At 44.3% G+C, this 144,179-nt stretch overlaps 1 protein-coding gene across 1 annotated transcript; it reads left to right on the forward strand.

Annotated features, from left to right (window-relative positions):
* The first annotated feature begins 12,542 nt into the window (after positions 1-12,542).
* LOC134949244 (cytochrome P450 2F2-like) lies at positions 12,543-114,521 on the forward strand. The gene is made up of 9 exons (XM_063937720.1): positions 12,543-12,816; positions 14,089-14,251; positions 30,076-30,225; positions 56,580-56,740; positions 76,872-77,048; positions 89,351-89,492; positions 103,489-103,673; positions 103,764-103,905; positions 113,686-114,521. Exons 1-9 carry the CDS (start codon positions 12,640-12,642, stop codon positions 113,868-113,870), a joined length of 1,482 nt encoding a protein of 493 aa, XP_063793790.1. The 5' UTR covers positions 12,543-12,639; the 3' UTR covers positions 113,871-114,521.
* Positions 114,522-144,179: the final 29,658 nt, after the last annotated feature.

Consider the following 144,179-nt stretch of genomic DNA (forward strand, 5'->3'; position numbering starts at 1 on the left):
GACACAGAGGTAGGTAGAGCAGTGGACTACTGTACCGTACTGATATAATACTGGTGGTCACTGGTCAGCAAAATTCTGCACTGTCCTCCTTCTATATACTACAATGCAGCACAGATATGGAGCGTTTTTCAGGCAGAGAACGTATAATACTGGTGGTCACTGGTCAGCAAAACTCTGCACTGTCCTCCTACTATATAATACTGGTTGTCCCCAATCCCCACAATAAAGCACACTGAGCACAGATATTTGCAAGCACACTGAGCACAGATATTTGCAGCACACTGAGCACAGATATTTGCAGCACACCGAACACAACTGAGAGAACGCTGCACACGTCCTCTCCCTATCATCTCCAATGCACGAGTGAAAATGGCGGCGACGCGCGGCTCCTTATATAGAATACGAATCTCGTGAGAATACGACAGCGGGATGATGACGTTTGGGCGTGCTCGGGTTAACCGAGCAAGGCGGGAAGATCCGAGTCTGACTCGGACCCGTGTAAAATGGGTGAAGTTTGGGGAGGTTCGGATTCCGGGGAACCGAACCCGCTCATCACTAATAGAATATAATGTGTAGTAGAGTATTTTTAACAAGTGGTAAGTAAATGCGTAGATGTCCATAGGTACTATGGTGCTGTTAGTGACTTTTCACTCGTGATATGAGGGGTCAACTTGGGACATAAATCTCAAATAATAGAAAGCTGGCATAGACACACCTTACGTAAGTAAGCAAGGTGTGTCTATGCCAGCTTTCTATTGTTTGTGATTTATGTCCCAAGTTGACCCCTCATATCATGAGTGAAAAGTCACTAACAGCACCATAGTACCTGTGGAAATCTACGCATTTACTTACCACTTGTTAAAAAGACTCTACTACACATTATATTCTATATTATTTTTTACACACGCTGGAGCATCCTGTCCGATCACCAGAAGAAGAACACTTCAGACATCAACTATAAGCTAAGTATAACGGCTTTTTCCCTCCGTCTCACCTTCACCACTTGAACGGTAGCGCCATCTAGTCCACACAACCACAGATCTTTCCAGAATAATAAAGTTGCCTTTCAATATAAAATCATAATATTGCTGCCAATATGTTATGTAGATTAATATGTTTGCTCCGATTGTCCACAACATTTTCCATAGTATAGCGGCGCCCCTAAATGTCTTAGAGATGTATCCATGCTCATTTTACCTCCTTATGGCATGCTGTGGAAAAAGACAGTCACATTACGTATGCCTGTGCCTGGCCACAGAGTGGTGTTTACCATCACAGGTTGCCGTATGTAGTCGCAGTGTAAAGAATTGAGTATACGGTTAGTGCAATACTCGTTTTTGTCCACCATGTGTTGCTTTTGAAAATCGCCATTGCGCATGCATGAAGTCTCCAATGTGACGTCAAATGATGCTTGCAGTTTAAGAACTACTACTACGTACTGCATACAAATTTGCAGTTACGAAGCTATTTGCATACATCGCTGAATCAGGCCCAATATACAGTAATACAAACAATACAGTAATTTGAGAATAAATTCCCACTAAGTGTATTCCTACATGTTCTAAATATCTTTTACAATACAGTACTGTATGTGACAGTTCACTTTACATTTCTAATGCAAAGCTTGGCTCTGTATATGGTAGAGTTAGCCACCCAGTAATTCATTGATGATTTGCCCTCATACAGTACAGGTTGAGTATCCCTTATCCAAAATGCTTGGGACCAGAAGTATTTTTTGGATATCGGATTTTTGCATATTTTGGAATAATTGCATATCATAATGAGATATCATGGTGATGGGATCGAAGTCTAAGCACAGAATGCATTTATGTTTCATATACACCTTATACACACAGCCTGAAGGTCGTTTTAGCCAATATTTTTATTAACTTTGTGCATTAAACAAAGTGTGTACATTCACACAATTCATTTATGTTTCATATACACCTTATACACACACACACACAGCATGAAGGTAATTTAATACAATATTTTTAATAACAATGGGGGTAATTCTAAGTTGATCGCAGCAGGAAATTTTTTAGCAGTTGGGCAAAACAATGTGCAGTGCAGGGGTGGGGGGGGGGGCAGATATAACATTTGCAGGGAGAATTAGATTTGGGTGGGTTATATTGTTTCTGTGCAGGGTAAATACTGGCTGCTTTATTTTTACACTGCAATTTAGATTGCAGATTGAACTCACCACACCCAAATCTATCTCTCTCTGCACATGTTATATCTGCCTCCCCTGCAGTGCACATGGTTTTGCCCAACTGCTAACAAAGTTCCTGCTGCGATCAACTTAGAATTACCCCCATTGTGTATTAAACAAAGTTTGTGTACATTGAGCCATCAGAAAACAAAGGTTTCACTATCTCACTCAAAAAATTCCGTATTGCGGAATATTCCGTATTTCGGAATATTTGGATATGGGAAACTCAACCTATATAATAACAAATTTGTATTTAACTCACAAGGGTAGGCCAATTATTTGAGATACCTTTCTCATACATTGCATTGTTAATATATAGAATAATATATTTGAACAATCAGTTTTGATTCCTCCAATAATAGTTTTGAACCTTTTGGCTAGGAATTTAGAAATACATTGGGGATACACCCCTGGTGTCCCCCAGCACACCGAGCTGTACCTGCACGAAGACATGAAAGACTATATATATAATAGAAATCCAGAGGTCTTAGTTACATACAGTTTTCAAACGTATGATAAGCCACAAGGCCCTGACAAGGCTCCTCTGATGCTGGTGGTCCCTAACTCTAGGTCTGGGCCTGGGGTGTAGAACCCCACAAACCGGCAAAGGCCAGCTAACCACAGGGCAGCACAATGCGAGAAGGTAAAGTGTTAGTATGTGTTAATAAAGGAAAACAAAATCTATATACAAAAATTAATATACTAGTGAAAGTGTAATCAAAAGACCAGAAGGATTAATAAATATGTTAAGGGGGTGCTGACTAAGATCTTGCAGTGTGCTACCCCAAAGCAGCCCAGCCCCACCAATCCAGGGGGAACCGCACCCCATACCCGCCCCAGGTACTACTACTACTACTACTAATAATAATAATAATAACAACCCTTCCGGGTAATATAACATAATGCCACATGATAATGGCATCTGAGCAAATGTATCCCAATTGAGAGCTAACTCACCTGAAGATACCCCCGGAATCTCCAAATGGCACTACAGAGACCAGCATACCCTCCAAACACTGGTCCCATCCATGCCCCTCATACTAACAGAACAAAATGTAAGTTGCTCAAATCAATTAGGAAATACAGTTCAGGTGCATGAAAGGGAGGGGGTAATCTGAGCTAGAAATACATTGGGGATAAACCCCTGGTGTCCCCCAGCACACCGAGCTGTACCTGTACCAAGACATGAAATACTATATATATAATAGAAATCCAGAGGTCTTAGTTACATACAGTTTGCAAACGTATGATAAGCCACCAGGCCCCGACAAGGCTCCTCTGATGCTGGTGGTCCCTAACTCTTGGTCTGGGCCTTGGGTGTAGAACCCCACAAACCGGCAAAGGCCAGCTAACCACAGGGCAGCACAATGCAAGAAGGTAAAGTGTTAGTATGTGTTAATAAAGGAAAACAAAATCTAGATACAAAAATTAATATACTAGTGAAAGTGTAATTAAAAGACCAGAAGGATTAATAAATATGTTAAGGGGGTGCTAAATAAGATCTTGCAGTGTGCTACCCCAAAGCAGCCCAGCCCCACCAATCCAGGGGGAACCGCACCCCAGACCCGCCCCAGGTACTACTAATAATAATAATAATAATAATAATACTGCACTAGTTAAAAATAGAAAGTTCCATTATATGATGAGAATCTTTGATCGGGGCAATTCTCCTGCTTTTTCTCCGATTCTTTGTGTCCCTCAGACCATTCTCATGAATATAATATACAGGGTATGGGTCGTTGAGTCGACCCCACTTAGGTCGACAGTCATTAGGTAGACAGTTACATTAGGTCGACAGGAACTAGGTCAACATGGACGTTGTGTCGACATGTGCTAGGTTGACAGGTAAAAAGGTCGACATGAGGTTTTTTTTAAAAAAATTGGTGTCGTTTTCTGTGTAAAGTGACGGGGAACCCCAATTAGTGCACTGTGTCCCCTCTCATGGCTAACTTCGCTCACCATGTTTTGGGCAAGGTTAAGTGTTAAGCATGGGGGTGGATCAATCATGCTTTGGGGTTGTATTGCAGCCAGTGGCACAGGGAACATTTCACGAGTAGAAGGAAAAATGGATTCAATAAGATTCCAGCAAATTTTGGACGCTAACTTGATGCCATCTGTGAAAAAGGGGAAGTTAAAGAGAGGCTATCTTCTACAAATGGATAATGATCCTAAACACACCTCAAAATCCACGGTAGATTACATCAAGAAGCGTAAACTGAAGGTTTTGCCATGGCTTTCACAATTTCCTGACCTCAACATAATTGAAAATCTATGGATAGACCTTAAAAGTGCAGTGCGTCACAGACAGCCCAGGAATCTCAAAGAACTGGAAGACTTTTGTAAGGAAGAATGGGCGAAGATACCTCAAACAAGAATTGAAAGACTCTTGGCTGGCTACAAAAAGCATTTACAAGCTGTGATACTTGCCAAAGGGGGCAGTACAAGGTATTAACTCTGCAGAGTGCCCAAACTTTTGAAGACGCCATTTTTTGTTTTCTGTTCTTTTGAAAGTGTAAATGATGGAAATAAAATCAAACTTTTTGTGACATGTTATAAGAATGTCTAATCTGTAATTTGATACCTTTTGGAGATTTTTCCATCTTTCCTTGGCTTCTTTTTGCACATTAAAATGAATTTTTGCCTGGGGTGCCCAAACTTTCAATCCCCACTGTACATCATGGTGTAGTATCTCTAAACATTCATAGTTCATTTCCCTTTAATAATTCCTTTTAAGGTGTCAACATTTCTTCAAAAATTCCCAACGGTACTGTACTCACTGATTTATTCAACATACAATACATATAAAGGTATATTTATAGGATTTTTAAGAATGGACAGCGTACCCCAACTCACAGTGTTTCATTCAAGTTGAAGCATATAAAGGATATCTTTACGGTGTCTTAATAAAGCGTACCCCAACTCACAATTTCATAGACTAGGAAAAACATATCAAGTTATCTTTTCAGAATCTAGACAGGCAGGGCGTACCACAACTCAGAGTAAGATAAACTGGAACACCCATATACAGGTATCTTTTCCACGTTTGATTGAAGTCAAAAACAGTTTGGAGTCCAAAATTTTATATAAAAAGGGTTTGTTTAATGGATGGATAAACCGCAAAAAGGGGTACAACAATGGTAATAACAATAAAACATTAAAAAAGCACATAAAATGGATGGCACTCCATACACGACAGCATTGATAGGCGTTGACAGGGAGAAAGAGGAAGAAAAACCTGGTATGAGAAAAAGTCCAGACTCCTTTTCCCCTCTGGGAAACTCCTCTGTACCACTAAAAGGGATTCTCCCAGCTGTGCTGTATGTTTCAAATATGATAGCTCTTCTCTGTTACCAATATCTTTCGATCCTGCTGGATCTTTCTCAAAGCACCAGAGAAAGATCCAGCAGGATCGAAACATGTTTATCCATCCATTAAACAACCCCTATTTTATAAAAAAAATTGGACTCCAAACTATTTTTCACTTCAATCAAATGAGGAAAAGATACCTGTATATGGATGTTCCAGTTTATCTTACTGTAAGTTGGGGTACACTCTGACTGTCTAGGTTCTGAAAAAATACTTTGATATGTTTTTCCTAGTCTATGGAATTTTGTGTTGGGGTATGCTTTATTAAGACACTGTAAAGATACCTTTATATACTTCAACTTGAATGAAACACTGTGAGTTGGTTTACACTGCCCATTCTTAAAAAAAAACAAAAAACCTATAAAGATACCTTTATATGCATTGTAAGCTGAATTAATCAGTGAGTACGGTACTGTTGGAACTCAGTGGAAATTTTTGAAGACATTTTGAAGCTTTAAAAGGAATTTTTAAAGGGGAATGACATATGAATATTTAGACATACTACACCATGGTGGTAATTCAGACCTGATTGCTAGTAAGCAATTTTTGCAGCCCTGCGATCAGAAAGTTGCCACCTACAGGGGGAGTGTATTTTCACTGTGCAAGTGTGCGAATGCATGTGTAGCAGGGCTGCACAAATTGATTTTGGCAAGTCTCTGCACAGCCCAGGACTTACTCAGCCACTGCGATCACTTCAGGCTGTTCAGGACCGGATTTGACGTCAGACACCCTCCCTTCAAATGCTTGGACATGCCTGCTTTTTTCCAGACACCCACAAACGCCCTCTTCCTGCCAATCTCCTTGTGAATGCCTGTGCAAATGGATCCTTCACACAAACCCGGCGCTGACCGGCGATTTCCTTTGTAGCTATCCATCGCGCCTGCGCACTGCAGTGCATATGCATGCGTAGTTCAGATCTGATTGTCTGCTGTCCGAAAACGCATAGCAGTGATCAGGTCTGAATTATCCCCTATAATTAGTGATGAGCGGGTTCGGTTCCTCGGAATCCGAACCCGCCCGAACTTCACCTTTTTTTTACACGGGTCCGAGCGACTCGGATCCTCCCGCCTTGCTCGGTTAACCCGAGCGCGCCCGAACGTCATCATCCCGCTGTTGGATTCTCGCGAGACTCGGATTCTATATAAGGGAGCCGCGCGTCGCCGCCATTTTCACACGTGCATTGAGATTGATAGGGAGAGGACGTGGCTGGCGTCCTCTCCGTTATAGTAGAACACAGAGTGACTTAGTTAGTTATAATTGGGGGGACGGGGAGCAGCTGTTAGGGAGTACAGTGCAGGGTTTTGATTAGTTTAATCCTTTGTTTCTCTGCCTGAAAAAAAGTCTCCACCATATCTGTGCTCACTCAGTGTGCTGCACTGCTGCATGATATATCTGTGCTGAGTGCACTGCTCACACTGCCTAATTGTGGGGACTGGGGAGAGGTTATAGCAGGAGTACAGTGCACAGTTTTGCTGACAGTGACCACCAGTCCAGTATACGTTTGTCTGCCTGAAAAACACTGTGGTGTTTTTTTTTTCTTTCTTCATGCTAGTTTGTTTAGCAGTCTGCTGACAGTGTCCACCAGGTCCGTTATACAGTATATTATATATATAAGCACTAAGCAGCAGTACGGTAGGCCACGGTTGTACCTACCTCTGTGTCGTCAGTGCACTCGTCGTCCATAAGTATAAGTAATACTATACTATCCATCCATCTACATTGTATACCTGTGGTGTTTTTTTTTTCTTTCTTCATACTAGTTTGTTTAGCAGTCTGCTGACAGTGTCCACCAGGTCCGTTATACAGTATATTATATATATAAGCACTAAGCAGCAGTACGGTAGGCCACGGCTGTACCTACCACTGTGTCGTCAGTGCACTCATCGTCCATAAGTATAAGTAATACTATACTATCCATCCATCTACATTGTATACCTGTGGTGTTTTTTTTTTCTTTCTTCATACTAGTTTGTTTAGCAGTCTGCTGACAGTGTCCACCAGGTCCGTTATACAGTATATTATATATATAAGCACTAAGCAGCAGTACGGTAGGCCACGGCTGTACCTACCTCTGTGTCGTCAGTGCACTCGTCGTCCATAAGTACAAGTAATACTATACTATCCATCCATCTACATTGTATACCTGTGGTGTTTTTTTTTTTTTTTCTTCATACTAGTTTGTTTAGCAGTCTGCTGACAGTGTCCACCAGGTCCGTTATACAGTATATTATATATATAAGCACTAAGCAGCAGTATGGTAGGCCACGGCTGTACCTACCTCTGTGTCGTCAGTGCACTCGTCGTCCATAAGTATAAGTAATACTATACTATCCATCCATCTACATTGTATACCTGTGGTGTTTTTTTTTTCTTTCTTCAAACTAGTTTGTTTAGCAGTCTGCTGACAGTGTCCACCAGGTCCGTTATACAGTATATTATATATATAAGCACTAAGCAGCAGTACGGTAGGCCACGGCTGTACCTACATCTGTGTCGTCACTCGTCGTCCATAAGTATAAGTAATAATAGTATACTATCCATCCATCTACATTGTATACCTGTGGTGGCTTTTAGTTGTGCGCAAAATATGGAGAACAAAAATGTGGAGGTTAAAAAAATAGGGAAAGATCAAGATCCACTTCCACCTCGTGCTGAAGCTGCTGCCACTAGTCATGGCCGAGACGATGAAATGCCATCAACGTCGTCTGCCAAGGCCGATGCCCAATGTCATAGTACAGAGCATGTAAAATCCAAAACACAAAAGATCAGTAAAAAAATGACCCAAAAATCAAAATTAAAAGCGTCTGAGGAGAAGCGTAAACTTGCCAATATGCCATTTACGACACGGAGTGGCAAGGAACGGCTGAGGCACTGGCCTATGTTCATGGCTAGTGGTTCAGCTTCACATGAGGATGGAAGCACTCATCCTCTCGCTAGAAAAAAGAAAAGACTTGCGGCAAAAGCACAGCAAAGAACTGTGCGTTCTTCGAAATCACAAATCCCAAAGGAGAGTCCAATTGTGTCGGTTGCGATGCCTGACCTTCCCAACACTGGACGGGAAGAGCTTGCGCCTTCCACCATTTGCACGCCCCCTGCAAGTGTTGAAAGGAGCACCCGCAGTCCAGTTCCTGATAGTGAAATTGAAGATGTCAGTGTTGAAGTACACCAGGATGAGGATATGGGTGTTGCTGGCGCTGGGGAGGAAATTGACAAGGAGGATTCTGATGGTAAGGTGGTTTGTTTAAGTCAGGCACCCGGGGAGACACCTGTTGTCCGTGGGAGGAATATGGCCATTGACATGCCTGGTGAAAATACCAAAAAAATCAGCTCTTCAGTGTGGAAGTATTTCAACAGAAATGCGGACAACAGGTGTCAAGCCGTGTGTTGCCTTTGTCAAGCTGTAATAAGTAGGGGTAAGGACGTTAACCACCTCGGAACATCCTCCCTTATACGTCACCTGCAGCGCATTCATAATAAGTCAGTGACAAGTTCAAAAACTTTGGGCGACAGCGGAAGCAGTCCACTGACCAGTAAATCCCTTCCTCTTGTAACCAAGCTCGCGCAAACCACACCACCAACTCCCTCAGTGTCAATTTCCTCCTTACCCAGGAAAGCCAATAGTCCTGCAGGCCATGTCACTGGCAAGTCTGATGAGTCCTCTCCTGCCTGGGATTCCTCCGATGCATCCTTGAGTGTAATGCCTACTGCTGCTGGCGCTGCTGTTGTTGCTGCTGGGAGTCGATCGTCATCCCAGAGGGGAAGTCGGAAGACCACTTGTACTACTTCCAGTAAGCAATTGACTGTCCAACAGTCCTTTGCGAGGAAGATGAAATATCACAGCAGTCATCCTGTTGCAAAGCGGCTAACTGAGGCCTTGACAACTATGTTGGTGTTAGACGTGCGTCCGGTATTCGCCGTTAGTTCACAGGGAACTAGACAATTTCTTGAGGTAGTGTGCCCCCGTTACCAAATACCATCTAGGTTCCACTTCTCTAGGCAGGCGATACCGAGAATGTACACGGACGTCAGAAAAAGACTCACCAGTGTCCTAAAAAATGCAGTTGTACCCAATGTCCACTTAACCACGGACATGTGGACAAGTGGAGCAGGGCAGACTCAGGACTACATGACTGTGACAGCCCACTGGGTAGATGTATTGCCCCACGCTGCAAGAACAGCAGCGGCGGCACCAGTAGCAGCATCTCGCAAACGCCAACTCGTTCCTAGGCAGGCTACGCTTTGTATCACCGCTTTCCAGAATACGCACACAGCTGAAAACCTCTTACGGCAACTGAGGAAGATCATCGCAGAATGGCTTACCCCAATTGGACTCTCCTGGGGATTTGTGGCATCGGACAACGCCAGCAATATTGTGCGTGCATTACATCTGGGCAAATTCCAGCACGTCCCATGTTTTGCACATACCTTGAATTTGGTGGTGCAGAATTATTTAAAAAACGACAGGGGCGTGCAAGAGATGCTGTCGGTGGCCAGAAGAATTGCGGGCCACTTTCGGCGTGCAGGCACCGCGTACAGAAGACTGGAGCACCAGCAAAAAAACCTGAACCTGCCCTGCCATCATCTGAAGCAAGAGGTGGTAACGAGGTGGAATTCAACCCTCTATATGCTTCAGAGGATGGAGGAGCAGCAAAAGGCCATTCAAGCCTATACATCTGCCCACGATATAGGCAAAGGAGGGGGAATGCACCTGACTCCTCAAGCGCAGTGGAGAATGATTTCAACGTTGTGCAAGGTTCTGCTGCCCTTTGAACTTGCCACACGTGAAGTCAGTTCAGACACTACCAGCCTGAGTCAGGTCATTCCCCTCATCAGGCTTTTGCAGAAGAAGCTGGAGGCATTGAAGGAGGAGCTAAAACAGAGCGATTCCGTTAGGCATGTGGGACTTGTGGATGGAGCCCTTCATTCGCTTAACCAGGATTCACGTGTGGTCAATCTGTTGAAATCAGAGCACTACATTTTGGCCACCGTACTCGATCCTAGATTTAAAACCTACGTTGGATCTCTCTTTCCGGCAGACACAAGTCTGCAGGGGTTCAAAGAACTGCTGGTGAGAAAATTGTCAAGTCAAGCGGAAAGCGACCTGTCAACATCTCCTTCACATTCTCCCGCAACTGGGGGTGCGAGGAAAAGGCTACGAATTCCGAGCCCACCCGCTGGCGGTGATGCAGGGCAGTCTGGAGCGACTGCTGATGCTGACATCTGGTCCGGACTGAAGGACCTGCCAACGATTACTGACATGTCGTCTACTGTCACTGCATATGATTCTCTCACCATTGAAAGAATGGTGGAGGATTATATGAGTGACCGCATCCAAGTAGGCACGTCAGACAGTCCGTACGTATACTGGCAGGGAAAAGAGGCAATTTGGAGGCCCTTGCACAAACTGGCTTTATTCTACCTAAGTTGCCCTCCCTCCAGTGTGTACTCCGAAAGAGTGTTTAGTGCAGCCGCTGACCTTGTCAGCAATCGGCGTACGAGGTTACTTCCAGAAAATGTGGAGAAGATGATGTTCATTAAAATGAATTATAATCAATTCCTCCATGGAGACATTCACCAGCAGCAATTGCCTCCAGAAAGTACACGGGGATCTGAGATGGTGGATTCCAGTGGGGATGAATTAATAATCTGTGAGGAGGGGGATGTACACAGTGAAAGGGGTGATGAATCGGACGATGATGATGAGGTGGACATCCTGCCTCTGTAGAGCCAGTTTGTGCAAGGAGAGATTGCTTCTTTTTTGGTGGGGGCCCAAACCAACCAGTCATTTCAGTCACAGTCGTGTGGCAGACCCTGTCGCTGAAATGATGGGTTGGTTAAAGTGTGCATGTCCTGTTTATACAACATAAGGGTGGGTGGGAGGGCCCAAGGACAATTCCATCTTGCACCTCTTTTTTCTTTCATTTTTCTTTGCGTCATGTGCTGTTTGGGGAGTATTTTTTGGAAGGGCCATCCTGCGTGACACTGCAGTGCCACTCCTAGATGGGCCAGGTGTTTGTGTCGGCCACTAGGGTCGCTTAGCTTACTCACACAGCTACCTCATTGCGCCTCTTTTTTTTCTTCTTTGCGTCATGTGCTGTTTGGGGAGTATTTTTTGGAAGGGCCATCCTGCGTGACACTGCAGTGCCACTCCTAGATGGGCTAGGTGTTTGTGTCGGCCACTAGGGTCGCTTAGCTTACTCACACAGCTACCTCATTGCGCCTCTTTTTTTTCTTCTTTGCATCATGTGCTGTTTGGGGAGTATTTTTTGGAAGGGCCATCCTGCCTGACACTGCAGTGCCACTCCTAGATGGGCCAGGTGTTTGTGTCGGCCACTTGGGTCGCTTAGCTTAGCCATCCAGCGACCTCGTTGCAAATTTTAGGACTAAAAATAATATTGTGAGGTGTGAGGTGTTCAGAATAGACTGAAAATGAGTGGAAATTATGGTTATTGAGGTTAATAATACTATGGGATCAAAATGACCCCCAAATTCAATGATTTAAGCTGTTTTTTAGGGTTTTTTGAAAAAAACACCCGAATCCAAAACATACCCGAATCCGACAAAAAAAATTCGGTGAGGTTTTGCCAAAACGTGTTCGAACCCAAAACACGGCCGCGGAACCGAACCCAAAACCAAAACACAAAACCCGAAAAATTGCCGGTGCACATCACTACCTATAATGTAGGTTTAACCTTTTTGTACACATGTATATTATATACATGAGAATGGTCTGAGGAACACAAAGAATGTGAGAAATAGCAGGAGAATTCCCCTGATCAAAGGTTCTCATCATATAAGGGAAGTTTCTATTTTTATCTAGCGCTGTATTTGCACCTAACCCATCCTTTTTGTGTAAAGTCTATTTATCTGAAATGTGGTGAAACATTTCTTTTCAGGTAGTGTGCACCTTCAGCTGCTTTCCGTACGTCTGGGAGATTTCTCTATATTATTTTGTAAAGGATAAAGTTAGTTTGAGCTAAAAAGCACCCGATACAAGGTCTAATCAGCTCCAGTGGTTTCGCTAAGAACATAAGAATAATCACCTGATCTCTGTTGGCAGGATGGATGTCTGCTCACTATGTACAGTGCTCCTGGTGCTTCTAGTCACCTGCTTGTTGGTTAAGTACTGGAAGATGATGTTGGAAAGAGACAAACTTTCCCCTGGACCAACTCCTCTTCCCATTATTGGAACCCTCTACAAGATGGACATCAGCAATATTGTGCATTCACTATTGGAGGTAAGACTGGGCCATACCCAACTGCAGGAGAAGTCATGTGTTCCATAGTTCCCAACAAAAAGAACCAAGATAGAACTCAACAGATTTATATAATAATTAGCAATATAGTATTGTATAATGTATGTCATCCGGACTAACTTGCAAAAATTTGGTTACAGTTTATATAATTTTTTTGCTTTATGTTATAGTAGTTCTCAGCTTTTGATACTAAGTTATAGAGAAGACACTTTTAAATGAGTTTATACAGACAAACTTTCACTTTTATTCTAACCATATACATAAGATAACAGACTTACAAAAGCATAGTCACATGCTCTTTCTTGTAGAAAATTGTATTTTAATGTTTTAGAAAGAGGTATAAGCAGACTCTTATCATGTCTTTTGCATTATTTTAGAACAGGGGCGGGATGTAATGGTGTCCAAGATCGCCGGAGGTGCAGGATGCCAGCCAATTTCGGACGTTTTTTTAAAAGGGCAATCATAGTTTTGACTTGTAAGTGATTGTCCTTTTAAAAAAATATCTGAGATCGTCCGGCATCCCGCACCTCCAGCGATCTTGGATGTCCTTACATCCTGCCGCAGGTGTCTTAGATACAGTATTGCTAGTTTTGGTAGAAGGGTTATTATCATACCTTTATTATCTTCTTTTAATAGCATAGATAAAATCAGACTTCCAGAGCCATATATACTGTACATCATACAGCTTTACACCCCATATGCTGTCAGTGAAGCCTATACCTCTACTGGATAACCCATTATGATGACATGGGTTCTCTCCCCGTAACAGAAATGATTTGCTATAAAACTAGTGTAATCTCACAAAACAAATAGGGGTATAGTGGGGCAGTACGGATGGTGTAATGGATAGCATTACTGCCTCACAGCACTGAGGTCATGGGTTCGATTCCCACCATGGCTCTACCTATGCGGAGTTTGTATATTCTCCCCGTACTTGCGTGGGTTTCCTCTGGGTACTCCGGTTTCCTCCCACAATCCAAAAATATACTGGTAGGTCAATTGGATCCTAACACAAATTAACCCTAGTATGAATGTGTGCTCGTGTACATGTAGCAGGGAATATAGATTGTAAGCTCCACTGGGCCAGGGACCGATGTGAATGTAAAGCGCTGCGGAATATGTGTGCACTATATAAATAACTGGAAATAAATAAATACAAAACCAATTAAAATTCTCACTGTAGACAATAAATGGATTTATATATCAAGTAGCAACATAACTCTGTACTTTGTACATTTTTTATTCTACTCATAGTTGCGTAAAACCTATGGAGACATATTTACTATATACGAAGGGAACCGTCCTTGTGTTGTGCTGTGTGGATATAAAGCTATAAAGGAGACTCTGACTGACAAGGCAGAAGAATTCAGCGGTCGTGCTGATTATCCTTCTTACACTGACTTTACAAATGGTGATGGTAAGTTTATGACCAAGTAGTACATGTAGAGAATTTGGACTGTTTTTCAGTTCTACATTTGCCTGTATCAAGATCAGATTGTTGATATTATTGTGCAGACAATGAGTTCTTGGGCAATTTACTGGGGTATTGTCTTCACCGCCTAAGTAGTAAAGAAATGGGATTCAAGGCAGATTAAAATATGACCTGGCAATTAGTCCTTTGTTTTAACTTGAGGAGGCTAAAAAAAAAAATAAGTTACATTTTTTCTGATACATCTTTCTTTAAGGCTGTAACAAATATTGTATTTTAACATTCCACAAGTAAAACATCAGCTTTTTGAAGCTGTATTTGTAGAAAGTACGGTTATTTGAAGTACGTTGTGTAGAAGGCATGTTGTAACATATAGTGTTGTGCTAGCCTATTGCATAATTTTGTATAGTTTTCAATCTGCTGCTTTTTGAAATGTCAAAAAATCCTTAAAAAATAATAAAAATGTGCAAATAGTAGCATTTGCTTTTATCTCCAACTATTCATGTTGAATTCAAAATGATGTCCCATGCCTTTGATTGTTATATTGTGTAGTGTTGGTCACACATGTGTATGTATAATGATTGTTTTACCTTGCTTAGTATTCCACCTGTGTATCTTTGAGTGCCAATGTTCCACATGTGAAACATTTGTCTATCTTACTTTCTATTTTACGTAACAGCCCCAAATGTTGCATTCAACCTTAGAATCAATCTAAATTCATCATATTAAACTTTCAAATCAATCTTATAAGTGGTTTATGGTGCAGTGGTTAAGCTAAAATAGAATCTGGTTACCAACGGAGTAATTGGTATCTAATTCAAGGCTTGTCAGGTTATAATATTTTTTTCCCACCAACTTGGGGACACCAGAAAAAAGTGGTATAGTGGTGCTGATGAAATTCAGGCACTTTAAATTCATGTATGTACTGTAGCTACTCGCTCTATAGACCACACTAATGGTTGCTTTCCAAATGAGTTAAAGTACCCCAAAAGTGTGGGGGCTTTGGACGGTTTACATTATGTTTATGCAACTTTTCTTTCTGTCTTTTTTTTATTTTTTTATTTTTTTTATTCTTTAATTCAACTCTTTTTCAAGCCTGAGGCAAAAAGTCTTTAACAGCATGACTTGCAGGGCTAGAAGTGGGGGCCAAAGGTTGTGCCCCTACTCCCAATGCTGGGGCTTCTTGCCAAAGCCAGTCAAGTAAGTAACTACTACAACCAGAGTTAATGTAAAAATAAGATTTTACTCACCGGTAAATCTATTTCTCGTAGTCCGTAGTGGATGCTGGGAACTCCGTAAGGACCATGGGGAATAGCAGCTCCGCAGGAGACTGGGCACAACTAAAGAAAGCATTAGGACTACCTGGTGTGCACTGGCTCCTCCCACTATGACCCTCCTCCAGACCTCAGTTAGGATACTGTGCCCGGAAGAGCTGACACAATAAGGAAGGATTTTGAATCCCGGGTAAGACTCATACCAGCCACACCAATCACACCGTATAACTCGTGATACTATACCCAGTTAACAGTATGAAACATAACTAAGCCTCTCAACAGATGGCTCATAACAATAACCCGTTAGTTAGGCAATAACTATATACAAGTATTGCAGACAATCCGCACTTGGGATGGGCGCCCAGCATCCACTACGGACTATGAGAAATAGATTTACCGGTGAGTAAAATCTTATTTTCTCTGACGTCCTAGTGGATGCTGGGAACTCCGTAAGGACCATGGGGATTATACCAAAGCTCCCAAACGGGCGGGAGAGTGCGGATGACTCTGCAGCACCGAATGAGAGAACTCAAGGTCCTCCTCAGCCAGGGTATCAAATTTGTAGAATTTTGCAAACGTGTTTGCCCCTGACCAAGTAGCAGCTCGGCAAAGTTGTAAAGCCGAGACCCCTCGGGCAGCCGCCCAAGATGAGCCCACCTTCCTCGTGGAGTGGGCTTTTACTGATTTAGGATGCGGCAGTCCAGCCGCAGAATGCGCCAGCTTAGAAGCAGGAGCACCCAGTTTGTTGGGTGCATACAGGATAAATAGCGAGTCAGTATTCCTGATTCCAGCCGTCCTGGAAACATATTTTCAGGGCCCGGACTACGTCCAGTAACTTGGAATCCTCCAAGTCCCTAGTAGCCGCAGGCACTACAATAGGTTGGTTCAAGTGAAAAGCTGATACCACCTTAGGGAGAAACTGAGGACGAGTCCTCAATTCTGCCCTATCCATATGGAAAATCAGATAAGGGCTTTTATATAACAAAGCCGCCAATTCTGATACACGCCTGGCCGAAGCCAAGGCCAATAACATGACCACTTTCCACGCGAGATATTTTAGATCCACGGTTTTTAGTGGCTCAAACCAATGTGATTTTAGGAAACTCAACACCACGTTGAGATCCCAAGGTGCCACTGGAGGCACAAAAGGGGGCTGAATATGCAGCACTCCCTTTACAAATGTCTGAACTTCAGGTAGTGAAGCCAGTTCTTTCTGGAAGAAAATGGACAGAGCCGAAATCTGGACCTTAATGGAACCCAATTTTAGGCCCATAGTCACTCCTGACTGTAGGAAGTGCAGAAATCGACCCAGCTGAAATTCTTCTGTTGGGGCTTTTCTGGCCTCACACCACGCAACATATTTTCGCCAAATACGGTGATAATGGTGTGCGGTTAATTCTTTCCTGGCTTTTATCAGCGTAGGAACGACTTCCTCCGGAATGCCCTTTTCCTTTAGGATCCGGTATTCAACCGCCATGCCGTCAAACGCAGCCGCGGTAAGTCTTGGAACAGACAGGGCCCCTGCTGTAGCAGATCCTGTCTGAGCGGTAGAGGCCATGGGTCCTCTGATATCATTTCTTGCAGTTCTGGGTACCAAGCCCTTCTTGGCCAATCCGGAACCACGAGTATCGTTCTTACTCCTCGTTTTCTTATTATTCTCAGTACCTTTGGTATGAGAGGTAGAGGAGGGAACACATAAACCGATTGGTACACCCACGGTGTCACTAGAGCGTCCACAGCTATCGCCTGAGGGTCCCTTGACCTGGCGCAATATCTCTCTAGTTTTTTGTTTAGGCGGGACGCCATCATGTCCACCTGTGGCCTTTCCCAACGGTTTACCATCAGTTGGAAGACTTCTGGATGAAGTCCCCACTCTCCCGGGTGTCGGTCGTGTCTGCTGAGGAAGTCTGCTTCCCAGTTGTCCACTCCCGGAATGAACACTGCTGACAGTGCTAAGACGTGATTTTCCGCCCATCGGAGAATCCTTGTGGCTTCTGCCATCGCCATCCTGCTTCTCGTGCCGCCCTGTCGGTTTACATGGGCGACTGCCGTGATGTTGTCTGATTGGATCAGTACCGGCTGGTTTTGAAGCAGGGGCCTTACCTGACTTAGGGCATTGTAAATGGCCCTCAGTTCCAGAATATTTATGTGTAGGGACGACTCCTGACTTGACCAAAGTCCTTGGAAGTTTCTTCCCTGTGTGACTGCTCCCCAGCCTCGAAGACTGGCATCCGTTGTCACCAGGACCCAGTCCTGTATGCCGAATCTGCGGCCCTCTTGAAGATGAGCACTCTGCAGCCACCACAGTAGAGATACCCTGGTCCTTAGGAAGCTACCATTTTTCCCAGGACTCGTGTGCAGTGATGCACCGATACCTGTTTTGGTTTCAGGAGGTCTCTGACTAGAGATGACAGCTCCTTGGCTTTCTCCAGCGGGAGAAACACTTTTTTCTGTACTGTGTCCAGAACCATCCCCAGGAACAGTAGGCGTGTGGTAGGAACCAGCTGTGACTTTGGAATGTTTAGAATCCATCCGTGCTGTTGTAGCACTTCCCGAGATAGTGCTACCCCGACCAACAACTGCTCCCTGGACCTCGCCTTTATAAGGAGATCGTCCAATTACGGGATAATTAAAACTCCCTTTTTTTTCGAAGGAGTATCATCATTTCTGCCATTACCTTGGTAAACATCCTCGGTGCTGTGGACAGTCCAAACGGCAGTGTCTGGAATTGGTAATGGCAATCCTGTACCACAAATCTGAGGTACTCCTGGTGAGGATGGTAAATGGGGACATGCAGGTAAGCATCCTTGCTGTCCAGGGATACCATGTAATCCCCTTCATCCAGGCTTGCAATAACCGCCCTGAGCGATTCCATCTTGAACTTGAATCTTTTGATATATGTGTTCAAGGATTTTAAATTTAAGATGGGTCTCACCGAACCGTCCGGTTTCGGTACCACAAACATTGTGGAATAGTAACCCTTTCCTTGTTGAAGGAGGGGTACCTTGACAATCACTTGCTGTGAATACAGTTTTTGGATAACCACCAACACTGCCTCCCTGGCAGAGGGAGTTGCTGGTAAGGCAGATTTTAGGAAACGGCGGGGGGGAGACGCCTCGAATTCCAGCCTGTACCCCTGAGATACTACTTGAAGGATCCAGGGATCCACCTGTGAGAGAGCCCACTGTGCGCTGAATATTTCTGAGACGGGCCCCCACCGTACCCGGGTCCGCCTGTGAAGCCCCAGCGTCATGCTGTGGACTTACCGGACGCTGTGCCTTTTTGAATCGGCATCACCTGACCACTGCCGAGTCCATAACCCCCGTCTGGCGGCAATGGACATTGCGCTTAATTTTGATGCCAGCCGGCAAATATCCCTCTGTGCATCACGCATGTATAAGACAGCGTCTTTTATATGCTCTATTGTCAGCAAAATATTGTCCCTATCCAGAGTATCAATATTATCCGACAAGGAATCTGACCACGCAGCAGCAGCACTGCACATCCATGCCGATGCAATCGCTGGTCGCAATATAATGTCCGTGTGTGTATATATAGCTTTTAGGGTAGCCTCCTGCTTTCTCTCCGCAGGTTCCTTTTGGGGCGGCCGTATCCGGAGACGGTAGTGCCACCTTTTTTTGATAAACGTGTAAGCGCTTTATCTACCCTAGGGGGTGTTTCCCAACGTGACCTATCCTCTGGCGGGAAAGGGTACGCTGCCAATAACCGTTTAGAAATTATCAATTTCTTATCGGGGGAAGTCCACGCTTCCTCACACACCTCATTTAATTCCTCAGATGCAGGAAAAACTACTGGTAGTTTTTTCTCACCAAATATAATACCCTTTTTTGTGGTACCTGGGGTACTATCAGAAATATGTAATACATTTTTCATTGCCTCAATCATGTAACGGGTGGCCCTATTGGAAGGTACACTAGTCTCATCGTCGTCGACACTGGAGTCGGTATCCGTGTCAACATCTGTGTCTGCCATCTGAGGTAGGGGGCGTTTTAAAGCCCCTGATGACATTTGAGACACTTGGACAGGCACAAGCTGAGTAGCCGGCTGTCCTATGTCGTCAAACCTTTTATGTAAGGAGCTGACACTGTCACGTAATTCCTTCCATAAGTCCATCCACACAGGTGTCGACCCCGCAGGGGGTGACATCACATTCACAGGCATTTGCTCTGCCTCCACATCATTATCCTCATCATACATGTCGACACAGCAGTACCGACACACAGCACACACACAGGGAATGCTCTGACAGAGGACAGGACCCCACAAAGCCCTTTGAGGAGACAGAGGGAGAGTATACCAGCACACACCAGAGCGCTATATAACACAGGGATATCACTATACAGAGTGTTTTCCCCTATAGCTGCTTGTATTATATATACTGCGCCTAAATTTATTGGCCCCCCTCTCTTTTTAACCCTTTCTGTAGTGCAGGACTGCAGGGGAGAGCCAGGGAGCGATCCTTCCAGCGGAGCTGTGAGGGAAAATGGCGCCAGTGTGCTGAGGAAGATGGCTCCGCCCCTTTTTCGGCGGGCTTTCTCCCGCTGTTTGCGTAAATCTGGCAGGGGTAATTTACACCTATATAACCTCTAGGGCTATATATGGTGTCAGTTTTGCCAGCCAAGGTGTTAATATTGCTGCTCAGGGCGCCCCCCCCAGCGCCCTGCACCCATCAGTGACCGGAGTGTGTGGTGTGCATGAGGAGCAATGGCGCACAGCTGCAGTGCTGTGCGCTACCTTGGAGAAGACAGAAGTCTTCAGCCGCCGATTTTCCAGACACTTCTTGCTTCTGGCTCTGTAAGGGGGACGGCGGCGCGGCTCCGGATGACGATGTCGGGTCCTGTGTGCGATCCCTCTGGAGCTAATGGTGTCCAGTAGCCTAAGAAGCCCAAGCTACCACCAGTTAGGTAGGTTCGCTTCTTCTCCCCTTAGTCCCTCGTTGCAGTGAGCCTGTTGCCAGCAGGTCTCACTGTAAAATAAAAAACCTAAAATATACTTTCTTTCTAGGAGCTCAGGAGAGCCTCCTAGTGTGCATCCAGCTCGGCCGGGCACAGAAATCTAACTGAGGTCTGGAGGAGGGTCATAGTGGGAGGAGCCAGTGCACACCAGGTAGTCCAAAAGCCTTCTTTAGTTGTGCCCAGTCTCCTGCGGAGCCGCTATTCCCCATGGTCCTTACGGAGTTTCCAGCATCCACTAGGACGTCAGAGAAAGCCATTTAGTTAAGTGAGCCCTCTTCCATTTTAAGGAAAGGGTGTTTTCTTGTACCAGTAGCAATGGGGTGTGAGACTAGAGGTCTGTATCCATTAGGGGACAGGCCAGGTGAGGCTCATTGCTAAAAAGACCCAACTAGAGACTAGAATCTCCAGGCTTATTGATAGCTGTGATCTTTGGATTGGGTTCTGCCTGTACATGGAACTCCTCTCTAGTGATCTTTCAGATGCTATGAAGAAGACACCCAAAAGCAACAACCATTTCAGCAGTTATAGCATTTTCTTTCTGTAAGGTACCCATTTTTGGAGTGGTTTTCTAAGTGATTAGTTTCTGCAGGTCTACTTTTTTGCCTGATAAGCAATCAGCATGACAAACATGAATCCCAAACGGACTCTCATGTGGTGTGAGGTTTTCTTCCAGGATTAGTGGTTTCCACTACAGACTCCTGGGTTTGATGTTTTATAAGCCAGTTATATGTCATAGATTTCTTTGATACAGTGTTTTTGTTTATTATTTCAGATATTTACAAGCACAACATTTTGCTCTGTGGGAAAACAGTCCGTCTTTACTCTGCTTGTACAGTAGTTGTTATACAATTTCCAGACAGACAAAAGAAGTTGGGGTTTAAATTATCTTTATCTGGTGCTGAAACCTACTGGGTCTTTACAGTACTGTACATCTCACTCTTTTTGCATGATGGTCCTAGTGATATTGTCTCAACCTTTAAGGTTGTCCAATAAGCACAGCTTCACTCACTTCACTTGGTTCAAACAAATTTTTCACTGGAACAAATCTCTCCACTGTCTGTCTGATCAGGTCATCAGTCTGTCCCCTGAAGTACATAATTCTCCATATACACCCTGTTTTATAGATCTCTTACTTGATTGGTAAAGCACACTATTCTCTAACAGGAAGTGATGTCATAAATTGATACATAACTGTTAGGGGTTTAAATAGGAGCCCTGTCCCAGCAGTAAATTATCCCTTGATGAAGTCTTAAGTACGTATCGCATTCGAGTTCCTGTCTGATCTCCTACCTCACAGACAAGATATTGTTACAGACTCTTTGATGCTTTGTTGTTATTCCCTTTTTCCAATTTTTTTTATGTATGTCTTAGCCTTAACATATATTTATCTCTATATATTTTATATACATTTTTAATATATATCTTTTATATACTCTGACTTAAATAAAATGTCTATGTTAAATTTTATATTGGCTACCTGATCCCCTTTTATAGAAAAAAATATATTTTACCCTATATTTACTCTCCTTGTACTATCATATGACACCATTGGTCTCTGACACCACTATCCCATTCTTTTCTGTACATAATTCTTCACCCTCATTGTCAACAGGTGCTAGTGACAATGGACATCAGGTTTTGGATTTTTGGAGCAGTCAGGTTTTGCTCTTGTTCTTCTTTGAATGATGTTGTGGTTCAATCTCCTGTTCAATATATTGGATCTAAGGAATTAATAACAGGCTGCCAGGGTAACAGAAAAAAATGGAGACACACGTTCTAGTACAACCAAAACACAGTGAAAGCGTAGGTAGTTAATAATACACAGTTTATTCCAATGAACATAGAGGAAAGATAGTGGCTCTATAGTAAAACCGTATTAACCTCTAGCGCTCTGTGATATAATAAGTAGTACTGACAATTCAAAACATGACAATGTATTACAAGCAATTAAAAGATAAAACAACAAATACAGACTTATACATAAGCCCAAATCTTCTTTGCCTGCAGTTGCGTCGACAAGCCTTTGCTGATCTTTGCCTACATGCAAGAACCCCATTAGATCCCGGTTACGCCTTTTCACTCATATGTTTAGATACAATCAGTGGAGGTTCCAGAGGTGGGGCTGCACCCCAAACACTGCCAAACATCACTGCCCAGGACTCACTCGCAGTTGATTTGTCTCCCTTAATGGAATTTTGGACTGTGCTGCAACCCCATCTCTGGAGCCCCCTCTGGATACAATTACTTGCGAACACTCAGCTCTGGAGCATTCCCAATCCAATAACATGCAAATACGCTCCACCAAGAGGCATAGATTTAACTCTGGGTCAGGTCTTTATACTCTACACTAAACCAACTAACTTCTCAAAATATATAAGCTCTTTCCCAACTTTTCAAAGCCATGTCTCTAATATGTTAATTTACCAAAGACTGGGGCAGATGTATTAACCTGGAGAAGGCATAAGGAAGTAATAAACCAGTGATATGTGCAAGGTGATAAAGGCACCAGCCAATCAGCTCCAATATGTAAATTAACAGTAAGGATCTGATTGGCTGATGCCTTTATCACCTTGCAAATATCACTGGTTTATCACTTCCTTATGCCTTCTCCAGGTTAATACCTCTGCCCCATTGACTGTTAGTAGGAGATGCTGTTTGCTTTTTCCCACACCCTTGACATAACATTGTGAGGGTGACAATGAGGCAGGTTAGCCTCAAAAAGTCAGGCTGTGTCAGGTACATAAGTAGTATAAATTAGATATGTGTGGTTCAGTTTCCTTGGAAACTGAAACCACCTGAACTTCTGGTATCTGAGTATATCCGAGTCCTGTCCCAGTATTTCCTACCAGGCTCCGATCCAAAAATGAAACAAAATGTAATTCTCCCGGTGTTGAATCTCATGTACTGTATTTTGTATTTGATAAAAGTTCCTTCCTCATGGATTGGGCACCAATCCACACATAACACCGCAGGGAGGGGGTGCAGGGTGGGCAACAGTGTGAGTAGGTGCTCCTGTGGGCTACTGTGGCTGTTAATAAAGAGCGCTTGTGACTATGATTAAGAGCAGTGGGATACTTTATCACCATCAGACTAGGCGTCATCAGTGAAGGCCTGTAGGCTGTCATTAAGGGCTACTGTGAAAAATTATTAAAAAGGGCTACTGTGACTTATTAAAGGCAATGGAGCATTACTGTGTCATCCTCAAACCCAATGTCATCAGTGAAGGGCTGTGGGCTGCAGAACTGTGACTGTGCCAGTGTTAGGAAAATCATCATTATAAAAAATATAAAATGTGTTCTGTTGCTCAGGCACTGTTCTTAAAAAAGAATAATGTTCAGTAGGTGCCACCTTAATTAATAATAGTGTTGTTAATCAATATGGATCAGGCGATAGAAGAGCAAGAGTAGCAATCCTGTACTAGTGCTGGGGCAGCTGCCAGTTATAATGATAGTTCATCAACAACTATAGATGTGTCCTTTTATATCCTTGCTACAGCCCTTAAAGTCACGCCATTCCGTGGCGGGACTTGGTATGGCCGAGAGTTTTATTTTTCGGGAAAATGCATGCAAAGTAATGTAATAGGATGCACAGGCATTTTTGAAAAAAAATGCAAAAAAGACGATCACACGGCACTCACACGTTATGTGTAACGCTACTTGTAGAGCATGGAGCAAAGATGTAAAAGGACACATCTGTACTAAAGGTGGTCCAGATGGCAGAAAGTTTAAGAAAGCACAGCTAAAATCTAAACAGTTTTTAACAATGATAAAGCAAACATCAACTCTAAAGTAAAAATGTACTGCCAAAAAATGTAAAATTGCCAACATGCCATATACCGCACACAGCGGCAAGGAATGGCACTGGTCATGTTCTTTGTTTGGGAGTGGTTGTCCTGTTAGTGCTACTTCTGTTTTTTTGCTCTATTGTGGAAGCCAGGGCTAAACACAGTCAGGCAACTTCTTTTGTAACCTCATATGATGATGTATCAGCTTCTTGTGCTGAGTCTAGTAGAGGTGTCACCTTTAAAACATACAATACAGTTCCCTTACAAAAAAGTACATTAAAGCTGAAGAATAAACTGTGTGCTCTAAAATCTCTGAGGAAAGTCTAGGCATGTCCACGTTAACTATGTGTGAGTCTTGCATTTCTGACATTGTACTCAGAGATAAGCCTCCTTCCTTTATTTCTGCACCTTCTGTGGGGTTGAGCAGTAAAAGTAAAGATGATGTCATAAAAGAAATTGAGGATGCTAGTGTGGAAGTGAAACAGGATAAGGGACATATTTGTGGACTATCTGACGCTAATGATGATGTTGATGATGAGAATGTTGTTTGTGTAAATCAGCCACCACTTGCTTGTGATAAAAAGAAAGCCATTGTCATGCCTTGGCATAGGACCAAAAATGTTACCTCTTAGGTGTGGAATTATTTTTACCCAAATCCTGCCATCATTTGTGAGGCCAAAGTCAGTAGAGGTAGGGATGTTAACCATCTAGTCACTTCTTCCCTGTTACGCCATTTGCAGAAAGTTTATGGTACTTATTTAACAAAACTATAATAATTTGTGAAGTTATAACAAGCAGTCCACTATCAGCAGTTTGGGCAAGCCCATGCAATCTTCACTGCAAACACCCTCATTATCAATCTCTACTTTAATGATAGGAGGTACTCTTTCTAAAAAAACTGGTTTGTGGTGGTCCAAACAAACCAAACACTTCAGCCAAAAGTGGCAGTCACTGTCACTGAAGTGCTTGTTTTGTTAAACTGTGCACATCCTTTTTAATAACAATATAGGGTGGGTGGGAGGGCCCAAGGACAATTCCATCCTGCACCACAATTCTTTTCATAATGGGCTATATTTTTGGGGAGCATTGGGGGACATCTTTTTTTGCATAGACAAACATTTTTTATTGGTTATTGCTCTAATACATTACACTTGCAATTTTTTGGAACCAGAAAAGAATATAATGATACAATAGCCAATGATTCCTGACAAGGGTTGATGAGCAATGTTATTAGCCAAGGATTTCCAACAAGAGTTGAATAGCAATGTTAAAAACTATGGATTCCCAACAGGGGTTAAAGACTATTAGGAGGCTGAACTGCTGGCCATAGTACCCCCCCCCCCTTGTACTCATACTTTTTTTAGTCAATCAAACAATTAAATTAGTCAATCAATCAATCAATCAATCAATCAATCAATCCTTCCAACCTTCCTTCCTTTACCTGCCTTCGATTCCATACATATTCCACCTCCATTTCCCTATACTTCAGTAGCTTTTCATTACAATCCCCTGCACAACAGCACTTCAAAAAGAAAATGATACATTTATTCTAAGGAGAGAGAGGAGGGAAGAGACTTTTTAAAAAGAAGCAATCGAATAAAACAAGTAGGAATATTTCATCTCTCTAAAAAATAATTTAATAAGTAAGAGATCAGCCTATTACAAAAAGGGATGAATTTTTGCCCGCCCCCCCCCCCCCCCCACACACACAATTTCTAAAAACTTTTCATTGAGTTAAATCGCTATACATGAGCATTATGTAGGTAGTGGTATTTGCTTCTAAAAAAAATAAAATATAGAGATGATGTGAAAGGTTTAATAGTACTGTATCAGAAGGATGATGAGAGCCTTGAGATCCTCAATGAGCTAATTAGGGAGAATGAGAATACACAATCAATAGATCCCAATCTATTAAGATATTTGATTATGACACAGATTTGGAGAGAGGCGCTACTGTATATTCCACAATAAATATTTTTTTTTCCTATACATAAAAAGTTTTCTGATAGACATTTTTTATAAGATCACAATGTTGGATTTTCAAAATCTATGTACAAAGAATAATAATACAGAGAAGATATGGATTTATGGACATAATCTCACCTGTGGTGAGAGGAGGACACTTAAGAACCTGTCTGGTGACCCATCTATCATTATCAAATTGGCAGATAAGGGTGTGGGTGGGGGAGTTCATAATGGAGTACACAAATACGTATATTGCAGAGAGTAAGAGACAACTGAGTGATTACACGTGCTACACAGAGCTAAATGGTTAAAAGAACTCTGTATGTTTTGATGAGCAGGAGAAGGATACATACATTGTTACATCCCTCAAACGTCCTTAATGGCTTGCTCCTAGGAGATTTTAGACTGGTATATACCCTTTTTTATATAGAGTGGCCACTCTGAACAAACCTATAAGAGATATTTTCTATTGTGTGCATATATATACATTATATGTAATCAATTATTTGCATAATAAATGAATCTTTATTAAACTATGAGCTTGCATATATATTATATATTATATATTATATATATATATATATATATATATAAAGAGACTTTGGTCTGGCGGAGTGCAGTTTCCTCTTTTTTGTTCCTCATTTCCCATTATAAATGTACAGAAGTTTATTGGAAGCATAAAGCACCAGCATAAAGTCTCTATATTCACCCATTTTTCAGCACCTAAAGAGATTATGGGGGGGGGGGGGGGTATTCAATTATCCTCCAAAGAGACATCAGGAGTAAAAACTCCCAATGTATCTTCGGGTTTTGCGGTCGGCCTATTCGATTTGACCTGCCGTAAAAAAGTGCATTTCCACCTGAAAATACACAGGTTCGTCTGCCGGAGGCAGGGGAAACAAAATCCCTGATAAGCCGCTGCATGCGCCGGCTTATTGTGGTTAATTACATAGCCCCCCCCCCCCCCCCCCGGCAAGACTTTTACACCCGCAGTTGGTGTGGGTAATTGAATATCCCCCTAAGATTTGTTTATTTTTGCCTGTTTCCCTGTACTGCTCTGTAGCCTCTTCTTTTAAAACCATTAATTATATGGGGTCCTAAAGTTTATTAAACTGTCATCCTGTCTGCCACTGCTGTAGTGCAATGTTTCATAGATGTGCTATATTCTTAAAGTAACTGCTGTGTGTTTGTACCGCTGCTATGTCGCTTCGTTTAACCAGCCAGCCTTTGGCCAATATTGGTGAACAATATTGTGAGATGTGAGGTGGTCAAAATTTTCCTGGAAATTATTGGAAATGAATGTTATCAAGGTCAATAATACCGTAGGGCAGGGTTTCTCAAACTGTGTGCCATAGCACCATATGGTGCCTCGGGACACTTGCAGGGGTGCCTTGGATTGGTGGTCCATTACCAAATCAAATTATTTATGGTGACTGTAATAGGAAAAACCAGTGCTGGTGGATATTAATTATAAAATATGTGGACAAACAGAGGCAAATCTTGTCCCTCACCACACAGTTGAACCTAAGGATGACATATAAACACAATTGTCTTAATTTAATATTTCTTTTTACATTTCTCAATATAAAACTTTTGGCCAAGGGGTGTCGTGATTCAAAAAAGTTTGGGAACCGCTGCCGTAGGGACAAAAATAGGTGCAAATTGCATGATTTTAGCAAATTTTTTTTTTAGAAAGTACAAATCCAACACCAAAACCAAAACACCTGAAGGTGATTTTGGAAAACTAAAACCAAAACGAGAAGATGAATACTGATCCAAAATCAAAACACAGGGGTCAGTGCCAGAGGCGTAGTGTGGAGACATGACACCCGGAGCAGGGCCATGTCACTCGCCCCCACCCACCACCACACATACATACATACATACATAGATTCACACACATTTAGGCAGTGGCGGCACAGACATACATAAACACACACATATACACAGATATATACACATATACATAGATATATACACACACATAAATACACAAATATACACACAGATAAACATAAGCAAAGAAATATACGGGATCGGTATGAAATACCTCCAATCAAAATCCCGAAGGTTGAAATCCCGACAGTAATTGACCGGCGGTCCAAATCCCAGCAAGGTCAAAATCCCGACATGGACAAAATCCCGACATTTAAAATACCGACAAGGTCAAAATACCGACATGTAAAATGCAGACAGGTCAAAATACCAACATGCGTTTTTCATTGTTTTTTGTGTGTATGTTGACATAGGTCGACATGGACACCATATAAGTGTACCCATGCATGGCGAGTGCTTCGGGCACGGTGCCTCACTGCGCTCGGCACACTATTATATTCCCCCTCCAGGTCCACTGTGATGGTAAAGTATAAACAAGTCGGTTTCAATGAAAAAAATCATGAAAAACTCATGTCGGCATTTTGACCTGTCAGCATTTTACATGTCGTTATTTTGACCTTGTCTGTATTTTAAATGTCGGTATTTTGTCCATGTCGGATTTTTTTGACATTGTCGGGATTTTGACCGTCGGTCAATTGCTGTCAGGATTTTGACCGTCGGGATTTTCATTGGAGGTAAATTGACTGCATCCCAAATATACACAGATATATACACACACATATATACACAGATATACACAGACATACATAAACACAAACATACACAGATATACACACACAGATATACACAGACATACATAAACACACACATACACAGATATATACACACTCATATATATGTATACACACACACATAAATATACAGATATACACAGACATACATAAACACACATATACACAGATATATACACACACAAACACAAATATACACACACATATACTGTATGCCGTGGGTAGAAAGAAAGGACTGAGGAAAGGGAAAGGGTGACCACCACACTGCCTGTATGTTCCAGATCACTGAATGCAGATAGTACCTGACAGCCATGAAGGTTCTTCTGACAAGCCTCCAAACCTCCCCACTTCCCTAACAACACACTACACTGCACTGGACTCTCTGCACTGTGCAATCAGTGACATGGAACATGCAGGCAGTGTGGTGGCCACCCCTTCCCTCTCTTCTAGTCATCTCCTACCCCGAGATCCCGGCTCTCAGCTGTGTTACAGAGATCCGACGCCTTCTGTCCCCAGCGGCACCTGGAGCTCCAGCTCCACTTGCTCCACCCTCCCTACGCCCCTGGTCAGTGCACATTACTAGTATATGTGAAGGACAAAGAGCTCACTGTGCACCGGCATACCTCCCAACTTTGGTCCCCAATGAAGAGGGACACATGCGCGGCGCTCCCGAAAAGGGGTGTGTCCTATGAAAAGGGGGCGTGGCTTCGCGGGAGGACCCGTGATCGCGGGTCACGCCCCCGTTTTCGTCACTGCTGGGGCATGCCCAGCGCTCTTGTGAGCTGCTGGCATGCCCTCTCTCCCACTGTCTGCGCTGAATAGACGCTGTGCGCACGCATGCAGAGCAGTGAGTGTAGGAGCCTCCCAACTGCCCCCCCCCCCCATCGCGGGACACTGCGGCCCGCGGGTGGGACAGCGGGACAGTCCCCAAAAAACGGGACTGTCCCGCGAAAATCGGGACAGTTGGGAGGTATGCACCTATCCGTCAGTCTTGTTGTGATTTATTGGTGTATATCAATGTCAGAGTTATTTCACTATACATTTTTTCTTTAATAAAAATTAAACACACCTGCGTATTACAAATCACATAATATAACAGCAAACTGTTGATACATCTAAATCTTTAATATTTAGAGAAGTTGCTACATTTATCCGTGAAAAATACATTGTTTTTTTAAATCTGCAGATTTGGTGTGCAGCAATGGTGAACAGTGGAAGAAGCTGAGGAATTTTACTCTGATTACACTGACTAATTTCGGGATGGGGAAACGTAGCATTGAGGAGCGGATAAAGGAGGAGGCCGAGTATCTCATTGATATGCTGAGAAAAACAAACGGTAATGTACATGAACACAGGACTCTATAAATGGGGTCACTTACTTTTAATAAAGATAGTCACTGTTCTGCATAATGATAAATATTTTATCTAAAATTGAATGTGTTACTTTGAGAAACAAGTTTTGAATGAAGAACCTTTGCTTTATATGGTAGGGGGGCCCACATCGCACACACTGCACCTATTTTTTACAATATTCACCCTCCAGAGTCCCGCGTCAGCAGCACTGCAGAAATCACCAGGTATATGGCACGGCAGACATTTTCCCAGTGTTTCGTGCATGTGCAGTAAGAAAATCACTGGGAAAATGGGCACCGCACTGAGAGACCTGCGTGGGCTTCACCCCTGGCCCTTGGGTGCCTGGAGGGGGGGAAGCTTGATTTAAGTGGTCCCCACTCCCCCAGGGAACCCCTGCCAGAGGTGACTAGATGGGGGGTGGGGGTAATGCCACGGCCGCAGGGACCAATATAAATGTGTCCTCTGGCAGTGGCATTATGTCTCTGGCTAGCGGAGCCCAGTGCTGGTTTTAAAAATATGGGGGAGCCCTACATCTTTTGTCCCCCAAATTTTTGGAACCAGAACCGGTATTTTAACAACCAGGACTGCCTCAAAGAGCCCGCGGCTGGTTTTGCTTAGGAGGTGGGACCCCACGCTATTTTTCTTTTACCTATTAACTCTTTCACATACTTTTACACAGAGAAGCATGCACAGATCTCACTGATCTGTGCATGATTCTCCAAACACGCCAGCCAACAGCAGTTCTATTTAAATACGAATTCCATGCTTCTCCGGCAATGTTTGTCTATCGTCGGCAGTGATTGAGAATACAAATTCTTAGTAAATTCCCGTGTTGTATGAGGTACAGTATATGTGAAAATCCAACTGTATTTGACCGATGGTCTATTTGTATTTGTGTGGACGGCAGCGTATCTCAATACGAATTGCCCCAACACTGCTGAGATTTGTGTTTAGTAAATTACTGAGATGACACTTATAAAAAACAAACAAACTCAAATGGATTCTGGACCTTAGTACCTTAGTAAATATCCACCCAAGTATTCACCACCCCCCCCCCCCCTCCTTTGTCTTGTGAAAATGTACTGACTTTATTAAGGGAGAGTATTTACACCCACGGTTATGTTCTGTGAATACATTAAAGAGTTTTTTTTTATCGTTTGTTCTAAGAGGGTAGTTCACCTTATAAAAATTATTATGTTGAAATCCATTTGCTGTCATGTGTCCACAAAGCTGTGGCTAACTGAACATAGGGGGTAATTCTGAGTTGATCGCAGCAACAAGTTTGTTAGCAATTGGACAAAACCATGGCCCTCATTCCGAGTTGTTCGCTCGGTATTTTTCATCGCATCGCAATGAAAATCCGCTTAGTACGCATGCGCAATGTTCGCACTGCGACTGCGCCAAGTAACTTTGCTATGTAGAAAGTATTTTTACTCACGGCTTTTTCATCGCTCCGGCGAACGTAATGTGATTGACAGGAAATGGGTGTTACTGGGCGGAAACACGGCGTTTCAGGGGCGTGTGGCAGAAAACGCTACCGTTTCCGGAAAAAACGCAGGAGTGGCCGGAGAAACGGTGGGAGTGCCTGGGCGAACGCTGGGTGTGTTTGTGACGTCAACCAGGAACGACAAGCACTGAAATGATCGCACAGGCAGAGTAAGTCTGGAGCTACTCTGAAACTGCTAAGTAGTTAGTAATCGCAATATTGCGAATACATCGGTCGCAATTTTAAGAAGCTAAGATTCACTCCCAGTAGGCGGCGGCTTAGCGTGTGTAACTCTGCTAAATTCGCCTTGCGACCGATCAACTCGGAATGAGGGCCCATGTGCACTGCAGGGGGGAGGGGCAGATATAACATTTGCAGAGAGAGTTAGATTTGGGTGTGTTATTTTGTTTCTGTGCAGGGTAAATACTGGCTGCTTCATTTTTACACTGCAATTTAGATTTCAGTTTGAACACACCACACCCAAATCTAACTCTCTCTGCACATGTTATATCTGCTCCCCCCCTGCAGTGCACATGGTTTTGCCCAACTGCTAACAAATTTGATGCTGCGATCAACTCAGAATTAGGCCCATAGAAGCAAAATCGGATATTTCCCTAGTATTGATCCTGCTTATATGACAATGTCTGGAATGAATGCTGTACATAATATTCACAGGTTAGATGGTATGTGTTAGAATTTAGGACAAGCTGAAATGTTAATGAGTACAGGAGATAGCAAGTTATTCTTGTCTCATGCAATATGCTGCTATGTAAGTTCTGTACTATGGGCCTGATTCATATTTGTAAGTAAAGCAAGTAACTGTAGGGTAAATTTACTAAGATGGAAGTTCTATTTAAGATGGGATATTGGTGGTCATTCCGAGTTGTTCGCTCGTTATTTTTTTGTCGCAACGTAGCGATTAGTCGCTAATGCGCATGCGCAATGTCCGCAGTGCGACTACACCAAGTAAATTTGCTATGCAGTTAGGTATTTTACTCACGGCATTACAAGGTTTTTTCTTCGTTCTGGTGATCGTAATGTGATTGACAGGAAGTGGGTGTTTCTGGGCGGAAACAGGCCGTTTTATGGGTGTGTGCGAAAAAACGCTACCGTTTCTGGGAAAAACGCGGGAGTGGCTGGAGAAACGGAGGAGTGTCAGGCCGAACGCTGGGTGTGTTTGTGACGTCAAACCAGGAACGAAACTGACTGAACTGATCGCAGATGCCGAGTAAGTGTCGAGCTACTCAGAAACTGCTAAGAAGTGTCTATTCGCAATTTTGCTAATCTTTCGTTCGCAACTTTGATAAGCTAAGATTCACTCCCAGTAGGCGGCGGCTTAGCGTGTGCAAAGCTGCTAAAAGCAGCTTGCGAGCGAACAACTCGGAATGAGGGCCATTGCCCATAGCAACCAATCAGATTCCAGGTATTATCTTCTAGAAGGTGCTAGATAAATGAGAAGTAGAATCTGGTTGGTTGCTATGGGCAACATCCCATCTTAACTAGAACTACATCTTAGTAAATTTGTCCATTTGTGTCTGGAACTAACCATGTTGCCAGGCAAGAGGAGCAAATACATTTATATTTTTTCTGTCCAGGGTGAATATTGGCTGCTTTTGCATGTAGCCCACAAAAGTTAGACAGCTTTATTTTTACACCTGACCTACAGTAAATCTAAATCTCTCTGCATATGTTACATCTGCCCCATCTGCAGTGCAGCATGATCAGGAATATGATATATATCTTTCTTTCTGTAATATTAATATTATGTGACATGTTAAACTGTTTTTATATTGTTTATATTACATCGATGTTTTAGCTTGTATATTTGTAGGGTGCATACATTATATAAATATTTAAATAAGGGGTTTTATCATTATTTTCCCCCCTATTTATAATATATATATATATATATATATATATATATATATATATGTATATATAACAGAATTGGTAGTAAATGCAGGTGGTAATTGTTGATGACTCTCAGTGACCTACTGCTGCCAATCCTTGTCTATATTACCACTATAAAGCAATAACAATGACAGACAACAAAGGTTGACAAGTAAAGAGGTTAAAGTTTTTTGACAAATGAAATGAATTATAGTGGAGTACCAAAGTACAGCCAGGACTACAGAACATACATTCATACACAAACACCGGTGTACAATTCTCCTTCAATCTTCATATGGTTGACCCAACCAATTGGGTGGTATTATCATCCCCCAGTAATGTGGAATTGGCACAGGGACTGATTCAGAGTAGTACAAAAACTCAATGTTCTTGCAGTTCTCCGCTAAAGCCATTTGGGGGTCGGCCAGGGACGGGGATGGCAGCGTTCCTGAAAAAGAGGAGCGATCTCAAGCACTGCCACCTTACCAAATCAAGAACCCAACTAAAACAAACTAGAAATAACCCTAACTTAATCCTCAACAAACAAGAACAAGCACTGAGCATGCAGGTTGGCCCCAGCCAGTAAATGCAAAGTAGCATCTTAAACCTGAATCAACATGATCTATGAGCAAGACCCTTTCTCCTTCATCTTGTCTACATAATTATTCTAACTGCACACTGTAATTATGTTTGTGAAATTATATATTAATAATAATGGTCTGTACAATACTTGTCTATTTCCCCCCTAGTACAGTTATATGTAAACCTTGTGGCACCTAATAAATCAAATTTTATAATAATTATCCACTACTGCTCTGGCAGACACAATCCGGACCACTGCGGAATTCACTTTACACCTGGCCTCATCTCTCTTTCCCCACTTCCCTTAATTGAAGAAATGCTTAGCGCAATCACAGCCCAAACCAATCTCTAGAAGGTCTATACGAATCAGATATAAATTCCACACTCTGGCCATCTGTATGTCCATGAACGTCTGTTTCCCACGGTAATACTGAGCATAATAATGAGCACTCTAGAAACCCAAAAACACTTCACTGCTGTCAATAAATGCCAAGACATGTTCCGATATCTAAGCCAACACACCCATCTAACACCCAGGAAATGAGGGAGTGTCCTGTCACCCATATGGACTTAACATTGAATCCTGTAAACCTGGACGCGTTTCCTGTAAACCTGGATGCATTTCAAAACTGCTATGGTCTCTTTTTCCAGGCCTTGAAAAAGAGACTATAGCAGTCTTGAAATGTGTCGGCGTCCAGCCCCCTTTGCCACCTACATGTTTGATGTGGAGAGACCCTGATCAAGAGGAGGACATAAGATTTGGGAGCCTATTCAAGGTATGTCTGGACTACCCTGCATTTTTGTAAACACCTGTGGCTCCTACTCCTAACTCCGGTAGGACTCCAGTTCATTTATCCACAACAGCAGCCAGTGCTTTTTTAATTTTCACATAATTTTTTCTTAATCTAAAATATGCATTTCTCAGGCACCACGCAGCTCTGACACATCTCTATTTCATTTTAGAGTATATTTTAATGTGTATATTCGACTCATATGCTGTGTTCACCTATTGTATATTTACTTCTTATTAAATACTGCTTCTCATTCACATAGACCAATTAAGTTACTGTGTGTAGCTAGCAATAGAGTAGCGCCATTTATGTGCCAATCACCCACAAATCCACATAACTTCTAGGGCCCTCTGGGGAGACACCTTTTTTGGCACATAGGCTTGCTATCACTCTGTAAAGCGCCCAAGAGTGGGACAACAAAATGTCCTAATTTACCACCACAGGCCTTGCGCTCACACCCAGTCTGCTGGTCCACTCTATGTACAGTATAACAACTACTTCTCTCGACCAAGTCACCAGTGCAGCTGTATTCTAAATACTCATACCATTGCTGCGAGCGTCAACAATCACTCCATGTTCAAAGTCTGTCAGATTGCATCAATTACCCATTATTTCATGAGTGATGCACTTCTTTGCATACAGTACCATTTCATTAGTTTTTATGCAGAATCAGACATTCTATGTCAGTAGTAAACTAATATCATGCAACAAATGTAAACTTTATTTGATTGACAGAAAAGGTTACTAATTCATTCAAGACTTTAGTAAGGCTCTTACATTCATTTATTTATTTATTTTTGCTGTGGGGGAGACATTCTGTTAAGGATAAGTATGCAATAAAGTGTGGGGAAGCCTGTGCCAGGATTTGTGTGGTGATTCGGAAGAGACCAGAGGAGGTCTGACTAACGGGGCCCCGTTTATTTGTCAGTTAGCATCTTGAAACCTCTGTGGACTCTGGGTATGAATACACCAGTTCTTTTTTTGATCTGATGTTTGTATGTGAATAAAATACTATTTTTTAATATCAAACATCTCTTCTGATATATGCATCCACACACTCCTGTGGAGGGAATGTGTATGGTTGGAAAGGAGTGCAGGAGAAAGACCCACCCGATAAGCCTGTTTTAGACCATCATATTGTGAGTTCAATAAAGGGGGCAACCCCGAAACTCCTTTATTTGACTTGGTGACAGTGAACTTCACTGGGGATATTTTATGATGTGCCAGCATTCTATGCACTATTGTGAGTGGTTAAAAAGGGGGATTCCCCCGTAATCTACTTTTAATCTTGGTTTTTATGGTGTGAAGTACCCTTATTACCATACTGTATTATACAAGGATCTGTTTGCGTTCTGTTTTTTTCGTATGTACATCTGAACACACCTTTGAAAAAGCTGCAGGCTATACGCAGCAAAACGTGTTAGTTGTTATCAGGACACCTTACTGTATTGGAACCGAACCAGCCCCAAAATACCACCTTTGAATTACAAGAGATCCAGAGACTTCTCGGCCTATTACCGTATTGCATGAGGGACTCATTCACCAAAGGACATTGCTAAACCATCATTCCTCTAACGGTATATTGCATGCCCCTCTAAATGGATCAACTCTGCAAAGAGACTCTTGTTGCACTGGACTATTAATTCGGTTGTAGTATGGTATGCCGGCGGCCGGGCTCCCGGCGGCTAGCATACCAGCACCGGGATCCCGACCGCCGGCATACTGACAGCGTGGCGAGCGCAAATGAGCCCCTTGCAGGCTCGCTGTGCTTGCCACACTGTCGGCATGGTGGCACACTACGCGGGCACGATGGCATGCTACGCGGGCACGGTGGCACGCTTCGCGGGCACAGTGGCACGCTACACGGGCACAGTGGCGCACTACGCACGCCATGCTATTTATTCTCCCTCCAGGGGGGTCGTGGACCCTCAAGAGGGAGAAAAAGTGTCGGTATGCCGGCTGTCGGGATTCTGGGGCCGGTATACTGTGCGCCGGGATCCCAACAGCCGGCAAACTGAAGACCACCCATTAATTCTACAGGGGCACTATTGGAACGGACTCCATCATTTTAGTTCTATTCTAAGTCCTGACCGAATATCCATGGTAATATCCATTTTTTACCACTGTGTATGAATTCATAACATTTTATACTCTTTATTGTATGTAGGCATTAATTTTTTTTTTTTTTTTAAATTGTCTTGATATTTTACAGTATGGTTATGTACTGATATATGAGCGCAGACTCCACCCCTATTCTGTTTCTGGAAAATACAAAGTAGCTTACTTCGGCTTTGGAGCCAACAAAGTACTGACAACCAGGAAGTGCCTCTGAAGGATCTTTATACCCCTGGAGGCTCTGGAATTGGTCAGAGGAGTCATCTGACTGCTGACTGACTCCTGATTGGATCCTGACCGGTCAGCTGATCTATACTGTCATGGCTGCTCCCAGGGCTGGTTTTGAAGGGAACGCTAGCATTCTGCATTCTGAGAACATGCAAAGGGTGCTACAGTTTCTGCAAAAGGGAATGGAAACAATACATTCACATGAACTCTGCAGTTCAGGTCTAGCAGTTCCAGCTGGATACAAACTGTGCTGTAATCAGGAGTCTGCAGGCTCCACAGACAGAGTACTTACATGTGCACAATCAGTCAGCAGCTACAGACACATGCTGCAGCTTGTATGCAGATGAGACCTCTCAGGACATTCAGGAAGACTGCAGGGCAGATGACAGAGCTACATCACAAAGCTAAATAGACATGATTGTGACAACGAGATTGGACCATACTGGTCCTTCTTTTCAAAGCAAGCGTGAAAAAGTATTTTTTGGTGACTTCCATCATATTTTGATTTCTATAAAAGGGGCAACCCTGAAACAGAAAGGTACTTGGAGAGCTTGGTGGAGTGGAGGCCCTTTTGTTGGATTTTATTGTCCACCATCAGTCCCCAGCAAGAGAGAAAGAACGTGGCCATTAAGTTAGCGAGGAAGAGAGTGAATGTAGTGGTGGGTAACCCAGTTGTGTGTTTTGGAGGCATTGCCGTCCATAATCTGTTGATCAGGTTTAGAGATGCACATCATTATAGGCCTGATGGTGTGCAAATGAATGATGGTGGCACGTTGTTGTTTATTTAGGATTTGGATAGAGGTGTTTGGTTTGATTAGGATGCTTGTACAGTGGCATCTGCAGTTTTTTAAAGGAGCCTTAGTTAGTGGGAAAAAATGGTTGTTGTAGCATCTATCAATTTGTGTCCTGAGGTACTCTCCACACCAATGCATGAGTTAAGCTGATATCACCCTACTGGGGTCAGCAGCACTGATGGTCCAGATGGGCTGGCAGTTGTTGGTGATGGGCTGGCAGTTGACCCCCATTCAAGTTTGATTGGTAAGGATGGGCTGGCACTTGGCATCATCCAAAGATGCAGCTGCTATGACTTGCGTTCATCTATGAATCAGACCCTTGTTCATACACATTCACAATATAAATTTAGACACATGATAGTAGAAATGTATGGGGCATTCCTGGGCAGTGACTGGAAAGTAACAGGATGGGTGTCTAAAGAAACGCACAGAGATGTTGTGTCTTATGGGTGTCACAGGCATGTTACTGAAAAAGATTGTGTATAGAGACACTCAACTGCTCACATAGGAGGCCTTGGACCTTATTCAGCATCAGTTGCAGTTGCACAGCACAGCCATCTTACTGTGTCAGCGGCCGCATGTGATGTCACGCGGCTGCAACGAAAATGGCCTGGACATGCCTCCATTTTTGCCTCCACACACCCGCAATGCAGCGTTGCGGCCCCCAGCAACCCTGCAAATGCCTCTGCCTATCAATCAGGCAGAGGTGTTCACATTAGTGCAGGCAATCAAATGTTCCGGGCCAAGCACGAGCAGAATGGGACCTGTGCATGCGCACGGCTGTGTCTGTGTCCAAGTCAGAATCTGGCCAAATGTGATTTTAGATCTTCTTTTTTTAAAAGAGAAAATAAATACTTATTGGTACTTGTGATGAACCAGAAAACATGATCACTAGACAAAAACTTATTGTCGCGGATGTGTTTGTCTGTGGAACCGGTCTAAGGGTTTTGACAGGAGTGGATTTGGTGGAAGCTGGAAGATCTAATGTAGTTCTTCCTTATACATCAGAGCAGTATTAGTGTTAACATAAGGAAACTAGAACTGCTACCAGGTGCACAGACGTGACAATCTTAGAAGTGCTGGACACAGTATGGATGAACTGGGATAGCTGGTTGCTCGGCATCAGGATTGAACTGAGATAGATGGAAATTGGGCAGCTGGTAATTGGACAGCTGGTAGCTGAACACCATGATTGAACTGTAATATTGGTGACACCAGGATGGAACCAGATTGCAGGAGACACCAGGATGAATGGATTGCAGAAGACACCAGGATGAATGGGATTGCAGGAGACACCAGGATGGAACAAAATTGCAGGAGACACCAGGATGAATGGGATTGGAGGAGACACCAGGATTGAACCAGAATGCAGGAGACAGTGGGATGGAACTGGGTTGCAGGAGTCACTGAGATAGCAACGGATTGCAGGAGCCAGTAGTGATTAGCACTGAGAGTCTATGAACAAGATAATTTGCAGGAGCTCACTGGAGAAGTCTTAGCAAGGCTATGGACAATGGGGGTCATTCCGAGTTGATCGCTAGCTGCTGTTGTATGCAGCGCAGCGATCAGGCAAAAAAATCGCCACTTCTGTGCATGCGTATGGTGCACCCTGCGCACGCGCAAAGAACTTTCACAAAAGCCGATGCAGTTTCACACAAGGTCTAGCGACGCTTTTTAGTCGCACTGCTGATCAGTGAGTGATTGACAGGAATGGGGCGTTTCTGGGAGGTAACTGACCGTTTTCCAGGAGTGTGCTGAAAAACGCAGGCGTGTAAGATAAAAACGCAGGCATGCCTGTGGAAGCGGGGGAGTTACTTGCCGAAACGCAGGGCGTGTTTGTGATGTCAAAACAGGAACTAAACAGACTGAAGTGATCACAAGGTAGGAGTAGGTCTACTCAGAACTGCATGAAAAATTTTTGCCGCCGTCCTGCGATCCTTTCGGTCGCACTTCTGCTAAGCTAAGATATACTCCCAGAGGGCGGCGGCTTAGCGTTTGCACTGCTGCTAAAAGCAGCTAGCGAGTGATCAACTCGGAATGAGGGCCAATAATGCACTGGCGCCTTCTGTCTCAAAAGCAAGCCTCTTCATACCCCTGGGTGATCAGGGATTGGCTGTGGGCATCTTGTAACTGCAGACTGGTCTTCTGTTGGAACTTGGGCAATCACCTGACTCAGACTGTCATGGCTGTGCCCACAGCTGGCGCCAGCAAGGATACCACTCACAGCAGTGTGAAGTCTTGCGAGATAATGTCAAATCTCGCGAAACTTCACACGACACTGAGTGAAGCTCCTCGGTGGCCACAGCTGTAATGGAACGTCTCAGCTGCCGAGGAGGACAGAGAGGAGACAGGTAAATGCTGTACTCCTACTCCAATGTTTTTTTTACAGGTGTGAGGACAGTGTGTGGGAGCTTGTGTGGGGGCCCCGGAACGTCCGCCCCTTCCGCTCCGCCGTTAATTCGGCTCTGATTACAAGGTATATACAGTAAACCAAGGGTTAGGTGCCATCAAAGGGAGTATTGTGTATAAGATAGTGTAAGTAATAGAAGGAAAGGCACAAGAGGGGAGAAGGCCCTGCTCATGCAAGCTTACAATCTAAAAGGTGAAGAGCTTACAGGCCGGGGTGACACAACAGGGGTAAACCATGAGCATGGACAAGAAGGTTAGGTGGACAGTTGGCTGGGTTTGGTGGAGAAGTACGTCTTTCTAGCCCTTTTGAAGTTTTGTAGAGAGGTGGAGAGTCGTATGGGGAGATGTATAGAATTCCAGAGAAAGGGAGCAGCACGTGCAAACTCTTGTAGGTAGGAGTGGGAGGAGGTAATCAATTGACAGGAGAGGCAGCGTGCATTAGCAGAGCAAAGAGGATGGGTGGGAGTGTAAAGAGAGATGAGATTAGAGATGTAAGAGGGAGAAGGGTGGGTGAGGGATTTGAAGGTGAATGAGAGAAGTTTGAATTGGATTCTGAATGGGAAGGGGAGCCAGTGAAGGGCTTGTAAGAGAGGGGAGGAGGATGTAGTAAGTTTGGTGAGGAAGATGAGATGGGCAGCAGCATTGAGGATAGATTGGAGTGGAGAGAGATGTATGTCAGGGAGGCCAGAAAGGAGGATATTACAGTAGTCCAATCTGAAGATGACCAGTAAGTGAATGAATGTGCATCCTGGGTGAGAATGGGTCTGATCCAGGAAATGTTTTTGAGATGGAAACGGCAGGTTTGTGGGAGGTACTGAATATGTGGTTTGAATGAGAGGGTTTAGTCAAGGATTACTCCAAGATAGCGTACTTGGGGGCTAGAGGAGATAGTGTTAGACAGTGGATCACTCTGCTGTCTGTCTCATTTTCCAGCACTAGAGGCTGCTTCCCCGCTCTAGTGTTTTCCCACCTAGTGTTAGTTCAGTGAAGGAGGAGGTGCTTAGTGCACAGTCTGAGAGAGTTCTTCCTGGGAGAGACAAACTGCACCGACATGCAGCTTCTGTTGTCCTGAGTGTGCAACCTTGGGTACTCTGCAGCCGCACCCTGTGTGTATGCAGCCGCATCCTGTGTGCACTGAGATGCTGTGCTACTGCTTTACTGCTTCACATGTATACTGTGAGTTCCTGTTACTGCAGAACATCTTCTTTATACTACAGCTGTTATCTCTGTTATCTGAATAAACCAAACATCCTGGTTAAATGCTGTCGTGTGGATTAACATCCAACATTGAAACACTCTGCCAACAGATAGTAGTGCCATTAATAGATCATGAAATTGTGGGGGGTGAGGTTATGCGGGATGGAGGGAAGATGATCAGCTCAGTCTTCGACATGTTAAGTTTAAGAAAGCGCTGGGACATCCAGGAGGAGATAACAGAGAAACAGTTGGAGGCGGTCTCCCAGCCCCAACCCATGAGAAGAGTGGGGGAGATGTCCGTGGAGGAAAGCTAGATTTGGGTTTCATCAGTGTAGAGATGAAATTGTAAGTTAAAAGAGCTCATTAGCTCACCTAAACAGGATGTGTAGAGAGAGAAAAAGAGAGGCCCAAGATCATAACCTTAAGGGACACCTACTGGTAAAGAAAGTGGGGGGAGGTGGAGTCATGAGAGGAGACAGAGAAAGAACTGTCAGAAAGGTAGGAGGATAGCCAGGAGTGGGCAGTTTCACGCAGACCAAGGGAGTAAAGGATTTGCAGGAGGAGAGGGTGGCCCACAGTGTGAACTGCAGCAGAGAGGTTAAGGAAAATAAGCAGAGAGTAGTGGCCCTTGGATACAGCAAGGAGCAAGGAGTCATTGCAGACTTTCGTGAGGGCAGTTTCTCTGGAGTGCAGATGATGGAAACCAGACTGGACAGGATCAAGCAGTGAGTTGGGGTAAGAAAGCCAGTGATGCGGTTATAGACGATACACCTAAGGAGTTTGGCAGCAAAAGAGATGTGAGAGATGGGTCGGTAGTTGGAGAGAGTGGTTTGATCAAGGTTAGGTCTTTTTAAGATTAAGGGGAGACAAGAGCATGCTTGAAGGCAGAGGGGACAGTGACTGATGAGATTTAGGAAATGGGTAAGATGGGAACATGCCGAAGTAGAGAGGTAGTGGAGGAGGTGGGATTGGATAGGGTCAAGTGAGGAGGTGGAAGGTGGTCGATTAATGCCACGACTTCCTTATCAGATACGGGTAAGAAAGATGTCAGAATTGGTAGGAGGGAAGGAGGGTGGATTCAGGGAATAGAAGAGGGTTGTTGTTCAGGGTCTGGTGGGATGTGATGTCCTGTTGTATGGAGTCAATTTTGGATGTAAAGTAGGTTGCAAAGTCCAGAGCAGAAAATGAATAATGGAGTTGAGGTGGGGATGGTCAGAGGAGCGAGTTGACAGTGGCAAAGAGGTGCCATGGGTTTGAGGACTGGGAGGAGATGAGGTTCTGGAAGTATGATTGTTTAGAGAGGGAAAGGGCATCATAGTAGGATGAGAGCATAAATTTGTAATGGAGGAAATCTGCCTTAGAGCGTGATTTCCTCCACTGTTGCTCATTGGTACGTGAGCATTTTTGCAGATAGAGAAAAGAATGGGAGAGCAGATACAATTGAAAAGACAATAATATATTTACTCTACATATATAATAAAAAAACATACAAATACACAATTAAAAGTAATTTGCTTGACACCTCCTATAGAGAGTTGGACACAGTTCTTTATATGCGGAATTAGTTCAACTGTGGAATAATCAAGGTCCCATAAATGTATATAATCCGCTGGAGTTAGATACTGTATATAGTTTCACAAAGTAACAGCCATTTAATATTGCAGCAAGTCTTCCATCACAAGATTCCTTATGTATGCTCACCGCTGCTGGGGTTCTCTAGCAGCAAACTCCCAATTGAGCAGGACAGTGGTGATAGATGGTATGCACTAGGTGAGGCAAAGCACGTGAGGTAGGTATAAGTTGGTTTGAAAAAAATCACTGTCCATGGCCTTCAACCGAGACTGCGCTGTAGCTGACCATGATTCCGATGGTGAACTGATAGCGTGGCTCTCGATGCAGACATGAGAGGAGGAGAGTGCGGCTGCTGGCTGGTGATGTTAGCGGGCACAGGATAAGCTCTGTTCGGCTCCACAGGAGTGGTCCTTGACACATTTCTCTGCTGTCACCTTGTAGCAGTTTCCTCAGAAGGTATGTTTTTGCAGATTTCTGGTGCATTTGGAGTGCCAGGGCTACTGTGTCGATTTATGAGGGTGAATAATGAGCAGCGAGGTGACAGTCAAGAGCAGAAGTAAGGGATGCATTGTATAGGGAAGTAGCTTGTTCAGGGCAGGAGAGAGAGAATAGGAAAAAGTAGTGAGTCAAACAGGGAGGAAAGGGAAGTAGTGTCGATAGCCTCAATGTCACGCCTAGTGATGGTAGCCTTAGGAGGTAGAGATGGAGAAGCAGAGAAAGCTAAGTTAAAAGAGGGCAGATGACGATCGAGACGGGAAACAGGCAGTTGGAGAAATCTTAAATATCACAGCGGTTAATGAATACTAAATCAAGCGAGTTCCCATTCACATGGGATAGAGAGGAGGTCCACTGTGATTGACCAAATAACGATGTGAAGTTAAGGAGTTTAGAGGGAGGTTATTTTGTGGGGGCGTTGATAGGGATGTTGAAATCACCTAAGATAATGGAGGGAATGTCTGAGTATTGGAAGTAAGAAGCCAAGAAGCAAAGTTGTCATGGAATTTGGAGGTAATGCCAGTGGGGTGGAAAATGACAGCTACATGAAAGTGAACAAGTTGGAAGAGGTGTATAACATAGACCTCAAGTACAGAGAATGTAAGAAAGGGTTCTGGAAGAATGAGTATTTATGAGTAGCTAGAGAGTAGTAGGACCACAACACCACCACCATGGTGGGTATGTGAGAATGTGAGTTCTAGATGCAGAGAGGGGATCAGTATGTGATCCCAGTGACCGGAATTCCGGCAGTCATTATACCGATGTCAGGATCCCGGTTATTAAAATGCCGGAAGGGGGGTTGCAACGAAGATCCTTGCTGGCTCGGTGGCGAGCTCCATCTATGGGTGTCGTGGACACCCACAGAGGGGGAATCACCTACTCACCGGTATTCTGGAGGCGGTATGGTGCCCCTGGCGGCGCGATCCCGATGTCAGTATTGTGAGAGACAGGATCCCGTCCATCAGTATGCTGACCGCATACCACAGAGAGAGCAGCAGGAGAAACTGTGTCAGAGGGGGTAATCAATCAGCAGGAGAAACTGTGTCAGAGGGGGTAATCAGCAGGAGAAACTGTGTCAGAGGGGGTAATCAAGGCTTCAGTGATGGCTTGGAGGTGCAGGAAATTGGAGATCAAAAGGTCATGGAGATTGGGACCAGTTTGTTAACTGACAGATTTAGCATTCCAGAGGGCACAGGAGAGAGAGAGAGAGAGAGAGAGAAAGAGAGTCTGTGGGGGTGATGTGAATCAGATTATCAGGGTTGCTGTAGTGATGAGGTGAGATGAATTTAGAAGGCAGGGATACAGAGGGTGTAGTGATAGTGCTGGCTCCTAAGCTAGGAAGGGAAGCAGCAGGATTTGAGCAGGGAGGGAGTAAAGTGTGGTATTGAGGGAGGTGAGGTGCCAGAGAGAGAGGAGGGACGGAGCAGGGTTGAGTGGTGGAGGAGTAGGCCCAAGGCAGGACAGAGGAGAATGACAATGGAGTGACAGGGGAGGAGTGGAAAGGAAGCAGTGGGGTGATTGGGATAAAGAGGAGGAGATGTAGAAGACTAGGAGAGATGGATAGAGGTGGGAGCAGGGGACAGAACAAAGGATGGGGTGGACAAGGAGTGTTGGCAGGCATTAGCGACATGCTGGACATACTGTAGTGTGGATGATGTAAATCTATATATAGATCACTCACTCACTCATTCACTCACTCACTCACTCACTCACTCACTCACTCACTCACTCACTGATTCTCTGTTCCCGATATGTTAGGAAGCTGAAATCTAACATATGTATTCTTCAGGTAGGAAATATGAAAACTACATAATTAGAATTTTAATAAACCTCCCCTAAGGGGATGAAAAGGGGGTTGACATAATGACATCATTACCGATGCATGGTTTGCATTGCGTGAACGATAATGCCCAAATTGACAATCAAATGAAATTTTGGGTTGCACCTCCAGTGTGTAGAATTTCATAAACTACAAAAATGGTCCTATCACTTTTTACCGTATCTCTCACTCACTCTTTGACTTATTACTAATTCTCTTACTTCCCGATATGTTAGGAAGTTGAAATTTAACATATGTATTCTTCAGGTGGGAATTAGGAAAAATATGTAATGAGAAATGTAATAAACCTTCCCTAAGGCGATGAACAGGGAGTTTACTTAATAACATCATTACCGTTGCATGGCTTGTGTTGCGTGAACAATAACTCCCAAATGGACAATCAGATCAAAATTTGGATTGCACCTCCAATGTGTAGAATTTACTAAACTACAAAAATGGTCCTGTCACTATTTCCCATATCTGCTACAGGTGCTTCTTGGGTAACGCTAAGAACCGTGGATTAATATTTACTTACATTAAGACATCTCAAATATACATCTCTATAGATTTACCAAATTTATAACACTCATTTATATTTACAACCATGAAAATTGGAAACACTCATGCGAAGAACGGGTAGAACAGCTAGTAGGAAGTACAGGTTGAGTATCCCATATCCAAAGATTCAGAAATACGGAATATACCGAAATACGGAATTTTTTGAGTTAGAGTGAGATAGTGAAACCTTTGTTTTCTGATGGCTCAATGTACACAAACTTTGTTTAATACACAAAGTTATTAAAAATATTGTATTAAATGACCTTCAGGCTGTGTGTATAAGGTGTATATGCAGTGGCGTAACTAGAAATTTTTCTCCCCCAAGCCAAAAAATCCTTCGGCGCCCCTACCCCCCCCCCATACTAGTGATGAGCACCGGAAATTTTTCGGGTTTTGTGTTTTGGTTTTGGGTTCGGTTCCGCGGCCGTGTTTTGGGTTCGAACGCGTTTTGGCAAAACCTCACCGAATTTTTTTTGTCAGATTCGGGTGTGTTTTGGATTCGGGTGTTTTTTTCAAAAAACCCTAAAAAATAGCTTACATAATAGAATTTGGGGGTCATTTTGATCCCAAAGTATTATTAACCTCAATAACCATAATTTCCACTCATTTTCAGTCTATTCTGAACACCTCACACCTCACAATATTATTTTTAGTCCTAAAATTTGCACCGAGGTCGCTGGATGGCTAAGCTAAGCGACCCAAGTGGCCGACACAAACACCTGGCCCATCTAGGAGTGGCACTGCAGTGTCACGCAGGATGGCCCTTCCAAAAAACACTCCCCAAACAGCACATGACGCAAAGAAAAATAGAGGCGCAATGAGGTAGCTGTGTGAGTAAGCTAAGCGACCCTAGTGGCCGACACAAACACCTGGCCCATCTAGGAGTGGCACTGCAGTGTCACGCAGGATGGCCCTTCCAAAAAACACTCCCCAAACAGCACATGACGCAAAGAAAAAAAGAGGCGCAATGAGGTAGCTGTGTGAGTAAGCTAAGCGACCCTAGTGGCCGACACAAACACCTGGCCCATCTAGGAGTGGCACTGCAGTGTCACGCAGGATGGCCCTTCCAAAAAACACTCCCCAAACAGCACATGACGCAAAGAAAAAATGAGGCGCAATGAGGTAGCTGTGTGAGTAAGCTAAGCGACCCTAGTGGCCGACACAAACACCTGGCCCATCTAGGAGTGGCACTGCAGTGTCACGCAGGATGGCCCTTCCAAAAAACACCCCCCAAACAGCACATGACGAAAAGAAAAATGAAAGAAAAAAGAGGTGCAAGATGGAATTGTCCTTGGGCCCTCCCACCCACCCTTATGTTGTATAAACAGGACATGCACACTTTAACCAACCCATCATTTCAGTGACAGGGTCTGCCACACGACTGTGACTGAAATGACGGGTTGGTTTGGACCCCCACCAAAAAAGAAGCAATTAATCTCTCCTTGCACAAACTGGCTCTACAGAGGCAAGATGTCCACCTCATCATCATCCTCCGATATATCACCGTGTACATCCCCCTCCTCACAGATTATCAATTCGTCCCCACTGGAATCCACCATCTCAGCTCCCTGTGTACTTTGTGGAGGCAATTGCTGCTGGTCAATGTCTCCACGGAGGAATTGATTATAATTCATTTTAATGAACATCATCTTCTCCACATTTTCTGGATGTAACCTCGTACGCCGATTGCTGACAAGGTGAGCGGCGGCACTAAACACTCTTTCGGAGTACACACTTGTGGGAGGGCAACTTAGGTAGAATAAAGCCAGTTTGTGCAAGGGCCTCCAAATTGCCTCTTTTTCCTGCCAGTATAAGTACGGACTGTCTGACGTGCCTACTTGGATGCGGTCACTCATATAATCCTCCACCATTCTTTCAATGGGGAGAGAATCATATGCAGTGACAGTAGACGACATGTCCGTAATCGTTGGCAGGTCCTTCAGTCCGGACCAGATGTCAGCATCAGCAGTCGCTCCAGACTGCCCTGCATCACCGCCAGCGGGTGGGCTCGGAATTCTGAGCCTTTTCCTCGCACCCCCAGTTGCGGGAGAATGTGAAGGAGGAGATGTTGACAGGTCGCGTTCCGCTTGACTTGACAATTTTGTCACCAGCAGTTCTTTGAACCCCAGCAGACTTGTGTCTGCCGGAAAGAGAGATCCAAGGTAGGTTTTAAATCTAGGATCGAGCACGGTGGCCAAAATGTAGTCCTCTGATTTCAACAGATTGACCACCCGTGAATCCTTGTTAAGCGAATTAAGATCTCCATCCACAAGTCCCACATGCCTAGCGGAATCGCTCTGTGTTAGCTCCTCCTTCAATGTCTCCAGCTTCTTCTGCAAAAGCCTGATGAGGGGAATGACCTGACTCAGGCTGGCAGTGTCTGAACTGACTTCACGTGTGGCAAGTTCAAAAGGTTGCAGAACCTTGCACAACGTTGAAATCATTCTCCACTGCGCTTGAGACAGGTGCATTCCACCTCCTATATCGTGCTCAGTTGTATAGGCTTGAATGGCCTTTTGCTGCTCCTCCAACCTCTGAAGCATATAGAGGGTTGAATTCCACCTCGTTACCACTTCTTGCTTCAGATGATGGCAGGGCAGGTTCAGGCGTTTTTGGTGGTGCTCCAGTCTTCTGTACGTGGTGCCTGTACGCCGAAAGTGTCCCGCAATTCTTCTGGCCACCGACAGCATCTCTTGCACGCCCCTCTCGTTTTTTAAATAATTCTGCACCACCAAATTCAAGGTATGTGCAAAACATGGGACGTGCTGGAATTTGCCCATATTTAATGCACACACAATATTGCTGGCGTTGTCCGATGCCACAAATCCACAGGAGAGTCCAATTGGGGTAAGCCATTCTGCGATGATCTTCCTCAGTTGCCGTAAGAGGCTTTTAGCTGTGTGCGTATTCTGGAAAGCGGTGATACAAAGCGTAGCCTGCCTAGGAAAGAGTTGGCGTTTGCGAGATGCTGCTACTGGTGCCGCCGCTGCTGTTCTTGCGGCGGGAGTCCATACATCTACCCAGTGGGCTGTCACAGTCATATAGTCCTGAGCCTTCCCTGCTCCACTTGTCCACATGTCCGTGGTTAAGTGGACATTGGGTACAACTGCATTTTTTAGGACACTGGTGAGTCTTTTTCTGAGGTCTGTGTACATTTTCGGTATCGCCTGCCTAGAGAAATGGAACCTAGATGGTATTTGGTACCGGGGACACAGTACCTCCAACAAGTCTCTAGTTGCCTCTGCAGTAATGATGGATACCGGAACCACGTTTCTCACCGCCCAGGATGCCAAGGCCTCAGTTATCCGCTTTGCAGCAGGATGACTGCTGTGATATTTCATCTTCCTCGCAAAGGACTGTTGGACAGTCAATTGCTTGGTGGAAGTAGTAAAAGTGGTCTTACGAGTACGACTTCCCCTCTGGGATGACCATCGACTCCCAGCAGCAACAACAGCAGCGCCAGCAGCAGTAGGCGTTACACGCAAGGATGCATCGGAGGAATCCCAGGCAGGAGAGGACTCGTCAGAATTGCCAGTGACATGGCCTGCAGGACTATTGGCATTCCTGGGGAAGGAGGAAATTGACACTGAGGGAGTTGGTGGGGTGGTTTGCGTGAGCTTGGTTACAAGAGGAAGGGATTTACTGGTCAGTGGACTGCTTCCGCTGTCACCCAAAGTTTTTGAACTTGTCACTGACTTATGATGATTGCGCTGCAGGTGACGTATAAGGGAGGATGTTCCGAGGTGGTTAACGTCCTTACCCCTACTTATTACAGCTTGACAAAGGCAACACACGGCTTGACAAATGTTGTCCGCATTTCTGTTGAAATACTTCCACACCGAAGAGCTGATTTTTTTGGTATTTTCACCAGGCATGTCAATGGACCTATTCCTCCCACGGACAACAGGTGTCTTCCCGGGTGCCTGACTTAAACAAACCACCTCACCATCAGAATCCTCCTGGTCAATTTCCTCCCCAGCGCCAGCAACACCCATATCCTCCTCATCCTGGTGTACTTCAACACTGACATCTTCAATCTGACTATCAGGAACTGGACTGCGGGTGCTCCTTCAAGCACTTGCAGGGGGCGTGCAAATGGTGGAAGGCGCATGCTCTTCACGTCCAGTGTTGGGAAGGTCAGGCATCGCAAACGACACAATTGGACTCTCCTTGTGGATTTGTGATTTCGAAGAACGCACAGTTCTTTGCTGTGCTTTTGCCAGCTTGAGTCTTTTCATTTTTCTAGCGAGAGGCTGAGTGCTTCCATCCTCATGTGAAGCTGAACCACTAGCCATGAACATAGGCCAGGGCCTCAGCCGTTCCTTGCCACTCCGTGTGGTAAATGGCATATTGGCAAGTTTACGCTTCTCCTCCGACAATTTTATTTTAGATTTTTGAGTCCTTTTTTTACTGATATTTGGTGTTTTGGATTTTACATGCTCTATACTATGACATTGGGCATCGGCCTTGGCAGACGACGTTGCTGGCATTTCATCGTCTCGGCCATGACTAGTGGCAGCAGCTTCAGCACGAGGTGGAAGTCGATCTTGATCTTTCCCTATTTTTGGAACCTCAACATTTTTGTTCTCCATATTTTAATAGGCACAACTAAAAGGCACCCCAGGTAAACAATGGAGATGGATGGATACTAGTATACTTATGGATTGACGAGCGACTGCCGACACAGAGGTAGCTACAGCCGTGGACTACCGTACTGCGTCTGCTGCTAATATAGATTGGATGATAATGATATAAAAAATATATATATATATCACTACTGCAGCCGGACAGGTATATATTATATAATGACGGACCTGCTGGACACTGTCAGCTCAGCACTGCAGACTCCTAAAGTAAGCTACTAGTATCAAGAAGATAGAAAAAAAAAAAAAACACCACGGGTAGGTGGTATACAATTATGGATGGACGAGCGACTGCCGACACAGAGGTAGCTACAGCCGTGGACTACCGTACTGCGTCTGCTGCTAATATAGACTGGATGATAATGATATAAAAAATATATATATATCACTACTGCAGCCGGACAGGCATATATTATATAATGACGGACCTGCTGGACACTGTCAGCTCAGCACTGCAGACTCCTAAAGCAAGCTACTAGTATCAAGAAGATAGAAAGAAAAAAAAAACACCACGGGTAGGTGGTATACAATTATGGATGGACGAGCGACTGCCGACACAGAGGTAGCTACAGCCGTGGACTACCGTACTGCGTCTGCTGCTAATATAGACTGGATGATAATGATATAAAAAATATATATATATATCACTACTGCAGCCGGACAGGTATATATTATATAATGACGGACCTGCTGGACACTGTCAGCTCAGCACTGCAGACTCCTAAAGTAAGCTACTAGTAGTATCAAGAAGATAGAAAAAAAAAAACACCACAGGTAGGTGGTATACAATTATGGATGGACTAGCGACTGCCGACACAGAGGTAGCTACAGCCGTGGACTACCGTACTGCGTCTGCTGCTAATATAGACTGGATGATAATGAGATATAAAATATATATATATCACTACTGCAGCCGGACAGGTATATATTATATAATGACGGACCTGCTGGACACTGTCAGCTCAGCACTGCAGACTCCTAAAAGCAAGCTACTAGTATCAAGAAGATAGAAAAAAAAAACACCACAGGTAGGTGGTATACAATTATGGATGGACAAGCGACTGCCGACACAGAGGTAGCTACAGCCGTGGACTACCGTACTGCGTCTGCTGCTAATATAGACTGGATGATAATGATATAAAATATATATATATATATATCACTACTGCAGCAGGACAGGTATATATGATATAATGACGGACCTGCTGGACACTGTCAGCTCAGCACTGCAGACTCCTAAAGTAAGCTACTAGTAGTATCAAGAAGATAGAAAAAAAAATAAACACCACAGGTAGGTGGTATACAATTATGGATGGACTGGCGACTGCCGACACAGAGGTAGCTACAGCCGTAGACTACCGTACTGCGTCTGCTGTTAATATAGACTGGATGATAATGAGATATAAAATATATATATATCACTACTGCAGCTGGACAGGTATATATTATATAATGACGGACCTGCTGGACACTGTCAGCTCAGCACTGCAGACTCCTAAAGTAAGCTACTAGTATCAAGAAGATAGAAAAAAAAAAACACCACGGGTAGGTGGTATACAATTATGGATGGACGAGCGACTGCCGACACAGAGGTAGCTACAGCCGTGGACTACCGTACTGCGTCTGCTGCTAATATAGACTGGATGATAATGATATAAAAAAAATATATATATATCACTACTGCAGCCGGACAGGTATATATTATATAATGACGGACCTGCTGGACACTGTCAGCTCAGCACTGCAGACTCCTAAAGTAAGCTACTAGTATCAAGAAGATAGAAAAAAAAAAACACCACGGGTAGGTGGTATACAATTATGGATGGACGAGCGACTGCCGACACAGAGGTAGCTACAGCCGTGGACTACCGTACTGCGTCTGCTGCAGTGCTAATATAGACTGGATGATAATGATATAAAAAATATATATATATCACTACTGCAGCCGGACAGGTATATATTATATAATGACGGACCTGCTGGACACTGTCAGCAGAATGCGTTTATAGAATAAAAACACCACACGACGAGTGTTTAACTTTTTCAGGCAGACAATCACAATATACTGGTGGTCAGTGGTCACTGGTCAGTCACACTGGCACTGGCAGTGGCACTCTGGCAGCAAAAGTGTGCACTGTTAAAATATGTACTCCTGTCTCCCCCACAATTAAGTTGTGTGAGCAGTGAGCACTCAGCACAGTCAGATATACAGTATTACATAGATGATGCAGCACACTGAGGGCACACTGAGGCTGAGCACAGATATGGTATGTGACTGTGTCACACTGTGTATCGTTTTTTTTCAGGCAGAGAACGGATTAATTAAACTGGTGGTCACTGGTCACACTATCAGCAAGTAGTACTCCGTCCTAATATGCTCCTCAAAATTAGTAAATCAAGTGTCTCTACTCTCTACTACTCTCTAGTCTACTCTAAACGGAGAGGACGCCAGCCACGTCCTCTCCCTATCAATCTCAATGCACGTGTGAAAATGGCGGCGACGCGCGGCTCCTTATATAGAATCCGAGTCTCGCGATAGAATACGAGCCTCGCGAGAATCCGACAGCGGGATGATGACGTTCGGGCGCGCTCGGGTTAGCCGAGCAAGGCGGGAAGATCCGAGTCTGCCTCGGACCCGTGTAAAAAGCGTGAAGTTCGGGGGGGTTCGGTTTCCGAGAAACCGAACCTGCTCATCACTACCCCATACCCCCCGTAATTGGCACTAGCAAAGGTAGAAAAATGCGCGCGCCTGCGGCGCGCGCCGGCAAAAAGGGTGTGTGGCTTTGTCGAAATGGGCGTGGCTTTGTGTGGAGGGCGTGGCATTGCAGGAAAAGACTACCTTATACCACAGTTTTGCAACCTGCACGCCCAGACGTTGGCCACCACAGGAAAGAAAAATAATCCTGATTCATGCCCCTTACATTATTTGTCATTTTTCCTCCTTATAGTAATGCCCAGTATACATTATTCCACATACTGCAATGGCCCTTAGACATTATTCCACACACGATAATGCACATGACACAATATGCACACACTGTAATGCCCCAGACACATTATGCCACACACCGTAATGCCTGTGACACATTATGACAGGAATCGCAATGCCCGTTATACATTATGCTACACACTGCAATGCCCCTGATACATTATAGCACATACAATGTCTGTGACACAGTATGACACACACCACAATGATCCTGAGACATTATACCACATACCACAATGCCCGTGATATAGTATACAACACACCGTAATGCCTGATACATTATGACACACACCGTAATGCCCATTACACATTAAGTTCTACAGTAAGGCTTCTAATTACTTTTAAATTACCTGCTCGTTGCCAGGGGTTTCATGCTCTTGGTTCCATGCACGGTGCCAGAGGTTTTCATGCTCAGGGTGTCATGCTCGTTGCCAGGGGTTTCATGCACTGGGTGTCATGCTCGTTGCTAGGGGGTAGTGCTTGTTGCTAGGGCCATGCTCCTAGTGCCACATATGCCCCCAGTGCCAGATATTCCCCCACAGTGCCAGGTATATGCCCCCAGTGCCAGATATGCCCCCCACAGTGCCAGGTATATGCCCCAAGTGCCAGATCTTCCCCCCACAGTGCCAGGTATATGCCCCCAGTGCCAGATCTGCCCCCCACAGTGCCAGGTATATGCCCCCAGTGCCAGATCTGCCCCCCACAGTGCCAGGTATATGCCCCAAGTGCCAGATCTTCCCCCCACAGTGCCAGGTATATGCCCCCAGTGCCAGGTATATGCCCACAGTGCCAGATATGCCCCCCACAGTGCCAGGTATATGCCCCAAGTGCCAGATCTTCCCCCCACAGTGCCAGGTATATGCCCCCAGTGCCAGATCTGCCCCCCACAGTGCCAGGTATATGCCCCCAGTGCCAGATCTGCCCCCCACAGTGCCAGGTTTATGCCCCAAGTGCCAGATCTTCCCCCCACAGTGCCAGGTATATGCCCCCAGTGCCAGGTATATGCCCACAGTGCCAGGTATATGCCCACAGTGCCTGCTCCCTGCTCCCCCCCCCCCCCCGTGTTGGAGGGACACGGAGCGCATCGCGCGTCTCTCCTGCGTCCCTCCTGGCTCTCCCCCCGGCTGGTCTAATAAAAGAAGTGCCGGTTCGTGAGCCAATCAGAGCTCACGAACGGCACTTCCTTAGACCGGCCGGGGGAGAGCCAGGGAGGGACACAGGAGAGACGCGCGATGTGCGTTCCGTGTCCCTCCAACACAGCAGGGAGGGAGAGGAGACCGCAGATTGACATGCGGACGCTCGTCCGCATGTCAATCTGTTCTAAGTCAGTGGCGCCCCCGCAGCCCCTCGCCCCCAAGCCACCGCGAGGACTGCGGGGGCAGTAGTTACGCCACTGTGTATATGAAACATAAATGAATTGTGTGAATGTACACACACTTTGTTTAATGCACAAATTTAATATAAATATTTGCTAAAACGACCTTCAGGCTGTGTGTATAAGGTGTATATGTAACATAAATGCATTCTGTGCTTAGACTTAGGTCCCATCACCATGATATCTCATTATAGTATGCAATTATTCCAAAATATGGAAAAATCCCATATCCAAAATACCTCTGGTCCCAAGCATTTTGGATAAGGGATACTCACCCTGTATAAATATGGAAATAGGAGTGGTGGTTGTATGATAGACAGAGTAGTAGGATTGCAGAAATACAGGTGAAAGCACAGTGTTGGAAGTGCTCAACGGCAGTAATTTGGTTTCAAGCAGAAAGTTTATGTAGTTGCAGAAATTAAGTAGAAGGAGGTGTTAGAACTGAGAGGATATGAGGGTAGGGGAGGAACAGCTCAGTTCAATTTATGTCACACTGTGCTCCTAGTTCACGTTATGCAACATTGCGCTGGCTGGGAGTACTCCTGAAGTACAAAAGCATTCCCGCTATGCGATTCTTTTGTACTTGTGCAACGGGGCAGGGACTGACATGCTGGGTGAGCTAGCCCTGTCATGGGCATCCCCCCGCATGTCAGTGTTACTGGTCGTAGATGTGCTAAATTTAGCACATCTACGATCAGGTCTGAATTAGGCCCATTGTGCACTAAGGGGAACATGTACTAAGCAGTGATACAAGTGGAGAAGTGAGCCAGTGGAGAATTTGCCCATGGCAACATTTATCATTTTCATACTATAACAGTATAAAGAGCAGCTGATTGATTGCCACGGGCTGCTTCTCCACTGGCTCATTTCTCCACTTTTATCACTGCTTAGTACATGTCCCCCTAAGTACATATTATGCCAAATAGTGACCTCAGTTCACATTATGCACATGATGTATCCCCACCCACATATGTTCATGAGAAGAAATGGAAAAAACATGTCCAACAACTGCAACCCATGACATGAATAAAGTACCAGCTGTATATTGAGGGCCAGTTTGCAGTATTTCACAGATGCCAACTGAATAGTCTTTCTGTACACTACATACATAGGGGGACATTTACCGAGCCAGTGGAGAAGTTGCCCCATCAACCAATCAGCAGCTCTGTATCATTTTATAGTATGCAAATTATAGATGTTACTTCAGTGCTGATTGGTTGTCATGGGCAACTTCTCCACTGGCTCACTTCTCCACTCTTATCACTACGTAGTAAATGTCCCCCTTGGTTTGCTAGTGTGCACTATTAAAGACTTTGGCGCTCAGCACAACAAAAGTCACAGATAGTATATATAAAGTGTTTTTCATTACTTTTTTCTATCTGTTTATGTCATAGGTTCACCAATAAATCCCAAACATCAGTTACACTGCTCTGTTTCTAACATCATTTGCTCTGTCTTGTTTGGGAAACGGTTCGATTATCAGGATAAAGACTTTCACAGCCTTATGCATTGCCTCCAGGACACCTTCGGGATCATGAGTAATCCTTGGGGGCTGGTACGTATTCCCTCAATGTCAAAAAGAAAATATTAAGGGGTGGTCCTAATTCGGAGTTGTACGCTAATGCAATTGCAATTGTGATTTTCTAGGCTACAGAGCTGCTAATATTAGCAAGTGAAACTGCCGCCCACAAATAAAAATAGTCATCCACCAAAACTACCGCAACTCAATCACAAATTGCACACACATACACAGCCTATACGCAAGAATGTTACACATCGACTGCTTGAGAAGGCAGAGCCGGATTAAGTCCATGGGGGGCCCGGGGTACTTAAGACAGTGGGGCCCCTATTCAAGAGAGGAGGAGGACGGGGCGGGGGGGGGGCGGGCGTCACATACCATCCAACGATCGACCTGCGCTCCCGTCCCCGCCAACCGCACAGACAGCTGAGCGACGGCTCAGCTCTCCAATCATGTATGAATGAAGCAGCCTGCCGCTCAGCCTTTGGGGCAGCCTACTTCACTCATATACGTTATTGGACAGCTGAGCCGTCGCTCAGCTGTCCTGTCTGTACGGCCGCCGCTGCAGTGCGGACGGGAGCACAGCACCACAGATCGGATCGGAAGAGAGAGCCGATCTGTGGTGTGGCAGGGGGCCCTTTTGGAAAGTGGAGCCCGGGGGTACGTATCCCCGGGACCCCCCCCTTAATCCGGCTCTGTGAGAAGGTCTATGGCTACGCAGACTAGATGCGACAGTAGTGCCATGTAGGTACCAAGTTTTTGTATACAGGAGCTCACAGCTGATGTCACATACACACCCCCTAAACGGCCATGACATGTTACCACCTCCAAACAGTCACTTCCTGTCAATCACTGTGCATCTGAATCCTCGTTTCAAATGCATACAGAAAGGTGCCTTTGTGCCACTGCAATCTGGGCTCCTTTCTATCGCATAGCTGGGGGCCGAAGGTGAAGGCAGGCATGCAGCTTCCATCTTTTCCTTCGGCGTAGCTGCGTGTGACATCACACAGCCACCCTGAAAACGGCGCTGACCGGCCCCTGTTTTCAGTATCCCACCACTGCAATGCCGTGTTACCGCCCTGCGAACACATCTGCCTGTCAATCAGCCTGTTCGCAGCCAATGTGATCCAATCGCATTAGCCGGGCATGCATTCGCAAGATGGTACCTGTGCATGCTCATTGGTACCTACTTGTGCCCATTGCATTCTCAATAGTGCCCTAAGCCCATATTTTTTATAATGTGTGACCGACCACCAAATATTAAGAATCCTTGTTGTCACGTATCACAATAAGCATTCTTTTTTTTGGTTTAAATGTATTCATTTAAATCTCTGAGACAACAGTAAGAAGTACAGTAATGACTTTATTTCCACCTACGGACACCGTGCAGATACTGTGCAAGCTCAGCTTTTCCAACTGCACATGTGCAATGTGGAGAAGGGTGCGCTATACATTGGAATGTCCTGCAGCCCACCAGAGAAGTATTAACAAGATCCCTCTCTGGCAGGGCTGCCCCATTGCAGTCACTATGCTTACCCCATCGGAAGATTGTGGTAAACAAGCATGCAACATCTGCAGAGCTTCACTTTCTAGATCTTGTTAAATTTCATCCCCATAGAAAACCATGAGGACAGCTGCTGCAAGGACTGCCATCCAGAAAGCAGGAGATGCAGTATCCCTCATATCTCATGCTGTCTTATTGCATTTAATTCCTCCCTAAACATGTGGAAACAGCAGTTTATGCATACTTTCAGTCAGAGCCAGCCCTAGCCAATGTAATGCTCTAGGCAAGATTTTGCATCTGACCCATCACCCCTCAGGCAGTGGGGCCCACCGGGGGGTTACCATGTGCCCCTGTGGACCAGTCCAACCCTGCATAATGCCACACAGTAATGTACCTTACACATATGCCCCACATTAGTAATGTCCATAATACACATAATTCCACACAATAATAACAATACAGATGTGCCCCTCATTGGTAATGTCCATAATGCACATAATTCCACACAATAATAACAATACAGATGTGCCCCTCATTGGTAATGTCCATAATACACATAATTCCACACAATAATAACAATACAGATGTGCCCCTCATTGGTAATGTCCATAATACACATAATTCCACACAATAATAACAATACAGATGTGCCCCTCATTGGTAATGTCCATAATACACATAATTCCACACAATAATAACAATACAGATGTGCCCCTCATTGGTAATGTCCATAATACACATTGGGGGTCATTCCGAGTTGTTCGCTCGGTATTTCTCTGACGTCCTAGTGGATGCTGGGGACTCCGAAAGGACCATGGGGAATAGCGGCTCCGCAGGAGACTGGGCACAAAAGTAAAAGCTTTAAGACTACCTGGTGTGCACTGGCTCCTCCCCCAATGACCCTCCTCCAAGCCTCAGTTAGATTTTTGTGCCCGAACGAGAAGGGTGCAGTCTAGGTGGCTCTCCTGAGCTGCTTAGAAAAAAGTTTAGTTTTAGGTTTTTTATTTTCAGTGAGACCTGCTGGCAACAGGCTCACTGCATCGAGGGACTAAGGGGAGAAGAAGCGAACTCACCTGCGTGCAGAGTGGATTGGGCTTCTTAGGCTACTGGACATTAGCTCCAGAGGGACGATCACAGGCCCAGCCATGGATGGGTCCCAGAGCCGCGCCGCCGTCCCCCTTACAGAGCCAGAAGAGCAGAAGAGGTCCGGAAAAATCGGCGGCAGAAGACGTCCTGTCTTCAATAAGGTAGCGCACAGCACCGCAGCTGTGCGCCATTGCTCTCAGCACACTTCACACTCCGGTCACTGAGGGTGCAGGGCGCTGGGTGGGGGCGCCCTGAGACGCAATATAAACACCTTAGGGGGGAAAAAATGCATCACATATAGCTCCTGGGCTATATGGATGCATTTAACTCATGCCTGTTTTTCCATAAAAAAGCGGGAGAACGGCCGCCGAGAAGGGGGCGGAGCCTATCTCCTCAGCACACTGGCGCCATTTTTCCTCACAGCTCCGTTGGAGGGAAGCTCCCTGACTCTCCCCTGCAGTCCTGCACTACAGAAACAGGGTAAAACAAGAGAGGGGGGGCACTAAATTGGCAGATAAATCTATACAGCAGCTATATAAGGGAAAAACACTTATAAAAGGTTATCCCTGTATATATATAGCGCTCTGGTGTGTGCTGGCAAACTCTCCCTCTGTCTCCCCAAAGGGCTAGTGGGGTCCTGTCCTCTATCAGAGCATTCCCTGTGTGTGTGCTGTGTGTCGGTACGTTGTGTCGACATGTATGAGGAGGAAAATGGTATGGAGGCGGAGCAATTGCCTGTATTAGTGATGTCACCCCCTAGGGAGTCGACACCTGACTGGATGGTCTTATGGAAGGAATTACGTGATAGTGTCAGCACTTTACAAAAGACTGTTGACGACATAAGGCAGCCGGCAAATCAGTTAATACCTGTACAGGCGTCTCAAACACCGTCAGGGGCTCTAAAGCGCCCGTTACCTCAGGTGGTCGACACAGACCCAGACACGGACACTGACTCCAGTGTCGACGGTGAGGAAACAAACGTATTTTCCAGTAGGGCCACACGTTACATGATCACGGCAATGAAGGAGGTTTTGAACATTTCTGATACTACAAGTACCACAAAAAAGGGTATTATGTGGGGTGTGAAAAAACTACCCGTAGTTTTTCCTGAATCAGATGAATTAAATGAGGTGTGTGATGAAGCGTGGGTTTCCCCCGATAAAAAACTGCTAATTTCTAAAAAATTATTGGCATTATACCCTTTCCCGCCAGAGGTTAGGGCGCGTTGGGAAACACCCCCTAGGGTGGATAAGGCGCTCACACGCTTATCTAAACAAGTGGCGTTACCGTCTCCTGATACGGCCGCCCTCAAGGAACCAGCTGATAGGAAGCTGGAAAATATCCTAAAAAGTATATACACACATACTGGTATTATACTGCGACCAGCAATCGCCTCAGCCTGGATGTGCAGTGCTGGGGTGGCTTGGTCGGATTCCCTGACTGAAAATATTGATACCCTGGACAGGGACAATATATTATTGACTATAGAGCATTTAAAGGATGCATTTCTATATATGAGAGATGCACAGAGGGATATTTGCACTCTGGCATCAAGAGTAAGTGCGCTGTCCATTTCTGCCAGAAGAGGGTTATGGACGCGACAGTGGTCAGGTGATGCGGATTCCAAACGGCATATGGAAGTATTGCCGTATAAAGGGGAGGAGTTATTTGGGGTCGGTCTATCGGACCTGGTGGCCACGGCAACGGCTGGGAAATCCACCTTTTTACCCCAGGTCACCTCTCAGCAGAAAAAGACACCGTCTTTTCAGGCTCAGTCCTTTCGTCCCCATAAGGGCAAGCGGGCAAAAGGCCACTCGTATCTGCCCCGGGGCAGAGGAAGGGGAAAAAGACTGCAGCAGACAGCCTCTTCCCAGGAACAGAAGCCCTCCCCCGCTTCTGCAAAGTCCTCAGCATGACGCTGGGGCCTTACAAGCGGACTCAGGCACGGTGGGGGCCCGTCTCAAGAATTTCAGCGCGCAGTGGGCTCACTCGCAAGTGGACCCCTGGATCCTGCAGGTAGTATCTCAGGGGTACAAATTGGAATTCGAGACGTCTCCCCCTCGCCGGTTCCTGAAGTCTGCTTTACCAACGTCTCCCCCCGACAGGGAGGCGGTATTGGAAGCCATTCACAAGCTGTATTCCCAGCAGGTGATAATCAAGGTACCCCTCCTACAACAGGGAAAGGGGTATTATTCCACGCTGTTTGTGGTACCGAAGCCGGACGGCTCGGTGAGACCTATTTTAAATCTGAAATCCTTGAACACTTACATACAAAGGTTCAAATTCAAGATGGAATCACTCAGAGCAGTGATAGCGAACCTGGAAGAAGGGGACTATATGGTGTCTCTGGACATCAAGGATGCTTACCTCCATGTCCCAATTTGCCCTTCTCACCAAGGGTACCTCAGGTTTGTGGTACAGAACTGTCACTATCAGTTTCAGACGCTGCCGTTTGGATTGTCCACGGCACCCCGGGTCTTTACCAAGGTAATGGCCGAAATGATGATTCTTCTTCGAAGAAAAGGCGTCTTAATTATCCCTTACTTGGACGATCTCCTGATAAGGGCAAGGTCCAGAGAACAGTTAGAGGTCGGAGTAGCACTATCTCAAGTAGTACTACGACAGCACGGATGGATTCTAAATATTCCAAAATCGCAGCTGATTCCGACGACACGTCTGCTGTTCCTAGGGATGATTCTGGACACAGTACAGAAAAAGGTGTTTCTCCCGGAGGAGAAAGCCAGGGAGTTATCCGACCTAGTCAGGAACCTCCTAAAACCAGGCCAAGTGTCAGTGCATCAATGCACAAGGGTCCTGGGAAAAATGGTGGCTTCTTACGAAGCGATTCCATTCGGCAGATTCCACGCAAGAACTTTTCAGTGGGATCTGCTGGACAAATGGTCCAGATCGCATCTTCAAATGCATCAGCGGATAACCCTGTCTCCAAGGACAAGGGTGTCTCTCCTGTGGTGGTTGCAGAGTGCTCATCTTCTAGAGGGCCGCAAATTCGGCATTCAGGACTGGGTCCTGGTGACCACGGATGCCAGCCTGAGAGGCTGGGGAGCAGTCACACAGGGAAAAAATTTCCAGGGCTTGTGGTCAAGCATGGAAACGTCACTTCACATAAATATCCTGGAACTAAGGGCCATTTACAATGCCCTAAGTCAGGCAAGGCCTCTGCTTCAGGGTCAGCCGGTGCTGATCCAGTCGGACAACATCACGGCAGTCGCCCACGTAAACAGACAGGGCGGCACAAGAAGCAGGAGGGCAATGACGGAAGTTGCAGGGAGACACGATCTCCACCCGGGGGAGTGGGGACTTCACCCAGAAGTCTTCCACATGATTGTGAACCGTTGGGAAAAACCAAAGGTGGACATGATGGCGTCCCGCCTCAACAAAAAAACTGGACAGATATTGCGCCAGGTCAAGGGACCCTCAGGCAATAGCTGTGGACGCTCTGGTAACACCGTGGGTGTACCAGTCAGTGTATGTGTTCCCTCCTCTGCCTCTCATACCCAAGGTACTGAGAATCATAAGAAGGAGAGGAGTAAGGACTATACTCGTGGCTCCGGATTGGCCAAGAAGGACTTGGTACCCGGAACTTCAAGAGATGCTCACGGAAGACCCGTGGCCTCTACCTCTAAGAAAGGACCTGCTCCAGCAGGGACCATGTCTGTTTCAAGACTTACCGCGGCTGCGTTTGACGGCATGGCGGTTGAACGCCGGATCCTGAAGGAAAAAGGCATTCCGGATGAAGTCATCCCTACCCTGATCAAAGCCAGGAAGGATCTAACTGTGCAACATTATCACCGTATTTGGCGTAAATATGTTGCGTGGTGTGAGGCCAGGAAGGCCCCTACAGAGGAATTTCAACTGGGTCGTTTCCTGCATTTCCTGCAAACAGGACTGTCTATGGGCCTAAAATTAGGGTCCATTAAGGTTCAAATTTCGGCCCTGTCAATATTCTTCCAAAAAGAACTAGCTTCAGTTCCTGAAGTCCAGACGTTTGTCAAGGGGGTACTGCATATACAGCCTCCTTTTGTGCCTCCAGTGGCACCTTGGGATCTCAATGTAGTTTTGGGGTTCCTAAAATCACATTGGTTTGAACCACTCACCACTGTGGACTTAAAATATCTCACATGGAAAGTGGTAATGCTGTTAGCCCTGGCCTCAGCCAGGCGTGTCTCAGAATTGGCGGCTTTATCCTATAAAAGCCCTTACCTAATTTTTCATACGGACAGGGCAGAATTGAGGACTCGTCCTCAATTTCTCCCTAAGGTGGTTTCAGCTTTTCACTTAAACCAGCCTATTGTGGTGCCTGCGGCTACTAGGGACTTGGAGGATTCCAAGTTGCTGGACGTAGTCAGGGCCCTGAAAATATATGTTTCCAGGACAGCTGGAGTCAGAAAATCTGACTCGCTGTTTATCCTGTATGCACCCAACAAGCTGGGTGCTCCTGCTTCTAAGCAGACTATTGCTCGTTGGATTTGTAGTACAATTCAGCTTGCACATTCTGTGGCTGGCCTGCCACAGCCAAAATCTGTAAAAGCCCATTCCACACGGAAAGTGGGCTCATCTTGGGCGGCTGCCCGAGGGGTCTCGGCTTTACAACTTTGCCGAGCAGCTACTTGGTCAGGGGCAAACACGTTTGCTAAATTCTACAAATTTGATACCCTGGCTGAGGAGGACCTGGAGTTCTCTCATTCGGTGCTGCAGAGTCATCCGCACTCTCCCGCCCGTTTGGGAGCTTTGGTATAATCCCCATGGTCCTTTCGGAGTCCCCAGCATCCACTAGGACATCAGAGAAAATAAGAATTTACTTACCGATAATTCTATTTCTCATAGTCCGTAGTGGATGCTGGGCGCCCATCCCAAGTGCGGATTGTCTGCAATACTTGTACATAGTTATTGTTACAAAAAATCGGGTTATTATTGTTGTGAGCCATCTTTTCAGAGGCTCCTCTGTTATCATGCTGTTAACTGGGTTCAGATCACAAGTTGTACGGTGTGATTGGTGTGGCTGGTATGAGTCTTACCCGGGATTCAAAATCCTTCCTTATTGTGTACGCTCGTCCGGGCACAGTATCCTAACTGAGGCTTGGAGGAGGGTCATGGGGGGAGGAGCCAGTGCACACCAGGTAGTCTTAAAGCTTTTACTTTTGTGCCCAGTCTCCTGCGGAGCCGCTATTCCCCATGGTCCCTTCGGAGTCCCCAGCATCCACTACGGACTATGAGAAATAGAATTATCGGTAAGTAAATTCTTATTTTTTTTCTCGCAACGGAGCGATTAGTCGCTAATGCGCATGCGCAATGTCCGCAGTGCGACTGCGCCAAGTAAATTTGCTATGCAGTTAGGTATTTTACTCATGGCATTACAAGGTTTTTTCTTCGTTCTGGTGATCGTAATGTGATTGACAGGAAGTGGGTGTTTCTGGGCGGAAACTGGCCGTTTTATGGGTGTGTGTGAAAAAACGCTACAGTTTCTGGGAAAAACGCGGGAGTGGCTGGAGAAACGGAGGTGTGTCTGGGCGAACGCTGGGTGTGTTTGTGACGTCAAACCAGGAACGAAACTGACTGAACTGATCGCAGATGCCGAGTAAGTCTGGAGCTACTCAGAAACTGCTAAGAAGTGTCTATTCGCAATTCTGCTAATCTTTCGTTCGCAATTTTGATAAGCTAAGATTCACTCCCAGTAGGCGGCGGCTTAGCGTGTGCAAAGCTGCTAAAAGCAGCTTGCGAGCGAACAACTCGGAATGACCCCCATAATTCCACACAATAATAACAATACAGATGTGCCCCACATTAGTAATGCTAGTAGCTTTTTTTTTTTTAAACTTACTTTTGCTTGCTAGCTTGCTGGCAGTCAGTGTGGCTGTGCGCCCCTGCAGCTCCCGAAATCCATAACTGCGCTTTGTGAGGTGGGGGTGGCAGGCTGGGTGGTGCCATGGCTGTAGGGAGACAGTGTCGCCACAAAGGCCCATGGGCATAGGCGTGCGCAGCACATTTTATTAGGGGGTGCACGATTAGAGTGGCATGACTAGCATCGCCTACTGGGCTATAGTGTGTGTGTGTGTGTGTGTGTGTGTGTGTGTGTGTGTGTGTGTGTGTGTGTGAATGTATATATATATATATATACATACATACATACAGTGGTCGAAGTGGAAATTGTAAAGTGGGGGTATGGAAAAGTGAAGGTATGACCACTCAAAAGGGGACGTGTCCTTCAGTATAGTTTGCCACATTACATACCCATTATACACATTATGCATCACAAAAGTAGGACCTCTTATACTATCTAGTACTGGTGCCCCTTTCACATTATAGCACATGGTATGAGCCGAAATTCACATTATAGCACACTGAATGAGCCAAAATTCACATTATACCACACAGTATGAGCCTAAATTCACATTATAGCACAGAGAATGAGATGAAATTCACATTATAGCACACGGAATGAGACGAAATTCACACTATACCACACAGTATGAGCCGAAATTCACATTATAGCACACAGTATGAGCCAAAATTCACATTATAGCACACAGAATGAGCCAAAATTCACATTATAGCACATAGAATGAGCCGAAATTCACATTATAGCACACAGAATGAGATGAAATTCACATTATAGCACACGGTATGAGCCAAAATTCACATTATACCACACAGTATGAGCCGAAATTCACATTATAGCACACGGTATGAGCCGAAATTCACATTATAGCACACTGAATGAGACGAAATTCACATTATAGCACACGGAATGAGCCAAAATTCACATTATACCACACAGTATGAGCCAAAATTCACATTATAGCACTCGGAATGTGACGAAATTAACATTATAGCACACGGAATGAGACGAAATTCACACTATACCACACAGTATGAGCCGAAATTCACATTATAGCACACAGTATGAGCCGAAATTCACATTATAGCACACAGTATGAGCCAAAATTCACATTATAGCACACAGTATGAGGCCTCGGAGATGGTGCAGAGAAGGATTGAGGATGGCAGAGGAGGCTGAGTGCGGCGGGGGTGCAGCGTAGGAGGAGGCAGAGGGCAGCGGCAGTGCAATGGAGGAGGACGGAGGAGGCTATGGTCGGCGGCCTTTGGTGGTGCGGCACTGCACTGGCTCCTATACCCGGCGCTACTATTACAAATCTGCTGCAGACCGGCAGCCAAACAATATATATATATATATATATATGTGTGTACCAGAGAAGCTTACAGCGCCACAGATACAGTATCTAAAATAAAAACGTCAGTATCGGAACCATGTATTCTGAATAATTACCAAAAAAGGACCTGGTAGACACTCCCTCCGGACTATTAGGGCGTCAGCTTATTAACCTCAAAAGATAATAAGGCACTGGTATATATGCCTCAAGTTTTTAATTTGGAGCAAAGGGATGAGGTGTTGGCAAGCGACCAATGGTGTCAATTAATATTATGAGAGCAGGTAATTATGAAAACATAAAATTTATTTCAGAAAACATAGCACTAAAAAAAGGGGTATTATATAAAATATTAACAGTAAAAAATTCAACCTATGCAAAATAATGTATAAAAAAGTGAAAAGTAAAATAATAAATAGGAAATTTCAATATGCCAAATTCATAAAAGAGAACATAAAAACATAGGAGATAAGGCATAAAATGTGCAGGATGAAAGATAAAAATAGCTTAACTTCAGAGATTGAGGTATAATCAGAGTGGCACCCAACGCGTTTCGTCCCTCATGGACTTCATCAAGGGGTGATGCAGGGCTTAATGCGATCCTCTCTTTGTTTTTTCAGCAATGCTAGAATTTCTTCCCTTCTTTTAGCCTTTTGTAGATAAATAGATCTTTGTTCTATATCTTGTGCTCTCTGTGCTTCAAATAAGAAATATTCAGTCTTGAGATCATCCAGTTCCTGTTGTGTACAAGTCTTTCCTGTTACAGCACCCTCTCTCCCGTCCCAGGGGGCTGCAGGCAAATTACCTGCTCTCATAATATTAATTGACACCATTGGTCGCTTGCCAACACCTCATCCCTTTGCTCCAAATATATATATATATATATATATATATATATATACACAGCAAGCAGGTGCGGCACTCGGAAAAAATGACAGACTCAGGAATATTCAATATCAACGTTTCGGTGTATTACCGTCTTCAGGATATGAATTACAATAAACACACTCTTACCTTAAATTGCTACCTCACCCAGTGAAAAACAGGCTGTAACTGACGGGCGTCCGCGGCCGCCACCGGACCGGAAGCGAGGCGCAGCTCCCGCCAGCGTCACCCACAATAGCATGCCGGCGCTACAGCTGAGCGGCGCATGCTTGTGACATCACCATAACCATAACAACCGCAAACCCAGACATCGAAATCACTGAAAGAAGAGATAATATGGCATGTAACATAACGACATCTGTGTAATAAAATCACATATATATTTCTGTATCCCTGACTTGATTATAAGCATTAGGTAATGATTATTAACATTATACTCAACCAAAACAAAAATTCATCTGATAACATTATATGAACATGGACCATGTAATCGTTTCATTGAGACCGCGGGGGCTCAATGTGTCCAATCGGTGAATCCACTCTGTTTCACGTTTAAGTAATAGACGATTACGATCACCTCCCCTATGTAAGGGGGGAATGTGATCAATCATTCTATACCTAAGACTTGATAAACTATGTCTATTGGCAGAGAAATGCCTAGCTACCGGTTGTTCACTCTTTCCGCTGTTAATAGCAGCTCTAATTGCCGACCTATGAGCAGACATTCTCTCTTTAAATTTGCATTGGGTTTTCCCAATATAGGAAAGCCCACAAGGGCATATAATCTGATAAACCACAAACATGCTATTACAGGTGAGATGATGTCTGATCTGATACATTTTGCCTGAGTGTGGGTGAGGAAACTTATCACCCGGTATCATAAAACTGCATCTAGCGCACGTGCATCTGAAACATCCCCATTTTTTGTTGGCTAAAAAGTGAGTGGCTCTATTGGGGTCGCTGATGTCAGTGCGCACAAGTAAATCCCTGAGGTTTCTGTCACGAGTATAACATGGCATTAGGGTCTGTTGTCCAAGATGGAGGGACATATCTGACTGTATGATCGGCCATCTGTTCTTAGTAGTTTTCTTGATATCAGGAGATAAATCGTTATATCTACTAACAAAGGGAAATCTGTCTGATGATTTCACTTTTACCCTTTTCTGCAATAAAGTACTCCTATCAAGTTTAAGGACCTTCTCCTTGATGTTACATAAATTCCTGTAATCATAGCCTCGCTCCATAAATTTTTGTACTGTTTCATCCAGTTGTCTACATACCATATCTGGATCAGAATTAATTTTACGTACTCTTACCATCTGGGAGTAGGGTAAACCTAACTTAAGTTCACGTGGATGATTGCTGTTAATATGTAGGATGGTATTACGGTCAGTCGGCTTATTAAAAACCGACGTGATCAGCCCCTCTTGAGTCAACGTAATCTGAACATCCAAATAATGGATCTGAGATTGACTCATCTCTAACGTGAGTTTTACTGGACAATCAGAGTCATTGTGTAGTTTAACTAATGATCTGAGACTCTCTTCGGTACCCTGCCATATTAAAAACAGGTCGTCTATATACCGCATATAACAGAGAACCTGTGACCTCACCTCTTGATCAGAAAAAAATAAATCCTGTTCAATCTCAAACATATAACAGTTCGAATATGCAGGGGCTACAGAAGATCCCATAGCACACCCCAACCTCTGTATGTAATACTCCCCATCAAACAAAAAATAATTTTTGGTCAACACAAATTCTAAAAGCTGTAAAAGAAATTCTACAAATGCTGGCGTTAGTTGATCATTAGTTACCAAGATCTTTTTAACCGCAGAGATACCTGCATCATGGGGAATAATCGTATAGAGGCTAGTGACATCAGCCGTCACCAGCCATACATCACACGGTAATGAACCAACTGTAGATAATTTGTTCAAAAACATTGTTGTATCAAGAAGAAAAAACTCATTATTCTGGATAAGAGGTTGTAAGATGGCATCAATCAGGGTGGCAGCTGGTTGAGACAGGGACCCCCTGGCAGAGATTATAGGTCTGCCCGGGGGGGGAAGGGGAAGACCCTTATGTGTTTTGGGCAAGGTATATAGTATGGGGGTGATAGGATATTCAGGTACAAGCATGTCCCCCAGTTCATCAATTATAATAGCTGCTGTTCTCGCTCCATGGATAATTTTCTCAAGTTCCTTTTTAAAGATGTTACTGGGATCAGAGGCCAACTTTCCATAGGTTTCTTGTTCGCTTAATTGTCTCAGAATCTCAGCCCTATAGTCAGTGAGATGTTGCAGTACAATTGCCCCGCCTTTATCGGCAGGGCGAATGATTAGATCTTTATTGGAGGACAACGATTTAATGGCATGGCGTTCCAATAAAGTGAGATTAGGATGATGATTCTTATTACTCACTTGTAATTTGTTAACATCGTCTTCTAACAGTCTCATGAAGGTTTTAATCGATGCGTTCAGAGAAACAGGTTCAAAGGTTGATTTCAACGCAAATTGTTTCATCTGTGTGGGAATAACCCATTTATCATTAATGTGGACACGTTCCGTGTTCCCAAAGAATTCCCTTAGCTTCAGTTTCCTTTGTAATTTGTACTTATCAACTTGCCACTGTAGCGTGTTAAAAGGGCATGATGGTATATAAGAAAGTCCTTTCTGTAAAAGACTAACCTCTGATTGAGAGAGTTCATATGAGGAAAGATTACAAACTACTTCCTTTGCGGTACTGGCGGCTTTCTGCCACGTCCTTTGTCGACGGCATTGTCCACCTCGTCTTGTTGGTCTGTGGCCTGGGTGGCATATTTCCTGCGTGTAGTTACCGCTAAAGGGATGAATCGTTTTTGACGTCGCCCGGTAGACTTCTTGCCAGATTCACTGGCACTGCTAGATTGCTCTTGTGAAGAAGCCGTGTCATGCATTGATTTCGGATATCGGCGATTCCGTTGGAAATTCCGTCTCATATTATTCCCTTCATCACCTTCTGTAAGCCATCTGTATACCTTGTGGTATTCATAATCGTTATCCACTTTCTGGGCTTTCTCTTTTTTAAATTTTATAAGATCCCGCTTATAAATAGAGATCTTATTCTCCAATTTTGCAATCCAATCTATCTCTGTATCAATACTCAGTACAGGTAGATGGATTTTCTCAAACGCATCAATTTTCTCCTTGATAGCTGTTAGTTCTTTATTTGATTGATCAATGACCAAGATGATCAGGTCGTAGGAACATTTATTTAAGATCCCTGTCCATTTTTTGCAAAAACCGGGATCGTACCGGCCAATCGTAGGACAATTCCTTATCCGGAAACCCCTTGGTATCTTTTTAGACCTATAGTAATCGCTCAGGGTTATGGAATGGTAATAAAAATCTAATTCTTTTTTCTTTAGCCGCAGTAAATCTCTATAAATGATGTCAGCACTAGCAGCCTCAGGTGTATCCTTAAGGCATTCCTTGTGTAAAATACCATCAATCTCAACATCAGAGAATCCAAATGTATCCCCAATCGGGTATAATGCAGGGTTAAATGGTAGATCATCATCATTAAATTCGGCCATTTCTCCACACACACCTCAGTGTGTAATAATCAACAACCGTGCTCAATAATCATACAAGGGTACTCTCAGTACAAGTAAAGCAACTATGTGCCAAGATGCTGCTGGATGCAGTGTCCTTCATAAAAACAATCACAATTTGTGAAAAAGATCCATACGATTAGGTAATGTAGCAAATCCAATAAATAACGGAGGGTGCCACGTTAAGAAGGTTTCCAATGATCCACTGGGCTTCCTTCCAAATACAACATGCACTGTAACTGGCACTCGCTAAATCCATACCATAGCGTGTCCCGGTGCCCTCACATGCTGGATCACCAGCAAAACATACACAGCAAGCAGGTGCGGCACTCGGAAAAAATGACAGACTCAGGAATATTCAATATCAACGTTTCGGTGTATTACCGTCTTCAGGATATGAATTACAATAAACACACTCTTACCTTAAATTGCTACCTCACCCAGTGAAAAACAGGCTGTAACTGACGGGCGTCCGCGGCCGACCACCGGACCGGAAGCGAGGCGCAGCTCCCGCCAGCATCGCCCACAATAGCATGCCGGCGCTACAGCTGAGCGGCGCATGCTTGTGACATCACCATCACATAACAACCGCAAACACGGACATCGAAATCACTGAAAGAAGAGATAATATGGCATGTAACATAACGACATCTGTGTAATATATATATATATATATATATATATATATAGTTAAACACACACATAATAAATATATATATATATATATATATCCTCCAAATCAGTAGGCACTCCAAATCAGTATTCCCAGATAACTGTTGTGGTGCACAGCTAACAATTGGATACAGAAACAGCGAACAGCGGCACTCCTAACGGACTTGTAAATGAGACAAGACACCTACAGTAGGTCTGATAGCGAAGTTTCGGACTTTACTTCGACCTCATTTACAAGTCCGTTAGGAGTGCTGCTGTTCGCTGCATATATATATATATATATATATATATATATGTATATATATATATATATATATATACACACACACACACACACACACACACAGAAACCACTGAATGCTTGGCTCAGCTCTAATATATATATATATATATATATATATATATATATACATACACACAGAGAAAACTCTGAATGCTTGGCTCAGCTCTAATATATATATATATATATATATATATATATAGGTAATGTGCCTTACTTTTATAAATACACACACACACACACATATATATATATATATATATATATATATATATACACACACATACGTGCCCAGACACATTTGAATACAGGTGAAATGCCTTACTTTTATAAAAAATACACTGCTTCATGTGCTGGTCCGCCCCTGAACTTTGTGGTGGCGGCTAGCATGGTCCTGGCTCAGTGGCGGCGCAGTGCCTCCGCAAGGAACATGGGAGGAGGAGCTGCTGCAGCCGGGCATGTGCAGCAGCCCTCCTCCCGGAGCGGCCGCCATATTTGTTAGGGGCATCATACACTGACTGCCCCTTCAGCTGTGCCGGCGCCGCATTGTACCCGCACCGGCGCTACCACAGGCGGCTCTGCTCAGATGTGCGAGTGCAGAGCCGCACGCTGCGCCAACCATCAGGTACTAAAGCAGACATCAATGTTCAGATTGCAGGCGTGCAGTGCGGGGGTGCCGGACATAAGGGGGTGCCTGTGCGCACCAGGCACCCCCCGTGCGCACGCCTATGCCCATGGGAGGAGGGGTTGCTGCTGCTGGTCATGTGCAGCAACCCTCCTCTTGCAGCCATATTTGATATCTCCTTGTCAGTGGCGTAAGTTCGTCACAGTCGCCCGGAGGCAAGATAAATATTGGTGCCCCCCTATTTCCTATATTAAGATAAATATATGTACAGTATGTGAGTGTGTGTGTGTGTGTGTGTGTGTGTGTGTGTGTGTGTGTGTGTGTGTGTGTGTGTGTGTGTATGGAGTGTTCTGAAAAAAAATTATATACTGTATTTATACATTTAATTGTCTTTTATTTTAAATCACACATTTCTTAGCAGTCATACCTAGGATTAGAACCCATGACCTGTTACGCTGACAGCAGACACTTTACTGATGGCGTTATTTGCTCCTGTAGAGGAAGCATGAGAATTCTAACTATATGAAGTTACGTGTAATTGTCAGAGAAGTATCTTCATATAGTTAAAATTCTCATATTTCCTATACAGGAGCAACAGCTCCATCAGTAAGGTGTCTGCTTCCAGTGTAATAGGTTGTGGTTTCTAATCCTGGGTGTGATACCTGTAAAATGTGTATATTCAGTATAATGAAAAGGGTGTGATTTGTAAGGTGTAGGGACCAGTGAGGAAGTTGGCCACTAAAAAGACAGTGGCAGCTATTAATTAACTTAATTCAATGGTGTCACAGAATGGGAGGAGTGGTGCCCCCCTTCAGAGCAGGAGCCCGGCGGCCAGTGGCGTAACTACTGCCCCCGCAGTCCTCGCGGTGGCTTGGGGGCGAGGGGCTGCGGGGGCGCCACTGACTTAGAACAGACTGACATGCGGACGAGCGTCCGCATGTCAATCTGCGGTCTCCTCTCCCTCCCTGCTGTGTTGGAGGGACACGGAACGCACATCGCGCGTCTCTCCTGTGTCCCTCCCTGGCTCTCCCCCGGCCGGTCTAAGGAATTGCCGTTCATGAGCTCTGATTGGCTCACGAACCGGCACATCCTTTATTAGACCAGCGGGGGGGGGGGGGGAGGCAGGAGAGACGCGCGATGCGCTCCGTGTCCCTCCAACACATGGGGGGGGGAGCAGGCACTTGGGGCATATACCTGGCACTGTGGGGGGAAGATCTGGCACTTGGGGCATATACCTGGCACTGTGGGGGGCAGATCTGGCACTGGGGGCATATACCTGGCACTGTGGGGGGAAGATCTGGCACTGGGGGGCATATACCTGGCACTGTGGGGGTAGATCTGGCACTGGGGGCATATACCTGGCACTGTAAGGGCAGATCTGGCACTTGGGGCGCAGATCTGGCACTGGGGGCATATACCTGGCACTGTGGGGGGAAGATCTGGCACTGGGGGCATATACCTGGCACTGTGGGGGCAGATCTGGCACTGGGGGCATATACCTGGCACTGGGGGCATATACCTGGCACTGTGGGGGCAGATCTGGCACTGGGGGCATATACCTGGCACTGTGGGGGGAAGATCTGGCACTGGAGGCATATACCTGGCACTGTGGGGGCAGATCTGGCACTGGGGGCATATACCTGGCACTGTGGGGGCAGATCTGGCACTGGGGGCATATACCTGGCACTGTGGGGGCAGATCTGGCACTGGAGGCATATACCTGGCACTGTGGGGGAATATCTGGCACTGGGGGCATATACCTGGCACTGTGGGGGAATATTTGGCACTGGGGGGAGCAGGCACTGAGGGGGCATATGTGGCACTGTGGGGGAATATTTGGCACTGGCGGGAGCAGGCACTGAGGGGGCATATGTGGCACTGGGGGGGGTATATGTGGCACTGGGGGCATGTACCTGGCACTGTGGGGGAATATCTGGCACTAGGGGCATATACCTGGCACTGTGGGGGAATATCTGGCGCTGGGGGCATATGTGGCACTGGGAGCATGGCCCTAGCAACAAGCACTACCCCCTAGCAACGAGCATGACACCCAGTGCATGAAACCCCTGGCAACGAGCATGACACCCTGAGCATGAAAACCCCTGGCACCGTGCATGGAACCAAGAGCATGAAACCCCTGGCAACGAGCAGGTAATTTAAAAGTAATTAGAAGCCTTACTGTAGAACTTAATGTGTAATGGGCATTACGGTGTGTGTCATAATGTATCAGGCATTACGGTGTGTTGTATACTATATCACGGGCATTGTGGTATGTGGTATAATGTCTCAGGATCATTGTGGTGTGTGTCATACTGTGTCACAGACATTGTATGTGCTATAATGTATCAGGGGCATTGCAGTGTGTAGCATAATGTATAACGGGCATTGCGATTCCTGTCATAATGTGTCACAGGCATTACGGTGTGTGGCATAATGTGTCTGGGGCATTACAGTGTGTGCATATTGTGTCATGTGCATTATTGTGTGTGGAATAATGTCTAAGGGCCATTGCAGTATGTGGAATAATGTATACTGGGCATTACTATAAGGAGGAAAAATGACAAATAATGTAAGGGGCATGAATCAGGATTATTTTTCTTTCCTGTGGTGGCCAACGTCTGGGCGTGCAGGTTGCAAAACTGTGGTATAAGGTAGTCTTTTCCTGCAATGCCAGGCCCTCCACGCAAAGCCACGCCCATTTCGACAAAGCCACACACCCTTTTTGGCGCGCGCATTTTTCTACCTTTGCTATTGCCAATTACGGGGGGTATGGGGGGGGGGGGGGGGGCGAAGGATTTTTTGGCTTGGGGGAGAAAAATTTCTAGTTACGCCACTGCCGGCGGCAGATGACTCCGTTGCCTCCCAGAGTTCTGCCTCTGCTCCTCGCTGCCCTCACTGACTGTACCTGGCCTGTCAGCTCCTGCTGCTGATAGCTCCAATTGCAGTAGTCAGCCCAAAGCCGGACTTCCGCACAGGGGCAGATCTTGAACAGAATGACAAGGGGGCACTATGATAGGGCGAGTGGTCAGCTTGTGCATCATACACATGCATCCTACCTATGATATTCGCGGGGTGGGTGCATGCTTGTGCTCGCACCCGCTAAAGAAACATTCTATTGCTACAAGGGATGTGGCCTCACAGGGTATGGCGTCCTTTGCAAGTCTCAACCCTTATTTTTGCTTTTTGGACACAAATACATTTGCCGAGATACTGTGCTCATGCTGGTTGGACAAAGATAGCCGGCCCAACTTGCTGGATGGACACAGATGACAGGAACGTCCAGATACTGCCATACTTGCTGGTTACACAAAAAGACCAGTAACAAACATGTAGCAACCAGCCACTCTATTCACTATTCAGTGTGTTTGCTGGTGTTTGTTACCCCCTGCAACCGCATGCCCTTTATTTTATACTGTGGGCGAGATACGCTCTGCCCTCCAGTCTGACACATCTGAAAGACGTGCTGCACTGACGTTTCATATAGAGATAGCGCAGCGCAACTTATTGACTGCATTGCAGTGCTGGGGGCAGGGGAATTCTACGGTGTGGACTGACTAAGTAATAAAGTGTGGGGAGAACACTGCCCATGTTACGTGCCTGCAGACACCTTGGGTTTGCACAGGTATAAGGGACACACACAGAATGACAGGATCACCCTCCCCCATGTGCACACTTTAAGCACAAACTGTATAGGTGATGTCCGTATTATTTGGAACAGTCTGCCTAAGTGCACATGTGGTATCATATGGAGCTGTCCAGTAATAACCGTACATACTGTAGTCAGTGAATATGTCACAGTGAGGTCCAATAAGTGCAGTCTCTGGGCATGTGCATTCTTTGTCTCTTACAAGTCAGTCACTCACGCTGAGTAAGGGACAGTCTGCACTGTACTTGCCAAGTCTAATCAACAGTGTTTCAACAGTGTATACAAGTGTAAGCAACAGTGTTGGTAGAGCAGAAATAGTTTGCAGACTGTCCCCTACTCCCTCCCAGTTTAAGATACAGTACTGCAGACATGCTTGAAAGCCCCTAGACATTCCAAGAATGGCCTCGGAATTGCTTATATTGCCTATAGCTGAGGCCAGCTCTGCTTTCAGTGCAGAATTGATTAATATATATTAAAAATAAATTAATTACCCCAAATTTTAACTGCTTTACTTCATTATCACATTGGTTTAAACCACAAGGCAACAATTTAGTGGTGAGTAGATAATGGAAGAGGGACGAGAGTGGCTGTGGTGGGAGAAATGCGTGGTGGTAGGGGCGCTGAGAGTGGGGGAGCAGGTACTGATCAGCTGGGCCTTGACCTGTTGCTTCTGTCTTGTTCTTTTAGATATACAACATCTACCCAAACCTCATGAGGTACATGCCAGGACCTCATAAACAACTGACGAAGAATTTTACATTTATAACGGACTATATCAGGAAAAGAGTGGAGAAAAATATGAAGACGTTGGACAGGAATAATCCCAGGGATTATATAGACTGTTTCCTGATCAAAATGGAGAAGGTAGATCCTGTTATTAGGTGATATCTGACTTCTAAGTTGAAATTGCAATAATAAAAGAACTGAGTGATGATTATGGAATTTCTTATACCACTTTTACACCAACATCCCGGGTCTGACCCAGGATTTGGAACACGGTTCAAAGCCGGGTCAGAACCGGGACTCCCCCTTTTACACCACAGTGTATATCCTGTATCGGTACTGTTTACACTGCAAGCGGGGGCAGTGTCTTTGGGGCTGACACTTAGAGATGACGTCATCTCCAAGCGCCAGGAAACCTGGCAGATCGGACTCCCCTGTGTCACGCTGTAGGCAAGCCCAGCAATCTGGAATTGGGCATGTGACATCGCAGAAAGGGGGTGTGGTCTTGTGGTAAGGGGTGTGGCCTCACGGGAAGTGCCACAATCACAAGCCACGCCCCCATTTGTGTCACTATGGGGGCATGGCCAGCGTTCAGTGAGCTGCTGGCCATGGCCCCTGTCCCTCTCTTGTCGGGGAATAGACGTTGTGCGCATGCGCACAGCATCTATTCACCACTGCTCTGCTCAGAGCAGCAAGTGACAGGGGAGATCTCCCAACTGTCCCCCCCACCGTGGGACACTGTGACCTGCAGGTGGGAAAGCAGGACAGACCGTTAAAAACGGGACTGTCTCGCCAAAATCAGGACAGTTGGGAGGTATGTATTAAGTTCCAGCCAGGGGTGGACTGAGGATGTCTAGCAGCCCTGGTGTTGTAGTAGGCACACCAAAAGGGGGCATGGTCACAGCTCATAGGGGCGTGGCATGTGTCATGGGGTCCTGGCCTCGTGGCCAGCCCCTGTGTCTATATTAACCAGGCAGCCGACAGAGTGCCCAGCCAGTCCCAGTCCCTCTGCATGGCAGGAGCAGGCCATTGGCCCTTCTGATTTGTCAGAAGGGCCAGATGGGCATTCCAGCCCTTTTTTCAGCATTCACCTGTGTCCAATAAAACCCCAGTAGTGTAAGTGCTTAGCTTCTGTATGTAGCTTGTTATTCTGGTTACTTTTAATGGACTATGTGCAATATTTATGAACAGGTGGCTTTTGTAAGCCACAGCCTATTGGTGGGTTTGAGGCGGAAAATTGAAGTTGCAGCAGCATTACAGATGTATCAATCATCTAGCCTCAATACACCACACAGCGTGAGATACCTGGTACGAGTGAGCCACCATGTTCTGCAACCCTGCTAGCGTCTGGTGTCTTTTTTTTTTTGTGTGCCAAAAATGCATATTAGTCGCAGTTTGACTAGAATGCACCAAGAGACTGTGCAGAATAATTTAATATATGACACTTGTATATTGTGTGTGACTGAGGGGCTGATTCAGGTCGCATTGCAAACGTGCAAACGTGATGCGACCGCAATTTGTGAGACAGCCCTCTGTGTGCATGTGCAGGTTCCGTCATGCACGTGCGCGATCAGTTTACAGGCAGTGGCATTCGCGGGGCAGGTGTGGGGGCAACGACTGAGCATTTTCGGGATGGCGCCGGGGAAACTGGGGCGTGTTGGGGGCGTTTTCGGGGTGGCTACATGTCATCACACGCAGCTGCTCCGATCAAAAATTTTTGGGCAAGTCTCCTGCCATTGCAGTCAGGCTGCGTCAGCAGGATGCACCGACAGTTTCTGTGACCACGATGTAATTGTGATGCAATCGCAATTACAGCGTGATCAGGTGTGGTTCATTGGGTCAACCCTAACTAGGCCGAGAGTCATTAGGTTGACCACTATTGGTCGAGAGTAACTAGGTCAACACCTGAAATAGGCCGGCACGGTCATGAGGTCGATATGGAAAAGGTCGATGTGGAAAAAGGTTGCCATGCTTCAGGAAAGGTGCCTCGCTCCACTACCACTGTGCTCAGCACAGGTTACTATTCCCAATCGTAGTCGACGTGGATGAACAAGTAAGAAAAAGTTGCATTTTTTTTACAAAAATGAAAACTCATGTCGCCCTTTTCATGTGTTGACACTTTGACACGTTGACCCAGTGGTCGCGTTTATATAAAGGCAATGTTGACCTAAAGCATGTCGACCATTAGTGGTCAACATAATGACTGTCGAGTGTGGTCGACCTAAAGACCGGATACCGCGTGATCGCAGTTAGTAGGCGGTGGGAAGCATGCTGGGTGGCCTTGCCCTCTGATTGGCGATCCCCAGCATGTGACTGAAAGCAGAATCTGCAATCCTTACTGAGTAAGGGGCCTAATTCAGCAAGGATTGCAAATTCTGCTAAGCTATTCGGCTCCCCCTTTGACCAAGCCGAAACTGCGATCGCACCGCAATTTCTGCTTGATTGCAAAAAATGGGGTAGACTCCTGCCGGCGCAGCTTGGCTGCACTTGCAGAAAGCCTGCCGCTTTTTTTTTTCTGATCACACCACTGCCATGCCCCATTCGCGCCGCAATGCCCCTGCAACGCTTCATCTCCACCTAGAAAACAGAGTGTTCCCGCCCCACGAACGTCTCTGCCTGATTGACAGGCAGAGGCGTTTGCATTTTTTGCGGTTGACCACAGAAAATGCGGGCGCATGCGCAGGACGGGCCTTGTGCATGCGCCCGCGTCCTCATTGTACTTTTGCAGTTGGATCGCTTATAGCGATCCAACCTGATTCAGGCCCAAGGTCCTGAGTGTGTATATGGAGCAGAACAAAACTTGTATTGAAAAAAAACTGTGTGTGCTACATTGTAGCACTTGGTATACAAATTCAAAGACTCAGTCACACAAAGATATACAAGTATCGCATATCAAATTAATCAGCACAGTCTGCTGGTGTGTCCTAGGCACTTTGCGTTGACACTAAGGCACATTTTTGACAAAAAAAAATAAGGCCAACGCTTGCAGAGTCCCAAGGTTCCTGGCGCGCTAAAAGGGGCTGTTGGACGCGACTGAAGCAATGATGTATGAGGACTCATCTGTAAGTGTAAATCCCAGCATGCTTTACACTCATCCCGGAAGGAGGTGGCCGCAGTGTGATTGACAGCGGTGGGTGGCGACGCGGCGTTGGTGTGTGTGTGTGTGTGTGTGTGTGTGTGTGTGTGTGGGGGAGGGGGTGACGGGCCGGACAGGGGTCTTCCGGGAGCGTTTTTGGGGTGGCTGAGTGACATCACACGCAGCCACTCGGATCAAAAAGAATGGTGGCGGGCCACCTGTCAGTGCAGCCAGGGCTCAACCTTTTTTCGAAAAGTCCGCATTTTAATTGCAGACTCATCGTGAGGTGGCGCTACACACGCTGGGTGGCCTTGCCCTGTTCTAGGCGGCCCCCAGCATGTGAGGAGATGGACATGGACCTGGCTGCATGTGCAATGATCTGCCTCCATCTCAGAATCAGGTCCTTAATGCCAATGCATCACCTGAAACCTGCCGAGAAAAGCCGCTGCTTCGTAATTATTACCTGATGGGCCAAATGTAATAGAGTGAGGTATTCTGAACTGTTGAGATTTTGGCGCTTTAACAGTCATATTTGAATTGCCAATATTTAGTAAGGTAAAACCAGGTTGGTTTTCCCTTAATAAGCATTGCTACTTTAAATTTCACAAATCTCAGCAATTTCAGCATCTTGCATCCTATTACATTTGGTGCTATGTGTCTTATATTTCCTGTTATACAGTACTTTAGTGTATTTTTTGGTGTCATGAACTCAGATTTTTTCCTGCACCAGGCGTTACTGTTGTCTGTGCTTCCATTCCAGCTGGAGGGCTCCATTATTTTTTGCCACTGTGTGCATTTGCTAAAATAACACTTATATTATTCACTTATTCCTGACAATTGGTATTATGTTTCATTTGTTGAAATACATGTGCATTTTATTGGTAATTTATCCCTAATAATTTTATGGTAAGAGGAGAGGTACGTATGCAGTATTTTTTTAATTAATTAATTAAGTTAGCTCTGTGAGAATTTTGGGGATTATTCAGAGATGGACGCAGATCTTGCTTCCTGCAGCAAGATCTGTGTCCATCTACTCAAATGCTGGGGGCCATCCAGCACAGGGCCGGCTGCCCAGCATGTGTGTGGCACCACCCCGTGATGCATCCGCAATTTAATTGCGGAAGCATCGACTTAACGTCGACCCTGTACTGACAGGTGGTCCAGCGCCATTTTTTATTGGAGCGGCTGCATGTGATATCATGCAGCTGCCCTGAAAACACTTCTGGCATACCCTCATTTTACCCGCAGTGCCCCCGCAATGCCGCACTGATGCTGCCTCCCCCTAGATGGCTGCCATTGTCATAGCAAAGAACTGGACTGCGTTCGCAGGCAGTGGGAGTAAGACGCTCCCGCTGCCCTGCATAGTGAGGGGGACCCAGGGGCACACTATGAGCATGGGCAGCATGCTAGTAGTTACAATTGGGTTTCCACGGCGGCATTCACATGCACATACCTGTGAATAATAGCAGAACAATGCGGAAGCATTACGGGAACTCCACGCTATGCTGGTATTTTAAACAAAGATGTGAAAGGACACATCTGTATATGCCTGAATGAGAAGTGGGTGATGGGTGGTCTTATAAGATACAGAAGAACGTCAATGCCCCAGTAAAGTACCGTAATATATTATACACTGCCTGTCAAATACACTCAATAAATGATGATTAGGAGAATGATACAACTCTACTACTCCGTATAGAAAGTGAAGGTGCGGAAACAGTGCTTATATGATTGGATAGGAAGCTGGTGATGGATAGTCTTACAAGATACAGAAGAACATAATGCCCCAGTAAAGTACAGTAATACGAGGTATATGTCACCTATCAAACATACACAATAAATTATGATAATGATAATACTCTGTATCTGTGGATCAGGTGCCGAAAATGGTGCCTATATGCCTGGATGAGAAGCTAGTGATGGATGGTCTTGCAAGATACAGAAGAATGTCAACTCCCCAGTAAAGTACAATAATATTCACTGCCTGTCAAACACACAGAATAAAGTATGAAAAGAAGGATGAGCTCATGATACATGGCCTTGCAAGATATAGAAGAATGTAAATGCCCCAGTAAAGTACAGTAATATTATATGCTGTCTGTCAAACACACAATCTTTGCAAAGGTGATGATGAACAGTGGTGCACAAAGTAATTGTCCTTGGGATCTTCAACCCACTGTAACAGGAATCACATAAACCGGAGTAAAATCCAAGATACGTTTTATTATCAACACTGGCAGTTTACAGGCAATTGCATGATTCACAGGATAGGTTGGTTATTTACAGCCAAAACGATATTCACCAAGTCTTCAAATACAGCAAACACAATTCTTCAGTAGACCCTAAGGTCCAGGACTCCTAACAGTAACCGCCACTGGCTTATCACCTAGGCAGCTTGTTCACCATCAAGAGCAATGTTCTTTGAGTCTGAAGCCCTTTTACAAGCAAATGACAGGTGCCTGCAATCAGCTGTTTCTCATCACTGGCCTCAAGAAATACCTGGCCTGGATTCTCTTCAGTCACAACCCTGCAGTTTTACACCCATGTCCACTTTATGCTGTCTCTATCACACCTCTCATACAGTATGTTGTATATTAAAAAAGACATGTACAAATTAACAAATCAAGGACTTCAGCAACAGGGACTGACACGTTTGTGGTGGTTTGCTTAAACCAATCTACCAGTGGGCTTAAGGCTGTTGTTAATCATTGACACACTAGGAAGTTGTCATCATTTTCATCATCCTCATCATCATCATCTTCCCCATCACTTTTGTTAATATTATAACATAATATTTGGTCATTCCCACCTGAAATCCACCATTACAGATGAAGTTTCTATTTGTTGTATTTGGCACCAAAGATCTTCCTTTTTAGTTCATTTTGACTAACATCAGTTGTCCATAGCCTCCTACACCAATGGCTTAGAAGGTTCTTGGCTGTGCTAAACACTCTTTCTGAGCACACACTGGAGGGTGGGTAGCTTAAATACCCCAAAAGTGAGTTTGTACTAGCTGCTACAAATAGCTTATTTTTTCTTCCAGTATTCAAATGGACTATATAAGATGTTAATTTGTAAATTATCATTAAAATAATCCTCCACCTTTCTATTGATGCTTGCTGTTTCAGATTGAGACACAGCAGTAGAGCAGACAATGTATTTGAGCAAATCTTTTCAGCCTGACCAGATATCATAATGTTTTAATATGGTGCACTGAATTGACTCATCATCAGTGGGTCTCTTGGAAAAGGTCAGTTTATCTGCCAGCAGCATTTGCAAGAGAAGCTGGAGAAAGAGACGTCATCGTATCAGGTGCCAATTGAGCTGGCAACTTGCTCACAAGCAGCTCTTTACATTTTTTAAATTTGTGTCAATTGGAAATAAATACATAGAAATTACACCTAGGATTAAGCATGGTTGCCAAAATGTACTGATCCAATTTATTTATTTATTACCAGTTACTTATATAGCGCACACATATTCCGCAGCGTTTTACAGAGAATATTTGCCCATTCACATCAGTCCTTGCCCCAGTGGAATTTATAATCTTTATTCCCTATCACATGTACACACAGACACATTCACACTAGGGTTCATTTTTGTTGGCAGCCATTTAACCTACCAGTATATTTTTGGATTGTGGGATGAAACCGGAGTACCCGAAGGAAACCCATGCAAGTACGGGGAGAATATACAAACTCCGCAGAGTTAGTGCCATAGTTGCAAGATGTTGCAAATACTTGGCTCTTGGCAAAGTGAAGAATAAACTTAACCTACAAATCAAACATACTTAGCAGAATTGCAAAAATTCACCTCCTCCATCAGGTTTTCTAGCTGCTTTTCCAGTACTTTAATTAATGGAATTACCTGACTCATGCTGGCAATGTCTGAACTCATCATTGGTTGCAATTTCAATTGGTTCCAGTAGCTTGCATAAAACAGAAAGTATTATTCAGTGTGCTGGTCTAAGGTAACATGCTTAACATGCCCTCCTATCCCATGGTTTGATGTGCATTTGGATGGCTTTTTGTTGTTCCTTCACTTGCTGAAGCAAATAAAAGGTGGCATTCCACCTGGTTGTTACCTCTTGTTTCAGTTGGTGGCATGGCAAATTTAACACTTCTAGTAGCTGCTGCAATGTTCTACATGCGGTTGCGTCCTGTTGGAGCTCTACATGGTGTAGTGGCGCTACTGTGTGGCGTAATTTGAATAATGGAGACTACTGTGCACCGTAATATGAATTGGTATTATTTTGTGGCCACACCCCTTCCCCGAGAAGCCACGCCCCTATATATTTTGCTGCGTAATGTGTAAAAAGGGGGACGCTGTCTGCCGTAATGTGTAAAAAGGGGACGCTGTCTGCCGTAATGTGTAAAAAGGGGGACTCTGTCTGCTGTAATGTGTAAAAAGGGGAATCTGTTTGCCGTAATGTGTAAAAGGGGCTCTACATGGTGTAGTGGCGCTACTGTGTGGCGTAATTTGAATAATGGAGACTGCTGTGCACCGTAATATGAATTGGTATTATTTTGTGGCCACATCCCTTCCCCATGAAGCCACACCCCTATAATTTTTCCACGCGCCCGCGGCGCGCACTGCCCTTCTGTTGCATAAGGGGGTGGGCGCAGATGCCTTTTTTGCACACAGCGCTAAAATGTCTAGTTACGGCACTGCTGCACACATACTGTTTCACTTGTTGCTGTCATGGGTAAAATGGGCAATTTATCTGAGTTGCAATAAGGGATGATTATTAGGTTTTGGGCCAAGGGCAGCAGTATTTCTGAAACAGCGCAGTTTGTGAACTGTTCGCATGCTGCTGTGGTGAATGTGTATCGTGACTGGACAAATGGCCCCAATGTGAATAACTGACGTGCACAACATGCCATTGATGTGACGTCGGCTACGAAGGTGTGTGAGGGCTGACAGACACGCTACAGTGGGGCAAGCTCACCAGCCAAATATACCTGGGGGCTACCACACGTGTGTCTAGAACAACAGTTCAGCTGCTCTCCGCGCTGCACATAGCGATTACACAGGCTGCTAGCTGATCGTCAATCGTGTGTGTATATATATATATATATATATATGTATAAAAAGATATATAAACAATAGGCCGAAGGGGCACAAACAAGGCTGGTGCAAGATCTCTCTGCACCCTAGGCAAAGCTTCAGCCTAGCACCCTGTAAAAAACAAAACCTCCTGGAGGGGAGGTGCAGGTGGCCACTAGCAGGAGCGGTTCTTGGTGCGGGCAAGCAGTGCCTGCGCCCGGGGCGCTGCGGCATGGGGGCGCGGCCGCAGTCACCCCGCAGGCATCGCCGCCTGCCCGCACCCTGCTCCCCCGGCTGCAGCAGACGCCGTGGGCTGTGTGGGCGTCTGCTGCAGCCGGCTCCAGCGACAAACACTAGAGGTCAGTATTGGCCTCTAGTGTCTGTGTGGCGCTGCTATGGGAGAGATGTCATGACGTCATCTCTCCCATAGAGAGGAGCCGCAGCGGCCAGACGGAGCAGCAGCAGCGGTCAGGAAGCAGGAGCAGGGCAGTGGTAAGTATTATTTTTTTTATTTTTGTGTGTGTTTAACTGGGGGCACAGCAACAGGAGGCACAGCAGCAGAGGGCACAACTATTTGGGGCACAGCGACAGGGGCAGAGCAGCAGAGGGCACAACAGGGGGCACAGCAGCAGAGGGCACAACTATTGGGGGCACAGCAGCAGAGGGCACAACTATTGGGGGCACAGCGACAGGGGGCACAGCAGCAGAGGGCACAACAGGGGGCACAGCAGCAGAGGGCACAACTATTGGGGGCACAGCGACAGGGGGCACAGCAGCAGAGGGCACAACAGGGGGCACAGCAGCAGAGGGCACAACTATTGGGGGCACAGCAGCAGAGGGCACAACTACTGGGGGCACAGTGACAGGGGGCACGACAGGGGGCACAGCAGCAGAAGGCACAACTATTGGGGGCACAGCGACAAGGGACACAACTACTGGGGGCAAAGCAACAGGGGGCACAACTACTGGGGCAAATCTACTGGGGGCTAAACAACAGGGGGCACAGCAACTGAGGGCACAACTACTGGGGCAAAGCAACAGAGGGCACAACTAATGAGCGGCAAAGCAACAGGGGGCACAACTACTGGGGGCACAGCGACAGGGGGCACAGCAGCAGAGGGCACAACAGGGGGCACAGCAGCAGAGGGCACAACTATTGGGGGCACAGCGACAAGGGACACAACTACTGGGGGCAAAGCAACAGGGGGCACAACTACTGGGGCAAATCTACTGGGGGCTAAGCAACAGGGGGCACAGCAACAGAGGGCACAATTACTGGGGCAAAGCAACAGAGGGCACAACTACTGAGCGGCAAAGCAACAGGGGGCACAACTACTGGGGGCACAGCTACAGGGGGCAAATCTACTGGGGGCAAATCAACTGGGGGGCACAACTACTTGGGGCATATCTGGGGGCATAACTGTGGCCACGCCCCTCCCCTATGAAGCCACGCCCTATTATTTGCCGCTGGGGGGAGGACGCGCCAGTGGAAACTTTCGCACTGGGCGCCACAAGGTGTAGAACCGGCCCTGGCCACTAGGTGGTCTGGGGTGAATTGCATCATTATACATATACAGAGAAGAGGGTCAACACTCAGGACTTTTAAAGTGATAAAGAATAACATTTTGGCACTTTGCTCACAATATTCTTTCACTTTAAAAGTCCTTGAGTGCCATTTATTTTATATGTATACACGCTAACCAGCATGTTAGGAATCGTATATGACAGACACTGAGGCCAATTTTACTTTAAAAAAAAAATATATACACTGTATATGGGGTCTGGTGGAGATATTTAATTGGGGTATGGGATGCTGGCGATCAGAATACTGACAGCGGCATCCCGGCCACCATAATACCGACATTTTGAATGAAATGAATTAACCCTACACTTTACCCTTCCCCTAACCCTCCCTCACTGCCGCCTAAGCCTAACACTCCCTGGCAAACTAGCATTTAGGATGCCGTCTGCCGGGATGCCAACTACGTCCCTTTAATTGTCTGAGTATACATACTGTGGCAGGAGAGGTACTTTGCCACCTGTAAGCTACACACAGGGTCCTGGGGGTGGATGGGAAGTGTGGATGGATCAGGTTCCCATCCATTTGGCCCAGACCTTGTCTTATAGGCTTCTTAGCCCAAGAAGCTGCTTCATCAGGCATCACCTGGCTGCTGACTTTAAAGCAGAGTCTCTCCCATGATTCAGGGCTCCTGAAGGCAATTAGTGTCCAGGTGATAGGCCTGCTAGGGACAGTGGGATCCGGAGGGCTGGGCTACTAGTGTCAGGATGCCGGGACCTGAAGGGTTCCTTATTAAGTAATAGGGAGTGAGGCAGGGCCTAACGTCCCTGGTTGTTTATACTAAAGACAGTGGTCTTTCTTTTATGTATATCTTTGTTTTTGAGCTACCTGAATAAAAGGTATTTGTTGTTTTTGCACAAGCCTGGAGTCGGTTGTTGGTGGATTTTTGTAGCAGAGCACATTCTAGCAAGTCTCCTGTTACAATACATATATATACGCACAGACATACATATATTTGTAGCTCCTCATTGTGTTCCATCCCCACATCTCTAAGTTCATTACTTCCCCCCCCCCCCCTTCTTCTTCTTCATTTGAACTGTATTGTGCCCCAGTGCCTGTGGTTTCCTTGTTATGCTGTTTACAAGTGCAAACCATCCATCGGGCTGTAAGATCTGTACTGTACTGTCACTACTGGTCGACATGCATTAGGTCAACATGGCCTATAGATCGACATGGTCACTAAGTAGACATGGCAAAGGTCAACACATGGAAAGGTCGACATGAGTTGTTTACATTTTTATAATTTTTTAAAACTTTTTCATACTTTACGATCCACGTGGACTACGATTGGGAATAGTAACCTGCCCGAAGCACGACGAGCGAAGCGAGCCATGCAAGGGGATACGGTGCGACACCCAAAAAATATAAAAAACTCATGTCGACCTTTTTACATGTCGACCTTATGACCGTGTAGACCTATTTCAGGTGTCGACCTAGTCACTGTTGACCAATAGTGGTCGACCTAATGACTGTCAGCCTAGTTACTGTTGACCCTATGATCCACACCCCTTGGAACACCAGGTCGCTTGAAAATCTTCTAGCGTCAGGTGTCTTTGTTGCTTATTTTTTGCCAAACATGCATCTTATTTGCAACACAATGTGACCGAGATGCTGGGAGACTGTGCTGATATATAACACTTGTATACCTGTGTGCGACTAAAGGGGGGTACACACGTAGCGATGTGTGCTTAAATTTTAAGCATTCTGACTAGATTGCTTAGAAAAGAAGCACACATCGCTCCGTGTGTATGCCCCATAGCTATAGCGATGTGCGGCCCCAAGTGATATATAAACACATACAGTACTGTAGTGTAGATAGAGCAGGAAAATGTGCAAGTTCACTTTGTCTTTAATGGAATACTGTACATATAAAAATCAGCGGTCGGGGTGCCGGCAGTCACATGACTGACAGTGGCATCCTGACACTAAAGATGCCGATATCGGAGAGGGTAAGTAATTGTACCCCCCCGTCCCCTTCCCTAATCCCCAAGGGGGGGCCTATGTGGGGCCTATGGTTAACCCTCCAGGAGTGTGGACTACAACAAACCCTCGGGTGCATAACTCTAACCCTCTCTCCCCCGGGCCCTAAACCTAACACTTTGACCCAGTATTCATCTTCAGGATGTCAGCTGTCGGTGATCCGGTGCCGGTCTCCTGAGTGGTGTCGGGATTCCGGCGTTGGTCACATAACCGCCGGCATCCCGTCAGCAGGGCTGCTGAATGCATCCCTCTTTAACAAGCAATCACAAGAGCATGTTTGCTTTGCAGCACTGGATTATAAGTGTTACTAGTGTCTGACAACCACCAGTAGCCTGTTTACAGTTTGCACTACAGTGCACTGGTTTGTAGTTGCCGCTAGTATGTCTGACAAACACACACTAACAAAGATACCCGCAGTCACTCCTCCCAGGCACTTACAGTACCTGCTATTACATCACTTTGTCCTAAGGGCCCCCTAATGGAGTTTTTTTTGCCTAGGAGCTCTACAGCCCACACTGTCTCCCTCCACTCACCTGTATGATAAGAAGGGGTTGTAATAATCCAATGCAAACATGATCAGAAATTTTGGGGGAAATTATTTTGTTTCTCGGTGAGAGTTCTGAACTTGGTCAGAATACCTGATATTCACTCGGCAACCCCAAGTTCGGGTATGTTGGGATTTCTCTGAACTGAACATGCACATCTCTCTATAGAATGCGTATTGATCTACTGTGTGTAACTTTTCTCTGTAACCTACTACAGGAAGAGAACAATAATGCCACCTACTTTAACCACAACACTTTGGTTATGGTGATGATGACCTTGATCTTTGCTGGGACTGAAACATTGGGCAATACCATGTGCTACCTCTTTTTACTTCTTCTAAAACACCCCAATGTAGCAGGTAATTACTAAAACTAAGACAGAAAATCTTTTGGATATTATTACAGGTTGAGTATCCCATATCCAAATATCCGAAATACGGAATATTCCGAAATACGGACTTTTTTGAGTGAGAGTGAGATGGTGAAACTTTTGTTTTTTGATGGCTCAATGTACACAAACTTTGTTTAATACACACAGTTATTAATAATATTGTATTAAATGACCTTCAGACTGTGTGTATAAGGTGTATATGACACATAAATGCATTCTGTGCTTAGACTTAGGTCCCATCACCATGATATCTCATTATGGTATGCAATTATTCCAAAATACGGAAAAATCCCATATCCAAAATACCTCTGGTCCCAAGCATTTTGGATAAGGGATACTCAACCTGTATTATTATTATTATTATTATTATTATTATTATTATTATTATTATTATTATCATCATCATCTTTTTTTATATGTTACCACATGATTTCTGTAGTACTATACATAGGTATAAGGTATAAGACATAAATGATTAAGGAGTATATTCAATTGAAGTCGGATCCATTCCGACATTCATTGGTCGAAATGGATCTGACCTTGGCTATTCAAGGCAATCTCAATTCGACTTTAAAAAAAGTTGAATTGAGACGGGGGAGAGCCGCGGGCAGACTGGGGAGACCAGCACTACAACAGCGGCTACAGTAGCGGGTACAGCAGCGTAGCCGGAGGATGTGTCCCAGCCACCACTCACGGCAGCATCCACCCGGCTCCAGCAAGCGAGGGCTCGCTTGCTGGAGACAGGTGGACGCTGCTGTGAGCGGCGGCCGTGACACTTCCTCCGGCTACGTTGCCGCTGCTGTAGCGCTACTGTCCGCCATCTGCCCGCGGCTCTCCCCCGTCTCTGCTGCTCCCGCATCACATCCTCCGCTCACGGCAGCGTCCACCCGACTACAGCAAGCGAGGTCTTGCTTGCTGGAGCCGGGTGGACGCTGCTATGAGCGGCGGCTGTGATACATCCTCCGACGCTGCTCTCCCCCGTCTCCCCGCGGCTCTCCCCCCGTCTCTGCTCCGGCATCTCAATCCGTCTTTTTTTTTAAGTCGAATTGAGATGGTCGAAAAGGGGGCCAAAACCTGTTGGCTTTAGCCCCGTTTTCGACACAATCACGCGGGTCGGCAGCTATTCCACCGATCCACGTGCTTTTCGACAAGTCGAATAATTTGGGGTTAGATTGAATAGGTCGGAACCCCTTCCGACCTAAAAAAGTCGAAAACTGCCGTCTTTTCGACAGACGGCAGCTTTCGACTTCAATTGAATATACCACTGTGCTAATCTGAGGTGTTACAATTTGAAGAGAAAATGTTTGGGCACCATAAGTATATGGCGTATATTTACTATGTCTTTTTGTCAAAGTTGTCGCTCATTAAAATGGCAATAGGAATTACTGTCAAACAAGGCAAATTTAGCATAATTTGCTATTTGTAAAAGCCACAGTCAAAGCCACTGTTTTTCGGCAGCTTTGACAATCTGATGAGTATTAAATATATGAAGAGGGCAGGGGGGGGGGGGGGGGTGCTTGGCAAGTCTCGAGGTTGGGTCCCCTCGCAGCACAACCCAACCACCTTCTAGTGAGAAGTAGTAGTTTAAGTGTTAAAAGGTGTTATCAATAAGACGTACGTAGCAGCTACAGTAACTGCTAGGAGTGCTCTATAAAAGATAAATAGTAATTAGTGTGTTAAAAAGTGTTGGGAAAGTGTTCCATTTGTAAAAAGCAGTATAGGTGGTAAAAAGTGTTAGATTAAGTGTTACACTTATAATGCTCCAAAGCAACCCAGCCACAGCAACCTATGGTGGGAAGCACTGTGTGCTACATCTTTTTACTTCTCAGTAAACACCCCAATGTAGCTTTTATATATTAAAACTAAGACAGAAAATGTATTTGATGTTATTATTATTACTACTACTACTACTACTACTACTACTACTACTACTACTACCACCATCATCATCTTTTATTTATATGTTACCACATGATTTCTGTAGTGCTATACATAGGTATGAGGTATAAGACAGAAACGGATGAGAGTCTGTGCTGATCTGCGGTGTCAGAATACAGGGGAAAATGTTTGGGCACTATGAGTATATGGTTGATATTTACTATGTCTGTTTGTCAAAGCTGTCAATCATTAACATGGCAATAGAAAATTAATGATGAAAACAGCTGATTTAGCATAATTTACCATTTGAAAACTATCAGTCAAAACCACGGATGATCGGCAGCTTTGACAAACTGATGAATATTACATCTATGGGGAGAGGGGGGCTGCACACCCTAATTTTAAACATAATAAGAGGTTCAAGTCCAGCGTACGGGACCCTCCATGCCAGCACAACCCAACCGCCCCAAGGCATCACACTAGTGAGAAATCTAAATGGTATCTGTACAGTTAAACAGTCAAAACATCCAGTTACATATTGCAATCAAATGGAATATTACAAGTCCAGAGATCTGTTTTCAGATAAAGAGCCTTGGAAAAAGATAAAGGGGTATATTCAATAAGAGTTGGGTCCATTCCGACATGCAGTTGACGGAATGGATCCGACAACACCTATTCAATAGATTTGGCCGTACACAGGATCCTGTCCTGCTGCTGCTGTCAGCGGCTGCAGATGCGCTGACAGCAGCGGCCAAGAGTGCAGATGGCTGCGGCCGTGAGCGGGACGGCAGCGGGGGTAAGCAGGGCAGCGGGGGGAGCAGAGATCGGCGGCCAGAGCTGGCTGCGGGGGGACATGTCTGCGGTGGCGGGTGGAGACGCTGCAGGGAAAGAGGTGCCTGCGGGCCGCTGGGGGAGCACAGATCGGTGGCTGGTGGGGGGGGGGGGGGGGGAGCTGGCTGCAGTGGGACATGTCTGCGGCGGTGGGGGGGACGCGCTGCAGGGAGAGAGGTCTCTCCCTGCAGCGCCTCCCCCTGCCGCCATGTCCCCCCGCATCCTGCTCCCCCCCGCAGACCGCCGATCTCAGCTCCCCCAGCAGCCCGCACTACCGCTTGTCTCCTCACCTCAATCCGACTTGTTTTCAAGTCAGATTGAGTTTGTCGGAAAGGGGGCCAAAACCTGTCGGATTTGGCTCCATTTCCAACAGTAGCACATGGATTGGCGGCTATTCCGCTGATCCACGTGTTTTCCGACTAGTCGGGAATTCCCGACTTGTAGGAAAAAATCAGCCCCTTCCGACCTATTTCTGTTGGAAGCTGCAGTCTTTCTGACAAGACGGCAGCTTCCGACAGTTATTGAATACACGCCTAAGCACCAGCCAATCAGCTTGTCATTGCCATGGTACAGGATGTGTTTGAAAAATAACAGTTAAGAGCTGATTGGTTGGAAGTTTATCTCTCTCAACTTAATCACTCTCCAAGGCTTAGTACATCTCACCCAAAATTATGAACAGCAATTTGCACACTGTACTTAGTTATAAAATATTGTTTATTACGACACCTGTTACCAGTATGGGAACTGGTACTCTATAATACAGGATGCAGTTAAAATATTAACAGTCAGGAACCCGAAGGTCAGAAAACTTAGGGTTAGGGTTAGGCTGCAGAGTGGGGGAGGTTAGGACTAGATTGTGGGAAGGGAGGGCTAGGGGTTGGCTGCAGGAGAGGAAGATTAGGGTTAGGCTGTGGGAGGAGAGCGTTATGGCAAAAATACCGTGGTGTGTTGGGATTCTTGCCATCGGGATCACACTGATAGTATTTTGTACCCAACCATAGGTGTGCACAGGGGGGAGTGCCTGGTGCGCACAGGCACCCCCTAAAGTCCGGTACCCCGATCTCACATGCCTGATGCAGCGATCGTCGAGCAGGCTGATTACTGACTCCTCTGCGTTGCACCCTGTCAGGACTGCATTACTGACCGGACGCCTGGGTTAATCAAGTGTGCCATTGCCACCGGCTATCAAACTCCCGGCTACATCTCCATGTACAAAAACTGCGTGATGTGACGTGATGACGTCATGCTGCTCGCACGTCAACCCGTCACACCCGCCACATGCCCACCTCTCTCATTCTATTCTATGCCAATGCCAGCCACTGATGAGGAGCAGCATGCAGCCAGCATTCCTCTTAGGAAGACAAATTCAATACTGGCAGGCGGTTGGCAGCAGCATTGACTTGACACGTCCCTCGTTTTTCAAGCAGCAGCAGTACTAGTCTGCGACTGTGAGTGTCAGTGAGTTACTGACTTGTAAGTAAGCTGCTGGTGCTTGCAGGGGAAAGAGAGGGGGAGCCAGACCAGGCTGAGGAGGAGCACTGTAATTGCAGTGAGTGCCATCAGGGGTATTTGTTTGGTGCACACCACAACATCTGACAATGCTTCTGCATTATTAGGATTGGTACAAGGGTGGATATTTTATATTGAGTTGACCATCAATAGATGGTGCTAGACACGCCCAAAAGGCGGTGCTAGACACACCCCTCCAACGGTGCACCCCCTAATAAAATGTGCTGCGCACGCCTATGTACCCAACACTATAATACACAAATGAAATCAGGAAATAACAAGGACACTGATGTACAGTAATGTCACAAAATGAACATTTTTTAAATTTGTTAATACAAGAAAAAAATGTATTCTACATTAAAAAAGAACATCTGATATAACTAATGTAAACACATTAATAATATGATTGTGTTCAATATAATCAGAAATCACCTGTGGCTGCAGGAATATTATAAATCGGTGGCACTCTGGGGTCCAGGGGTTCCACGGATTTGTGGTTCAGTGCAAAACAAAATGATGTATGGTAAATGTGATTGGTAAAACCAATGCTGGTGGCTGCAAATCATCAAATATGTGGACAATCAAAAGAGCAACTTTTATCCTAGAGATGCTGTGGAAAAAAATGTTTATACATTGCGGGCCCCATCCTCTCTGGCAATGAGTAGACTCTGGCATTAAACTAGAGTCTACTGCTTATGTGCAGGTGTCTGGGAACATGGCGCCCATGCCTTGTTCCCGGGGACATCTCCAGTGCGCATGCACAAATCATTTAGAAAGTGACAGCGGCGGCCATTTTCCATGTGATATGTATCTGCAGTGCAGGGCCGCTGCTGCTGGACTCTGAAAGGGAAAGTGTACTATATGGGGGCAGGGTCTGCGGTGTGGGCCCCCTGGATCTAGGGTCCTGTGCGCACCACACATCTTGCACCCATTATAGCAACACCTATGCTTATACATAAAGGTGCCGTAACTCAAGAAAGCTTGGGAACCACTGGTATAGAAATTAAAATACAGTTCCAGATGTCTCTTAAACATGGGATACCACATCATAAACCATATTCTTACAATATGCAGTCATATACTGATTCTTCAACTAGTTAAATCCACAGTGATTTTAAAGTTATTCCATGACTGACCAATTTACAATTATCAGTAGTTTTTAAGAAGTAATTTGTATATTGTGCAAGTTATTGGTAATTTGTGGAAGGTCTGTATTGGATGCAATTCAAAGTTTGTTGGTGTGTAGCTTAACTAAAGCAAAGCGTGCGAAGGCAGACACAATAACTGCGGTAGCAACCATTCCAGAAATACAAGTATCAGAATACATTTTTAATATAATTTGTCAAACTTTAGTGGCGTTTCATTGCAAACTTACAGCAGTGGCAAACGCAGGATTTCATGGGGGGGTTTCCGTACATGTGTTCGTGTGTGTGTATGTGTATATATACATATAAATATATATACAGTATATACACACACATATATATATATATATATATATATATATATATATTAGTGATGTGCACCGGAAATTTTTCGGGTTTTGTGTTTTGGTTTTGGATTCGGTTCCGCGGCCGTGTTTTGGATTCGGACGCGTTTTAGCAAAACCTCCCTGAAATTTTTTTGTCGGATTCGGGTGTGTTTTGGATTCGGGTGTTTTTTTACAAAAACCCATCAAAAACAGCTTCAATCATATAATTTGGGGGTCATTTTGATCCCATAGTATTATTAACCTCAATAACCATAATTTTCACTCATTTTCAGTCTATTCTGAACACCTCACACCTCAAAATATTATTTTTAGTCCTAAAATTTGCACCAAGGTCGCTGGATGACTAAGCTAACCGACCCAAGTGGCCGACACAAACACCTGGCCCATCTAGGAGTGGCACTGCAGTGTCAGACAGGATGGCACTTCAAAAAAATTGTCCCCAAACAGCACATGATGCAAAGAAAAAAAGAGGCGCACCAAGGTCGCTGTGTGACTAAGCTAAGCGACACAAGTGGCCGACACAAACACCTGGCCCATCTAGGAGTGGCACTGCAGTGTCAGACAGGATGGCACTTCAAAAAAATTGTCCACAAACAGCACATGATGCAAAGAAAAAAAGAGGTGCACCAAGGTCGCTGGATGGCTAAGCTAAGCGACACAAGTGGCCGACACAAACACCTGGCTCATCTAGGAGTGGCACTGCAGTGTCAGACAGGATGGCACTTCAAAAAAAGAGTCCCCAAACAGCACATGATGCAATGAAAAAAAGAGGCGCAATGAGGTCGCTGTGTGACTAAGCTAAGCGACACAAGTGGCCGACACAAACACCTGGCCCATCTAGGAGTGGCACTGCAGTTTTCTAGCGAGAGGATGAGTGCTTCCATCCTCATGTGAATCTGAACCACTAGCCATGAACATAGGCCAGGGCCTCAGCCGTTCCTTGCCACTCCGTGTCGTAAATGGCATATTGGCAAGTTTACGCTTCTCAACAGACGCTTTCAATTTAGATTTTTGGGTCATTTTACTGAACTTTTGTTTTTTGGATTTTACATGCTCTCTACTATGACATTGGGCATCGGCCTTGGCAGACGACGTTGATGGCATTTCATCGTCTCGGCCATGACTAGTGGCAGCAGCTTCAGCACGAGGTGGAAGTGGATCTTGATCTTTCCCTATTTTAACCTCCACATTTTTGTTCTCCATTTTTTAATGTGTGGAATTATATGCCAGTATCAATAGCAATGGCCTATTACTATATATACTGCGCACAACTGAAATGCACCACAGGTATGGATGGATAGTATACTTGACGACACAGAGGTAGGTAGAGCAGTGGCCTTCCGTACCGTACTGCTATATATACTGGTGGTCACTGTCAGCAAAACTCTGCACTGTACTCCTCCTATATAATATACTGGTGGTCCCCAGTCCCCACAATAAAGCAGTGTGAGCACAGATATATGCAGCACACTGAGCACAGATATGGAGTGTTTTTCAGGAAGACAACGTATACTGGTGGTCACTGTCAGCAAAACTCTGCACTGTACTCCTCCTATATAATACAGCTGCTCCCCAGTCCCCACAATTAAGCAATAAGCACAAATATTATTAATAAACGGAGAGGACGCCAGCCACGTCCTCTCCCTAACATTTCCAATGCACGAGTGAAAATGGCGGCGACGCGCGGCTGCTTATATAGAATCTGAATCTCGCGAGAATCCGACAGCGGGATGATAACGTTCGGGCGCGCTCGGGTTAACCGAGCCATACGGGAGAATCCGTGTATGCCTCGGACCCGTGTAAAATGGGTGAAGTTCGGGGGGGTTCGGTTTCCGAGGAACCGAACCCGCTCATCACTACAATAAAGCAGTGTGAGCACAGATATATGCAGCACACTGAGCACAGATATGGAGCGTTTTTCAGGCAGACAACGTATACTGGTGGTCACTGGTCAGCAAAACTCTGCACTGTACTCCTCCTATAAAATATACTGGTGGTCCCCAGTCCCCACAATAAAGCAGTGTGAGCACAGATATATGCAGCACACTGAGCACAGATATGGAGCGTTTTTCAGGCAGACAACGTATACTGGTGGTCACTGGTCAGCAAAACTCTGCACTGTACTCCTCCTATATAATACTGCTGGTCCCCAGTCCCCACAATAAAGCAGTGTGAGCACAGATATATGCAGCACACTGAGCACAGATATGGAGTGTTTTTCAGGCAGACAACGTATAATACTGGTGGTCACTGGTCAGCAAAACTCTGCACTATACTCCTATAATACTGCTGGTCCCCAGAATAAAGATATGCTGCCCCCTGAAACAAAGTGAGAGGACGTCAGCCACGTCCTCTCACTATCATTTCCAATGCACGAGTGAAAAATGGCGGCGACGCGCGGCTCCTTATATAGAATCCGAATCTCGCGAGAATCCGACTGCGGGATGATGACGTTCGGGCGCGCTCGGGTTAACCGAGCCATACAAGAGAATCCGAGTATGCCTCGGACCCGTGTAAAATGGGTGAAGTTCGGGGGGGTTCGGTTTCCGAGGAACCGAACCCGCTCATCTCTAATATATATATATATATATATATATATATATATATATATAAAATATACCATCACTTACAGCACACTGCACAAGCAGTGTGTGTGTATATATATATATATATATATATATTATATATATACATACACACACACACAGTACATAGACATACAACACACACACACACACACACACACACACACACACACACACACACACACACTGTACAGTAGCATACATGCATGCAGACAAAGCATACATACATGCAAACAGCATACATACATACATACATACATAGCATACATGCACACAGCATACATACATACATACATACATACATACATACATTTGGACCCATATATTCTTCTTGAACCTACCATTATTGCTGTTCATCGCCACCAGCAATAGCCCGTAAGCAATTGAGAGGAGAGAGACCGGGACCTGGGTGCTTGCAAGCAGCACCAAAACGGTGCGGTGTCGTTGATCCCTGTGGCTGGATACCCTCGTCATTAGCGGGTGTCATTGCAGACGCTTGATCCCCTGAAACCGGGACCACGATACAGACCTTTGGGGGCTTCAATTTGCGATACACAGCACGGACGGTTATTACACGTAAGGCTCCGTTCAGGAGCGCATTTTCATGCTTCATTTCTGTCTTTGCTGACGAGCAGTTGAATATGGAACATTGTTCATCTTTAAAAAGCACTTAAGGAACTCTTATCCCTACATGGGTTACAGAAATAAATGAATGTGCATTATAATAAGTTTAATATGCGGACTGAAGTATAGATAAAACTATTTGTCCATTACGAGAATTGGGCATATATTAGCTTGGCTCCACCTCCTTGTGTTAAGTCTATAGTATTTTTTAATACTGATTATTACTGTTTTATATTGTTTATGATATTTTAGACCGGTCTAATTTTTATGTGTATTAAAACATATGAATTATAGTAAAATTTGTAGTTTGATCATTTGAATATCAGCCATACCATAATTAAATAGCGCAGAGAGCTAAATTGGTTAAGCAGCTTTGGGAATCAGCACAGGGATCACCTGTGCTAATTATTCTGACTTGAAGACCCCAAGTCAGTAGCTCTGTATTGCAGCTTGAGAATAATTAATTGATGATATATTAATTAAATTTAATTAAGCGCCTGGTTGCAGTTTGTGTGTTATACATACATACATGCATACACACACACACACACACACACACACACACACACACATACAAACAGCATACATACATACATACAAACAAACAAACAGCATACATTCACACAAACAGCATACATGCAGACAGCATACATGCATGCATACATACATACATATATACATACATACACACACACAGCACACATGCATACACATACAGTATACATACATGCAAACTGCATACATACACAGTACACACACAGTATACATGCACACAGCATATATACACAGTATACCCACACGCATACATAAATGCATAAACACATAGTATACATGCAACCAGCACACATACATACATACATACATACATACATACATACATACACACATAATATACATGCACACAGCATACAAACACCTATTAACAGGAAACACAGTCGCTCATCCCTTCACCTATATACATGTTAGTCACACAAACAGTGCTGGCCAGGTGAGGTTCATGCTGTACTAATTACAGCAGAAATTCATTTTAGAGTGCCCCTCCATTACCTCCTGACAGACTGTACAGTATGTAAGAGACATACCTGGCTGCTGCAGATTCACTGTGAGTGTTGAACGCCGCCCTGGCCTCACCTGACTGTTTCAAACAAGTCCCGTGTATAGCCAGTGCCTGAGAGGAGCTGCTCGCTTCGCTGCAGCTCCACCTACAGGCAGCCAGCAGCTAGCTTCTCACTGTCATACGGACAGTGTAAGGAGCCGAAGAGGAGCCTCTCCCTCTAAAAAAAAAAAAAATCGTCCGCCAGCGCCGATGGATCGGCGGCCGGGGGGGTTTCTAGGTACTCGGAAACCCCCCCTGCGTGCGCGTGTGTACAGTGTCATGCTGGAGCATAAAAGGCCCACTGGGGGAATGCAGTAGTAGGGGCCAATGCTTCATCATGTCGCCAGCCACCACATAGGCGTGGACAACAATTAGGTAGTTGATTGGTATGATAAACCACCGCCCGGGATGCCAAATGTCATTCTCCCAACAACAGCATCCTGAAGAGCGCAGCGAGCCCACAAGGGGCTTTATTGCGCTTGCCCCCTGCCGGCATTCTACCGCTCGGGATGCTGACGTCGGGATAATGACATTCGACATCCCGGCTGGCGGGATCCCGGCTGTCACAATACTGACTCTCACCACAGGTTCTATTCTCTCTCTATGGGTGTCTCGGACATCTAATGTACCTCGCCGGTATACCGACATCGGTACTGTGCCCCCGTCGGGATCCCGGTATCGGAATTGTGACAGCCGGGATCCCAACGAGTGGTATGCTAACTGCATAACTTAGTGAGAACATGGTCAGAGCCCCTTGATAAATATACTGTATATTGTAATACTGCGAGTGCATGCATGATTAACGTACCAGATTAATAACAGCAATGCACTGTAGTGAATACACTATAGTCCTGTGCAGAATAATGTAACATATGTATAATGTATCATTCAAACACACATCTAGAGAAGGCGTGAGGAACCTTTTTTCTACCAAGGGCCATTTGGATATTTATTAAATCCTTCGAGGGCCATATAAAAATTATCAACTTAAAAATTAGCCTGCTATATTTGGTAAAAAATTTAATTAACTCACCTCTAATGTGATGGTTGGAACTGCTTCTATAATTGCAATAGGCCCAGCCTGTGGGGTAAGGAAGTATGTGTGTGGACCTGATTGCGCTGTCTATCCAGGTCCACAATAACTCACCACCATCTCTGTTTAATAGCAGCAGCCTCTGGTGATTTGCTAGAAGCCGGGCACAGCAGGAGCTCAGGAGACAAGCGGGGAACACACTCAGTCACCTTGCAACCCACATCTGCCATTCCACGCCCCCTCCTAGTCTTGCTTGCGAATCCCTTGGTAACCCACGTCGGATGCTGTACCCCTGCTAGTCCCGTCTGCCGCCCATGGTTGCCAGGTAACCCACATCACCCAAGTCCCACTCGTCCCATCTGCCGCCATCCCCTGCCTTGTCTCACCCATGGTTGCCAGGTAACCCACATCCTCCTCCATCCCCGATGCTGCCGTCCACCTAGCTCACATCTTCCTCTATCCATCCTCTCCATTGGATGCTGTCCCCCTCCTCTCCTGCGGCTTCCCTGGTACTCTGACCCAGCCAGGCAAAGTGCCTATGCTGGCCTTATATGGCCCGCGTGCTGGTCGTTTCCAATTCCTGGTCTAGAGCCTAATCCCTAGAGGAGGCAGGGCTGGTGCAAGGCTTCTCAGCATCCTAGGTAATTCTTCAGTGCATCAAAACCGCCCCGCCCATCCCACAATACTTGGCTTTGCCGGTGAAAAAGTGCAGAGCCGGCACTTATGAGTCCATGAGTTCCACATACACTCATTATTTAAATACATAGGTAAATAAATGTCACTACATATCACAGGACATACACAGTTCTATCTAAATGAATACACTATTTAAATTAATACTTACTGTACCTTTACCAAGAGCGTATAGATTTTATTTTAGACTATTTCTGAGAAGCGTTTGATATAGCACTCAATACAGAGGCAAACATAAACAGCAATGTAAAGTGTAAACCAGAATATGCGCACTCTACAGGTTACCAAACTACAACATAACAATGTATTGCCAAACTACAACATAACAATGTATTTCCAAACTACACCATAACAATGTATTTCCAAACTACACCATAACAATGTATTTCCAAACTACACCATAACAATGTATTTAAATGGTGGTGAGATGTATAAGCTACAACTGATGAATCGCATCTTGCTGCTTGGACTCCCCATCAGTCAGGGCTACTGGGAGGAAGGCAGATTAACTGGTGGTTGGGGAAGAATTTTTGCCCCAGATGAAGGTTGGACTCCAGCAGCAGCTCTTTGCAGTGCCGTAAGTTCGTCCCAGTTGCCCGGAGGCGAGATAAATATTGGTGCCCCCCTATTTAGTATATTAAGTGCTCTGAAAAAAATGTATATACTGTATTTATACATTTAATTGTCTTTTATTTTAAATGACACATTTCTTAGCAGTCATACCCAGGATTAGAACCCATGACCTGTTACACTAACAGCAGACACTTTACTGATGGAGTTCTTTGCTCCTGTAGAGGAAGTATGAGAATTCTAACTTTATGAAGTTACATGTGATTGTCAGAGAAGTATCTTCATATAGTTAGAATTATCATATTTCCTATACAGGAGCAAACAGCTTCATCAGTAAGGTGTCTGCTTCCAGTGTAATAGGTTGTGGTTTCTAATACTTGGTATGACACTTGTAAAATGTGTATATTCAGTATAATAAAGAGGGTGTGATTTGTAAGGTGTAGGGACCAGTGAGGAAGTCGGCCACTGAAAAGACAGTGGCAGCTATCAATTAACTTAATTCAATGGTGTCACAGAATGGGAGGAGAGGTGCCCCCCTTCAGAACAGGAGCCCTGCGGCAGATGACTCCGTTGCCTCCCAGAGTTCTGCCTCTGGCTCTTTGCATGGCTTGTAATCCTAATCATTGTGTTTGGGGAAGGGAGCGAGCGATGCAGGAGTGGGAGGCGGCTCCAAATCCAGTCTGGCAAATACAACACTGGGTGAACATGCTGGCTCAAAGGAGGCAGAGCCATCGGCACCAGGACTGATGACATCATGATGGGAGTGGGGCCACCAGTGCCAGCGAGTGCACCATTGCGCAGAGTGTCCCCAGGATGCTCCAGGTGGCTGCAGATACTGTAGAGCAGTTGCTGGAGTATCTAAAAGACACTCTGCTGGTACTATAGCAGTGATCCTGGCAGCAGAGTGCCCTTCTGGGTTAGTGACGGTGCAGCCCACAGAGCCCTATGCTCAGGGTTTAAAGTGGTCCTGGTGAGGTGGTAGAGCTCTTGGAGGAGGACCATGGAGGCACCAGGACCTGAGGAAGGAGTAGGTGGCTGCAGCTCATCAGCAACACTAGTGCGCCTGTATCATCGATTGACGCAGATGATGGGGTGGGCATTTCTGTTGGAATTACTGTGCAGGGCAATGGAGGAGGTGGAAGTAGTTCCCCCTACCATTACAGTTCCACCTCAGTTCCACCTCGTTGCCCCCCCACTTTAAACCCTGCCTATGCTCTATCTTGTGGCACCGCTTGTACACCCCTAGTTATATCTCTGGTGTGTGCCTTGCTAGGGAGAGCTTAGATCATAAAGGGGAAATGGGTGGATACATCAAGGGAAAAAAACAGTGCTGTTCAGATTCTAGAGAGCTACAGTAGGAGGAGGGATGGCAGGCTTGATTGAAACGATTTGGGCTTACATGGAGGCTGGGAGGCCAGGTGGAAGCCTGATTGGATGTTGCAGAGTATTCCAAAGGTAGAGAGCAGCGTGTTTGAAGTCCTGAAGGTGGGAGTGGAGAAGAAGTGGTCATTGGAAGAGAATATTTGTGGAATTTATTTTGGAGGTGTAGGCGGTGGGTGGTAGTTTATGCAAGTATTTTCATTTGATTTTAAATATGATTTTCCATACAACAAATGTCTTGGAAGATTGTCATGTAATATTCTATCTCCACAGAGAAGGTCTGCCAAGAGGTAGACAGTGTCATTGGTGATCGCCCACCAAATTATGAGGACAGACATAAGATGCCTTATACGGAAGCATTTATACTTGAGGTTCAGCGATATGCTGATGTAGTTCCATTAGGTCTTCCACATGTTCTGACCAAGGACACCCAGATTCGTAATTACACATTTCGTAAGGTAAAAATTATTTTATATAATCGAATGAAGAAAATGAAACCATAGAAAATGGCTTACTAAAGCTTTTCCCTAATTTCTCCACATTGCCAGGGAACAATCTTCCACCCACTACTTACATCTGTGCACTATGATGAGACCCAGTTCAACACTCCCAGTCATTTTAACCCAAATAAGTTTCTGGATGAAAATGGGAAGATAAAGAAACACAATGCACTGATGCCATTTTCAGCAGGTGAGGGTAATATTATCTCTGCAGAACTGTCTGGTGCAGGGAGGATGAATGGTATGTGTTACTGGCAGATGGGATGCCGGCTATCAGAATACCAACAGTGGCATCCCATCTGCCGGAAGCGAGGTAGTGAATATTGTTGTGGGCTCGCCATGCTTCAGGCCTGGTGGCGTGCTTCACTTGCCACTGGTTATATTCCCACTTGGGTGGAGTCGTGGACCCACCAAATGTCTGCTGCACTTGTTTATGTTTGTCAGCAGCTCAGTTAAATACAATTTGAGTAGTACAGTATATCCAAATCAGCGTAAACTGAGAACGAGCGCTATATGTACTCAATGGAGTGTATGGACATGAGAAGGTAAAGAATATTGAAGTGAAAAAATAAAATAAACTAAAAATTAAAATACAAATAAAATAAAAATAAAATAAAAATAGAAATAATAATAGTAAAAATAAAATTAAAATAAAGATAACCAATGTTATGTGAGAAACATTTTATTACTTTACTCTGAGTGTGACTTGGGTGGAGCATACCAAATGCCATTACAGGGATGATGGGGGGTGCACCCCCAAACTTACAGCTGGACTCCCGCTATTTTATTAGTAGGTTATGCCAAATAGTTTTTGTTAAAATAATTAGGCTTCCCAATCGGATGTCATCACTGATTCTTGGTACTTTGCGCAAGCGCAGGACCCATAGCACATGCACAAATGGGTCCTTCTCCATAGGATGCACAATGGCTGCAGACTCAGTGATTGGCCATCTGTGGGGCAGTGGTAACAGTGGCATCACAAGCCAGGTGGGGGTGTGCTACCCGCACTGGGTGTCACCCTCTGAAGGAGTGACACCAAAGTGACAGGAGCCGGGGGATGCAGTGTGATATTCTCCTGCAGCACTCAGCTTCTGTCACAGATGAAGATCCAGCAGTACACATAGACCAGTCTCCGGGGGCAGCCAGCATCTCCGGGGAATGCTGGACACGTCCCCAGAGTGTTGGAACAGAGATCACCTCAAGGCCAAGTCCCTTTTATATTAGGCCATGCCCCTTTTGGGTGACCACACCTCCGGCACGGGGGAAGTAATGTGGAGTGTGCACCGGGTTTTACCACACCTGTTGACGCCACTGGGTGACAGCCTCCATTTGTGAAAACGGATGCATGTCACTGCCATGTAGGGAGTGAGAAAAGGTCAGGGATTTCCATTGTAGGATTAAGATTTTCTGACCTATGCAACTATGGTGGGAGAGAGATCCGATGCTGTGTCCTGGTATGCAGGTGGGATCACTACTGCAGCAGGAGGCTGTAATCTGCATCTAGCCACTGTGCAGGAACTCCCCTGGGCTTCCTTTTCATAGTTACTGGGTCAGATAGCTGATCGCCTGGCAACCCCTTATGGGATTTAATCAGCAGATTCAGTCTGCCATATCAGTCTTCGCTACACCTCAGACTATCCCACTCCCAGCCATGCCTACCTCTTGGGTGGACGTGCTCTATACCTCCATGCAAAGCCTGGCACAAACCACAGCTTCACAACAGATGTTACAGGGTGACAGGCCCTTGCTTTCTAAGGCCAGTAGGCATATTGTTCCCTCCTCTCGAACTACAAATACTGATTCAGAGGAATAATCTGGTACGACCGAGGGGGCTGATGTCTCTCTCTCTCTGGGTCTCCCTCAGGAGGGGAGGAGCATCATTCTTCCGTGGATGTATCTGCACTAGTAAGAGCTGTTAAATATATCCTTCAAATAGAGGACAAGGAGCCTACTCCTGAATCTAAATAATCTCAGTTATTTAAGCGCCAAAAGGTAGTCAAATATAAATTTCACGCCAGAGCATCTCATGGAGCTCCAACGTGAAGCCTGGAAAAATCCTGGTAAAAAGTTTCCGCTCCCTAAGATACTAAATTCTTTCTACCCAGTTCCAGCAGCTGATTGTGCCAAGTGGGAGACTCCCCAACTGTTGGATTCTGATGTAGCCTGTTTAGTCAAATCCTCCACCCTACCTATCCCTTCAGCTTCTTCCCTAAAGGAGACTTCAGATATGAGGATTGAAGCTTGTCTCAAGTCTATATATTCCCTTGCAGGTGCTATTACAAGACCGAATGTGGTCACTGCCTGGGTGGCCAAGGCTATTTAATACTGGACTAATGCTTTGGAGGAAGAACTTCCCTCAGATGTTTCATGGAATATTCTGTCTCACATTGCTCATATCAGAGAGGCTGCATTTTACTTATGGCAAGTGGATTTGCAAGCTGGTCTCCAGTCTTCCAGGGCATCTGCTACCTCAGTGGTCCCCCACTGCATCCTTTGGCTCTGCTCGTGGAATGCAGACATGGATACCAAGAAAGCTTTTGAATCCTTTTCCTTCACTACGGATATCCTTTTTTGAATTGGACAAAATTGTGGCTACACTGGCAGCAGCCAAGATGGTTTTCGTGCACTCGGCCCCTACTCCATAGGCTGATGCCTCCACCTTTTGCTCCTTTTGTACACAAGGTAAAGTTAAAGGTAAGTCCTAGACAAACACCCTCCACAAAGACTACCAAACTAAGGCTCAAGCACACCTGGGTTGCATGCGATCTGCCTTCAAAGCCTGATGACAAGCCTTCAGCCTGATGGGGGACCCCAGGGTGGGAGGTTGACTTTTTCAGTTCACACAATTCTGGTGCCTGACCACCATGGATGCCTGACTGCAAGAAGTGGTCTCTCATGAGTATGCAGTGTCATTCTGGAGATGGCCCCCTCAACACTTCTATTGCACAGACACCCCATTGGACCCATGCAAGGCACTGGCCCTCCAAAAGGTTATTCAGTATCTCCTGAAGTCAGCAGTAATAGTGCCAGTCCCTTGGTCAGGTTTCTATTTCACTCCCTTCCTGGTTCAGAAACCCAATTAGTCTCATAGACCTATCCATAATCTCAAATTTCTCAACAAGAGTACCCCGGTTTCATTTGGAAACTCTTTGCTCTATTGTCCTAGCTATGGGGACTTAATGGTGTCCCTTGACACTCAGGATGCTTTTCTGCATGTCCCTACAGCACCCTCTCATCAGTGATTCTTACAGTTTGCTATCCTCCAACAAAATTATCAATTCCGGGCACTGCCATTTGGTCTTTCTACGGCTCTTAGGGTCTTTACCAAAATTATGGCAGTTATGGTGGCACAGCAACGTCATCAGGAAGTCAGAATTCTCCCTTATCTGGACAATCTGCTCCTACTGGTGCACTCTTTGAAGGTCCTACAATACCATCTCCAGCTGACTATTGCCTTCCTACAGCAACACAGCTGGCTCATCAACTGGAAAAAGGAATCCCTTACACCTTCACAATGAATGCTACATCTGGGAGCTCTCCTAGAGGCTCAGGTCCAGAGGCTTTTACTGCCTGCAGACAAAATTTAAGCACTGCAGCAAAAAATACACAGCTTGCTGCACAGTCGCTGAGTGTCCACCCACTCTGCAGTGCAAGTCCTGGGAGACATAGGCTCCACATTCGACATGGTCCATGTAGCATCTGATCCTGTCCCAGTGGAACAGCCAACCTCATCTGATCAAGTCTTAGATGATGGTCCACTCCCCAGAGGTCTGCGTGTCCCTAACCTGGTGTCTCCAGATGACACGACTGGTCAAGGGGTTTTGGATTGCGTACTTCTTACCACAACTGAAAGTCTCCACAGATGGGGCACAGTGACCGAACAACACTCCTTTCAGTGTCGGTGGATCCCCTCAGAATGTTGCTTACCAATCAACGTTCTGGAGCTATGTGCTGTCTACACTCTAGTACAGGACCTGCTATGGGGCAGACCAGTCAAGATCCTGTCTGACAATGCCACGGTGGTAGCCTACCTCAACCATCAGGGAGGCACCTGCAGTCTGTGATGCAGAAAGTGGCTCACATTCTTTGGTGAGCTGAAAGCCATCTTTCGTCAATTTCAGCAGTCTTCATCTCAGGCATACTCAACAGGTAAGTGAACTTCCTCAGCCACCATGACGTCCACTCCAGCAAGTGGTCTCTACACCCAGACGTCTACCAGCTCCTTGTGGACAAGTGGGGCCAGCTGGACATGGACCTCATGGCCTCTAAACACAACCACAAGGTTCCCATATGCGGGTCTAGGATAAAATATCCCAAAGCAGCCTTTGTGTATGCCCTGTCTATGAGGTGGACGGTCTGTCTGCCATACATCTTCCCTCCAGTCTCCTTCCATGAGTTCTTCAGAAGTTCAAGCAAAAAGGAGACATCATCCTCTTGGTAGCTCCAGGTTGGCCCAGACGCCATTGGTTATCATATCCCCACTGTCTCTCCATAGACGCTTCCTTTCCATTTCCGCTATGACCACTGTTTCCACCTGGACATGGCCCATCTGTTTTTGTTAACGGCATGGCTCTTTAGTCATCTTAAGGTCCAATGGTTTCTCTCCCTCTGTGGTTCAGGCCATGCTCAGAGCACAGAAGTTGGCCTTATCTCATATACATTACCGAGTGTGGCATACCTACTTCTAGTGGTATGCCACCAGATGCTATGACCCTCTGCTTTTCAGCATTTGTCAGTTGTTCTACAAGTGCTTCAGGAGCCTCCATTTGAACCTCTGGAATCAGTGGATCTCAATTGTCAAACAGCGAAGACTCTCTTCCTTCTTGCTATTGCATCTGCCCGAAGGGTGTCAGACTTGGGGGTGCTCTCCTTTTCTGATTTTTCATCAGGACAGTGCTTTTCTCTGAACTCTGCCTGGTTTCCTTCCCAAGGTAATGTCCCATTTCCATCTTAATGAGGAAATCATGGTACCAGCCTTTCACCAGAGCTCTGGGCGGGGGAGGCCTCCTAGGATGTTGTCCATTCTTTCCAGATCTATTTGGATTGTACCAGTTCTCTAAGAAAAACAGATTCCATCTTTTTTCTCTATGGCTTCCACAAGAGGGGCTGGCCTGCTGACAGACTATGCCATATGGCTTCGTATGACCATGTCACTGGCGTACACACAGGCTGACCTTCCTGAGCCTGCTTCATTCTCTGCTAATTCTACTCACTCTGTGGGTCCTTCGTGCCTCTGCAAGGCAGCCAAATTGTCTTATATCCACACCTTTCTCAGGTTCTATGCCTTTGACATATTTGCTTCCCAGGATGTTTCTTTTGGGCAACAGATTCTTTTCTTGGCTCAGGAGCATCCCCTCCCTTGAGAAACTGCTTTGGGACATCCCAATTGTCTCCCTGTGGAACCTATGGAACCTGAAGAGGTAAAGGAGAGTTATTGTAGGCTTACCTTGATTAACTCTCTTTCTTCAAGGTCCATAGGTTCCACAGGGCACCCACCATAATGCACTTGGCTTCTATGGGTCTCTTTCCATGGTCACCAGTGCCCTTCTCCTGTCCGTGAGCGTGTGTTTTTGTGTGTACCATGTCTTCCTTCTCTCCTATCCTGTTCCTGCCTTGGACTTGTTGACAAAACTGAAGTGCCTGAGCTGTGTTCTGGGTATAGGGGGAAAGTACAGAGGCATCTTGTGATACTAAAAAGCTTAACTGGTCCTTTACCATCAGCTACACCTCCTCCCCCCATCCCCACCCCAATTGTCTCTCTGTGGAACCTATGGACCTTAAAGTATGTGAGTTAACCAAGGTAACCATAAGTTTCCTTTTCTAAACTTGCACCTGTGGTTAGCAGGTCAACCACATAGTTGACCACTATTAAGCTGTGGTTAGCCCATTGTAGCACTTCTCATCATTGGCTACAATGCAGATTTCTCTACATTATAGCCTAGGGAGAAAACTTTAAGTGACAGGCAGCCCCACACAGGCTATCAGCGCAGAGCTACTCGGGAGCTGCAAGCTGATTGGATCTTGGGTTTCCTAGTGACAGGTCATTTGCATAGCAAAAGTATATGTGATCACACATCCACTTCTACATGTTCGGTGGGTTGGATTTGCATTTTTAAAAAAATATTTTTTAAGCCCCTGGGATGCCTGTTATGGAATAAAGAAGACCCATCTACATTGGAATAGGTATTTTTTTTCAGGGGACGTGGATTCTACATGGAGAAGAGGATGTGAAGGGCATCGGGGTATTTAAGTAGGCAACGGGGTATTGTATGTGTTGTACATACTCACACTCACTGTGTGAGTGAGTATGTACATCACGTGAGTGTGTGTGACAATGTATGCTTTTTTTTTAAGTTCTACTTACTATGTTGTGTATGTTCTGTTTTTATTATAATATTTATTTTACAGTAAAACCACATGGACCAGAGGGCCCTTTAATGCCATGCATGGTGGTACTTGGGGTGTAGTATGCTATGCTGGTGGCCGGGCTCCCGGCGACCAGCATACCGGTGCCAGAATCCCGACAGCCGGCATACCGACAGTGTGGTGAGCACAAATGAACCCCTTGAGAGCTCGCTGCACTCTACCACACTATTTTTTCTCCCTCCAGGGGGGTCATGGACCCTAAGAGGGAGAAAAAGTGTCGGTATGCCAGCTGTCGGGATTCCGGCACCGGTATACTGTGCGCCAGGATCCCGACAGCCGGCAAACTGAAGACCACCCTGTACTTGTTGTTCTCCAAGTACCAGCATGGAGGGGAGGCTTGTTAGGAACTGTAGTTCTGCAGTACATGACAATATTAATTCTAATGTTTACACTTTAATGCTATGAACTTGGCATGCATATCCCAGGGTGTCGGACATAGCATCAAGCTATAACCTTGGTCTTGGGTGCCCCGAAAGGTCCCTACTCCCCCAGGAATTCCCGGCTAGGACTGACTAGTTGGGTTTGATGAATGCATTGGCCAAGGGGACCAATATAAGCGTGTCCCCCTGGCTGTGGCATTACATCCCCGCTAGAAAGAACTTGGGGCTGGTTGATGAAAATTTGGGGGACCCCTATGCTTTTTTCCTCCTGAATCTGCACAACCAGGACCAGCTCAGGAGCCCGTTGCTGAATCTGGAAATATAGGGGATCCCCATGCTTTTCCCCAAAAAACTTTTTACAACCTTGCCCTTTTCCAAAAAGCCTGGTGCTGGTATTGTTTTTTTATTTTTTTGTGTGTGTGTGTGTGTGTGTGGGGGGGGGGGGGGTTGAAACTCACGTCATTTTTTTAAAAAACTTTCAACTCTATATTTACTTTTACAGAGAGAAGCATACACTGATTTCATTGATCTGTGCATGCTTCTGTCAAACATATAGATGTTGCATATAGGTGCGATTTTGGTGCGACTATGGTGGTACGTTTGATGGGTTTTAGGCAATTAAAGGGCTGTTCCATATGGACACGCTCATAAAAAATATCACTGCCTTGATTTAGTGCACTGAGCTGTGACTTTGATACGATTTTGGTGTGAAGTGGAAAGATTTGACAAAAACGAATGTTAGTAAATTTGCAATTTTTCAATGATACCAATGTTATTTGTACCAATGTTGAATTTCCACAATTTGTAAAACAAAGTATCACTTGACATGTGACTTTTAAGCAAATTAATCCTAAGCGCATTAGAAATTCACAAAATCATGTCTGTTTCACAAACAAAAAAATGCAAATCAGCCAAAATTGACCTTTAGATAATTTTCCCCTTAAAGTCTTAGTGGCCATCAAGTACCAGTGAATGATGGTATTTCTGGTAAATGGGGTGAAGCACTCTGCATGTGGGTTTTGTAAGCTCAAGATCTCTAAGCCCTCATGATATATATCTCATATTATTTAGCAACAATAAACTAGGGTCTTCAACATTTACAATGCAAGCATATTTTGTATAATGTAACAAGATAAGAAATATTGTAGATACTGTATGATATAACTTGTATCACAATCACTGGCAATATCATTAAACTACAGCTGTTGGTATAATAAAGAGGTATAGAAAAATTATATCCTCAGGGACATCTGAGTCCTTTGGCAAGGAATATCAAGATGGAAATTATCCAGATTCACCCCAGAGATCATGGGTACTGGAAATCCAAATGTCACTCTTTTCTTGTAGAAGCCCTTCTGCAGCAAATAACCACTTACTGTACAGTACAGAGCAGTGCAAGGTTTCTCGGCACCCTAGGCAAAACTTCAGCCTACTGCCCCCAACCTCCACCAATACCACTTCCCAGCCCTTCAGATGAAATTGTGACTTATAAGTTTCCCAGCCACCACTTTCATTAAGTACAAGGATGTTTTTTTTAGAGACATCCTTAATTTTGTGATAGGCAGACTCAGTGGTGCCCCCTAGAACCTGGTGCCCTAGACAGCTTTTCTAAAGCTACCTAATTGTAGAGCCAGCCCTGGTACAGAGATGCCTTGTATCCCGACTGTGTGATGAGTGCTTTGAATCTAAATGTTTCAGAGAGTCCAATTAATCCATGCAGCACAGAAGATCTTGAGAATAGTAAGAACTGCTCTCCCTGGCAGATGATCATAAAAAGAGAAATCCATACTAGCTATTTCCCTGAGAGAGTAAAGTGTATTCTATGATCCAAGCCTGTGGAGAAACATGGGTTATACCAGAGAGTAAAAGGGTAATAGGTTAATTTTAATAGCATTTGCTCTTCCTGTCCAGGAGACGGAATACAAATTCCATCTGGTCATGTCTCCCAATATGATTCAACACAAAACAATTTTTTGTGTTGTTATACATTAACATTTAAGATTTCGGCCTTAAGTGTTGTTTTTCAAATTAGAGAGCTACTTCAAGTAGTTTGCAAGAGTGGTCAAATTATTAAGGATAATTAATAAAGTATCTTCAAACTGTATAATGACATTTTATATTCTGAGAATCCAATCTACACACTCAAATTATAGTATCATGATTTGTTAAAATTTTGGAGGCCAAATGTTCTACCATTAGGGCAAATATAAATGGGGACAAAGGACCACCAAGACTTGTACAATTATGAATAGAGAATGCATGAGAGTAGAGTCCATTAGTGAGAACAGTGGGTTGTACTAATGGTCTTGTAATAAAGGTTTCTACACCAGTGATAAAAATGCTACTTCAGCCATCATGTTGAACCGTCCTCCACATGGAGGTCTAGGAGACCCTCTTGAATGTTTTTACTGGGTCTATAGTCATCATAAGGGAGGTAATGCCAGAAATGTTACAGTTATGCATCAGATCTGGAGAATTTAAATGTTTTAATGGTCGGCACAAACTCTTCCAAACAGATTTACTTATTGGGGTTAAAGATTTCAGTTGAAGAGACTTTAGGTAAGAAAGAGTTACCCCGAAAGTGGTCATTGCCTCTCCGGTAGCAGAGCTATGAAGGGAGATCATATAGTTTCAAATAGAATTGGTGAAAACATTTCACAGTACACGGATTTATTTGCTAACTGGCCTAGAGATAGTATTCTATTGCAGTTGCAATGAGTATATACTTTGGCAGCCAACAATGCATATGCCATATCCCCTTGTCATATACTGTAATAATTGTTGGAACCTTCTAAGCATTTCTGCTGCTTTCAATGACAAATTACTGTATGATTCAATTTACCTCTAAGAGGTAAAAGAGCTAGATTCAAATTTAGGATGATTCTACTGTAGTTAGAGATCAGCAGAGCTACACAGAAATGCACAATAGACAAATGATTCTTATTATACGTAGTATGACCTTGACCTCTTTGTTGAGCTTTAAATTATGTTTTATTTCTGAAGGTAAAATAAAGAGTTGATTATAAATCAATAAAAGTCTAGGAAATGAGTCAGATGAAATGGTGATTTAATATTATTGTCTACAACAGAATGTGAGCCACCTGTTTTTCACTAGTTGGCCTACTGTACGTATCATATTGTCTCCTCCTTTTCATGTCTTTCAGGCAAAAGAATATGTCCTGGTATGAGTTTGGCCAGTATGGAAATTTTCTTGTTTGTCACCACAATGCTGCAAAACTTTACCATCAAGTCACCAATCCCCGCTGAAGAGATCTCCGTTGCTCCAGTGGGTGTGGGTCTTGCACACATTCCTCCCAACTATGAGTTTTGTCTTATACCTCGTTCCTGAAGGAATCATTTTGTATAACTATCAGAATGTGGATTGTAATCAGTAAAACTTTCATGACTGCAAGGGGCCAGTAAAGTAGAATATTTTCAGATACCTAGCCAGGATGGTTTTTGTTTTCTGTGGATTGCAGAAAATAGCACAAGTGGAGGGATTAATGAATAATAACTGAATATTGGCACTAAGGTTTGGCCAGAGAGATTAATTATGATGTTTCAATGATTGCACAATGTATGTTCTGCATTTTGTTTATGTAAGTTACATGTCAAGTGTGACAATCATTTATGTGTAGGAGGGAGGTAAGATATAATCTCTACGAGTATGAGGGGAACAGTATAACTTAAATAGCATTTCTGATAATTAGTTATTAGTTTTATACTTTAGTTAATATTTTGTTTTATTATTCCTGTTTTTCCAATGCAAGCAATAATTTTTGGGTAAAGGAAACATTTTCCATAGAAATAAAGACTTAATTTAATATTGCATTTAGGTATTATTTTAAATTATAGATGAGAGAGTGCTGGGGAGAGGTTCCAGTGGAAGGGGACAGTATGTGGGTCTCAGGAGACTGAGAGGGAAGATTGTATTGGGTTAGAGGATATCAAACAAATAGGATAGACACTTGGCGCAAATATTTGAAAAAGATAATTTAAATTATATGTGAATAAAATAAGTCACATCATGTCTTATAAAATTAAAGTATATAGCTCACATGTGATTTAGTAGCAATTTTATTGCAAGAAATTTGACACACATGAAAGTAGTATGAAAAGACACTTATAAGACAAACAAGATGATCAATAGAGTTCAAGAGGGTTTAATCCCTTATGCTTACCATGTGGTATGGTCAGATTATTGCCAGGATGTTCACAATTCAGCAGGATGAGTCCAAATGATTTTAGCCTGTCCTTCAACATACCTCATTCCACAGGTCTTGAATAGGCAATATGGGTCACCTCTATCCTCCAAAAGTATGGCTGCCGAACAATGCGTTTTGGACGATGTGTCCTTGATCAAACCACACTCTATGAGGGTTGGATATTTATACCCAAAAGCAGTTATTCAATTTCTGTTTCCGATTTTAATTACATTTTCCAAGAGGTGTCAATGATTATAGGCAGTGAGGAGCTTGCGTTCCATTCCTTGCCCTGATGCAGTACGCTGGGCCAGAAGAGGAAGTGATGTGTTTGCATTTCAAAGTTTAAGGCATGCGTTTCATGTAGTCAAATGAGATATGCTCCATTTTACCAGAACAGGAAATTACATCATTAATTCCAAACCTCCAGACCATGTGTTCCAACTAGGTGGAAGTGTATTGTGCTCAGTAGCGATGTTCTTTTGATGAGATTTTAAAGATTAAAATTTTCATAATGTTGATTATTCAAACAATCACTAGTGTCCTTCCCACTTCCCGGAATCTAAGCTGTACTTTGTATTCCATCTAATTCAATCCCTATGCAGAGGTGGGGCCGAACAGTGAGGGTGCCCAAGAGGCAAGAGTGTAGATTCATTGGGACACTGGCAGACAAGCACAAGGGACAGAGCCAGTGGCGCTATTTTAAATTCAATGCCGGCTGTGAGCCAATCAGAGCTCTCTCCACTCTGTCCCCTCAATGCGCACATTGACTGATGCTGCCAAAATTGGTAAGCTGTGGGGGCTGCAGGGAGAGTGGAACTATAGCTATGGATGGAGGTGAGTGGCTGTGTGTGTTTGGGCTTCCTATTTTTTCTGTCCCTGGCCCCATAAATTGTTATGGCAGACATAGCTGCGAGGCTTATCGTCTTCGCTAGACGTTTATTGTCTGCAGATCCACTCTGTCAGTCTCTCCACTGGTTACCAGTAGTCTACCGTATTCAGTATACAATTCTTTTACTCACATACAAGGCCATTAACAAAACTACAACAACGTACATCTCTTTGCTTATATCAAAATATCTCCCAGCCAGACCTATTAGTTCTTCACAAGTTATACGACTCTTATCCACACTCATTATTCGCTCCCATTCACGATTGAAGGAGTAACTTAAGGCTACACCCACTCTGTGCCCTAACACTCACACCTCTAGTCTCCAAATGTTCAAGCATTCCTTGAAAACTGACCTCTTCAGGCAAGCTTATAACATTCCAGAACCGCCCACATAGCATCCATAAACTTTCCTATCCAATTACATCCCCACTGTACAGTCTACATATATCCTCATGTAGTTTCTCTTTCTTCACCCATCCTCCTGACCCCAGGCCAACATTGCTGTGTGACTAAATCGTACAGTCCACCAAGAACCTTTGCAATCTGGTTGACCATTTTGCAATAGATAACAACTATCCTTGTGTATCAATGCCTACTTCCCTATAGATTGTAAACTTGTGAGCGGGGCCTTCTTACCTCTATGTCTATCTGGTGTTACCCAGTTTTGTTTATGTTGTTTCCAACTGTTTTGTATTATTTTATAACTGCTTTTTCCAATTGCAGAATTTGCAGGGCTATATAAGAAACTGTTAATAAATAAATTATGAATACATTTATGTAATCTTTTTCAAATATTTGCGCCAAGTGTCCAATTTGTGTTACATGCTGCTATACTGTGAGTAAGGTGTTTCTCCACGTGGCGCTACCGTTAAAACCTTTATAAAATGAATTGCTTACACATTAGCAGACAGCAATAGCTATCACTCTCAAATCCATTAAAAATACAGCATACTGGAGATTTTAATTCCTAAAATTTGAATAAAGATAATGCAATAGTGCAAATAAGAGATGGCACCATGAAGAAAAATTGATGCTTCTGAGGAAGGATTTTTATATCCGAAAACTTGTTCAAGCAGCAAAAGGGGACTTTGGAATAATCGGACCTTGCAGCCACGCAGCACCAGGAGTACTTTGGTTGTCCCTCCCAGCACCAGGGACTGTAGTGTGTCATCTGGTTCTTTGAAGGACTTCTATTACATTTGGACTGACGTGACTGTTGGGAATGCTAACCAGAGAACTGTCCTAGCTTTATGAAGACTTGCTTCCTATTGCCCCTATGAGGGTGATATACGCTGACTCATCTGTATTTATGTGAGTGGGACCAATAAATTCATTTTTTCTTCATGGTGCCATCTCTTATTTGCACTATTGCATTGTCTTTCTTCAAGTTTAGGAATTAAAATCTCCAGTATGATGGATTTTTAATGGATTTGAGAGTGATATCTATTGCTATCTGTTAATGCGTAAGCAATTAATTTTTTTAAGGTTTTAATGGTAGCGCCACGAGAAGAAACACCTTACTCCCAGTATAGCAGCATGTAACACAAATAGGACACTTGGCGCAAATATTTTAATACATTGTTGCACCTAGGGGTTTGGTGAAAGCTCTTTTTGTGACCACACAGGCTGCCACTGTTTTGCAAGCGCAATTTGAGAATATTCAATATACAAAAGGTGTTTCTCCTGTTTGGTTTACATAAGCTGCTATATTTTTTCAAGTGCGAGTATTTTTTTTTCCATTATACTTATTTTATATTAGGTTAGAGTATAAAGTTAAAGCGTAGAAGGGGCCAAGGGAGAATATATAATAAATGTAGTATCAATTTATCTCTATCTACCTTTGTCATTTTTTACCTGTGTGCCTTTTATCTTTAGCTCCTCCTCTATCTCTCTCCATGTCCTTATTGGTATCCAGATGATAGATCGACAGCCAATAGGTCAACATCATATAAGGTTGACAAGTACAAAAGGCAGGTACAAAATGTTTTAAGGAAAGGGAAATCCAAAAAGATTTTTTTACGTGTAAAAAAGGGTTGCCATACAGTGTGTATCAGATAAAGATATCTAAATTGTCGGTGTTGGTGCTTCCACAGAGTTGTTCAAACAATTTAATAAGGGAACGAGAGGCCTAAAAGGGGAAAGGGTTAGACTCTGAAATGGTCACGAATCTCAAATTGATTGGGAATATAAGGAAGTAATACAAAATGTAACTTTTAATTATATTCATATAAAAATCCCTAAAGTAGGGAGGAGACTGGCCGGAAGGAGACTGCAGGCGCCCACAGATGGGCGCCAGTCCCGTCGCTGCCGGATCTAACCACAGCATGCTGTGGTTGAGCCAGATGGCAGGATGATGGAATTTCAAGGTGAATACATACATTTCAATGTATGTATTCACATAGTGCCACTAAGCCGCACTGTGTGCTATTGAAATCCTGTGTGTCACTGGCCAGATCCTATTTTGTGGCATTCTGCAGAACAGGATCCGTGTGCACACAGAACCCCCATCCCGGCCAAGGGGGTCCCGTTCAGCGAGACCCGCTTGGCCGCTATGTGTGGCCGTAGCCTAAAGTTGCTGAGCTGACCTAGTGCTAACACAGGAATTTTCAAGCTTCACACAGCAATATGATTTCAGGCTTTTCTCGTTTTAACTGAAAAAATTTCATAAACATACTGTAATCAGTGGTGGATTGTTTTAAGATTGAAATCCCTAATTATAAATAATGATCTTTTGCCTATTCAAGTGCTTGGAGCGATATTCTTTTTTGTCTCCGTTCAATGCTCTTACACTGCAATAAAAGAGTTATCTCTGTTTACTCAAACGGCCAATTTATTGAGGGGTATATGAATTATTTACATTCTCAGAACTCTATTCTTCAAACATCTTATACTGTAGTGTTCTCTTCTGGTTTATCATCAACCAGTATGCCAATAAAACCCTCTTCCATATAGTTATACAGTTCTGCCATGAAGCTCTTCGTATCCTGCACTGCCTTTAAATATAACCCAAGATCTAGAAATCAAGTGCAATTTCTAGAAATTGAGATTCTTCTTTAGTAATATTTTTTTTGACCAATGCATTTGAAATTTTTACTTTTAGACTTTGCTGTTGGATTCGTTTTTTAATTGTATATGTGAATATCATTAATTCAATTGTCTTTCAATTTAAAAAAAAATATATAATCCTTTCGGTAATATTACTTTATCTTCTGGCTTCACAGCTATCATGAGGTCGTCCTTCAATTATTTTTAAGTATCCCTTTCTTTCCCAGTGAGATAACATTAATAAAAGTAATAAAAATAAATTATCAGTCTCATATGTAACAATCTTAATAAAACTTTCAATGAGACTCCCTTTACATAATGGGTCATCTTTGCTGCATTAGAAGTATGAGGTCCCTACCATAAGGGGAAATACATATCACAATTGTATGGTAAAAAGGGGGAACTAGAAATCCTCATAGCAAACAAGGAATATGATATTATAGGCATTACTGAAACTTGGTGGGTTGAATCTCACGATTGGACAGTCAAGCTAGAGGGTTATACACTGTGCAGGAGAGACAGACTAAATAAATGGGGTCGGGGGGTATGTCTTTACGTAAAGCCGTTTCTAAAACCTGTTATACAGGAAGATATCCAAGAGGGGACTCTAAATACTATTGAGACATTATGGGTAGAAATGGCATGCGGGGGGTAAAGAAATAAAGAAGTTATTATTGGGGTTATGCTACAGGCTGCCTGGTATTAATGTGTCTGATTAGAAATTGTTACTGAATCAAATTGAAAGAGCAGCAGGAGTGGGAGACATAGTAGTGATGGGAGACTTTAACTATCCTGAGATAAACTGGAAAATCAGTTCATGTGATACCGCTAGGGGCAATATGTTTTTAAACACGCTAAATGATAATTACTTAGTTTATTCAGTCGACGAACCAACTAGGTACAAGGCAATCTTAGACCTGGTATTAACTAACAATGGGGAATTGGTATCAAATATTGAAGTAGGGGAGCTCATAGGAAACAGCAACCACATTATGGTCACATTCAATATCAGTTTTCATAAGCAGTCCTATACTGGCTCAACTAGGACTCTAAACTTTAGCAAAGCCAACTTTGACATGATAAAGGAAGCATTAAAGGACATTGAATGGGAAATCTGTTTCAAGTAAAAAATACAACAGAGAAATGGGATGTATTAAAATCACTGTTAATTAAAACTACTCGTAAATTTATTCCCACCAGCAGCAAAAGAGGGAATAAAAATCCCAAACCAATGTGGTTTAACAAAAATATAAAGGAATTAATAGACAAAAAAAGATGAGCATTTAAAAAATACAAATCTGAGGGGGATGCAGAGTCATTTCAGCACTATAAGGAGTGTAACAAAAAAAAATGCAAAAAAGGAATAAGAGCTGCTAAAGTAGAAACTGAAAAACTAGTAGCAAAGGAAAGCAAAGCGAATCCCAATTTTTTTTAAGTACATCAACAGCAAGAGACTAAAGAAGGAGAGTATAGGCCCTTTAAAGGACAATATGGGAGTCTTAATCAAAAATAATAATGACATAGCAAATAACCTAAATTAGTTTTTTTCAACGGTATTTACCAGAGAGGACCAAATACTTGGTCTAACACAAAATCTCAACAAACATAGGGTCCCACTGCTAAAAGCTTATTTATGTGAGGAGGGAGTCTGTGACTGATTAAAAAAGTTAAAGATTAATAAGTCACCTGGTCCCGATGGAATTCCCCTGAGGGTTCTTATGGAGCTGCATGCTGAACTAGCAAGACCACTATTTTTGATCTTCATGGATTCAGTTAAATCGGGTATGGTCCCAAAAACTGGAGTATAGCAGAGGTTGTGCTGATATTCCAAAAGGGGAGCAAAGCTGAACTGGGTAATTATAGACCAGTTAGTCTTACATCTATAATGGGGAAAGTATTGGAAGGTATTCTAAGGGACAGTATTCAAAAGTTCCTTGAAGCCAATAAGGTCATTAAAAGGAACCAACATGGATTTGTGAGGACAGATCATGTCAAACCAACTTGCTTGGCTTTTATGAACCTTTTGCGAACCTTGATCAGGGTAAGGAGGTGGATGTAATCTTTTTAAACTTTGCCAAAGCTTTCAACACAGTACCACACACGCAACGTATCTATAAGCTAGAAGAAATAGGGCTAGGGAGCACAATATGCACTTGGGTCAGGAATTGGTTAGATAATAAGGAACAGCGTGTTGTGGTCAATTGATCATTTTCAAATTGGACTAAAGTGCAAAGTGGTGTGCAACAAGGGTTTGTCCTTGTACTTGAACGACTTTAGTTCAACATTTTTATCAACGACCTAACAGTAGGTCTAGAGAGCATGGTGTCAATTTTCGCAGACGATACCAAATTGTGTAAGGTTATAAATACAGAAGGATATACTGAGTCTCTTCAGAATTACTTAATTAAATGGGAAGCATGGGCAGCAAAATGGAGAATGAGATTCAATACAGACAAATGTAAGGTAATGCACTGTGGTGGTAAGACCAAAAATAACACCTACATACTAAATGGGGTAATATTAGGGAATTCTGTACTGGAAAAAGACTTAGAGGTTCACATAGGTAACAAATTAAGCAGCAGTACCCGATGTAAGAGTGCAGCAAAGAAGGCTAATAAGATATTAGCATGCATAAAATGGGGAATTGATTCAAGGGACGAGAGTATTATACCACCATTATATAAATCACTAGTGAGGCCACATCTTGAATGCTGTGTGCAATTTTGGGCACCATACTACAAAAAGGATATCCTGGAGCTAGAAAAGGTTCAGAGGCGGGCGACCAAACTAATCAAGGGCATGGAGACGCTGGAATACGAGGAAAGGCTTGCAAGGCTAGGCATGTTTACATTGGAAAAGAGGAGACTAAGAGGTGTCGAAGTCAGAAAATATTACAGTACACACACCACGTACAAACACCACACAGAAGGCTTCAGTGCGCGTACTTGTTCTGCCGTGCGTGCACATAATCGCAAATTGTGTACGACCGCTCATGCAGTCATGCATGTTAGAGCGTGGTATGAGTAATTACGGTAGCATTTGTACTCGCATGGAAAAGCCACAAAAACATATCATATATTAAATCCACATAGTGCACAATGTACACATGCACCGCACCAGCAATTTATACTTGTTTAAATGGAACAGCAACAAAGGGATTCACCTTTACAGGATATGAGGGGACAGCATTAGGTTATAAGGTGGTGTTTGGTATCCAACTGTAGGGTATTTTAAGGGCAACATTCCGGTAGCAGTTTGCAGAAGATAGCTTGCTCCTGCAACAGAATATTACTATTACACTGTATTTACTGTATTCTGATATTCAGCGGGAACCCAGTGGAGACCAACTGCAATCACACCTGGAACGGACATCGCCCACCTTTTCAAATCAACTTATGACCCCTCCTGTACTGTAAACGACCAACCCTTTGACCTGTGGATGAAGAGGTTACAGTTTCTATTGTATTGTGTTTTGACCAAATGTATAAAAGCCAAAGCAGCCTGGCTTTTCACTCTCTCTCTCTGAAGGGTCATCATGCCTGATTGATCTGAGCACCGGGACCGCGTGGCGCTGGTGAAACCAAACATATGTACCATTGCATTGTAGCCTCTTTTCTGTAGTATGATTGTATTGTTGTTGTAACCCCCTTTTATCAATTATATGTTGGTGGGTCGGATCACAACATCTTAAATACAATTGGTGTCGTGTCTCCTCCCTGCAAAGGTAATAAGTGTACTTCAGGCACACGTGTAGCTGCATTGTGCTTACGGTGTGTCGGTGTGTGTGTACGCTAAGTTAGTAAAAAGTACGTATGTTAAAGATTACATCCAGCAGCCACAGCTGCTCGAATTTCAGTGTAAAAGGTATTGTTTTTTTCTGTCCTGTATCCAGCAGCCACAGCTGCTCGAATTTCAGTGTAAAAGGTACAGCTTTTTGTCCTGTATGCAAATCAGCATACACAGAGGGGACATGATCAACATCTACAAATATATAAGGGGTCAATACACAGAGCTTGCGAGGGACCTGTTTTCAGTAAGATCAGCACAGAGGACACGCGGTCACTCGCTTAGGTTAGAGGAGAGGAGTTTCCGTACATTGAGGCGAAAAGGTTTTTTCACAGTAAGGACAATACGTGTTTGGAATTCCCTGCCTGATAGAGTAGTAACGGTGGACTCAGTCAACACCTTTAAGAATGGGTTAGATAAATTCCTATTGGATAAAGATATTCAGGGTTATGGTGCGTAGTCACGCATTAAAGTTAATATAACTAGTCCAACATAAAAATAACTAGTCCTATAATAAAACTGCATAGGAGACCACAAACACGTTGAACTCGATGGACAATTGTCTTTTTTCAACCTCAGTTACTATGTTACTATGTAACTATGTTACTATGTTACAAAAGGAAGAGAGAAAAGTAGATTTTCTTTGAAAAAATAAAATAAATGTTTTTTGCACCAGCATCCTCCCTATCTGTATTATTCTTGTTTAAAAATGAATTTTTAAGGTTAATTTTCCTATATGTTTTTAGACATTTATATAGTTTCAAAAGAAATTATCATTAATGTTGTTGGAAATTTCAGTCTGTTTTTGTATTAAAGAAATTTGTACTTAAATTTCTGCAACTGAAAAGCACATTTACTATTAATGGCCCTCATTCCGAGTTGATCGCTCGCAAGGCGATTTTAGCAGAGTTGCTCACGCTAAGCCGCCGCCTAGTGGGAGTGTATCTTAGCTTCTTAAAATTGCGAACGATGTATTCGCAATATTGCGATTACAAACTACTTAGCAGTTTCAGAGTAGCTTCAGACTTACTCGGCATCTGCGATCAGTTCAGTGCTTGTCGTTCCTGGTTTGACGTCATAAACACACCCAGCGTTCACCCAGACACTCCCCCGTTTCTCCGGCCACTCCTGCGTTTTTCCCAGAAACGGTAGCGTTTTTATCCACACGCCCCTAAAACGCAGTGTTTCCGCCCAGTAACACCCATTTCCTGTCAATCACACTACGATCGCCGGAGCGAAGAAAAAGCCGTGAGTAAAAATACTATCTTCATAGTAAAATTACTTGGCGCAGTCGCAGTGCGAATATTGCGCATGCGTACTAAGCGGAATTTCACTGCGATGCGATGAAAATTACCGAACGAACGACTCGGAATGAGGGCCAATTTTTTTTTTAATTTTCTTTGTGAAATTCTCTGACTTAATTTATTAATCACACATTTTAGAACATTTTTACAAATTCTTCCTCTTTCTACTTTTTTGTTTTGTAATTTATGAATTTCTTGTGGTACATGATCATCTTTTTTTTAAAAAAAGATGATCAATCCCTACTACAGTATGTACTACATTATTTTCCTACACGCTTTGTCTGCTGTTGTATTTATTTTCCTTTCAAAACTGTCTCACTTCTATTACTCATTGCAATTGTTTTTGCCTTCACCTATGAGCCCTCAAAAAAAATAATAATAATGAAGGTTCATCTTCTTTATACATTCTTAATGGTAGGAATCTATTTTGTGTCTCTATTAAAAGTAGTACAAATATATTTCTTAGGATTTTGCCAGTAGTCATTTCTCTTCTATCTATAATTCCAAAATCTGTTTGGATTGTCTCTATAATGCCAATTGTTACCCTTTGCGGGTTTTTTTTTTTTTTTCACTGGATGGCCTATTGTTTTTTAGTACTGTATCCAGGGCAGCCATCAGGAAGGGACTGGGGGCACTGGAGTCCCGGGCCCTTATAGAAAGGAAGGCCCACCCTTGGCTCCAACCGCCGATGGTGGTCATTCCGAGTTGATTGCACGCTAGCTGTTTTTAGCAGTCGTGCAAACGCTATACCGCCTCCCACTGGGAGTGTATGTTAGCTTAGCAGAAGTGCGAACGAAAGGATCGCAGAGCAGCTACAAAGTTTTTTTGTGCAGTGTTAGAGTAGCTTAATACCTACGTAGCGCTTGCAAACACTTCAGACTGTTCAGTTCCTGTTTTGACGGCACGAACACGCCCTGCGTTCGCCCAGCCATGCCTGCGTTTTTCCTGGCATGGCTGATTTTTTCCGAACACTCCCTGAAAACGGTCAGTTGACACCCAGAAACGCCCACTTCATGCCAATCACTCTGCGGCCAGCAGTGCGACTGAAAAGCTTCGCTAGACCCTGTGTGAAACTACATTGGTCGTTGTTATAGTACGCCATGCTTGCGCATTGCGCCGCATACTCATGTGCAGAAGTGCTTATTTTTTGCCTCATCGCTGCACAGCGAACTAATGCAGCTAGCAAATGACCCCCAATATCTGGAGAGCTGCACAGGCAACACGACAACAGTGGGTTGATGCGCATGGAGGTCTTAAAACAATCCTTTCCTGTGTAGCAGCTCCGTGAATCGTTCCTGAGGGTCCGCAATGCTCCACCTATATGTAACGTCATGATGTGTGACATCACATAGGGGTGGAGCAGTGTGGCGGAATGTTTTGTTTTTGATGGAGGGTCCCTGTTTTTTTGTCAGTCCCGGGGCCCCACAATTTCAGATGGCAGCCCTGACTGTATCTCTCTCTATATTTAATAGTAGATTCCATCTAAAATCATCTATAGTAGATGTAAGGGATAATTCCATATGTTCCAATTCCATTAATTGTAGTTCTTTTGTAAATTGCTCATCTTATTTGTCTTTTTTTTATATTCCATTTTTTATTTTTATGATCCTTACTCAAATTAGGACTTTTGTATTATTTTTTATATTATATCCTTAAGCTGGGTACACGCCTGTACAAATATCTGTCTGTTCTTGAGATTCCTGACCTGCTCATAATTTTCATGTGATGCAAAGATGCTGTATTAGATCAAGAAGTGTGTAAGCACCATCAACGGTTCTTTTGATCCTCTTCCAGCAGCATCAATGCCGTTGTGGACGTGCATAATAAATCTGTAATTTGGCTTGCTACTTACTCTTGTGAAAATGTAACTACATCAGCACAAGAAATACAACCATATTATTTTAAAGAGTCAGCCTTTTATTATTGTTTAGAAGTGTATGTGATATGGCGATTGTGACATTGGGGGTCATTCCGAATTTCCGAGTTGTTCGCTCGCTAGCTGTTTTTAGCAGCCGTGCAAATGCTATGCCGCCTCCCACTGGCTTCAGACCTACTCAGCACTTGCGATCACTTCAGACTGATCAGTTCCTGTTTTGACGTCACGAACATGCCCTGCGTTCGGACAGGCATGCCTGCATTTTTCCTGGTACGCCTGCGTTTTTTCGAACACTCCCTGAAAACGGTCAGTTGACATCCAGAAACGCCCACTTCATGTCAATCACTCTGCGGTCAGCAGTGCGACTGAAAAGCTTCGCTAGACCTTGTGTGAAACTACATCGACCGTTATGAAAGTACGTCGCGCATGCGCATTGTGCCGCATACGCATGCGCAGAAGTGACTTTTTTTGCTTCATCGCTGTGCAGCAAACATTTTCTGCTAGCGATCAACTCGGAATGACCCCCATTGTGCAATACTAGTAATAATGGCTTTTTGTGTGTATTCCACCCTCACAAGGTACCAGGTGCAGCATCAATCTTAGGCGAAGTGCGAAGGATTACCCAGGGTGGAATAGTCCTAAAGTTCAGAGTAGGGTTCAAACAAAACCATCAGGTCCATGTATTTTTTATCCCATCCACAAGTGCACCAGATAAGGCAGCCATGTTGGGTGCACTACGAAGGTTACACAATGGGAGATGAGCCATACAAGGGCCAAATGCATGTATGGGAAAACTGACACGTGTGTAGGAGTATGCTATACCCTGCATGGAAATATCCAAATGAAGCACACCCTGCCACGGAGGAACCATCCGAGGCAGCCATGTGGGGTGCACTTCATAGGTTACTGCTGGCAGGGTTTGTAACCAATGGAGATAAACATTACAGGAATAGCACACAGTGTTGTCAAGCATGGTACTGTATGTGCAACAGGCTAAATATGTACACCCTGTAAACCATCATCCTGAAGTTAGAATTATTTACAGTACCAAATCCAAGCACAAATCCATAGCTCCCATGATAGCCTGCCGCCATATTACATTGTATAAATACTGTTTAGGAATTTATCACAACAGTTTTTATGTAATGTTTATTTTGAAGGTTATATATAGATTACAACGGGTTTATCAACATATATATATATATTTTTTGCTGCGTGATAATACACCATCACCCCAACCCCACACTAAACTGTTCTTCGTAACTATACAATTTTCCAAACATATAGAGGCATATGTCATTCACATAAAATCCTTTTTACGGACAGCACTCACTAGTCTTCTTGATGGGAAAAATTGTTTGATGAGCTACACAGCAGCCAGGCAGTCGATGTTTTGGTCATATACTGTATATGACTTTTGTCAAGACAGCAAACAACAACATCACAAATACAGCTCCATGAGAACTGAAAACCTCACACACAGCTACCTGAGTAGAGTATATAGCCATAGTCATTATCATGCATAAGCTCACCTGAGACACCCCATAATCAAACATATACACTTTTTCCTGATTCTGACTATTCGCTGCAATTGCCAGGTATACTGATACCTGGCAATTGCTCTTTTAACTGGCTTGCTATTCACTTTAGGGTGGAAGCAGTGTATCATACGTTACAACATAGAATGCCCACCAAATATCTACCACAAAGGCACAGCACTGTAGAGAACTCGGCCGGGCCCGAGTAATAGTTAAATCGCGTGATGCATGGCTGTGTCCCCTTACAAAATGCACATTGAACAGAGAGGAAGTGGGGAGGAAATGCCGTAAACCACTAGCCCTGGGACAAATTTAGGGGGGAGGGCGATCAGTGCAATCACTACCTCCCCCCCAGCACAAGTAGAAGAGACTACTGCTCCCTGACCCCACTGCAGCCAAGCAGAATGTGCTGGGCTGGGGAGAGAGGCTGCTGATTGGACGGGTTTGCCCCCTTCCCCATGGGGGGAAACCTGGGCTCCCACTGGGCCCCTCCAACATGGCTGGGCAAAGGTATTTAATACCTGCTCCCAACCCTGTAGAGACACAAAGAGCCAAAGCTGAACTGCAGTTCACACAAGTGGGCGTGGTTAATATACTACAGTATGCGTTCCAACGTGGTGGGGATCACATATGATGGTAATCATAAACTTAATATAGTACCATACTAATTAGCAGGTACCCACCAGTATAAATAGTTGAACCCAAATATATATCCTCCTACACTGTTATTACCATATATCATTCATGCACTATTAATAGTAGCTAGATGACCATTAGCTTTATCACTGTATCAGGAAATTATGTTTAAACTGCCACACCATTGAAATACTGCAAATACTCTTCCCTGGTAAACTTGGCTTGTACTCTAGCATTTCTGCTTCAAATTGGCTCCTATGGTGTCAACCCTACTGCTTCTTCAACATGGCAGAAACTTTGCTGAGCATCTTTTACACCATAAACACTGGAGCTAAGGTGGAGGGGTAGCAGGTACAGTATTCTTTATTCAGGCCTGTGTCAGTTGGAGGAGGCCGACTGGGGCCTCTGCATTTGCTTTATATTTACCTTCATGAACTGCTTCCAAAGAATTCGGTGATGGCCTCACAGCTTTCAGATATATCCTGTCTTAGAGCTTTAGATGATATGTTTCTCAGATCAGCCAGTGACCTTCCAGTATCTAAAAAGTTGAATGTAGCCACCAGTCTCTGCCCTGCAGAATGGATCCCCTAAAACTGGTGTCCTCCAAAAATAGGTGTCTTCCTTTTCTGAGAGTGAGGTGAGAAGTTGGAGAAGCTCCTGGAATCTCCTGCATTGGTCTGAATCTTATGTAGCAATGGCATATGGGAATAGATGTCTTGTCTCTGCAGCCAATATATTGGCCAGCAAGTATGATTCTTACTTCACTTTATTTTACTAATTGCTTGCAGTGCGGATTACCAATGAATGATCAATTATTCAATAAGTCCATAAATGTATTTAAAGTACTGTATACATACTTTACTAATATGATATAGTCAGTGGCTATGACTTTTTAACAATGCAGTTTACAGTAGTCAGAACGAAAAAAAAAAGGATGTTAACTTACAGGAAATGCTTGTATACATTACACATACTTTAATACAACATAATAATCCCATTGGTGAGGCCACAAAGTATTGTGTGATCCAGTAGGCTCTTATTATTATTGTTTCGACAAAAATAATTTCTTCAAATTACTTACAAGACTTCATATGATCTTTTATACTTTATCTTTAACATCTTAATAAAAACACATATCAAACTATAGCAAGCTGCCATTTTAGGTAAATTCCTTACTGAGACATCTGCATAGCATTTAAGCTGCAAAGATTAAGCATATCCATTAAGAATGTAAGCTCTCATGAGCAGGGCCCTCTTCCCCATGTGCTTTTCCTTCGCTTACTAAGCCTATCATTTTCTTTATACTCTCTAAAATGGCACCTAACCCTCGGTTTCTGCCACCCTGATGCTTATTTCAGTGTCATATCTACTAATGCAGCAATATTTATATACTATATACTGGTCCTACATTGTCTTGTACTGTAAATCGCTGTTTTCTTGTTTTGCTCATTTGTTATGTACTCTGTAAAGCGCTGTGGAGCCCTTGTGATGCTATAAAAATTATGGATAATAATAACCATCATCCTCATTAGCAAATCATTGACTCCATTTTGTATTTCATACAGCCATTCCTAAACTCTCTTAATTCTTTTAAGTGGACCTTCAAAACTGAACTCTTTATCAGTGTCACCACCTGACACATCTCCAACCACTCATCCCATCTGCTCCTGTCATCTCTTTCTTCTTCAGCTCCACCCTATACCATTTGAAAAGAGGAACTAGGAAAAAGGGGGATATCTTAGTATTCATAACCATTATAGAAACTATAATTAAATACATAAATTAAAAACTATAATTAAATAATACTATAATTAAAAACTATAAAACAATACAGACTTTACGTGATAGGATATATGGAATTATGTATCCCTATTATTTAATAAACTAAAAAGTTTAATTATTTATTAATAAGACACTCAAATATTCTTATAGCAATAGAGCAACACATTAAAAGATAATTAATGGGGGGTGTGGCCTGCTGCCTGACTGTTAGGCTGTGTTCCAAGGGAGCTCGTACCAGAACACTCTCAATAACTCCCTTATTGTCCGCCCACCCAATATATTGTACCAGCCTGAGACCTCCACAACTGCCCTGTGCCCCAGCCCTTAGGGAGGGAAAGCTGCGGAGCCGGGGAGTGGGTTTAACCTGCTCCTGCAGGTTGCGGCCTACCTCTGGGACTGGAGCCGGGACCTGGATTTGACAGATCCCCGGCCGAACATCGGGACCTTCCGGGAGCCGGGCGAATGAGAACAGCCCCCCGCTATCGCTCTACACCCCTCCACGCCACTGCTGAGAAGCCGCGCTGCGGCAGTCAGACCTCGGAGAGAGACGAGGTGAGCCGCTGAAGCCTGTGAAGACAGCCGCGAGTGCCCGGAGCCGGCGGCCATCTTGGTTGGGGCAGAGCAGGGCGCACGGACGTAGCGCCCGTTAGAACGGCCACTCTGACCCCAGACCTGAATGAAGGCACCAACTGTAGGGGGGCTTGGGGGCACAGTGATTAGGCACAGCGGTGGGGGACCCCTATACTGCCACCACATTAGGCAGGGACCCAGAAGCGGCGGCCATATTGGAGGTGGAAGAGGAGTACTGGCTGCATAGAGCTGCTGCTGCGGCTGCTGTTGATGCTGCTGCTGCTGCAGCTGAATACCAGTGTTCTAAATCAGCTACCCTCCACCTGAATCACTACACAGAGTCTCCCTGGATAATTACGAGCCCCTGCACGGACGACCCTGACCGCTGGCTGGCCCAGGTTGGGAGCCCGGAATTACGGGACCAGGGAGGAAGCATACGACCCGTGGCCCTGCTTTGTTCCCCCGTGTATACCATTAGATTTTCCAGGATCACGCAGTCCTACACCCGTCGCTAACCACTACAATATATGGGGTGCGACTCCCCCTGTGAAGATATGCCCTTCTAACATCATGACTATCTCACCGTCGCCTCCTGCCTGAATAACCACTCACTACGGTCATCCTCTTTTTACCTGTATGATCTACTAACCCCTCTCGGGACATCTCGACATGCCTCCAAAGAAATCGAAGGGGTCTAAATCTGCTTCACAAGTGAATTTCTTTGGGTCCTCCTCCTCCGGTAATAAGACCCATGCACCACTTTCCTCGCCGACTCTGGCTCAATCATCTCAATCAACTTCATCAAAAATAAGCAACACGGCTCACGCCGCACAAGTTGATATGGACTCTCTAGATGGCCCGGTCACGCTACGCTCTATCCACTCCTTGTTAGCCTCTTTCAAGTCAGACATTACATCTGAGCTTAGATCCAATATACAAGCTCTCCGCTCTGATATCTCTGAAATAGGTGACAGGACGGACCACATTGAGCATAAGATGGCGGAGCTAGTAACATCACACAATGATTTGATTTCCGCACACGACGCTCTCCTGGAGGAGGTCACTAGCATCCGGGACAAAACTACAGATTTGGAGGACCGCTCACGTAGGAATAATATAAAAATAAGAGGCATTCCCGATGATGTTTCAAATGCTGACTTGTATGGATACGCCACCGATCTTTTCCATAAATTGATACCTGATGTTCCGCAACCTGACCTCCTGATTGACAGGATCCATAGACTCCCGAAGTCTAGACAAGCACCTGCTCAGGCCTCCCGGGACACACTTCTCAGGGTTCATTTTTTTCACATTAAGGAAAAGATCTTGCGTGCAGCACTGCCCTCTTCACCTACGGCGACTTGTCTGGATTCTCTTCAACTTTTCCAAGACCTGTCTCCAGCGACCATGGCCAAAAGGCGATCATTCTCTAACATCACATCAGCCCTACGGAAAGCTGCAGTCCAATATAAGTGGGGATTCCCTACTAAGCTGATTGTGCTACGCAATGGTATAACTACCGTCATCACCTCACCTGAGGATGGACCTAAAATTCTGAAAAAGTGGGACATCCTTCTCGATATGCAACCTGTTCCCCCCGCTACATCACCGAAACGGATAGCCCAAGACTGGACATTGGCTCCGGGCTGAGAATCACTTGTGAATAACCATATGATAATTACTATTCAGCTTTTGTTTTTTCCCCTACAGGTTCATCTGTAGCTATGTGTTCATTATACTGTAGACAATGCTTTGCGTCGGATGTTCCAATGTTTTCGTTTAAACTTAAGATAGAAGTAGAACTGTTCATGTTTCAATTAGATAGCAAACGTCCACTTCTCCTTATTTTAGGATGACCTCCTTTTTTTTATTTATCTTATCTATTATTGCGATTGATAATCATGTGTTAAGCATGTTCTGGTTTGGAGGCGACGGTGGGAAATGTTGGCTGGTATGCCACCCACCCACACCTGTCCGTCACGATACCCATGTGACGGGATCTCTGGCTCCTTTATGGATGCTATTTCTGTTTTTTTCCCATGTTTTATTTCTTGTTCTGTTTTCTATTCTCATACTCTTCTCTTTACTGATGTTGACTATACTTCTGTCTTAGAGGACTGTGCTGCTATGTATTATAATTGGATGCAAGTGTTACTGATGCTTTTCGCTGTGCTATGTATCACCTCCTCATACCCTCCCACATGGCCACCTTTTTAAGTCTTAATGTTAAAGGGCTCACCTCACCCAATAAGAGGCGCCTGGCTCTAAAATATTTTGCAGATCAAAAGGCGGACGTAGTAGCTATACAGGAATCCCACTTCCCACTACACTCCCCTCCTCAGTTCTCCAATACCAATTACCCGGTTCACTATGTCTCCTGTGGGCCGTTTAAGAGGAACGGTGTCGCTATCCTTTTCCATAAATCGTGCTCTTTCCAATTGGAGGGTAAGTGGGTAGATGGCAATGGCAGATATCTGATCCTAGTGGGGAAACTGCGAACTAAATATGTCACTTTGGTCTCCCTCTATGCCCCTAATTCTAATCAACCCCGGTTTCTGAAATCCTTTTTTCAAAAGCTGTATAGTGTCAAGAAAGGCGCGGTTTTCCTGATGGGTGACTTTAATTTAGCCCCTGATCCTAATCTAGACAAATCCTCGAAACTTGATAAACAGTCCGCTAACGCAGCCAAAGCCCTGGCCTCCTCTTTTTCACACCTACTAACCGAATTTGACTTATATGATGCTTGGAGAGTCAGGAATATAGGTGCTAGAGACTATACATTTTATTCGGCAGTGCATAGATCCTATTCTAGGATCGATTTGCTCCTGACGGATAAATGGACATTACAATCAATTCCTAACGTCAAAATATTGCCGATATCGTGGTCAGACCATGCGCCATTACTTTGGTCTTGGTCATACAAAACGCCTATCCCCACAACACGCTCTTGGAGGTTGCGGGATTACATTTTGAAAGATGAGGACGGAGTCTCTATATTACGAGAGGCCTTGTCTTCTTATTTGGACACCAATAGCCCCACTGATACCTCTATCTCCAATCATTGGTGTGCCCTTAAAGCAGTCCTGAGAGGTGCAGCTATCCATGCTTCAGCTCACATAGCGCGCCGAGACCGGGAAGTTCAGTTGGCTTATGAGTTGGAGGTTACGACGCTAGAAACCAAACATAAACAATCCCCTGCCGATGATCTCACCCTTGCGTCCCTGACTGAAGCAAAGAGGAAATTGAACAGTCTCTACCTTTTGCACGTACAAAGAGCAGTCTCTAACCTAAATCAAAAATATTACACATTAGGTAATAGGGCGGGTAAATTACTGGCGCGGAAACTTAGAGGGAAAAATCTTATCAATAGAATTAAATACTTAACAAACCCAGACGGATCGCTGTCCCTGAACCCTAAAGATATTGCAAACCAATTTGCCTCTTATTATAGGAAGCTATACAATCTCAAACATGATCCCCTCACCCCGCAACCTTCCTTGCAGCTTATACGGTCTTTTCTAGATTCCATTAATCTGCCTTCCATTTCCCCTGATGATGCTTCCACACTTTGCACACCCTGGACTGAGAGAGAAATTCAGACTTCCCTGAAAGCCCTCAAAAAAGACAAGGCCCCTGGGCCGGACGGGTTTATTAATCTCTTTTACACTACCTTTCAAGACTCACTCTCCCCACTTCTTCTTAATCTGTACAACGACGCTTCCTCTAACCCTTTTCCTAGAGAAATGTTGGAGGCACAGGTGATAACGATTCTCAAACCGGGCAAGAACCCATCTCTCTGCGCAAATTATAGACCCATAGCACTTTTGAACACAGATATTAAGTTGTATGCCAAACTGCTTGCAAATAGACTGAACCCGTTGATCCCCACATTGGTTCATCAAGATCAAGTGGGCTTCACTATCGGTCGCCAAGCCCCTGACAATACCAGGAGAGTCTTCTCCCTTCTGGAGGCTCGTTCCGCGTCGCGGGAGCCCTTATTACTGCTCTCCCTTGACGCGGAGAAAGCTTTCGACAGGATTCATTGGCTATACATGTCAGAAGTTCTTGCCAGGTTTGGGTTCACGGGACAATTTTTACAGAATGTCCTACGCCTATATACGCATCCCTCAGCGCACGTTTTTAGTAATGGGTTTTTATCTGATTCTTTCCCCATCACCAACGGCACTCGTCAGGGATGTCCACTGTCACCATTAATTTTCATTTTAGCAATAGAACCTCTGGCAGAGAAAATTAGAGCGTCTACCCTAGTTAGCGGAGTTTCCATAGGTCCCACGCAACATAAGATTTGCCTGTTTGCAGATGACGTCCTGCTGTTTGTAACTAAGCCTGAATCTTCTCTCCCAGCCATCCACGATATCCTGCAGGACTACTCTAAAATCTCCTACTATAAACTGAATACGGCTAAAACTGAGGCATTGGCATTTGACATTGAACCGATCCCACTCCAATCCCTACAATCTACATATCCCTACGCCTGGCAGGACTCTTCCCTCCAATACCTTGGGATTAAGATCCCTTCCAGCTCTCATTCCACGGTGGAGTGTAACTACCTTCCTCTCTTGGGCCACTTCCAAACCCTTACCAAACAGTGGACGAACTATGAAATCTCTTGGTTGGGGCGCCTTTCATCAATTAAAATGATGCTCCTCCCTAAAATTCTTTACCTGTTTAGAGCCATACCTTACTTAGTCCCGCTTGCTCTCCTTAACAAATTCTATTCTGTCATGTCTACTTTTATTTGGAAGGGTAAAAAACCCAGGATAGCTAGAAACCGTTTGTTTAGATCCAAAGGTAACGGGGGTCTTGCATTTCCTAACCTTGAACTCTATCAACATGCATGTCTCCTTGATCAGTTGAAGGACTGGCTCCGGACTGAGTCCGTAAAACCCTGGGTAGATATTGAAAGTCATATGTGCACAGGATTCCCTCTTCCAGATTTAATCTGGGTCAAACCCTTACATAGACCCCCCTCTACCAAACTTATGAGGAGTATAACTAACTCTCTTAAGGTCTGGGACAGATTGGTCAGTAATCTGGGCGACTGCCCACTGCCCTCTACACACCTATCCATTTTGGCGATTTCCAAACTACTCCCAGACCTCCCATTGCGGAACTGGCGGGAGCTCGGGGTTCGACTGGTCAAGGACTTGTATGATAAATCAGAGCTTAAAACCTTCCAACAACTACAAACCCAATATTTGATACCGTCAAAGGACTTTTATAAATATCTACGTATCAGACACTGGATTAGGGCGAATATGCCTGATTCTCTCTCCTCCCCTACTCCACCTCCATATATCTTAAGTAACTTTTCCTCCATTCATCATAAAGGTGGTATATCTCAGTGGTATATTACGCTCCTCTCTCCACTCAATGATATGAAACTACATATTCAAACACGGTGGGAATCAGAATTTAATATCCTTCTGACTGAGCAGGAATGGGAAAATATTTTTATGAATATTTTTAAAATGTCTCGGTGTATCAACCACACTGAAATGATGTTCAAATTGATTCATGGCCTTTACCACACACCTGATAAACTACATAGGATCTGGCCAGATTCCTCTAAATTTTGCTGGAGGCAATGTGGATTAGAAGGTACTTTAATTCACATATTTTGGACATGCCCAGTTATTAGGCCATTGTGGATAGAGGTTTTTGGACTAATTGAAAAGATCACAAAGGTGACCCTCCCCTACCGTCCTGAGATTGTTTTTTTACATTATTTTCCCCCTTATATACCCTCTGAATACTCTTATGTGATAGGCCATATCCTCATAGCTACCAGGGCCGCAATCGCTCAATATTGGAAAAGAACAGATCCCCCACGCTTATCCAAAATTATAACGTCAATACAGCGCAATTTCGAAATGGAAACTATGAGCATTAAGTATTCCTTAGCTCCCCAATCCCCTCTATTGAAATGGCTACCGTGGTTTGATTACTATCCCTCCGGCACTACCACCCGGAATACCTTGGCTTGTAATAGGTGATGTTTAACTCCTTTTTATATATGTCTATACACTGTTTAGTCAAAATGTACAGAAGTATGCGCAGGTTCTCTACAGTTTCCCTGAAAGACTGATGGTCAGCATCCCCCCTATTCTGCGCTCCACCCTTTCTCTATCTCTTCTCTTCCTTATCTCCCCCATTTTTTCTTTATTTCCAACTTTCAAGTCTTTTAGTATTAGTATTATTACTTTACGACTATGTATTATGGTTTTCAGACATGCTGCTACTGTGTTATTGGCTTTTTTTTGTTTACATAACGTTATGTATGTTCTGTATTGAAAAATCTTCTCTAATAAAATTTCTTCAGTTAAAAAAAAAAAAAAAAAGATAATTAATAAAATAAAATAGAAATAATTAAATCTAAATAAAAAAATCATTATAATATACACTAGTAACACTTTATTTTTTATTTCTCCAATAGATTATTATATCTATGTATGCATTGGGTATGCATGTTACATATTGGAATAATGGATTGTTTGTTATAAAAGTCACAATTTTATCTAAGCTTAATAACAGTTGTCGTTCTTCTTCATACTCAAAACTATTGTAAGGTTTTTTTTTTTTATATTTGCAATGTTCTAGCAATGTGTCTTATGTTTTTATTGCCTAATTTACAGATAGACATTTATTGAGCATTAAAATTACTGACTATGGGGTATATCCAATTGAATGCTGCAATTTTTTTTCCAACACAATGCAAAATTTTGGGCATTTAATTTGATATGTAAGTTTTAGATGCAGCAATATCTGCTGGAATCAATGTAGTTTTATTTTTTTCTCAGAGCTTCAGAACAAGTATAAATTTAGGAAAAATCTTTATCTTAAGGTAAATATCTTGTGGCTTGGTTCAGAACCACTGGGACACCCCCACAATGATTACTTATGCAAGTGGAAATTTTCAATGAGCTAATTGGGCCAATAATTACATGCGTTATTGAGGTGAAAAGTGCAGAATAATGTTTTAAAAGATGTGGAAAGATGTGGAACAGGTACTTGGGAGTGCTGTATAGATGGGGAAGCTGTTTTAAATTTTGCAGAATGTACAGTATTTACAGTTGTTTATTAATATATTTTAATGTTCCTTCAAATTACTATTAAATCAACGTTATACTTTTTATGCACTCCAAATTTCTCTGAAGAATACACTAAAATAAAAAATACTTTTTACCATTTTTTTTGCTAAAACTTTTTTTTTTAAATCATTCATCAGCCTTTTAAAAAAAAATCTATATTTTTCTTTGGGGCAGAAATATACCTCTATACTATTATCCAATATGTATGTAGAGTGTTTGGGGTACAGGCTTATATCCACATTTAAAAAGAAATTCCCATGGTGTTTTACTGGAAAATTAATTGCGCCTGATTTTTTTCAACTGGGTATCATGGGTATAGAGTGCAGACAAAACCATGGTATTTGAAAATATGGGCACAATAGCCTCACGTTCAATTGAATATGCTCCTGTATTTTTCGTTGTAGTTTACCATGCAAGATATCTTTCTAAGGAGTAACAATATTGCAAAGATGTACAGTAGCATTGATAGGGCTATTGGTGTGAAGTGCCACTCAATCTGTGTAATTATTTTTCACATCGTGACACAATGTTAGCTCAACATAAAATACAATGCAGCACAGCTCGAAGCGTGATAAAATTGACACAAAACAGCAGCGTTCGATCAACGTTCAATCGAAGTCTAACAGAAGGAAAACAGAAGTACACCAACCTAACAAAAAAAAAAATGAAGAACTAATAACAAATGTATGTTACTTTTCTCATCTGAATTTCTGCAATTTTTCTGCTCTGATTCCCTTACAGCCTCCACTCCTACTTCCAGTTTCCCTCAGCCTATTTACCTACTAAACATTATGTCAAGGTTTTCTTCTACTCCCCACATCACTCAGTGTCTTCCTAATCATGTATCTTGCCCCCTGTTCACACCTTTATCCTTCCCCCCTAGTCTCCTACACATCCTCCTCTCTCCCCTCCTCTGTCTCCCCTCCATCCCTCTGTTTTCTTTCCCCTCCATCCCTGTTTCCTTTCCCCTCCTTTCCTGTTACCCCACTTTCATTCACACCTCTGCCCCATAGTCCTGCTACCCCACAACTCAGCCTTGCTTCATCCCTTTCCTGTCATCTTCTCACACCCCCATCCACATCACCATGAACTCCCTTCCTGCCCACCTCCTGCAGTCCCCCCCCCCCCCAGCTCAGGCACCCGCACCATTACTACTCTCTCATCATCCCTGCCCTCAAAATGAATCTCACCTCATCACTACAGCAACCCTGATAATCTCATTCACATCTCTCTTACAAACTCATACCCCCTATCCTGTGCCCTCTGGAATGCCAGATCTGTTTGTAACAAACTTGTCCCCACTCATGACCTTTTCACTTCCAACTCCCTGCACCTACTAGCCATTACTCCATCTGAGACTACTTCTTCTGCTGCTCTCTCTGCCGGGGGCCTCGCATTCACACACACACCCCGACCTGGGGGTCACCATGAGGGTGGTGTTGGGGTCCTTTTACCTTCTAGTTACTCCTACCAACTCATACCACCAGAACCATCCCTTACATTCTCTACATTTGAGGTCCATGCTATACGCCTCTTCCAACCAGTCCATCTTAGAGTAGCTGTCATTTACCGCCCTCCTGGCATTGCCTCCAAATTCATTGACAACTTTGCTTCCTGGCTTCCTCACTTCCTCTCTTCTGACATTCCCTCCATTATACTAGGTGATTTTAAAATCCCTATCGATATCCCCACACAATGCCCTGCCTCTAAACTCCTTAACTTCACCTTTTCACTTGGTCTCTCCCATTGGACCTCCTCACCCTCCCATGAATGGGAGCTCACTGGATCTGGTCTTCACTAACCGTTGTGATATTTCTGATTTTTTCAACTCCCCATTTTCACTCTCTGACCACCACCTACTCTCCTTTAACATATCTATCTCTGATTCCCCATCTCTACTTCCTAAGACTAACATAACTAAGCGTAACATTGAGGCTATTGACACCACATTCCTTTCCTCCCTGTTTGACTCACTTCTCTCTCCTATTTTCTCTCTTTCATGCCCTGAACAAGCCACTTAGATATACAATGCATCCCTTACTTCTGCTCTTGACTCTGTTGCTCCACCAACCACTATTCACCCTCGCAAATTAACACCTCAACCCTGGCACACGAAATGCACCTGATTTCTGCAAAAATGCTTACATACTGCTGAGCGTCACTGGAGAAAATCACGCTCTAAGGCAGACTTCCTCAAATTTAAAAGTTATTTTCTCATCCTTCAATGCTGCCCTTTCTCATACTTCAAGAACCTCATCTCCTACCAGTCTTCCAACCCCCAGCGCCTCTTTACCACTTTCAACTCACTCCTCTGCCCACCTCCACTTCGTCTCCCTTCCTCACTCTCTGCCCTTGACTTTGCCACTTACTCCACATCCAAAATTGACTCTATATGTCAGGACATTACATCATACCAGACCATCAGCAACCAGCCTCCTCTCATCTGTTACCACCCCTCCCCATCTCTCTCACCAACTCTGACATCTTTCTCCCATGCATCTGGTGAGGAAGTAAGGGCCCTCATTTGTTCCTGTCCCCTCACCACCTCCCCACTTGACCCTATCCCCTCCCGCCTCCTTTGCTACCTCTCTCCTTCTGCCTGATCCCATCTTTCCCACCTTCTCAACTCCCTCTCATCAGGCACTGTCCCTTGCCTTCAAGCATGCACTCATCTCTCCTATTCTTAAAAAAACAACCCATGATCCAAACACTCTTTCCAACTACTGACCCATCCCTCTTCTCCCTTTTGCCTCCAAACTCCTTGAGCATATTGTCTACAGCCGCCTTACTTCCTTTCTTTCCTCACACTCACTGCTTGACCCATTCCAGTCTGGATTCTGTCCTCTCCATTCCACTGAAACTACCCTTACAAAAGTCTGCAATGACCTCCATGCTGCTAAAGCTAAGAGACACTACTCTTTACTTATTCTTCTTGATCTCTCTGCTGCTTTTGACACTGTGGACCACCCTCTCCTACTGCAAATCCTTCACTCCATTGGTCTACCTGATACTGTCCTCTCTTGGCTGTCTTCCTACCTCTCTGACCATTCATTTTCTGTCTCCTCTCATTACTCCACCTCCCGTTCACTTCCACTAACTGTAAGTGTACACCAAGGTTCTGTCCTTGGTCATCTTCTTTTCTCTCTATACGTCCTCACTAAGTAAGTTTATTAGTCCTTTGATTTCCAATATCATCTCTACGCTGATGACACTCAAAACTTTATTTCCTCGCCAGACCTCCCACCTGCTCTCCTCACTCGTATCTCCAACTGTCTCTCTGCTATCTCTGTTTGGCTGTCCCAGCGCTTTCTTAAACTTATCATGTCTAAGACTGAGCTGATCATCTTCCCTCTCTCCAGCATATCCTCACCTCCCAATCTCATTATCTATTGATGGCACTACTATCTCCTCTAGCTCCCAAGTGCGCTGTCTTGGAGTAATCCTTGCCTCCTCCCTCTCCTTCAAACCACAAATTCAGCACCTCTCACAAACCTGCTGTTTTTATCTAAAACTTTTTTCAAGGATCAGACCCTTTCTGACCCAGGATGCTACTAAGACCCTTACCCACTCACTGGTCATCTCCAGACTGGACTACTGCAATCTCCTCCTGACTGGCATTCCAGTCAAATACCTCTCTCCATTCCAATCTATCCTCAATGCTGCTGCCTGGCTCATTTTCCTCACCAAACGCACTATGCCCACCTCTCCTCTCTTACTAGCCCTTCACTGGCTCCCCTTCCCTTTCAGAATCCATTTCAAGCTTCTCACACTCACTTACAAAGCCCTCACTCACTCCTCTTCTACATCTCTGACATTTTCTCCCTTTACACTACCACCCGTCGTCTTTGCTCTGCTAATGTACTCCGACTCTCCTGCCTACTGATTACTTCCTCCCACTCCTACCTCCAAGATTTTTCACGTGCTGCACCATTCCTCTTGAATTCCCTACCTCTCCCCCTCAGACTCTCCACCTCTCTACAAAACTTCAACCGGGCTCTCAAGGCACACTTCTTCACCAAACCCAGCCAAATCTCATCCTAACCCTCTGTTCCATGCTCTCTATGTACCCCGTCTGTGTCACCCCTGTCTGTCTACCCCTCCACTTTAGAATGTAAGCTCTCACGAGTAGGGCCCTCTTTCCTCATGTGCTTATCCTTTTTATTACATTAATAATCTTCAACTGCACCAAATCCATCAGTCTTCTGCCACCTGATACTTATTCCAGTGTCATCTGCTGATGTAACTATGTTTATTTACTCTGTACTTGTCTTATACTGTCATCAACTGTAAGTTGCTGTTTTGATTATTTGTTTATGTAATCTGTAATTGGGCGCTGAGGAACCCTTGTGGCACCATATAAATAAAGGATAATAAATAATAATAATAATAATGATAATAAAAAAATAAATATCTATATTAGGTGTCTCTCAATTATTCATGTAGCTTGTTACTGATGAGGCAGTAGAATTATTTTCACATCATAATGTAATATTGGCAAGAACAAAAGATATAATACAAAACAAAAGGCAATATGTGAAAAAAGGTATGAGAGGTTTATTTAAATGTATATAAATTGTCATTGAAATTGTTTTTCACAGAGTGACTAAAATTTATTTTAGGTTTAGCATAACACAAGATACAATTGTGGTACAGTAGACAGCAAAGCAAAAAGTACAATTGTGGTTGTGGCACAGTAGGTAGCAAGTACTATAAAAGGTCCATTTCAGTGAAAATGTTTAGTCACAGATAATGCGCTGTGTAATACTCTTTCACTGTGTTTCTAAAATTTATTTTAGTTATTCAATTGGTGCTGTCGCTGATTAAACTGTATCAATATTTATCACAGTGTGTCAGTTATTATATTAGTGTTGCCACAATTTAAGCTGTGTGATAACTTAACACAACGTGACCAAAGTACATTTCTGATATTATATAAATACTGTCACTGATTAAGCTATGTGATAATTTGTCATGGCATGACAGTTGTTTTGTGCCGGTTAAGGGCCTAATTCAGTAAGGATAGCAAATTCTGCTAATCAGCAGAATTTGCTATCCTTTTGCATGCATGCTGGGGGCCACCCAGCGCTGGGCCAGGCCACCCAGCATGCTGACCAGCGCCTCCCCCTGAAACAAGCAGAAATTGCGATCGCCTCACAATTTCTGCTTGTCAGCAAAAAATAAGGTTGACTCCTGCCGGCGCAGCTTAGCTGCGACCGCAGGAGTCCCGGCGCCATCTTACCTGTCACGGTGGCTGCATGTGACGTCACGCAGACGCTGCGGCCATGCCCCCAACACGCCCCCGTGTGCACCGCACTGCCCCTGCAGCGCTCCGTTTCCTCCCTGAAAACGTAGTGTTGCTGCCCCCCTTCTGCCCTGCGACCGTCTCTGCCTGATTGACAGGCAGAGGCAAACATATTTTCTGTGCCTCCCCCGCAGAAAGTGCGGACGTATGCGCAGTACGGCCCACTGCGCTCGCGCCCGTGGCACCACCGCAACAATTACAGTTGGATCGCAATTTGGATCCAACCTGAATTAGCCCCTAAGTCTGCGTTCAAATCCTACAATTTCTGTTCCATATATACACCACAGGGTGAGGGACCTGTTGGTACTGTATCTCTCTCACTATTACTTAATATGAGCTAAATTAGGTGTCCTATGGGCACTCTTCTCATAATGTTATTTAAACACAAAATGCAGTATAATATAATGAACATTCCTGTACACTGTATGCATTGCAGGGTTAGGAACCTGTATCTAATTCAGATCATATAGTAAGAGGTAACATATTCATATTCCACAAAAACTATTTTCTAATCAATATTTTTTATTTTTCCAATTATTTACACATAATAAAAAACAGCACATAAAAAGGAATATAATTACAATACACATTAACAGTCATATATTATGGTCTTGAGATCCCGTACCTTTTAAAATAGAATTTATATATAGGTTTATGGACTTCATGATATAAGATATTTTATCTAGTGTATAATGTAATCTCATCCTCCATAATGAAGACTGCTAACACCCAAGACTGTAGTGAGCCTATTGCATTTATCCCATATCAAGTCTTTTTTTTCTCTGCATTTCTTTCTATATAAACACATTTTTAATGTGTTATGATTTATTTTATAACATTTTTCCAGGCTGTAAAGACTCAAGTTTCATTGGCTAGCCATGTACATACTTTCGCTACTGCATGTAAATTAATATTATATTGTCGAAAATATCTGCTTAGGTTTTATACCTAGTGTACGCACTATCGTGGTCATTCTGAGTTGATCGCTCGCTAGCAGTTTTTAACAGCTTAGCTTAGCAGAAGTACAAACAAAAGGATCGCAGAGCGGCTACAAAGTTTTTTTGTGCAGTTTCAGAGTAGCTTAAATCCTACTCAGGGCTTGCGATCACTTCAGACGGTTCGGTTCCTGTTTTGACGTCACAAACACGCCCTGCGTTTGCCCAGCCACACCTGCATTTTTCCGAACACTCCCTTAAAATGGTCAGTAGACACCCAGAAACGCCCACTTCATGTCAATTACTCTGCGGCCAGCAGTGCGATTGAAAAGCTTCATAGACCCTGTGTGAAACAACATAGTTCGTTGTAATAATACGTTGCGCGTGCCCATTGTGCTGCATACGCATGCGCAGAAGTGCCGCTTTTTTGCCTCATCGCTGCACAGCGAACGAATGCAGCTAGCGATCAACTCGGAATGACCCCCAATGGTCATTAGTATATTCTGTGGAATCCCTGACAAACAGCCTAGTCAATTATTTTAGGCAAGAAAATCTTAACTTGACTATGTTACCATAATAAATGCTCCAAATTAGCCATTTCTCCACCACACTTAAGATATTAAGAATTTGTATTTCCTTAAAACTTACATAGTTTCTCTGGAGTGTAATAAACTCTGT

This window comes from Pseudophryne corroboree, chromosome 8 (assembly GCF_028390025.1).
Source record: "Pseudophryne corroboree isolate aPseCor3 chromosome 8, aPseCor3.hap2, whole genome shotgun sequence".
Lineage (NCBI taxonomy): Eukaryota > Metazoa > Chordata > Amphibia > Anura > Myobatrachidae > Pseudophryne > Pseudophryne corroboree.

Bases quoted from the DNA above. Each gene is read 5' to 3' on its own strand.
- LOC134949244 (XM_063937720.1), top strand. From the start codon at position 12,640: ATGGATGTCTGCTCACTATGTACAGTGCTCCTGGTGCTTCTAGTCACC. The intron at 30,226-56,579 runs GTAATGTACATG...TTTATGTCATAG, and splicing joins TATGCTGAGAAAAACAAACG to GTTCACCAATAAATCCCAAA. The intron at 77,049-89,350 runs GTAGATCCTGTT...AACCTACTACAG, and splicing joins TCCTGATCAAAATGGAGAAG to GAAGAGAACAATAATGCCAC.